General features: G+C 34.5%; 3 protein-coding genes across 4 annotated transcripts; 2 read left to right on the top strand and 1 right to left on the bottom strand.

Moving 5' to 3' along the window:
- Window positions 1–3,966: 3,966 nt before the first annotated feature.
- Window positions 3,967–16,907, top strand: LOC136034641 (ubiquitin thioesterase Otu1-like; the record flags this gene model as incomplete). The annotated part of the gene is given in 4 exon segments (XM_065715942.1): window positions 3,967–4,123; window positions 7,273–7,402; window positions 9,099–9,285; window positions 16,358–16,907. Coding segments are annotated over 4 exon segments (693 nt in total), but the record flags the coding sequence as incomplete, so codon positions are not given.
- A 1,761-nt stretch (window positions 16,908–18,668) lies between these two features.
- On the bottom strand, window positions 18,669–79,421 carry LOC136034640 (alpha-1,3-mannosyl-glycoprotein 4-beta-N-acetylglucosaminyltransferase A-like). Its single transcript, XM_065715941.1, has 9 exons — window positions 79,225–79,421; window positions 68,347–68,622; window positions 51,538–51,703; window positions 48,278–48,494; window positions 45,880–46,098; window positions 41,419–41,720; window positions 38,110–38,237; window positions 30,922–31,037; window positions 18,669–18,867 (listed from the first exon to the last, which is right to left on the bottom strand). The coding sequence occupies exons 1-9, from the start codon at window positions 79,313–79,315 to the stop codon at window positions 18,847–18,849; spliced, it is 1,536 nt and encodes a 511-aa protein (XP_065572013.1). The 5' UTR covers window positions 79,316–79,421; the 3' UTR covers window positions 18,669–18,846.
- A 3,657-nt stretch (window positions 79,422–83,078) lies between these two features.
- Window positions 83,079–110,114, top strand: LOC136034639 (putative inorganic phosphate cotransporter). 2 transcript variants are annotated; one of them, XM_065715940.1, is made up of 11 exons: window positions 83,079–83,147; window positions 88,613–88,765; window positions 95,793–95,990; window positions 96,498–96,742; window positions 100,212–100,299; window positions 101,576–101,799; window positions 102,913–103,062; window positions 105,978–106,110; window positions 106,821–106,976; window positions 108,457–108,542; window positions 109,815–110,114. In XM_065715940.1, exons 3-11 carry the CDS (start codon window positions 95,816–95,818, stop codon window positions 110,016–110,018), a joined length of 1,461 nt encoding a protein of 486 aa, XP_065572012.1. In that variant the 5' UTR covers window positions 83,079–83,147; window positions 88,613–88,765; window positions 95,793–95,815; the 3' UTR covers window positions 110,019–110,114. The 2 variants fall into 2 exon arrangements, with proteins under 2 accessions (XP_065572012.1, XP_065572011.1); XM_065715939.1 differs by lacking the exons at window positions 83,079–83,147; window positions 88,613–88,765 and adding an exon at window positions 93,630–93,768.
- The last annotated feature ends 30,177 nt before the right edge of the window (window positions 110,115–140,291 follow it).

The following is a 140,291-nucleotide window of genomic DNA, read 5'->3' as shown; positions in this document are numbered from 1 at the left end:
AGATAAGAAATTTTTTGTTCAAAGATTACAACAAGATATGATTGGTAATGCCTTACCCCCACCTGAACCCTATAGTAGCATTCCATGTGTAAGAAGTACAAGTGGTACTCCTTTTTTTTTACCAATGTCTTGAATTGAATTGTCTTGAATTACCATTGAATTAAAATCAAGTAGTTGTGGGTATCAAGCCATAGCTAATTGTAGAAAAAGCCAAAACAGATAGTCCGATTGAGTGAGAGACAAATCTGGCATTATTCGGATTGTATAAAAATGATGTCAGTTCATTTTTTGATGGATAAGTCTCTCTACTATCCGTCCATGCGTCATTCCTAGGGCAGAACTAAGGTAGATAGTCATAGAACTAAGGGATGAAATTTTTAGAACCAAGGGAAGAAATTGGAATTTTATTCCAGTTTTTCTCTATTTTCATTTACCTATTATCAAATGGGTCTTAGACATTAAATCATAAAAACCTCTGCTGATAATGCCGAGCTCAACAGGCCAGAAACTTCTATACTAATAATATTAGACTGCTACAAGAAGATTTAAATGCGTTAGGTAGCTGGTGTACACAGAATTCTATGTTTACAGAGACCTCATTGCACAAGAATTAATTTAAAAGAAAATCTGGTTTCATCAAAAATAGGTCCAGAAAAAAAAAAAAATCATAAACCTTTTTTAATTACAGGCTAAGGCGGTCAGAAAATGGTCCAAAAGAGGCTTTTTTCCCAATTCATTTGAAACTTTCAAGAATAGTTACTTTCACTAAGGGGACTAAACACTTTCTTGGAAGGGATAAGGGTGTTAGGGAGCCCAGAAATGAGTCAAAAAACTTGTTATCTCTTATCAGTTTGAAACTTATAGCCATAATTCCCTTGATCAAGGTAACATAAATAAAAACAGTTTAGGGGCACAGTACTCCCAGAAAGGGCCAATTTTTTTCGGTGATTTGTTCAAAATTTATATCATTGAGTCCTTGGGTTAAGAGGATCCAATGAAAAAAAGGAGAAAAAATATTGCCCCCGAAAAAGGTAAACAAAAATGTCTCGACAACTTGAAGCTGGTAGGTTAATGGAACCCTCATGCATCGAAAAAATGTTTCGGAGGCAAGAAGCCCCCCAAACACTGGCGCCAGAGAAGGATTGCGCGATTGGTTTCAAACTTTCATCTGTAATTCCTTGGGTCAAGGTGACACCAATTTATAAAAAGAAATTAATGAAGATTTTGGCTTGGGACATGACCTCATCCTCTCAAAACTGGGTCCCAGGAGGCTAAATGGGTGTCCTGAAAGACCCCAAAATTTTTTTTTGATTGGATTGAAACTTTAAAGGATCACTGTCTTGGTTAAGAGGACCCCACATTTTTGCTAGGAAGTGTTGAGAGTGTTAAGGGGCTCAGTAAAGGGCCAAAATCCCTTGTTTTTCCTTACCAGTTAGAAACTTGCACCCGTAAGTTCCCTTGCTAAGATGAGCCTAATATAAAAAATTTTTAGGGGCAAGGTTCCCCGTGAATGGGATCCAAAAGAGGCCAAGACTTTTTTCTTTCATCGGGTCAAATTTATATTCTAATATCTTTGGGTCAAGACGACTCCAGTATATAAGAAAAGGAAGTGGGTTTCCCTAAAAAGGTCCAATAAAGAATCATCACACTTTTTTTCCCCTTAAATTTTGTAAGTCTGTGGGCCAAATGAACTCTAAAGTAAAAGAAAAATTTTAGTCTGGGACATCGGTCCCTCTTCTAATGAGCCCTAAAAAGAACCAGAACACTTTTTGTGATTGGCTTGAAGCTTTCAAGATTGTCGTTTGGACTAGAAGGACCATACATATTTGAGAATGGGAGGGTATTAGAAGATCCAGAAACGGACAGAAAAATTCGTTGTCCTTGATCAATTTGAAACTTGCTACCGTAATTCCCTAAGCCAAAGGAAGCTTAATTTAAAAATGTATTGGACAAAAGTGTTCCCAAAAAAGTGCCAGCAAACATTTGCAGACGCAGATTTCAAAAACTATAAATAAGTGCTTCCTGATCAGCTTTAAAGCTACGTCTAGACAGAGAGCCAAGAGAATCTTAAAAAACAAAAATCTTCAAAATTAGCGCTTGTTCTTGAGATATGCTTTAGATTAGCTTTGCTTAAATGAGTGCTGTAAAAATTCTCCATTAACGAAAAAATAACATAAGTTCAAGCTGCAGTAATTTGAATCTACGAACGATTAAACTGAATTTAATCCTTACTCCCAGTTCTAAGTAATAAATGCTCAAAAAAGTAAAAGAGGGATCAAACATTGCTTTAAAAAAATGAATTTTTGCAGTATCGATTCGTGAAGCGTTAAAACAGGCCTAAAATTTTATTCATCACTGTTAGGCTTGAAACTTACAGGGCATGTACACCGGGACTGGGGGACTTGATTGATGACTAACACTATTGAAAATAATTTTTTATATAAATCTGTGAGGCCCATATTTGTTTATAGGCTATATTTGTTTTGTCTCTGATCAGCTTAAATTTTAATAGGAAAAATAAACCTAGCAGGGTAAAATATTTGAATAAATGAATGGTATTGATTCGTAATTCCCCAAAATCGCTAAACCTTGTTTTTTTCCGATCTGCTTTATTATTGTTTTTTGTGATAGAATAAATGCACGTTTGAAACGAACAGAAGTTAATGTGAACAAATAATTGAAACCCCAAAAGAACAGAAATGAAAATGAATAATCACATCGAACATACAAATGATAGATATAGCTTTGGATGAATTTTTTCATCCAGGTTTTTTTTCAGATTTTAAGGGACCTGTATCTTACGTGCGTTTTTTTTATTGTATGTTTTAGGTTATCAGGATCTACGAATGTTTTGTGAAACTGGAATCTGTAAATACTGGTATTCTCCTTCAGTATCTTCCAATATATTATAATATATTTCTGTTTGTCCTCTTATGTTTTAAGTTTCAGTTCTTGAAGTAAACTCTTGAGCTTTTTAGAACTACAAAAAAGAATATATAATGTATATGCATGGATTTCACACCCTACTTTAACACAGTTCTATTTCTGTTCCGGATTGATTGAAAAAGAGAGCCTAAGCTACCTAAACATACCGACGTGCAAAGAGGGGGAGGGGTTTCACTTCTCAAGATTTATTAAGAGGGCTGCTTTAAAAAAATAGAAAAAATATAAAGCGAAATAGTTTCCTCCTGGAAAAATCTTCCGCCCTCCCCCCTCTAATAAACAGATCGTTGTGCACCTGTCTGTGTAAAGCACAATAAATGATAGCTAAGATAATAAAGAAAGCACCTGTTTTCGCCTCTCCTTGTTATGTAGCACGGATGCTCACACTATTTAGTCAATCTGCAAATTATAGGTCTACATAAGAAGAGAAATGGAATTAAGCATTAAAAATATAAAATTGAATAACTTGGCAAATGAACATATGCAGTGAAAATTCAAGTTCCTCCAGTTAGGTAATCCAACATAACGCAATGGGCTGAATTGCAAGGTGGTTCAGTTGCATGATGGTTGATTTAAGCAAGGATTGAATTGGAGGGCTGAGTTGAATGAGGGTTGTGAGTGTTTTGATTTGATCATAGTTGAATTGCTCAGGGTTTGACTTTAATTAGCGTTGAGTTGCATGGGGATGGAGTTGAATGGGCGCTTGGTTAAACAGGGATTGACTTGAACGGGCATTCAGTTAAATAGGGTTGAGTTGCACGAAGGCTCAGTTTAATGTATTGAGTTGCACAGTGTCAGTTAAATCAGGGCTCAGTTTCACGGAACCCTATTTTATAATTCCAGTTTCAAGGTCTTAACCCTTAAAATCTTAACTTCTAACTACGTCAATTTTTCACCAAGGAATTTTGAGCTTATAATTTTTTTAATGACATTTATAATAAAAAGAAACATACCTATAGGTCTGACTAATATATGATATTCTTCTTCTTCATAATTCTACAATTAATTTTTTCATTGTTCTAGCCTCCCAAAAAAGAAGAAATCGATAAGCTCGAAGATAAAGGAGCTTCTCCGAGTGCGGTGAAACAGCTTAGCAAGTCAAAGCATGGTTTTTTGACCAGAAAAGTAATCCCTTCAGACAATTCCTGTTTGTTTACAAGTGTCAGTTTCTGTTTGACAGGTATAATAAGTTTCAATTGACTATTTATAAGTGTAGAAGAAACAAAAATTAATCACTGTAGTGCTGCCTTAGAGAGATTTCACGAAAAGAGGTTAATATTAAAATTTATGGAAACTTAAATATTCAGGTGTAAAAAGTACTTTTCTTTTCAACTCTCTTCTTCCACAGCAAAACCTCATGATCAAATGTACATATTAGGAAGTGAAATTACTAGTGCAGTTGACAGCACAGTATTACCCAGCAGAAATAGAAAATTCAAAACAAACTTAATTAGCCAAAATTTGGAATTGAATTAAAGCCAGAAAGTAAGGCAAATGAACGAGGGAAAAAGCAGAGAAATAAATAAGAAATAAATAAAGTAAACGCAAATAATATTTTTGTGGCTATAATAATTCGCTTTTGGACGTTTTTGGGAATATTTAGATTGGCTGTCCTCTATCAAAACCTAGTCGCCACATATCAAATGACCCAGTCAAAATTTTTCTATCTGCTATATTTTCTGAGGTACGACCTAGTATCTTCGGGGTAAAAACAGACTTAATTGTTCTTCATTTTATTGTCCTAATATGTTCATCCCGCAGAAAATGGAGTGACAAGGGCTGGTAGAAAATTGACTGCTGAAAGCCTATTGATGGAACTCTGTATCTTTTTTTTCCTGTTCCGAAAATGGAGAAAGCCAAAATTTTACGATCTTCTAAAAAATTTTAAAATATGCAGATATGTCAGCCGAGATGACTTTTTTTATTTCCTTTGTTTTCTCCTGTCAGTTTTCCCGTATTGTTTAATGTAAAAATTTTGATTTATAGCTAATATAAAAATTGAAATACATCGCCCTGTGTTGTTTACAAGCCAAGTCAACTTCAATGATACTGTCTTATTTCAAGCGCAAACAAAAGTACCTCTACAATGTATCTATGAACAATTAAGACCTTTCACTAAATATGCTAATTGACGCAATTTTTTGACTATAAGAGAATTCAGGCAAAGGAAGCTCTGAGATCGGTATCTGTGATCATATGTACAAGTATATGTGATCATATGTGCCTTCCTATGTACAAGCAGTGTACAAGGTATATGTACAATGTACAAGGTATGTACATATGTACAAGGTATATGTGATCATATGTGCCTTCCTATGTACAAGCAGTGTAGAATTACAGATCTTAGAGTGATTAATTAGAAGGCTATATGAGCAAGAAAACCGTTCCCTATCGACCAACGTTACAAAGCCAAGCTCAAACTTGAGTATTGTTACAAAAGTATCATTAATTTCTGAAAGTAAAAGAGAAAAAGAAGACTCAAAGAAATGAAAAACTATGCATATTAACAAAGAATTGCCACGTTTTATTCCATTAAAGAATAAATTACAATAAGATAAACTTTTCCTAAGTAGGATTTTTCAAAGATACTTGGATATTTCTTATTAGAAGATATGTATATTTGTGAAAATAGTATTCTAACTTTGAGAATCAAGGTTTGAAAGGGATTCTTAGCTATGCTTTTTTCATTTTTATCAACCTTCCAACTATAAAAGTTCTTTATTCATTTTTGCGCTGTTATTTGCATTTGATATTTTGTACTTTGTCCTTCTTAAAGCCTTTATAATCGTACTCATAGATACGCAAAGTAAAAGTCTCCCTCTTGGGAGGGAGGAGATCAGTATGCAAGATAGTAGCATTTTATGTCAATTTTTTTTGAATTTTTCCGTGGGTTTTTTTAAAGCAATTTAGGTGAAACCCCCCTATACCTCGGCATGCGTGTATGATCACATCTCTGCAGAAGCACAAACTTTTATGGGAAATCACATCCACTCTTAGATTGGTTTGAAAGAATTTCTGTCTCACCAATGGAAAGGAAAATGGTGAAATAGTTGCCTAAAAATGCTCATTTTTTATATTTCAGTTAATCCGAGGAGAAAATTCTTTGATGCACCCCTTCCTCCTAAAATTTTTGTTTTATTTATGTATGAAGACCCATAAACTCAATTCATTGAAATTTCAAATTCTCAAGGTCATTTGAAATTTGTACAATTTTACAGAAGAGCAAAGACAAGGTTCGTCGATCCTTCGTTGGGGCATGTTATCTATTAGTTGTTTACGTATTATTCAACCCAAATTCAACTCAGCCCTCGTTCAACTCAACCTAAATTTAACTCAACCCCTATTCAACTCAAAACGCCATTCCATAAATATACTGTGGTTGTGCATATCTAAAGGAAATACTCTGATAAAATGAAAGTAGTACCATTAGGTTTCTTATTTTGCTTGCTTTCAAATATCATGATCAATCTTCTGGAAATTCACTCCTATAACGTCCCCTGATGGTTCCAGATAAAGCCCTAAAAATATATTTCTTTGCTATTTTGTATTTGGTGATGATTATTATCTCTTCTTTGTTAGCCGGTTTTCTCGCATTCTTCGCCCTGTGAAAACCTTCCCGCCAAAATTTTGAAAATAAAAATGTTATATAAAATATTACTTGAACCGATTTAAAAATGATGACACTAATGGAAAGAAACCTGAAAATCTGTTTAATAGAAACATGTCTTAGTGCTTTCTTTTAGTTTAATGTATATCTTAGGGCTCCATATGAAACCATCAGGGGAGCGGTTGGGGTTTATTCTCAGAAAAGCGACCATGGTATTTAGAAAGAACATAAAATAAGAAATGTTATGGTACTATTTTTGTCTTGTTAGAACAATTCCTTTAGATATAGTCAACTACAGTAAATTTATCCCTCTCCCCATTGAACCTAAACTAAGATGTTGCAGGGGTAAATTGAATTTGGGTTGAATTAAATAGGATTGAGTTACACCGCAACCTTCTTAACTAAACAAGGGAAATCCTGTTAAAAATTTCTGTAAGCAGCTGAGTAAAGCAGCTCCATTTTATAGCATGAAAATTCAATTCATCTTCTAAAAGTAATTAATGTTTATCTCTCCGTCATGCTGGATATCCTGTACGTTTTGTAAAGCAGAAAAATCTGCGTAAAGCTGATGAATATGTGCAAATGCACCTGTGATTAATGACTCACTTGAGCTTAGGAGCTCAAAGGGAGCAAAATTAAAAAAAAAATCATATCTGCTCTATAGTATTATCACGGCGATTTATTTATCTTTGCTAACACTTATCGTAACAAGTACTTCACAGGTAAAGTGGACCTATCTCAAGCATCGTACCTGCGAGAAGTAGTCATGTCGACAATACAATCTAACCCTGAAATTTATTCAGCCGCTTTTTTAGGAAAACCACCTCTTGAATACTGCCAGTGGATCATGAGGTACGTTCGAGCATTTAAAATTCGATGTTTATTCATAGTACTTGCACATTATAAGTGTATGAATGCAAATCGGTAAGAGTAACAAGCTGTCGACTCAAGCTAATTCCTGTCAAGAAAAAGAAACGATTCTGACATCTACTTTTCCTGTGTGTAATTAATAGTTTAATATACGTACCTAACTACTATTGAAGAGATACATGCTTTAAAATTCTCTTGGTGAAATACAAACGGATAAATTAAATAGAGCAAGAAATAAGCTTAATTTTTCAAGAACAATGTGACAGGAAAAAATATGTCTGTGTCTCTTGATTTTACGAAAAGCAATCGCTATTGGTATGCACAATATATAACCATCCATTAATTAATTGAATAAAAATACCTTACATTAAAATTACCTACAACTGTGCAACTAAATTAAACTATACTATAATTGCAAAAGCCTTTCTGCAAAGGCTTTTGCAAAGTAACACCTGACTGAAAGTCATTTGATTGTTTCAGTTATTATTTTTCTATTTAGATGGCTTATGCTAATAATACCCCTTTTTTTCAAGACTTAAAATGAATTTAATTACTTAAAAAAGCTTAAGACAAGGTGAGATTAGGGCGGGAGAGAAGCGTTTGCTGGTGTCCAGCCCTCATACGGCTTGGTGCCCAGTGAGTTGTTAGTAGTAGTAATACAATTAAGGCGTAGTAATTGAAAACTTGCATAGGAACGGAAAAGCATTGTATTGGCGCGATTCTTTCTACCTACTTAAAAGTATCCTCCTTGTAATGTGAGCTACAGGTTAGTTAGGCAATTTTGGGAAGTAAATTTATTTTCGGTACCTTTTTGAATTGCTTTGTTACACAGTTGATCGAGCTCTGCTCTCTCTTAGTGTTCAAAATTTATTTCCTGTGTGTATTTCTTTTTTGTGTGTGTGAGTTTCTTTTCCTCATTATTGTTGTGCATTGTAATTTATTAATGCACTTTTTTTCGCTAATCAAGAACGTGTGGCTCTAACACCATATCTGCACACGGACGGAGTAGATACAGGACCAGATCCTCTTTAAGACTAATTTGGGATCTCTTTCCTAGTACAAATTTGATATTTTTGACCTTAAAATGCCTTCTTACTGTAATTTTGAAAATTCCCCCGAAAAATATTTTTCGGGGTCAGAATGAGTGGTTGAAAAAAATTGAACAGCGCGGAATTTTCCCTTTTGTAATATTTGAAATCATATTAAAGGCCTATCCGAAACCGCATTTTGTTAATTTGGAAATTTTGCAGAACCCTAGTTAATATTTTCCACCGAAATCGAAAACATTGACTAAATAAATGCTTGATTTATGTTGAAAGAGAGATCTATGAAATTATGTCAATGTAATATGGAGGTAGGAAACCAGTCGAAATTTAGTGTGAAAAGCAGATTTCTTTGTCGCTATTTGCGGGATTATGGAAAGAATCTGGGCTCAGCCAACTTTTATGGCTTCGGATATATACAATTCCGCTGTCAGGGTAATCTTCCGTGGTAATCTTGGTCCTTCATATGTTTCTCCCTAATCATGTTGAGCTTTCTATCTAGCATTCCCCCTCTGTTCTCTTTGGTTTCTCAGGAAATTTTCCAAATAACTAATCTTCAGATCTGTCTGTGAAAGTAATACATTAAGAATGGAAACATGATGAAAGTGACATTTTGATGGTTCTAATTTTTACAGAGATGACTCCTGGGGTGGAGGTATTGAATGTTCAGTACTAGCCAATTATTTTGGCATGGAAATAGCCGTTGTAGATACTCAGCATGGTATAATCAACAAGTTTGGAGAGGATCAAAATTATGGCCAGAGGGTTTTGCTTATTTATGATGGTATACATTATGATGTCCTGTATATGGAAGCCGTTGTGGTAAGTTCCCTGTTGCAACAGATTCAAGCTTATCTTAGGTCTGGTATCTGCTGCATTGGACTGTTTTACATCTTTATTATTTTGTTCAGTTGCACTGAAAGCTAAATTATCTCTCGTTACATTTCTGTATTTTCTTTTCTTTTGTATATAAAAAGCTGCCGATAAAAATGCTTTTATTTTAAAGAATAGTCAGTACGTACAAAGGGGATATGCCGAGATTTTTACCATAACAGCTTGTATTTGTAATATTGTTCCTTTGTTTTGTTCGTTTTTCTTAAAAAGTTTTCCACCTCATCTTTCCAATTTATCCAAGCGTGCGAAAATGGGAGGGGGTTTTTAATGTGGGTTAACTGATGTTTTAGCCTATATAAATTCTAGAATATCTCCAACGTTCTCAAGGATTGCTCTAAAAAAATATTTTCAGCACTTTTGGATACTGTCGCTCAGAAATCAAATCGACGAAAAACATAAAATAGAAACAAAAAGATGCGTTGCTCGTTTTATATTAGTGTATTAATTGTGTGGTAAGTCCTAAGTCCTTGAACGATGTCAGGGATTTTTTGTCATCAATCAATCAATTTATTGATACTAAAAGAAAAAAACTATTACAAAAGTAAAGTGGTTACTAGGCCCAAGAAGCTTTGTTTGTAATGGACCACAGAGAACAAGAATAAAACACTGTTATAAAATATATATATATAAAAAAAAAAACAAAAAACAAATAAAAACACAAAAAACACTGGAACAAGATAAGGACATTGAATAGATAAGATATTTAACAGATAGAAGATATAGAAGGAGATTTAACATATAGCTGAAAATGATTTTAAAAGAAGAGAAGAGACTTACAAATTAGGAAAGGATTAATAAAGAGAGAGAAAAATTATTGAATTGGAAAGACCCGACGAAATAATGCCTTTGCAGAAAGAAAAAGAGGGACATCCGAAGGGATGGAGTTCCATAATAGAATTGATTGATATACTGGAGACCTCTGGGCTGCTGTAGAAGATCGTTTTGGTAAAATAAATCGTCGAGAAGAATTACGTAAAGAAGAAAAGTACCTGAGAAAAACTGCTGTAGGGGCGGTGGGAGAGCACCTAGAAAAGCAGAATGCGCAAAATAAAGAGTACATGATCCAGCGGAGCTATTCCAGTATCATTATAGAGATCAGAGGAAGGATAAAGCCGAGAGAGAAGAAAAGTAGCCTTCACTGCCCTATTTTGGGCTCTTTGAAGTGAGCAGAGAAGAGATTTATTAGTATTACCCCAGACAGAGCAGCAATAAGAAAGGTAAGGATAAATAAAAGCATAATAAAGAGAAACCATAATATCAGGAGGAAGAAATGAGTTACTCCGGTGCAACATTAAAGACTGGCGGAGGATTAAGGAACGCGTGTGAGTTATATGCGATTTAAAAGAAAGAAAACAGTCAAGATTCACACCAAGAAATTTCACCATAGTAGCTTGTGGTATAATATCGTTCCCAAAAGTCAGGGTGATTGGCTCCTGTACGTCTCGCATACGGTAAGGGGTCCTGAAGTTGACAATGGCACTCTTTCGGCTGTTAAGAGCCATACCATTTGACCAGCATCAATCCTTTACTTTATCAAGAAGACCTTGAGCTTTAGAAGTGGCAGATGGCAGGTCCACTGCAGCAATGAAAAAGTTACTGTCATCAGCAAAAAGAACAGGGTGAACATGGGGATGAAGACCATCAACAAGATCGTTAATGTAAATTAGAAACAAAAGTGGTCCAAGCACAGAGCCTTGTGGGACACCTTTCAATACAGGTAAAGCAGAGGAAGAAGTACGGTTTACCAAAACATACTGAGATCTCTCTGAGAGGTAGGACCTAAACCATTCTAGTGGGACTCCATGCACTCCAAATAAAGATAGTTTAGACAGAAGAACATTGTGGTCAACCATATCAAAGGCCTTTGAAAAGTCGAGGAATAGACCCAAAACACACAAGCCCTTGTCCAGATTAACACGCACAAACTCAGTTGCATCAGAAAGTGCATGCAAGGTAGAGAATGAGGGACGAAAACCATACTGATGGTTAGTGATGAGAGAATTTCCAGCAGTCGAATTAGTACTAAATACAAATGAAGAGAGACGACGATACACTACTTTTTCAACAACCTTTGAGATGACGAGAAGAAGAGAAATAGGTCTGTAATTTGAAATTAGAGAAGAATTACCTTTTTTATGCAAAGGTATAACAGTAGCAACTTTAAATAAATGAGGGAAAATACCAGAAGAAAGAGAGAGGTTAGTTATGTGTGAGATGGGATGAGAAACAAACTGACTGATTTTTTAAGGACATTATTACTCAAACCAAAACTATCTACCGAACAACTGCTTGGAAGTTGAGAAATAATATTAGAAATCTCAGTAGTACTACATGGGGAAAGGAAAAAAGACTTCTCTGCCACAGGAAAACAACTTACTCTGCTCGGGGGTGGAATGAGAACTGAGGGAAGTGTGGTGAAATACGAATTGAAGGCACTTGCTAAGGATTTTTTGTCCACAACAGATCCATCAGCTTTCCTATAAAGAGATGGGAAAGATTGTTTGAGTTTCTTGCGGGAGAGAGCTTCATTAATTACAGTCCAAACCTTGCGCAAATTCCCTTTACACTCATTAATTCGACGCGAAAAATACAGCTTTTTTGCTCAACGAACTGAAGAAGTGAGCACATTTTTATAATGTTTATACTTCAGAAGATCTTCCTGTGTCTTACTTTTACATGCAGCCTTGAACAAAGACGCCTTCATATGGGTTGCATTGATCAGACCTCTAGACATCCATGGGCATTTAGGTGTAAAATTCCTTGGCCTCTTTCTAAGAGGAAAATGCTTATCCAACAGAGTTCCCATACGACACAAAAATAATCTAGTTGCACAATCAGCATCATTAGCTTCAAGAACGCTAGACCAATCATTACTCTGAAGACTATGTATTAAAGTAGAAATTTCTTTATCTGTAAAAGTTCTAAAAGAAGACTCGCCTTTCTCATCCACAGTAATCTCTGTTTTAGGCACAGCTAGTGATAGATAAATAGGGAAGTGATCAGAAAGATCAGTGAAAACAAGACCAGAAGAGAACTTCAAACTAGGAGAATGAGAAGTGAAAATATTATCTATTAAAGTGGCAGAATTTCTTGAAGGGTCAACACGAGAAGGAAAAAAAATTGAAGGAAGTAGCCCAGAAGAAGAAAATACATCAAAAAGACGGTCACATTCATCAATTGATCCAACATTTAACATATTACAATTAAAGTCTCCCAAAACACAAATCCGTTTTTTAGAGAAAGTCACCACACCAGAAAGCTGATCAAGCAAATCACAGAACAGATGTGTTGGAAAAGGAGGGGGCTTATAAAACAAACAAACAGTATCACATGCAAACTGGCTTTTCAGATCAATAACAAGAGAATAAACTGTCCTACTATTAGACACCACCGATGTAAACAAGGATTCAAGGTCAGATCTTCTACAAAATTCAATACTAGATTTTATGAACAAAGAAATACCCCCAGAACACTTTGTTACCATTCTAGGGACATGAATAGCAATATAACCATGCATATCATAAGCTGTAAAATTATCACTGTCAGATAACCATGTTTCCGTCAAGCCTATGACATCAAAAGGGCAAGAATTATCAGACCACAGATACGATTTAAGACTGTCCCACTTATCTCTTATCCCACGCACATTCAAACAAAAAACATTAAAGCAACTGTTTGAAGAGAGTGAGGGCATAATATTATCACAATAATCAATGGTGGTGTGATAATTACAGCTAGAACTAACCATAGATTCAAGGAGAGGGTCAGAAGTGTGTGCCTCTTGTTTACCAGCACTACTTGGTTGATCAAATATAACTGAATTAAGAATAGAAGGATTCAAAAGGAAAGAGAAATCACCCATATTTATCTCACATAACAGAGACATACAATACATTCACAAATGACACAATATCCATAGTACACTTGAAGGTGATGGAATCATAAACAAAGATAAAGAAATATAAGTGGGATGGCAAATATTACCCAAAGAAAAAGGTCAAATAATGTGGCACCAGTCAGAAATAGATGAGCTGTGAGTGTGCAGGCATGACAAACAATGACAGAAATCAGGCTACATAAAGGCAATAGGATCTCAACAAACAAGAGGCATTAGTAGGATGGCTCATAATATTTGAAGAATAGGCTAAATTTACAATATGGGACCAGTAAAATTTTTGTGAGCTGTAAGTGTGCTGACATGATAAAAGTGTGATAGAAAATAGCATACATGAAGGTGATAGGAACACAAACAAATATAAATAAATATCAATGGTATGACACAATGTTCAAAGTATAAGACCAAAATAGATATGAGCAATCAAAATTATGTGATCTGCGTGTGAACACATAAAAAAAGTATGGTAGAATTAAGGCAAAATGAAGGTGATATGATCACAAACATAAATAAAGAAATAATCGTGGGATGGCATATATTGATCAAAGTATTGGCCAAGAGTATAATGTGGAGCCAGTCAAGATTATAAGAGCTGCAATTATGCTTACATGACAAAAATATGATAGAAATTGGCCTACATGAAGGTGAGAGGGTCAAAAACAAAAATAAAAAAAATTCAGTAGGATGGCATATATCAATCATAATACTGGCCCAAAATATAATATGGGACCAGTCAAAAATTCCATGAGCTGCAAGTGTGCAGACATAACAATAACATTCTAGAAGCCATGCAACACGATGGTGATAGGATCACAAACAAACATAAAGAAAAATCAGTGGAAAGGCACATATTAATTAAAGGAGTGGCACAGAATATAACGTGTAACCAGTTAAATTATGTGAGCTATTAGTATACTGACATGAGAAGATTATAACAGAAAGCAAGCTACATGAAGGTGGTAGAATCACAAACAAACATAGAGCAATATTAATGGGAAGGGACATATCATCCAAGGTATTGCCCCAAAGCATAATATAGCACAAGTCAAAATTATGTGAAGACAGTGAAGAGTGAAAGAGGAAAAATGTAAGAACATAAAATAAATTCATACAGAAACAATTCAACACATTATAACAAAGTGAACTAAAATCCATCACTTTAATTCTCTGCATTTGCAGCACACAAATCAATTTCATCCTGATCACTGAACTTAACTACTCTTCCAGACTGAGTTTTATACAAGATATCACCTTTACTGGACCAAACATTATATAAACCAAGCTTTGACTTGGCATATGAAAGAAGCTGTAAGCGTGGTTTTGTAAGCATCTCAGAAAATAGTGTCCCAGATCCTTTCAAATCCTTCTTTTGTCTGAGAAGCAGTTGGCAAATTCATAAATTACAAAATTCTACAACTGTGGGTCTGGGTTTGGCAGATGGTTTGCCAATTCTTTTGGCTGATACAACATCAGACTGGGTAATTGGTATGCCAGGAAATTTCCCAGCACATAGTGACATGAACTGACTTTCAGTGTTTTCAATGGCCTTTCTCAAAGCCTGCTGTTCAAAACGGTCATTTAATTTTGCCAGGTTAGACTAGATAGACCTGAAAGAGCTCAAGGTCTTTCATTGATGACCCTAGAGTAGTCAAAGAAAATTCAATTGAAAATATGCGCTTATTATAGCTTTCAAGGGTTTTATGAACTAGACTACTAAGATCTAGATTGAGGCCAGCATACACATCCTGCTTGATTGCATCCAGCTTATCTGAAGAAATAGTGACATCATGTTGCATGAATACCTGTTCCTCTTTCATTTTGGTCACAGCCTCATCTACCTGGGTAGAGATCTTGGCCAATATAAGGCCATCAAGTAACCCTTTACCTGAAGATTTAAGGCTGTCAGGATGCAGTGAATCTGCTAACATTTTGTGTTTACTTTTATATTATTCATGTGGTTAGTCAGCATGAGTATTTGGTCTGAAAGGGATTCTGATCCAGAGAATTGGAGTGATCTGTCTGACCTAAGTTCACGGGGTGGCTTGATTTGACTTTTCATTACATACTTAATGTGAACAACAAGACAGGTACAGAGTAAGCAGTGGTATATGGCAGGCTGGGTATAAGGCAGGATATGGTTCACAATCTAACAGCAAATTTCAAATAACTATGCAGGAGCAAGTTAAAATTGGCATAGGTCTCACCTGATGAGTCCCCTCTTACACCCCAGGGGTAGGGGCTGCTAAGTATGCCTGCCTTTACCCATTGGTAGGCAGGCAAAACCAGTACTTCGGGCTGCTTAAAGCGTTGTTGGTAATGCCAGAAGACTTCAGATTAATCCAGTTAATATTAACACGTCTTTTCAATTTTTAAATTGCGCCTTAAGATCAACATGATTGTTAAGTTTTGAAGGTCATGATCGTATCATTTTCAAACATTATGATCATTAGCTTTTCTTCATCGCATCATGAATTGATGATTGATTTTGTTTGGCTCTGCACTTTTATTTATGGTCTATACTTATGAAACTGTAAACGCAGAATTGGTGCTTTAAGGTAAAAAAAAAAAAAAAAAAAACATCTTGGAAGCGGACTTTGTCAATATGTCTGCTTAGAGGGCTCACAAATGATCTTTGACTCTGCCTTTTATTATGTCTATTATTTTTGCATGTGATTTTGTTATTGTCATATGTAGTTATTATTACTTGTAATTTTCGAAGTTTTCTTGAATTTCACTTCAAGTGTAATTTTCACTTTAAGTTAATATTTTTTCATGTCTTTTTTTTACAAACTAAGGCTATAAAGAAAAAAATGATGTTAGGGATCTTCCTAATTACTCAGCTCTTGTTTAGTCTGTTTTTACATTAAATTTCTCTCGTTTCTAAGTTTTATTGGAAGGTAAACGTATCTTGCAACTTGCAGTCCTCATTTTATTAGGGGTGTGATCCTTCTTTAACACATAAATACTTTTCGGATTCCTGGCTGAAAAGTGCATCCTTTTATTATTGAAAAATGAATTGTTATCATTGTTGATGAGAGATGACACGCGAAACGAAAAACCCTAATGTCGTGTAGCATCAATTGTAGTTTCATCTTCTTTTTTAAGGGTGGTGTCCTTCAGACGATATTTCCCACAGAGGATGAGTCAATATTAAAAGAAGCCGAAGAACTTGCTGCTGAGGCAAGAGCTAGTCACCAGTATACAAGTACATCTGATTTTTTGTTAATATGTTTAGACTGTTCTAAGATCCTGACAGGGGAGAAAGAAGCCCAACAACATGCAATGGAATCAAAGCATATAAATTTCGACGAAGTTCGTACGTAACTTTAGGAAATCATCATTTAGTGTTTTCTTTTTTTTTGAATTTCAATGTTTATTGATGACGCATTAATATTTTCTTCGTTTTACTAAATCGCACTTCAGATATGTTTTCTAGGAAATGAGGGACTAAGCTTCTCTATAAATATGTCAAAATCGGGTGTTTATGTAAGAATCACTTAAAAACCTGCGTTTCCGAGCGCTACTCAAAAATTCCAACGAACTCCTTTCCAAATAAGGAATGTCCCCAATGTTAAGTTCTGGGTTTATCGCTGTTATTATGCTTGTATTTGATTGTATTTTTCAGTATTGAATAAACCTTGTACTTGTTGATCAATTCACTACGTTGAAGTTTCGTCTTTTTTCCAATTTAGTTGCTAACTAATTCATGAGCAATGGGAATGGAAGTATCTTGAAATTACCTCAATTCGAAAAACATGAAAATTGGATTTCTTTGTGCAGAAAGCATTTAACCCACGCTGACTGTGAGTTCAAAAAATAGTGCTTATAGAAATCAACCAGAAAAAACAAATATCCACGGTCATTATAAGGATCTTAGAATAATAATTGATGCATATTTAAAATTAGTTTTCAATTTTCGAACTTATTTAACTTGAATATTCTGTAGGGTTGGTTTTCGGGCCTGTTTCCCCCTTCTTTGGATTAACGAAGATTGTTACAAATTTGTTTGTTTTATTGAATAATTTTCGTGTTTTTTTTTCTATGTCTTTTCTCCACCCTTTCCAAAAAAAATCATGTTTTTATCTAGTTTTAATGCTGTATCACAAAAATAAGGTAAAGGAAAGCAATATCTTGAAGTCTCGTTAGTATTCTTGTCCAGGCCTGAACCTATTTGCAAATTTTGCCTCATATATAAGATTCCAGTTTTAAAGTGGAGCTCAACTTACTTTTCTCGTGTTTTTAAAGTAACCATAGTAGAGCTGAAAGTCGTAGTTTTTAGTTGAGCATTTATTAACTATTTTCTCATTCTTGCATTTGACCAAGACGTATCAGCAGGTAAAGAAGGGCACTAAAAATATAAGATTTCTTTTCATAAAATATTTGTTATGAAGGTCGAAATAACTCTGTTTTTTATCAGACGTTATTCATTTAAAGTAGTCGTAAGTGATAATCCTGATGAAAAGAAGACATAAACTGTTCAGTTTCCTATTTTTGAAACTGACATTGAAGCCTTTAGCGCATGTTCAATTCTTAAAAAGGAATTATATAGTTTTTTTTCTTGGCATAAAATGTTCTTGTTATATATTTTTTATGTATTCATCCAATGCCAAAGAAGGATAGAATTTAGTCCGTTTTAAAAACGCCATTTTAAAGTCGTATTGATATGTCTACGCAGAGTATATACTGTTCCAAAAACCTTTCTTACACATCGAAAGCGAACCTTTGCCATTTGCAGTTTCTAAGCCAGGTTTAAATGCTAGATAAAGAGAAGATTGGATACGTCTTATGTAATTAGTTTAAAAATTAACATAGCTGACTTGAGTGCCTTTTCTGGCTACCCATACAAGTTAAAATAAAAAAAAAGCCAATTTTTCTTCGAAAATTATAACTTATTTAACACGCTAGTTGTGATGTAACAATTTAACGTCATGGAATTTCCTGTAGCAACTTGATCCTATAGCCTAGTATTAGTATATTGTTTTCCCGCAATATGCTCGACTGAGTTAGGACAAAACGTCAGGAAAAAGATAGAATCCCATAAATCTGTCCAACATATTTTTTTGAAAAAATTTAGAAAAAAGATTAGGTCAAAAGAGATCATTACCTAAGGCATTCTCGAGGTGTATCCAGGACTGTAACAAAAAATCACCGGTACCGCCATAATCACCATGGTTTGTAAAAGGCATGTGCGTAAGGACTTATTTTCGGGTTACCCAGTAAGATAAGATTTATAATCTGAGTCTGATACTTTGATTTTGATAACTTTTATATGAAAATGCACCTTCATCTAAAACAAAAGGACGAATAGCAACAATGTTGAATTAACAAAAAAGGTAATAAAAAAAACTCAAAATAATTATAGTATTTTTTACAATATAAGCATAAATTGCGTGGTTTCTATATCAAAACAAGAATGTTCGATAAAATTATGTTATTCAACAAACTTCACTGGCAAAACAAAATAGACATAGCTCCTTTAAGATAAAAATGCGCAACAAAATAAAATGTAAATAGTGCAGCCTAATATACAACCATGGATTAACTAAATTCGTTATTAGTTTTTTGGCTCGATAAAGCCAAAAGTCTTGGAGCTGCTACCTCGGTTCGAGAGAGACCTAAAATGTAAAAAACAGGAAATTAGAAAAAACTGAAAATTTTAGATTTTACGATAACACTGCTCGATTTTTATCAACTGAGTCTGAAAAGTTTAAATTAATTTCAACTTTGTAAAAAGGAAATTATTCTTAAAATGGCGCAAAATACAAAAAGTACGCCTATAAATGCACAAAATGCCCCCCCCCCCTACCGCTACCCAAAAAATAAATTTTCTTGAAAGGCCAATAATTAAAAGGTGGTAGGACGGGGGGGGGGGGGGGGGCATTGCATAAAATCGTCCGTGAATGGTCATAAAATTTTTCCCGATTTTTTTTTTTTTTCATGTTCAGTCTTAACAATTAAGATCTATTTGAGCTATTAGTATGCTGCATCATTGGCGCTTTACTCAAAACTATAAGTGACTTAGTAGTATAAGGAACACAGGAGCTGAACCACATCATTAATCCATTCAATTTTCATCATTTTCAGTCCATTTTTAAAACATTTTGAACATTTTCCATCCCAACATTCAACATGGAAATAGTTCCTTGGAAATTATAGTTTGGTCTCATTTTTATACGTTTAAAAAAATTAAAGTGGATGGTTTTACTGTATCAAAAACTAAAATCAAAGAAGTGTTGCAAAATCAAAATAGTTATTCTTTACACCATCCAACTTATCATACATTTAAAAGAAGACACGTTTACATTCAGTGTCGAAGACCAGTGGCAAGCAGATTTGGCTGATATGCAGCAGTAAAAAAGTGAAAATAATAATTGTAATTACATTCTTAAAGTCATCGATTGTTTTAGTAAATATGCTTGGTGTATTCCTTTAAAGGATAAAACGGGAAATTATTAATACTTTTACAGATTTATTTAAAAATAGAAAACCTAAAAAATTACAGATAAAGGCAAAGAATTTGTTATGAAAAACGTTCAAGTATTTTTTAAGAGTAATGTAATTAATTGGTTCTCATCTGAAAGTGAATCGAAAGCTCAAATGTTGAGTAGTTTGATAGAATGATCAAAGGGAAATTATGGAAATATTTTACTCATAACAATCGAAAACTTTGGATAGATGTATTACCCTCTTTCATTGACAATTATAACAATTCTTATCATCGATCCATTAAAATGAAACCAATAGAAGCGAGTAAAAATGGAAATGAAAATATGGTGTATACTAATTTATTTCCTGATACCAAAGTTCAAAAACCATCCATAAACAAATTCAATGTTGGTAATTTGGTTATATTTAATCAAGGTAAACATGTTTTTGATAAAGGTTACCAACCAAATTTCACAACTGAAGTGTTTCAAATAACTGTAGTGAAAAATACAACCCACATAATGTATGAACTGTAGGATAAAACTGGTAGACTCATTATTGATGGTTTGTACGAAAAAAAAACTCTCGAAAGTTATTCAATAAAACCTTTCATTCTATAAATGATCCTATAAATTGTTAGCGAGTGTAGTGAAAAGTAGAGAAATACAAAGAAATATAGTTCAAGAACGTGCCTTAGACCAAGCTGAATTTCGTGACTGCTGAAACGCTTGGTGTTCCTATTGTTGAAGCAGAAGATAAAAAATACAAATATAATTACTGATAAATTACATGAAAATGACACTAGTTTAAGAAGACGATTACATCGACTGGATCAATCTTTAAATAACGCAGCAAGTTTTCAAGCAAGCAATCAAGCTCACTCAAGTCAATCTATTTTACCCCCGAATAAGCCAAATTTCATTGCTAATGTCGATTCTGGGATAGATGAAGAACATTTGAGGGAAATCAATGAGGTATATGATCCTAAGGGATTCTATTTTGAAATGCCTAGTTTTTATTTAGGAAATTGTTCTATGTTTAAATCAATCTAGATGAATCAGGAACACTTAATCAAAGGTATGGAGGAAAGATGAAAGGTGTAAAATCTGGTGAATTAGAAAAAGGTAAAAGGTTAGAAATTCAGTTGGTAAAAAGCTATAGAAGAAGGTTAAAAGCTATTAAAGATAACTTAGATTTTCTACATCCTCAACAGGGAATTGAGATTTACACGAATGCAAATGATACGACTGAAAAATTATATAGTTTGCTAGGTAGCAGAGCTGCAGGAAATACATCTGATGACGTGAGAAATGAAGCTCGATTCGTTATTCAAGAATAATATTATTAAGAAAAATGACTATAATACTATTTACAACAACTATCTCAGAATTTGAATTTTATTAAAGAAAACTACTTTCTAATAAATGGTTTTGATTATTATTAGTGGTAACAAAAAAGTGGAAAAGCTAGGATAGATTACAATCAGAAAGAGTTAAATGGTGTGAGATCTCTAAAGTATATAGTTTTAATAACAAGAGATATTTGAATAAATATCTTGACGAGCATAGGAAAGGCTTATTGGATGCAATGATTTTAGAGAAGGGACTGAAACTACGTCCCTGGAGATGCTCTTGTTGACACCCTCAATGAAAATCGAAGATCCGCCTCCACTGTTTGAAAATCGTATGTGTATTTAATAATTTTTTCCGTATATAAATGGCAGTGTATCAAGTTTTTCGCTCCTTATTGGGAAGTATTTGAAAAGCCTATTATCGATGATTCTACAACTAAATATGAATATACGTAAATCAGTGAAAACAATGTGAATGTATCACAACCATTAAATTATAATTGCATTTAAGAAGACGTGGAATCATAGATGCTTCCAAGTGATAGTTACCTTTATGCAAAAGTGAAAATAACACGTTTGGGTGGAACAAATATACGAAATAAAGATGAAGCTACTTTAACAAATTATGAATTTAATTTGTTCAGAATTGCTGAATATATTATCAATGGAAAACGTATTGATTATGTATGTTTAGCGACTACTGTTAAAAATTTATTAGAATTTTCAGATGATTATAGTAGAAGCGCAGCTACTAATATGTTTTGTTATGAAGATAAAACCCAATACGTTGATTCCTTTAAACCAGAAAACGAGTTTGAAAGTACTATTACATCTGTTGCAGTGGTGATGGAACAATTGCAACAAAACCAAATAATGCTTCTATCCTAGCAGTCTATTCTATCTAGCAGTGGTTTATTTAAAAGATAACTTAACTGAATAAAACAAAAAAACGTCACGTGGTTAGTATGTACTTACCATTATCACGGTTATTTGGATTTTTTCAAGATATTAATTTTGTTTTTAGAGGCGTTACACATAAAATTATATTCAAAAGAAACGATTTTTGCAACATGATTATAAAATCTGAAACTCAAATTTTTTAAGTAGATATATTGCATTTATCATGGATGTTACCAGTATTGCATCCCAGTTTACCCATAGCGATTCAATTAGAAGCCGAACTAACGAAGAAGGCGGAACAATTAAAACCTGGATTAGGATAGGGCAGCTCATGTGAATTAAAATGGGAAGCGTGTAATACCTATAAAAGTGATAATAAAACGGATAGAGAATTAAAATGGAGGGTTGTCAGTGAACGCTATAATACAACTAAACAGTTAACAGTTAAACGCAAAACAATATGGTATTTGAACATATGAATACTAACAGAATTCAAATGAGAGTAAATGGATATATCCACAAGAAGATTTTAAATGTGATTTTAGTGATGCTAATGAAGATTATTCTAAAGCTCACCAACGATTTTCATAGTTAGGATATAAACATAAAAATGTTTATATTGGAACAATTGTAAGTTACAAGGATTTTAAAATAGAATATCCTTTATTTTGTTTTCATATTTAGAAGCAAGAACCGAATATTTGTCGAAGTGGATAACTGCTAACATAGAAATTAACTTTTATTAGATTAACTACCTGCTAATCCATACAATATTTACTGTGTTATATTTTCAGAAAGAAAAGCAATCATGGAAGTCATTGTAAGTAAATTATATATTAATATGTAAATTATTTTTGATTGGAAATTTGTTTAATAAAATAATTTAATAATAGATGGAGAAACTTTTAAGCAGAATGAAAATTGAAAATAAACGTAATCGAACAATTAGGAAAGAAGATTTGGACACTAGAAAGGAAAATATAATTAAAGCAATGAAATATGTTACAACTAGATATAGAAGAAAATAGTTATAACTATTGATTTTCAAGGTGAAATGGTTGATCTATTTGCACCTAAGCGTTTTGATTCTAAAGTAGCTGATTTTGAAATTGAATTTAAAAAATTAGATAAATGTATGATTTTAAAGGTCATTGAAATAAAAGGGAAGATAATAACAATTATTTAGATATTGTTATCGAACTATCCACTGAATAATTAAATTATTACATTTTATCTGTAGCATACATAAAGTATTAAATATTAGTAAAATATGCATCACATTCTTAGTAAATATGTAAATATGTAATAAGTAAAATATGCAATCTCACAAGACCTGTTTTGATCCTAAAGCTCATGATGGGAAATTGTAGAAACGATTAAAATTTTTATCCAAAATGGTGTGAATTCAATTGAAAATGGAATAAATTCGATTGATTAATGATATGGTTCGTCTCCTATGTTCGCATTGTAAAAAAGTATAAAAATGACACCAGACTTTGATTTCTAGTACTTGTTTTCATGTTGAATGTCGGAATGGAGAATGTTCAAAATGTTTAATATTTCATGTTAAAATAACGTAAAATGGACTGAAAAAGATGCAAATTGAATGGATTAATGATGTGGTCCAGAACTTGTATTTCTTATACTACTTTCCTTGAAGAGTCTTGGAAAGTACAAATTAAATCAACTTGAATATTGGATATATACTGATATAAATTGCTGAAAGGTCATCAGTTCAAGATTTTATTTCACTGTACTTTTTATTTTCATTTTTCAATGCTGTAATAACTGAGAAAGAAAATATTTGCAATATAATTCGTTTTCAGTGAACCGCCAATGACGCAGTAGGCTTTAGGTTTTTGCAGTTAAGGCAGGGAGCAGCATCCAAACTCTTGTTTGTAGTGAAACTGTGTTTCTCTTGAACAGTCTTGGAAAGAACTGATAAAAATTAAACAGAATGTTTGATATATAACGATATCAATTGGTGAAAACTCATCAGTTCGAAATTTTAGTATAATTTTAATGTCTAATGTCTTAATGTCCAATTTAATGTCTTTAATGTCTAAAAGAAAATATTTGTAATATAATTCGTTTTCAGTAAAGTAATGACGTAGCAAGTTTTAGACTTCTACAGTGAGGGAAGGAGGCGACACCTAACCTCTAGTCTGTAGTGATTTTTGTTCGTTTCACGCTTGATTTGCATGTTCAATTTAAGATTTATTTATTCATTTATATTTGTACTTATTGTGTGTTTGTTTGCATTGATAGTAATTTCTGGTCGTTTTGAGTTTGAAGTTTAACAGGTATTTGTATCGGCTGATCTTATGTTTAATATGGCCTTTATTTTGTAAAACTTCTTCAGAATTTTACTTTTTAATTAATTTTTGTTTTCGTTTTTGATTACAAAAAATTTGAAGTTTTTTAAAAATTCCTTATTTCAAAATAATTTTTTTTAGAGCATCAAACTTTCATAAAAGTATCAAAACTAGTATCAAAGCAACAATGTCAAAGTAAAAATAATAAAGTAAAGAAAAGATCAAAGTAAACAAGGTATCAAAGCAACAATAATCAAATTGCATAACTAACAGCCTAAATCCATTAAATCCAGGTAGTGGCGTAATTTCGTCAAATATTGGAGGGGGTGGGGGGCATTAGAGCCAATTTTCCCAAATCAAGTGGAAATGACGGTAAAATTTTTAAAAAAATGTTGTACCAGAAGGTACTATTTAGTTCTATAACAGTACTTTAAAGGTACTTTATAGTACCTAACCCGTACCCTTCAAAAAAGGTCTGTGAGGGGTGGTTCCCCCACCCCCTGCATCATAGCAAGCTACGCCCCTGAATTCAAGTATCAAAGCAACAATAAGTAAGTTTCGTAACTCAGAGCCTTCCCCCGGGGTTAGGGGGAAGGAATAAGAGACCACCACTCAACTGGTATATAGAGTTATCCTCCCATTTGCGCTGCAAATGAGAGGATATTCGGAGATCGCGTTTGATGTTGGAGGGTGTACGGTGATGGCTGTACGCAGCCTTCCATCGGTGGCTCTGTTCTCAATAATTTTAGTGCACAGTTGGCAACGTATCCAGAACATCCTTAATTAAAAATGCCCTCTTTTCTTAATAAATAACCAGAAAAAAAGGAAGCTAGAATTTTCAATTTCTAATCATTTGAGTCCCCTAAGAAGTGTATACACCACCTCTTCCATAAAAACCTTTTTTCCGCCAGGCGTAAGTTAAAACTCTTCCCGGGGTTGGAGGGAGTGTTTTGAACCTGAGTAGTTTGTCATCTGATCGTTTGACAATTTCAAACTTAATGAGTATCTCAAAATTTTGATCAGATAAATTCTAGGAAGAGGGTGTGGGGGGGGGGGACTGCCTTCTGATCACATTTGATGACTCTGAAAAGGTAACTAGAACGTTCAATTTCCAACCAAATGATCCATTTTGAAGTTTATACTACCACCCCTTACATTAAACCTAATAGGCACCAGGGGAATAACTTACAACGCCTGCCCCCGGGCCCTAGGGGATTGTGTCGGCCGTGAAGTTTTTGTTATCTCATTTTAGAACTATTTTAAACAAAATGAATATCTCAGAATTTTATTGAATGCATTTGGGAAAAAAGCGCGGGGAGAGGGAGGGGGCTAGTTGCCCTCCAATCACTTCTGACTCTTAAAGAGCACTAAAACTTCCCATTTTCAATTGAATGAGCCCCCTACGAAGTTTATACGACCACCCCTTCCATATGAAGTGCCTCTGGGAAAAAATTATAAATAATAAAACATTGAAGCCTTCAAAGCCTTATAAAGTGGGGGGGGGGTAGTTGCCCTCAGATCTCCTTCGACTCTTAAAAAGTGAACAAAAATATTGAATTTCCAATCAAATGAGCCATTTCTGAAGTTTATAAGATCATCCCTTCCATAAGAACCATATATGCTCCCTGGGCGTAACTGCAAACGCCTGCTCCCGAGCCCTATGGTGTTGTGTCGACACTGAAGTTTTTGTTATCTGACCTATGAACTATTTTTAACATAATGGCCCTCTCAAAATTTTTATTAGATGGGTTTTGGGATAAATTTTCATCAGATGGGTTTAAAAAATGAACTGGAACTTTCAATTCCCAATCAGATGAGCCATCTCTGAAGTTTATACGATCATCCTTCCATATGAACCAATTAAGCCACCAGGGAATAACTTACGACGCCTGCCACCAAGTCCTAGAAGGTTGTATCGACACCGGATCTTTTGATAACTGATCTTTGAACTATTTTCAACAATTTGGCTATCTCAAAATTTTTATCAGATGGGTTTGGAGAAAAAGGGCGTAGGGAGGGGGGATAGTTGCCCTCAGATATCTTTTAACTCTTAAAAAGTGAGCTAAAACTGTCAATTTCCAATCAGATGTGCTCTCTCTGAAGTTTATACAAGCATCCCTTCCATAATAACCATATATGCCCCAGGGTATAACTTACGCCTGCTCCCGGGCCCTGGGGGGCTGTGTCGACACCAGAGTTTTGCTATCTTACTTTTGAACTATTTTTAGCAAAATGCCTATCTTTAAGTTTTTATCTGATGCATTTATGGGAAACAGGACAAATGGCGGGGAAGGCTAGTTGCCCTCCAATCACTTATGACTTTCAAAAAGGGCACTAGAATTTACAATTTCCAACCAAAGGAACCCCTTCCGAAGTTTATACAAGCATCCCTTCCATGAAAACCATATATTTCCCCAGAGCATAACTTACAACGACTGGCCCCAGGGGGGTTGTGACGACTCCAGATTTTCGTTATATGGTCTTTGGACTATTTTTAACAAATGACTATCTCGAAATTTGTATCGGATGTATTAGGACAACAAAGGGCGCTGGGGGGCAATTTGGACTTCGGTCACTTTTGTCTCTTAAAAGGGGCATTAGAACTTCCGATTTCCAATCGAATGAGCCCCATCCAAAGTTTATATGATCACTCCTTCTATACTAAGTACCTCTAGGTAACAATAAAAATAATAATAAAACACTGGAGCCGTATGGCCTTTTACTATAGCGCATAGCGTTGGCTCTAATATAGTATTCGCTATCGGGAAAGGGATGCAGGTTTAACCTTAGGTGTCAAAAAGGACCAAGGTATTTTGGTGAAGCTCTTCTGGAATGTTGAGAGAAGTGTTGAACTAAATCAAAACAAACTATGTCCATATCGGTTTTCAAATCAATATCTTAACATCAGTATATTCCTAAGAACGGCTTAGCGTATAAGGGGGATGATCAAATGACAAAACGACAATGTGCATGCTACTACTACTATAACTACTAATTCTATTGTGATTTCCACGGCATGACTAGAGGAATCCTCAACTGATCAAAAGGCAATATATGCATACTACTACTGCTACCACCGTTACTACTCTACTCATACAACTACTACTCCTACTAAAACTATTACTCCTACTGCTACAAAGGCTAAGGGTATGAAGAGGAAAATTTCAGGGAAAATTAAAATGATACAAAACACACTCTGTGCATGCAGGTTGTCAAAATGGTTCGGGGTATTAAGTTGAAACTTTCAGGGAGTGGTGAGGGGGTGATCAATTGAAAAACGGCAGAATGTGCACGCTATTACTATAACTACTACTTCTACTGTTACTACTACTAAGGCTACGGGTATTAAGGTGGAAATTTCAGGAATTGTTGAGGGGGAAAGTTGAACTAGAACAATATCATACTATGTGCAAATAGACTGTCAAAAGATCGTATAAGCAATATCTTAGAAACGGCTCAGTGCATTAAGTTGAAACTTCCAGGGTATGAGAGGGACGTTCAACTAATCAGAAGGCAATAAGTGCATGCTACTACTACTGCAACTACCACTAAGGCTAAGGGTATGAAGATGAAAGTTGGAGGGAACATGTAGGGGAAGTTGAATTAAATCCACAGTGTGTGCATGCAGGTTGTCCAAAGACCACATATTAGCAAAATATTAGGGACGACTTGTCCAAAAAGCGTATATTAGCGATATCTTAGGAACGACTTGAGAGAGAAAGATGAGTTTATTAATATAAATAACAAAACAAAACATTTAAATGGCCCGAAGCAAAGCTTGTTTGGGCTTACAACCCCAATACACATACAAATAAAAACAATGCTGGAACAAAACAATACTTGTAGTCTGAAGTTGAAACCTACATGGTTTATTGTGGGGAATGTTGAACAAACCAAAAGTCAATATTAACATGTTACTGCTATTACTTTAACTACAACTGCAACTAATATTACTACTGCAACGGCGGTTGTGGCCTCTCTCACGTCCGGGGCAAAATCTTGATGAACCCCCTCCCCGAAACTCCCAGAAATTTGAAGCCAAATTTGAACAAAATTTTCATTTAAAAACGAAACTTTCCATTTATTTAAATCTGACTCTTCTTACCATAGCCTCTGCAAAATTATTAATTATCTCGCCTCAATTGATGACTTCTAATTCAACGAGTTCAATGATCATTAACGCTAAATCATTTCGTCCCTCCTTGCCCGTAACTGATCTGTTCTTTCTTTACCAATTGACGAAAGTGCTGACCCCCCTCCCCCGCACGAAAGAAGTGACTATGGCTCTGAAAAAGTGGACAAATGAACGTCACCTCCAGTCGATGGAGTCACGGCAGAGATGCTGAAGACATACCTTTGCGCCTGCATAACTGTTTTGAATGCTCTCCTACTGGTCGTCTGGAGTAACTAAACAGTCCTGAAAGATTGGATCAGGGGTATACTGATCAAACTCTACTAGAAGAGTGATGCTCTAATCTGTGATAACCGGAGGGTCATCAACTTTTGCCCTTGTAGGTCTTGCTCCAATCTTAGTTTCATTCTTAGACTGATGTTTTTGAGGAGTCCAGGAATGGGACAAAAAATATACATGGCTCATCAATTTTCCACTTTCAATCCTGTTGATTCGAAGATTTTGTACAAGATTTAGAATTATTACGGAGTACCTGATAAACTAATCAAAATAAAATCGCACCCTCGGAAGACAGTGAATGTTGTTTCTGAACACATTCCGAACCTTTTTTGAATACAGAAAATGAGGATACACCTTTGATTTAGATAATGTCTGGTGTCAAACAGGGATGTATATTATCCCCATTCCTGTTTGTTATAGTTATGGACTATATTGTAAGAGGTCTTCAGATTCTAGAGTGAAGTTTTGCAGCCAGCAGATCTATGACCTGGACTTCGCTGACGAAGTTGTTCTTCTCTACGAGGCAAAACAGCGACTGCAGTTGCTACTCGACACCATAGATGAAAAGGCTTGAAAAGTTGGTCTAACAGTCAATAAGACGATGATGGTTACATTTGACTCTCTGCTGGCAATGAAATGCAAAGATAAAGTACTTGAACAGGTCAATGAATTTAAGAACCTCGGAAGTTAGACTCATTATAATGGTGAAATAACCAACAAAATCAAGAGGAGGGTTGGGCAAGCTACATCGGTTTTTAATTACTTGAAACTGATATGGCACAGTAGGGAATACTCTATGCGCTTAAAGCTCCACCTCATGAATAGCAACGCGATGTGCATTTTCCTCCATACAAGTGAATGCTGTTAACTAATCCTAGCGTCCTAGCCCTTGAAAACACGTGATATAGAAGAATACTGAAAACAGCGTGGAAGGAAAAGGTCACGAACATAGGGTTTTGCCAGAAAACCGGTCGGCCACTAACTGCTTACCTTTTTAAATGTAGGAGATAGAAGTACCCTTCATCTCCGCATTTCACAATTAATTCTGACACATCTATAGGTTTCCTTAAGGAAACGTGTCATGTTGAATTATTTTCTTCATGCCTTGGAGTTCATGGCAAAAATGGAAGGGATCTAAATTACTATAATATTTTACTTTTATCGCTACTTACTTTATTTTTAAGCCTAAGATATAGGAAAAATGAAAATGCTGGATTCGGTTTGCTTATATACTGCGAACTACGGCCTCTACTTTATTTTAATAGAAATAAAATAGTATTTGATTTTCACCAGAGGGCTTAATATCCTTTAAGGATTTCAAATCTGAAATCCTTGAAATCCTTTGAATTCTAAGGTTGTTGATTACAAATCTGAGTAATAATACAATGTTAACATCCTAAACCATTTTAAATTGCTCCAACACAACTAATCAGTTGTTTTTACCAACCCACCTCCCCCCAAGGTTCCCCCAAAGATATATTGCCATTTTCGCTTTTCTGAACACAAAGTATATTTGAAACAGCTTTTTTTTTTCACCGTAAAACTACCAATCGAATACATCCACAATCTCCAGAAATTCATAGTTTTCTTTCATTATTTGATTAATACAAATCATGAAGATGGTATGCTGCAGAAACAGTTTAAAATTTAATTTAGAATTTTCTTGGCTTGTTTTTTTTTACGCACATGTATGATTTATAAAATTCCACAAATCTGTTGTACTAGTAATACACAAAATAATCTTTATAGGTAAAGTAAAATGGTGCACTTTTGGACTTTCCTTGATGCTGAAAAAAAAAATACCTTTGATGCCATCTTTTCCTTCTTTTTTATCAATGTGTTTCACCAACCCCAGTTTTGTATTCCACAAACTGTTCCCACTTTTGCTTGAAACTCTTCTTTGAGAAAGAAGGCGATCTTACGTATTTCTACTTCGAAATTATTTGCTACTATAAAGATCCTGAGAACCTCATTATTGTTTTTATACGTTCCCCAGTTGGTGAAGAGTGAAGCCTCTTGAGGGTTTAGCCAGTAGCCCCAGCTCATGAGAGGGATCAAGAATTTTTCTCAATTTAAAAAAAATATGAAGATGCCAAAAAGAGTGTTTTTAAAGATCTATTAGGGTAGCCATTTGCCCACCCCCTGGGTTTTAGCTCTGAACCTACTTAAACAACACAACTTTTTTCTTTGTCAAATAAATCAAAGCTGAAACATCAAATTATGCATCGAATATAATAAAAAGGTATTCTAGGACTGAGATACTGACCTCACTAATTATTACCCAATTTTTGCTCTCGGAATGAATAGAAAGACGGAACTCGTAAACTTCTTCAATTTCTTCAGGCACGTCTCCTTTTGCAACTCCTAACTCATCAAACCTACCTACAAAATAAAAGTCGACTGAACTGAATTAATAACAGGTAATTGTAGGCTATAATGTAAAGAGTTGATCATGTTACATTCGTTCAATCAATGCTGAAATGGAAAGTAGAAGTTCTTCTTATTACGAAGTACATGTGGAAGTTGTCCATTTTTTAAAAGTTATGATCGTTGATATAATTTAAGGAGGAATCTCATCAATCAAAGAGCTGTGAGTGCCTAACTCAGAAGCCTATAGTTATCTTCTAAAAAGTTGATAAAGATCCATTCAATCTTACCAAACTCCAAACACTATCATATCAGTTTGATGAGACTACAACCCTTTACTTTCTCTTTCTGCTTTTTTTTTGTCTACTACACCTCAGAGATATTTACCTCTCAGGAATTTTTAAATACCAACTAGCTATATTGTAGGATAAGTCGAGGTCCTTGGGTTTCTTTTTAGTTTAAACCTTGCACAAGCGCAATGCTCAAATTTCAAGTAGATTGCAAAACTTGTACTAGAAACTTTACGTATACTATATTAGAAGAATAACAAGAAACCCAAGTTTAGAGCCAGTCCAACAATGGTAAAAGCATATTTAACCGTCACTATCTATTTCCAAAAACAGATAAATCACGGATATAGCTAGCATATCCTTTATGCTGAAGGTTCCAATATCTTAATGTTCAGAAGACTTGATCATATAGATTATTTGTTTTAAGGTGAGTTTCAAAGGAAGGATTTAAGTTCTATTACTAAATTAAGTATTGATTGTTCACCACTTACGGCAATAAGGAAAAATAATGGAAATATAAGAAAATATTTATGAAAGTAAAATGTTGAATGATTTGTCTTAGAGCGTGTGAAATACAATGAATTGACTGGCAAGTGTATTTCGAGACTAATAACACGTTCTATTATGCTGATACAGTACAGATGGATAGGGCGATTTTCTAGTAGTAAATATAAATGAGCGCACTAAATAAGCGCACATGCCAAAGACACAATTCAGCGATTATGATAGACTAACTAAGAGAAAAGATGAAATGAACAAAACTCATTTAATAAGCAAAAAAGATACGATCAGCAGAAACAGACAGCAAAAAGAATATTGTCCCTCACCCCCTCCCTTCTTTAAAATAGGAAATCAAAATAGAGATAACAACTAATCCATGATAATGTTTGGTACTGTTTTGATACAGCATGATATTGTTTGTTAAATGTACTATAATTCAACGATTATCATAGGTTAACTACAAAAGAAAAGAAATGAACGAAACTTATTTAATATGCAAAAAAGATAAGATCAGCAGCAACAGTCAACATAAAAGAATATTATCTCTCACCCCACCCCGCCCCATAAAATGAGAAATAAAAATATTGATAAAAACTAGTCCATGATAATATTTAATACTTATTAATACAGCGTGATACTGTTTGTTACATGTACTACAATTCGACGATTATCATAGACTAAATACAAAAAAAGAAGAAGGAAGGAATGAAAGATACGACAGGAAGCAATATAAAAGAATATTATCCCTCGTACCCCCCCCCCCAATAAAATGGGAAATAAAAATAATGATAATACATGATACTGAGGTAAAATATTTTAAAGCTGATATCCAGAATATTCAAATTTGCTTTTTTATCAAAACTCATTCGACAAACATTCCAGAGCCCCAGACTCAGTTGCTCTGAACCAAGACCATATCTTACTCTATTAAATAAAAAAAAGTTTTTTAATTGAAAGTAAAGAGCGACATTAAAACTTAAAGCGAACAGAAATTATTCTGTATATGTAAGGGATTGTCCCCTCCACAACGCCTCGCTCTTTACGCTGAAGTTTTTTTTTCTTGTTTTAAAAAGTAGAGTTGTGGGAAAGAGTCAAACTTTAGCGTAGAGAGCGATTCGTTGAGAAGGGAACAGCCCCTTTCATTTACAGAATAATTTTTGTTCGTTTTGATTTTTAATGTTGCTCCCTACTTTCAGTTATAAAAAAAAACTTGTTTTTATTTAATTTCTGAAAGTTTTGCGCAGGTTTTGAAGATTACTCACCGTACACGAATAATTAAAACGAAATTGCATAGTAATTTTTTAATTAATAATAATCTTGTAATAAACTAAGTTTGATTTTTGTTCCAGTTATTTAAGAATGACTCTTGAATCACAAAGGCTGTTTAGTTACAATAATAACTTCTTTTAAAAGTAAAAAAAAACTTTAGAATAAGAGCGAGCTACTGAGGAAATGCAACCCACCTCATGTATGGAATATTTTCTGTTTGTTTTAAGTTTTGATATGGCTCCTTACTTTCAAATGAGAAAACTTAATTTTTATTTATTTAATTTCTGATCGTTTTTAAATAATGATGGGAAATCCAGGCCCCCTTCATGGAAAATTCCCTTCCCCCATGGAAAGATCTTCCCACATAACCTTCTCCCCCGACCTCCACAAAAAAATTTCTCCTGAAAACCTCTACATACTTTCCAATAATCAATACAATACGTAAACAATTGATAAATTTCGCAACTTGTATTCCTTCCCCTGGGACTGTGGGAGATTAAGTCGTCCTCAAAGACATGATTATAGATTTTTTGACTATGCTGAACAAAATGGATATCTCAAAATTTTGATCGGGTGACTTTGGGATAAAAATGAGCGTGGGTGGGGGCCTAGTTGCCCTTTAATTATTTTGGTCACTTAAAAAGCGCACTAGAACTTTAATTTCCGTTAGAATGAGCCCTCTCGTGATATTATAGGACCACTGAGTCCGTGCGATCACCCCTGAGAAGAAAAAAAAGAAACACGCATTCATGGCAAAAATTCCACATTTTTGTAGATAGGAGGTTGATACCTCTACCGTAGGGTTCTCTAATCTGCTGAATCTGATGTGTAAGACTAATTTTAGTCTTACTCTGACGATTAAGCCTAAACTTGATGAAACTTATGTATTTGAAATCAACATAAAAATGGATCTATTGGTATCAAAATCCTATTTTCTAGAGTTTCGATTACTATTGAGCTGGGTCGCTCCTTACTTACATTTCTTTACCACGAACTGTTTCATTAAGAAACTATGAAGTTCAATCATTTTTAAGAAGTATATCTTAAGTGTGAAACTGAGAATTATGGACAGATTATTTAAATTGACGGGTGGTGTCTCATTCAAATACTTAAAGCAAAATTTAGATCTCTAAATCAAAATAAATATATATACAAATACATTCTTTTTCTTAAATTGAAATGTTTAAACGGAAAAGAAACCAAAGGGGATACAAATTCTTGTCAACGATGTACGAATCTAACAGAGCTACAGACAGGAATGAGCTGGGTATACAAGGTTGGAACAGCTCCAGTATCGTAAATTGGCTATGTATTTACGATTCACCATTCGTTTCTCCCTCCGTCTCTGTTACCAAAAGAAAATTATTGCCTGAATGGTTTCATTACGGTGGTAGAGTGGTCTACCAGCAATGGTAGACCAAAGCATTCAGGCAATATTGCATTGTACTGGAATGTGAGGAAAGAGAGTTTCCTCTGGATTTATTTGCTTTGGTGGTCTTTGTACCAACTATTTCAGCTCAGCTTTGCAAGTTATCAAAATGAAAAAACAAGTTTTTTCAACTGAAAGTAAGGAACAATATTAAAACTTAAAACGAACGGAAACAATAACGTATATAAGGGGGTTGCCCCCTTGTCAGTACATGGCTCTTATAAGCTAAAATTTTACTTTTTGTTCAAATTTCTCAAGAATGACTCCTGATGCACGATAACCGTTTAAATAGAATTCTAAGCTTTTTGCAATTTCAAAACACACTTTAGCGTAAACAGTGAGGTACTAAGGAGGGGGCGACTCTCTCAAATCCATAATAATTCCTATTCGTTTTAAGTTTTAATGTTGCTCCTTACTTTCAGTTGAAAAAAACTTGTTCTTTTTTATTTAACTAAATAAAAAAAATCAAGTTTTTTAAACAGAAAGTAAGGAGCGACATTAAAACTTAAAACGAACAGAAATTACTTCATATATGAAAGAGGCTGCTCTCTCATCAACGCTCCGCTCTTTACGCTAAAGTTTGACTCTTTCTCTAAACTCTACTTTTTAAAACAGTAAAAACCTCTAGTGCAAAGAGTTGATGACGGAGCAGCCCCTTTCATATACGAAGTAATTTCTGTTTGTTTTAAGCTTTAATGTCGCTCCTTACTTTCAGTTAAAAAAAATTATTTTTTAAATTTAATTTCTGAACGTTTTTGAATTAATGCATGTTTTGATTTTGGCTCTCTGCAAATGAATAATTATATCGAAATTTGCATTTTTTTTTTTTTTTTTTTTGCTAAATGGCTGTCTATGAGTTTTGATCAAATGATACTGAGAAAATAAGGAGCGGGGGAGAAGGCCTAGTTGCCCTCCAATTTTTTGGTTACTTAAAAAGGCAACTAGAACTTTTAATTTTTTACGAACGTTTTTATTAGTCAAAGATGTACTTAACTTGCACTTAACTTAACTTGTACTTAACTTACGTAACGAAATTCTGTATTCGCGTGTTTTTATTACATATATGAGGGAGTTCACCCCGTCGTCAGTACCTTGCTCTTTACACTAAAGCTTAAATTTTGTCCCAATTCCTTAAGAATGAACCCTGAATCTCAAAGGCCATAGAATAAATAGTTGAAATTACTGAAAATACTTTAGCGCAAAGAGCGAGGTATTAGGAGGAGGTGAACCCCTCATATGCGTAAAAATTTCTGTTCGTTTTAAATTTTAATGCCGCTCCTTACTTTCAGTTGAAAAAACTTTTTCATATTTGTTTTTTCATTTTTTTTTTTTTTTACATAATGCTGCCATGGAAAGTTCCCCCAACATATCCCTCTCTTCTCAACCCCTCTCTCTCAACCAAAAAAAACCTGAAAACGTCTGTAAACTTCCCAATAACCATTGGTATATCTAAGCACTGGTCAAAGTTTTTAACTTGTAACCCCTCCCACAGGGACTGTGGGGGAGGAAGTTCCCAAAGGCATAGTTATAAGGTTTTTGAACTATGCTGAATAAAATGGCTATCTCAGAATTTTGCTCCGGTGATTTTGAGAAAATTTTTAGCATGGGAGGGGGCCTAGGTGCCCTCCACTTTTTTTTGGTCACTTAAAAATGGCACTAGAGCTTCTCATTTCCCTTAGAATGAGCCCTCTTGCAACATTCTAAGACCACTGGTTCGATACGATCACCCCTGGGAAAAAAAACCAAAAAAAAACAAACAAACAAATCAACACCCATCCGTGATCTGCCTTCAGGTAAAAAATACAAAAGTTCACATTTTTGTAGATAGGAGCTTGAAACTTCTACAGTAGGGTTCTCTGATACACTGAATCTAATGGTGTGATTTTCGTTAAGATTCTATGACTTTTATGCAGTGTTTCCCCATATTTTCTAAAATAAGGCAAATTTTCTCAGACTCGTAACTTTTGATGGGTAAGACTAAACTTTATGAAACTTATATATTTAAAATCAGAACTAAAATGCTATTCTTTTTATGTAGCTATTAGTATCAAAATTCCGTTATTTTAGAGCTTGGGTTGCTATTGAGCCAGGTCGCTCCTAACTACAGCTCGTTACCACGAACTGTTTGATATGATAGTTTTTAATCAATGCTGGAAAATCCAACTCCCCCTCGTATGAAAAATTCCTTTCCCCCACAAAACTCTTCATTGAAAGATCCTCCCACGTAAGCAAACCCAACATAAAATTCCCCCCTTTTTCACAAATTAGGCAAATTTTCTCAGGCTCGTAACTTTTGATGGGTAACATTAAACGTCATTAATTTTATATATTTTAAATAATCGTCTAAATTCAATTGTTTTGATGTATCTATTATTAGATACGTCAAACAATATAATGTCGGTTACTATTGAGTCGCATCGCTCCTTACTTACAGTTCGTTACAACAAACTGTTTGATTTTATCATATTGCCTCCACATTGACCCATAATATCTTTTTAAGGATTCATTGCTATTAAAATGGTGTATTAAAGAGTTAATTAATTGGTTTAGCATTAGATGCAAACTACTAAAATAGTTTACAATTCCTCAGATTATCAAAATAAGAAAAAATAAAGAAGTAAAAAAAAAACAAGATAATAAGAGCAAGACTTAGATAACTCAGTGGGATTTTATTTTGGGTGAGAAAATACTTGCAGACAATATTTTTTCCGCATGAAAATGTTCCGTTCAAAGCGTCTGATGTTCGAGAAAATATAATTTTGTGGTTGGGGTTTCCGCATGTATTTTTATAAAAAAGGGAAAAATCTAGAGAGAGAGAGAGAGGGAGATGGGTCAGGCAATTCCTGGTGAGTATATGCTTTTAGCTTATACATCTCATCAACTGACTAATCATTTTTACATCTCATCAACTGACTAATCATTTTTACATCTCATCAACTGACTAATCATTTCTACAAACCTGTAGACTGACAAGAGCCGAGATTGAAATAGAATTACACTTCAACCAGCAGAATTTCAGTAAAGACATGGTCAACTTCGTATAAAATCCCAGTAAAGTGGCTTTTCTGGCACTTTAAAAAAATGAACTACAGTTTTTTTAGGTTCTTCAAAGTTTTTGACATTTTATTTCCAACGACATGCGTTTGCGTTAGTGGTCTATCTTCATAGACTAAAATTACAATTTTACTTCTAAATTTTATTTGAGTGTCTAATTCTATGCTATAAATTGGAAAATGATAATACTGGCGTCTAGAATAGTTTTTTTTTTTATTATTATTCAAAATAAGCTCGGCAGCCAAAACGTTGATGTGCACTGCTCAAAAACTGAACTTCAGGTTAAAAATTTAGGTTCTTCAGTAACAATCTACCAGTAGCACTAGTAGCGAAAAATGAAAATGCTGGCGTCTAGAACAGTTCTTTTTTTCTAAATAGGTTCTGAAGTTCCATCAACATATTGATTAAAAGTTAACTATATATAAAGCAAATGAAAATCAAATTAGATTTCACTAAAACTGAAATTATATAAAAAAGGAACTATCATGAAGTTAAAAAGCTCGATCTGAGGAAGAGTTTAAAAAAAAAAGCGAGAAGGACTTACCTATAACTAAAAAACCATCACTAACAGAAGAAAGATTTATACTATTCTTAAATGAAGCTGAGACTTCCACAGTTGCGTTATATAATAAATCAGAAGGGTGTTCAGGGTTACCACTTCGCACTAGGTAGCTATAAAACAATAAGCCAAATGAATAGAAACAAAATTAAAGAGGTGCTGTTGAAGAGTGACAGAGCAAAGAAATGCACAGAAATTTCGTCAAACTTATTTAGGTGTTTTTTATATACGTATTTTTTCGAATGCTCGGGCTTTCTGAATGCGCCGTGTAGTCTGATTTAGTTTGTAAGCCACGACAAATCAAAATGAAAATAGATTATGTTAAGAGTGTAAAATAAAGCTGACACCGAAAAATAGCAATTCCTCAAAAATCAAGTAAGATATGGCTTCTCCACCACCCAAGCTCATTTGATTTTATTATTCTATAGTTTCTAAATATTTGCTATCTTATCTTCTATTTATTCATATTTTCAAATTCACTTAATTCTTTTTCTAAATGAATTGTGCCAATCGAGCTCTGTTCCAAGAATCTTGCAATTCGAGTTAAGGTCTTACTCTTCGAATTTTAGCAAAGTTTAAGCTTGGAAAATATGATGCCAATTTCTACGTTTAAGATGTCACACTTGGGCTCCTACTTTTTAATATTAATTTCTATTTGATTAGAAATTTTATATGGGGTTCAAGATTGAGTATACTTTTTAGGGAATGTAGAAACATTATAGGATTTTTTTTATGAATTTTTATATTATAGAGTTTAGATCTGAACTCATTTTTTAATGATTGTTTGAAATTTATTTTCAATTAGTGGAATTTATTTTATATATTGAGGGGAATACGATTCGCCTGGATTGCAAAATATTTGATTTTGGGGAATTTTTTTGGAGGATTGTTGTAACTATCCAATAACGCAAGGCCTAGCGAGAGTAGAATGAGTTAAAATGTGATGTATTAAAAAAAAAATGGTGTTTTGTTTTTCAATATTTTTATTTTTTGTTTATGTAAATATAGTGAAAAGTGTTTTAAGAAAAGTAGAAGTATTTTAAAGTAAAAAAAAAATGTGTATACATTGTAAATTTGTATTTTAATGTTATATATTATGGACCTAATGAATGGGAGCAGTCCCTTGCCGCCGTGGGTAGCTAGAATGAGAATTTTGAATTGTTATAAGGTAAATTAATTGATGGAGAATCGTATGAATGTGGAAATTGTTAAAAAAGTTTTCGGAAAAAAGTAGATAAAATGTACTAGAAGATAAAAATTATGTATGCAAGGAATTAGAAAGCATTTCATCGGATTCTCAGCTCACTTATTTCCACTAGCTCTGAGTCCTAAGCATACGAAACGATGCTCTTGATTCTTACTCCAAAGCTTAATATGTAATATCTTAATATCTTATTTTATTGATGAAATAGTGGTTCATTTTTTGTTTATTCTGTATCAATGAGGATTGTTAAATTTTGTTTATATGTCTTGCCCAGTAGTCGAGCTTGTCTCTCCATTTGGGCAAGTTGAAGATTTTGATGAATATGAATTTTTGAATAAATGAATCTGAATCTATAGACTCCTTTTCCTGTCAGTAATTCATCTTCAACACTTTCACCTTGCATTCTCCAGCATAATTTTCTTATAAAGAAAGGCCTAAGTTTTTATTTATAAGTTGAGATTTTTTCTTGTTCCTAAAAATTCCAGAAATAACAAAACATAACCCTTCACCACAGAAGAAAAAAGTTGATATTAGAATTATCAAAGTTAAATTCTTGGTCTAAGTAAGTTTTTAAAGGTTTTATTTGTATGATGCCACATAGAAAGGCGAAACTTGGTTTCTATTCTTAAAGTTTTAAATTAGATAAAACTATTTTTCTTCCCCCCATTTTTAGTCATTAAAAAAAAACCTTATACATAAAAAATAATTGACACAAAAGAGGAACTTAATTATGTTTAATCGAAACGAAAAAGTTGAAATGAACAAACTGCAATCAATGGCAACAGACCTTTTTGGCTTGAGCCTCGACTTTGTGAGTCCTCCCATGACTAGCTGGAACATATCAAAATTTTCATAGGATCAAAGCTTCCAGTTTATTCACATTCTATATAGTATAAATAATAATAAAAAAAATTCAACTGAAAGTAAGGAGCAAGATTAAAACTTAAAACGAAGAGAAATTATTACGTATACCTCGCTCTTTACGCTAAAGCTTGAAACTTTCCGATGAAATTTGCTGTCCCCCTGAACCACAAAGGCCGTTTAATTAGAATAAATAGCTCTTTTGAAAGTCTAAATTTATGTGAAAACTTATGAAAACCTAAAACTTATGTGAAAAAGAGCGAGGCGCTGACGATGGGGCAAAGCTTTCATATATGTAATAATTTCTGTTCGTTTTAAGTTTTAACGTTGCCCCTTACTTTCAGTTGAAAAACTTGTTTTTTTTATTCAGTTTCTGACCGTTTTGAATAATATTAAGAAATCCGACGCCCCCTTTAGGGAAAATTCTCTTCCCTCATGAAAAGATCCTCCTCTCCAACCAGAAAAATCCCGCTAAAAACGTCTGTATACTTCCCAATAACCAAAACTAGATGCAAACAATGGGCAAAGTTCATAACTTGCAGCCCTCCCCCTTGGGACTGTGGGGGATTAAATCATACTCAAAGGAATAGTTATTAAATTTTTCGACTATGCGGAACAAAATGGTTCTTCAAAATTTTGATCGGGTGAATTTGTGATAAAATTGAGCATGGGAGGGGGTCTAGTTGCCCTCCAATTTTTTGGTAACTTAAAAAGGGCACTAGAACTTTTAATTTCCGTTCGAATGAGCCCTCTTGCGTTATTTTAGGACCATTGGTCTGATACGATCACGCCTGAAAAAGAAAAAAATGAACACGCATCTGTGAAAAAAAAAACGAAATTCTACATTTTTGCAGATAGGAGCTTGAAACCTCTACGGTAGGGTTCTCTGATACACCGAATCTGATGGTGAGATTTTCATTAAGTTTCTATGACTTTTAGGGGGTGTTTTCCCCTTTTTCCGAAAATAAGGGACATTTTCTCAGGTTCGTAACCAATTCTTTTGATGTATTTCTTGGTATCAAAATTGCGTTTTTTAGAGTTTCGATTCTTACGGTACTTTCGGTTCTTTTTAGAGTTTCCTTACTTACAGTTCGTTACCACGAACTGTTTGATAAGCCGTAATAGTTTTATTAGCTCCCAAACCGATTTCAACAGAAATGACCAGCATTTAAACCAAGAGATATTAAAAAAAATACAGACAAAAAAACAATGAAAAAAACAAAGCTTACCTTTTCAGTTTCACTGGTTTCGTAAATTTAAAACTAATAATGTCTCCTTCCTGAGGGGAAAGGCCCCAGAAGAAATTAACACCCAAATAAACACTTTCAATAGTATGTTTCTTATATGCTTTAATCACAGTAGTAACTCTTGCTGCTGGATTTGTGTGAGGAACAAAGAGGGGTAGTTTCCCAAAGGCTTTGTCTTTCAGTTTTTGAACCTTCCCCTTGAGCGAGGAAACAGTTCCGACGTGTTGAAATAAGGACGGCTTATACCTCAGCCATAGATTCTTCTTTACAGCTCGGCACTTTTTCTGGAATGTTTATTATACATAAAGAAATGACAGATAAAATAAATGAATCAGAATTGTTACAAAAATAGACAATAGACACTATTTAAGTTACAACAGAACAATTGCTATATTCATCTGGGTGCCACCATCTGTCCAAAACAAGAGCAGACTACATGTGGTGTCTTCAGAATAAACATAAACATCAGTGTTAACCTTCGACCGCCGATCTGTCTGTCACAGCTGGACTTCTAGCAGTCAAATTCGAGGCATTGCAGCACCGATGATGGTATTAGGGGCTATTATCTTTAATTTCAGAGCTCAATTAAGTAGGCAGAAATTATTTAAAGAGGGGAAGGGGTCTTAAATTAAAAAAAAAGGCAAGTCCGACAAAAATATAGGCATTTTACAATACACTAAAATATAGTCCTAAGCTACGTCTCCTAATAATTTCAAGGTGGAGATTCCAATATACAACAGATACGAGCAAATTTGAAAGTATCCTCAGTAAGCACGTATAGAAAGTAAAAACTATTGCTTACGCAAAGTAAACTTAATGCATACGGCAAATCCAAGGCTAAATTATGGGTTCAGATATATGGTGAAAAACACTAGGCAGAAAAAAAACACTAGACATCCGGTGCCAAGGCCCTGTGGAATGATGCAGCAACTATGACCCATGGGTCACAGTTGCGGATCAACACATACAGTTATGTTTCACGGAGCATAAATATGTATGCTCTAATGTCACGTTTAAAGACGTGTTATGTTTATTGCAGGTTTATTATTTGTCAGGTCAGTAAGCAATTTTCTTCTTTTTTTTTTTTTACCTGCACTAAGACTGTGTACTATTTACTGTGGTTACGGAACATCCGTGGAACACTTCATTGTGCAAGCTCTTATTTTTAGTGTGCGATTTATTTTTGGATATAGAAGACAGCACGTGTTCTTGCTTCATTATCCTGATATTACACGTCTAAAACAAAATAGACATCAAATCGAAAATTAAAAAAAAAAAAAAATCGGGACTTCTCTTTCAAAATCGAGATTTCAGGTATTCTTAAAACAAAAATAGTGAGAGATGCGGTAATTTTGCTTAGATTGTCGAAGAGACAATACGGATCTATATTAATGTTTAAAGTTATTTGGTTTCTTAAAGGTTAAGCTTCCAGACTAGAGGATTTTTCTGAGAAAAAATGTAAGAAATTCAAGTTCCACCTCAAGACCTGTCTATCCACGTAAAAAAAAAAAAATAATAAATAAACAAATTGTACCTTGTCTAGAGAAAAAGTTACCTCTAGAATGTCCAGGAAATTAATGCACGATGACTTTAGAAATTATTTCTAAGTATACAGTTAATATTTCAGATATAGAAGAGTGCAAGTCGTCTTGCTTAGTTTTCATGCCACTAAACGTGTAAAATATGATAAATCAAAATTGGAAATTTTAGAAAAAAAAATAAGATCGAAACTTATGTATTTCGAAATCAGGATTTGTTTCAAAATTATGCCAATTTTTAAAATATTAATGAAAGATGCGGACATTTTTCTGAAGTTTTTGAAGAGGTTAAATGAATTCGTATAAGTATCCAAAATTATTTGATTGCTAAAAAGTTTAGCTTAAAAAGCTAAGACATTTCAGTTACGACAAACTGCAGGGAATTCGCAAAATCAGAACTTCAAAATAGAAAATAGAATTTTATTTCAGGAAAAGTAATAACGCTCCGGTTCCTAGAAGATCAATATCTGTCTATAGACATCGAAGAAAATTCTACCTTGTCTAGAAAAAAATTTGTCTCTTGGATATCAAAAAATTTACATGCGTCATGACAACTTTGGAAATAAGTCCTAAGTGAATGAAAGAAATTTTGTGTACAAGAAAGTTTAAGTCATCCCTTGCCTATTTTTCAAAGTATTACTCGTTTAAAACCCAATCAGTATCAAATCAAAGATAATTAAAAAAACTGGAATTTGGCAATCGAGATCGATTTTTCCAGATTTTTTCCAAGAAATCTAGAAGATAAGAGGAATTTTGTTCTCCAATTCTCAGAGAGATAATAAAATAGGTACTGAAGGGTTGCCCCCTCCTCAGTACCTTGCTCTTTACGCTAAATTTTGACTGTTTGTTCCAATATTTTAAGAACGGCTACGGAAACAATAGAGCCATTTAATTGGAATAGGAAGCTTTTTTAAAAGTGCTACCAGCTTTAGCGTAAAGAGCAAGGTATTCATATACGGAATGATTTCTGTTTATTTTGAGTTCTTATGTTGCTTCTTACTTTCAGTTAAAATAAACTTCTTTTTTTTTATTTGAAGCATAAAATCATACTTACTTTCATATGCTCCTTTCTATCAATTGGATTTTTTTTATAGTATCTAATCATTTAAAAAGGGGATTAGATTTATAAATCTCATTCAAGTGAACCCTCTTTTAAAAATCTAAGACTAAAGACTACGAATTATCGCATGTTTGATCACCCTTCTCTGAAAAAGTAAAAATTTTCATATTTTGTCAATAGTGGATTTAGAGTTAATTAATATGTTGGGCATCGTTGAATAATTTCCATCAAAACAAACCCCATCCTAAAAAGTGCGAATTCTCATTCACCAACACATTAACGAGCGCAACTTAAAAGTTAACAAATCTTACATATTTAGAATCAGAATAAATAATAGATTTTATTGTTGGATACATTTAAATCAAAGCACGGTGTTTATTAAAAGGGTCGCTTTTCACTTAAGGTTTGTTCTACATTTATCTGAATGTTCATGTAGAGTGAGAAGATTTCGGTATACAAAAGCCCTTTTCTAAGCTTTGGGCACAAACCCGGCCCCAGCAACAAAAAGAGCAACTGGCTCTCCTCCATAACAGCAATGCGCGATTCTACATCACCATCCATGATTTATCAGACGTCAAATAAATCAACTTAGTTAAGTGAAACTTTAAAATAACTGCTTATATCAACCGTTTGTTTTGTACGGAAAACGTGCATCTTTATGAATGAATACGCCACTGCGCAGAATTAACGCCTCTCTAACTAGGAATATCAATATACTATATTAGGAATATCGATAATTTGTAATGGATTGGCTACCTAAGAATTTTCAATCGACCACGTTTTGTCCTTATCTCAGGCCAAGTGGTTATTTGGTGCCTCAAAATGGCAGAAAGGGCCACTTTGCTCTGTCATAACCTTTATTCGCCGCTGAAAAAGGGAACTAGAATTCTACTAGAACCACTGGTTCTAGTAGAACCAGTGGTTCTAGTGGTTCCACAATAAACAAATGAACACGCACCCGCAATCATTTTCTTGAAAAAAAAAAATCTAAAATTTCATATTTTTGCGGATAGGGGCTTGGATAAAGAGAATGTTGTGGAAACAGAGAAGGGGTGGGCATATTGAAGCTTCGAAATGTCTCTTTTTATACCCAAGTTTTCCCACTAGGAAAACATTCAGATTAAACCGGAACACAACTATTTACACATTGGTGGGGGAGGAAAGGACGTTTTAGTTTTGGTTCTTTTCTATCAAGTTAACATTTAAGCACAAGTTAAATTTTTCCTGGAATAGAAATAAAACATTCACCAACATAAAATCTAAAAAAAAATTTAACATATGATTTCTTTTAGAAAATTACTGTATAGTTTTATATTCATATACAGGCTTTTCTGAAAATGCGCTAGGTACGTCATCTATAGCTACGAAAGTAAAATTCATCATTAAAACATAGGGGGCACTGCCCGTTACTTTCGATCCTGATGTTAATTGAAATCCTACGCCGTGAAAGAGCTAAGAAAATCTGAAGGAAAAACCTTACGACTTTTTTATCATGATTATGCTGAACATAGTTAAAATCTTCCAAATTGTTTAATTAAATCTTTCAATACATTAACATCTAAAAAGATATGTCGTTATGGCAATACTCCGCACAAAACTACCTTCCACATATTGGATAACAATGTTGTCTCTTTTTTTAGGTGTCATGAGGTTTTTTATAAGGAGCGTTGTCATTACAATTGTCGAGTTTTTCAGTTTTCATGAATGTAGGATTCACATTTTTCAAGAGAGAATGAACTTCCATTGTTTGCTCCTTGATAGTGCTACTTGAATACTTGACGTTTTTAAACCTTTGGTCTCAGCCTTGAGCTGTAAATACTAGGAAACAACATACAAATGGCTCACCTGGTCAACAGGGCAGAATCTGGTTTCAAAGAGAGGATCAATCAGCCAATCTGCTGGTCTGTCATTGTGAAACATTGTAAAAAACTGTATCATGTACGTCAAATCCGAACTGTGAAACATTTTCCCAATGAATCCTAGTTGACAAAACTCGGCTACAAACCAAGACCTCTTCGCTTTTTCCATTTCAAAAGCATAGTCTTTTATTCGCCTTACGTAATCCTTAAAGAAGATTCATTCAGAAAAAGAAATTGACAACTATCAATGCTGCCACAAATAAGTAGTGTTCGAAAAGAAAAAAACCGACCGCATATTTTAATAGTTACCCACCTTGCTCTCCCTTCAAATCATGCTTCACTAGAAATTATTTTAGTTCTTTTTTAGGTCTTTTTTCGCTAGTGTAGTACCTAAAAGTTCCTGGTTCTTCAAGGGATTTTCTTTAAAAGCATTAACCTCATTGAATGATACCATAAGATTAGGGAATAATCTAGAAAACCGAACACAGCAGGGGGCTAGGGTGAGGAGGCCAGAAAAAAAACTACAGAGCAAATAAAATCTCACTTTCTCAACCTGAAGTTAAGAGTTTAATATTTACTTTGCGCAATCATTACAGAAAAAATAAGAAATTGCAAAACTGTTATACCTAAAATAAATTCGTTTGATTTCACAAATAGAGTTAAAAAATAGAGAGAAACAGCTAGACTTTGTTTGATTTTAATTCTTTAACATTATTGGTAGGTTATAATTATTCCGACAAACTCCAAAAGATGGATATAACCTAGTAGAAATGCCTTCTAATTTAGACATAGACAGGAGCATTTATCTAAAATACAATTTTCTCTACAAAATCCTCCAAATACGACTAGCTATTTTGGAAACCAGCTAATTTTAAATATATGGTTTGCTATTTTAAGTTCTAAGTTGCTAAGTGTGAAGTCACATTTTATCATCTGAAAAGAGAAACCCAGATATGGGGTCTTAGTGGATGTGGTCGTGACTTTACTCTCAAAACTAACAGTTCTATTTTATATTTAAGAATAGAATCTAGGAAAAAAGTGAAATAATTTAAAAATACACGAATGTAATAATATCAAAATACGATTAAACTGATAAAAAGTGAATCAAAATACACAGTGTAGGGATACAATTTTAAAAGACTTTGGTAGGGAAGAAAGTGGTCTTGGCTAAAGCCTCAGTCCGATATCGATCTTTTCTTAGGCAACTATGAAAATCCAGATTTTTGCTCTTTCGTTAGATTTTGCTACAAAAGAAAGATTTTATTACAAGAGAAATAATATGAATTATTTCGAATTATTGCTTCTTACTGAAGAAGGCCTTAAGTGGCCTGGCTCATTTTTCAAGAATTCATACTGGGACTCGATAATACAAGCTATCCAAATTTAGAATCTTTGATAATCTTGACAGAAAGACCCCTGTATAGTTTGAAATCTTAGAGAGCAAATGATTTAAATAATATTTGACAATATGGGAATATATAGCTAAAATTTTATTAAACTTGGAAACGGTAAAATTGATCTACAGACTATGAACATAAGTGTTTTTTTTCCATAAACTAGGTTTATGCAACAATCATTCTTTGAAAAAAAAATATTCAAATTATAAAGGGAAAATGAAATGTGATCTTTAATTAAAGAAGAAAAGAAAAAAGCGAAAAGAAGCCTTAAATGAAAAGGGACTGTGTCTTATCCAAGACACACTGGCATCCACAAAAAACACTAATCCACTCAAGGCGCAAATATGTACCGTACACGTACAGCACTAGACATACTCTACAGAACTTGAGATTAGGATGTAGGCCTGCATAATGTACAACCTAGTCTCTAGATCCCATTATCGCAACTCATACAATGTCCAAAGTGATTTGAGCAGAAATGAAGAAGGAATCTTTGAATACCTTTTTATTGAGATGAAGTCGAAGTTAAACATCTAAGATCCAATGTTTTCCTAGACAAGCACCGGTTGTGCTTGACCTAAACTGTTCCTAAGATAGAGTAAGTTATGTCTATCAAGAATTAAGGAAGACTAGCTTCTTGACACTTCTAAAATGCAAAACCAATGATCAGTTTTTGGCATGGCTTTTATATTATAATTAAAGTAGGCCAAAAAGTCTATATGGGTAGCTATACTCTCTTCCAAACGATACAAAATACGGTTTGACCCGACATTTGAGCAACAAAAAAGTTTTTACCAACAAAATGTTCAGAAAAATCCGCTTAATAACACATCCGAAATCGTATTAATCATGTCATTTGTGTGCAATACTGCAAAACCGATTTTCACCCCTTTTCTTCGTTTGGTATTCTCTCACCCCATAGAGTTGAATTCTTGCGTACGATGCTACCCTTCCCTAAAACAGAAGCAATAGTAAGTAAACGCAAACCTGCAAAGAGAGGACATCATCCTCAAGCTGTATGTAATAAGTCCCTTGCGTTTGTGCATACATCATAAGAAAAGCATAATCCAAGTTTTGTTTGGTCCTCCAGCGAACTCTCTCAATGGGGTCGTCTAGTGTAATCTTTAATGTTGACCAGTCCGGGTAATATCCCTCACTCGGTGAGATAACCTGCAGTATCCCTTGCTCCATTTCTTTCGAAAACCTACAATAATATTTTTAATACTTCAAGATATTGTTTATTATACATTTAATTGTTTGAATACTTCTTACTATTTCTCTTCATGGCGCTAGTGATTCAAATGTCCAGTATTAGATTGTCTCTTTAAATTACTCAATGGCTTATCAGCTGATATTTCGAAGGACCACAGGCACTTACCCACAGGCATGGGTGCCCCCCTGGAGAACAGACCCTCATACCCCCCCCCCAAGAAATGTACGCAGTTTGAAGTTTATCCCATACTTGCATATGGTTTTCGTATAACTTCCGTCATTTGAGGGTTTTGACGACATTAACTCTTCCCATCCCAAAAATAATTCCGGCGTTTTTCTTTTTAATTAAATTGTTTAAATAACATGAGTAGGACTCACAACCCCTGTGCCTTCTCAAGGCCAGAACATAATTTGCACTTTACTGAAAAAAAATACAAATTAATGTGCATTGTCAGTTTGATACACATGTGCTGATATTTATTACTTAATCTTAATAATTTTTGATTTATTAAACTTAAAAAGCTGAAACAAGCCTTTTTCAGGATAGTATAAAAATGTTGTCATTTTCACTAGTTGATAGATCGTTTATCATCCACTGATCCATACTAGGGGAGAACTAAGGTAGTAGTCATAGAACTAAGGGATGATCGAGATTTATGGTTTGACTCATGACGAACAATGTTGACTGGACTTGTATGCAACTGAATTTGCTTTGACTCATAGGTGAACAAGTGCCAAAGCCTAATAAGCTTGCCCGCTTTAGAGTCTCAAGCGGACTACCGTGTTTTAGATTGACACATGACAGACAATCCCCTGGAGTCGCAGGCGAACAGGGAGACCTATAGTTTTCCAGGTGTTCTGCTAAACGGCACGGGCAAACGGCGGGAGTAGTTATGACGTCTCAAATTGGACAAATACTTGTGTGTTAGCTTTTGGAGAGGCATGCCCTCCTAGAGTCTCAGGCAGGTTGACCAGATTTTAGAATTGACACATGACCGTTAAGTCGCCTGGAATCGCAGCCATCCAAGTGTCTGGTCAAAAGCCCGACAGGGCTCACCCGTCTGCCAAGAGAGTCGAGCCAGGTTTAGCACCCAATTCATAAGCTCAGACAGTTGCGCTAACAAAAAATAAATTAAATATTTGGTTGACCAAAAGTCACCTTAACTCGGAAGCCAACAATCATTCATAGCCTAATAGGGGGCCGACCTGCCTAGAGTGTCGGGCGAGTGTTAATTTCTGCTCGTTTTGAGTTTGACTCGGTTATTTATTGTAATTTCTGTTCGCTTTGAGCTTCATTTATTTATTGATGCTGTATTGTCGTAATTTTACGCTTAGTAGATTATTTAATTTTATTTTGCTCATTTTTGGTTTAGTGAAGTTCTTCACTTTTCTTTGAAAAACGAAATAAGTTTTTTAAATTAACTTAAAAAAAATCACACACCTTTTATACACTGAAAGTACCCTCCCTCCCTTAAGTGTATTATCTGATTTCACCCCTAAGTGTGGAGTTTTGTCCATTTACCATACCAAGTCATATTATTCTTGATATTAAATATAGTTTTTTTTTGTAGGTATTGACCATCTGGTGGCGAACATGTCTTTTTTCCTTTTCTTGTATGTCTTTGAGTATATATTAGTATGGAACTGACTTTTACAAAATTCTTCATTAGTTTATTCATTAGACAAATATTTTTCAAGCATTTACCCTGATTTTATACAAGTTCATTAAAGTATTGAAAAATTAAATGCTCTATCAAAAGTCCTAAAATATTAAGTCTTCAAAAATTGGCAAAATGGAGCTAAATAAAATAGCTTCTAAAGGGCTCATTTATTACTCATTAAATTAATTCATTTAATAACTCGTTTAAAAAAATATACAAAACAAAGAATAATAAACGGAAAAAAGACAAAGAAATAACAAATTTTCATTAAAAAAACAACGATAATATCATGTAAGTGCATGCTAATACAAGAAAAAAAGAGGAAAAAACATACAACTCGTCCTTTATATTTGTTATAATTAACTATTATGGAGAATAATAGCTCTCCACCTCTAATTAACCTGCTGAGTTTCATTCAGTAAGATTATTCCCTTCCACGCCTCCAGTAGTATATTCAGCTGGCAAACATTGTAGTAATTGCACCTGGTCCTTGAAAGAGTAAACCAGAGTATTTCATATTACCAATGGACACCTGTTCTAATTTAGAGCTGATTCACACGTCATTACTACTATATTCTATTTATAAATATACTATACCGCATAAGAGCCAAAGAGATTACAAGATTTCTAATTGAAAGAAAAATAAATGTTTTTGAGAACCAAGTGCCACAGAGGTACACTACATAATTTTAAATACACTATTTTTTAGAACTATGACTAAGTGTATAAGAGTCGTTAAAGCTGAATGATAATTTATTAAGGAAGGGTTTAAGATTTTCGGGAGAAAAAATATTAAGCACAGCGCTATATTTGATTATAAATATACTATACCACATAAGAGCCGAAGACGTGGTAATAAACTGTAAGTAAGGAGCAACCCGGCTCGGTAGTAGCCGAAACTCTAAAAAACAAAAAATTGATACCAATAGATACATCAAAAGAATTGCGTTTTTATGCTGACTTCAATATGTAAGTTTCATCAAGTTTAGTTCTGCGCATCTACTGTTATGAGCCCGAGAAAAATTTGCCTTATTTCGAAAAAGGGAAAAACACCCCGTAAAAGTCATAGAACTTTAATGAAAATCGCACCATCAAATTCAGCGTAACAGAGAATCCTACTGCAGAGGTTTCAAGCTCCTATCTGCAATATACGTCGCCATCCTGTACGTAAAAACGTCGCCATTGATATATAAGTCTAAGCAAACGGAGGTTGATGGGAAATGAAGGCATTCCTTACAAAAAGTACTTTTCAACAATTTTTGGAGTTGGAAAGACGAATTTTCTCCGTGGCAATAACTTTACGACCTCCTTCTTTGTAGTTGTAGGTTTGTAAGACAAATATGTATATAGTCATCTGAATTGGTAAATAATTACCTCTCTTTCATGTGGACATCAATTGATTCCACAAGCTGTTCGTCTGTCTCAGCAATAAGAACAATGAATAAACAGTCCAAAAGGTCTTTGGCAGGTGCGCTACTAAATAAATTAGCAAGTGTGGCTATTAGATAGGACTGTCCTTCTCGTTTCACAGTGGGGATTCCTGAAATACAAAGAACAATATGAAACAAAGGAAAAATCTCTGATCGTTCAATTAGGGAAGGGTTACGGGGAGTGCGAGGGGTCTTCGTCAAAAAACCTATCCACCAAGAAAAGCAGGAGCTAAGGTCAAATTATATACAAACTATATACCAAGGTTATTGTTCCTGTTATATATATATATATATATATATATATATATATATATATATATATATATATATATATATATATATATATATATATACATATATATATATATAATGAAAAGAGAAATCACCAATGCCACAGCACAAACACAAAAAAAAAAAAAAAAAAAAAAAAAATGTGTCTGGTGGAAGCCCTCGCAGTAAACTTCACTTTCAAACAGTTCGTGGTAACGAACTGTAGTAAGGAGCGATCCGGCTCAATAGTAACCAAAACTCTAAAAAATTGAATTTTGATATAAATAGCTACATCAAAAGAATCGCATTTTAATGCTGATTTTAAATATATAAGTTTCATCAAGTTTAGTCTTAGCCATCAAAAGTTACGAGCCTGAGAAAATTTGCCTTATTTAGGAAAATAGGGGGAAACACCCCCTAAAAGTCGTAGGATCTTAACGAAAATGACACCATCAGATTCAGCGTATCAGAGAACCCTACTGTAGAAGTTTCAAGCTCCTATCTACAAAAATGTGGAATTTTGCATTTTTTGCCAGAAGACAAATCACGGGTGCGTGTTTATTTGTTTGTTTTTTTTTCCCAGGGGTCATCGTATCGACCAAGTGGTCCTAGAATGTCGCAAGAGGGCTCATTCTAACGGAAATGAAAAGTTCTAGTGCCCTTTTTAAGTGACCAAAAAAATTGGAGGGCATCTAGGCCCCCTCCCACGCTCATTTTTTTCCCAAAGTCAACGGATCAAAATTTTGAGATAGCCGTTTTGTTTAGCATAGTCGAAAATCTTAATAACTATGTTTTTGGGGATGACTTACTCCCCCACAGTCCCTGGGGGAGGGGTTGCAAGCTACAAACTGCAACCAGTGTTCACATATAATAATGGTTATTGGGAAGTGTACAGACGTTTTCAGAGGGATTTTTTTGGTTTTGGGGGTAGGGTTGAGGGAAAGGGCTATGTGGGAGGATCTTTTCTTGGAGAAATATGCCATGGGGGAAAAAATTCAATGAAAAGGGCGCAGGATTTTCTAGCATTATTATAAAAAAAACAATGAAAAAATAAACATGAAAACGTTTTTTCAAATGAAAGTAAGGAATAGCATTGAAATTTAAAACAAACAGAGATTATTACGCATATGAAGGGTTCTAAAAATACTTTAGCATAAAGGGCGAGGTATTTAGGAGGAGATAAATACCTCGCTCTTTATGCTAAAATATTTTTAGTGATTTCAACTATTTATTCGACGGCCTATTTGATTCAGGGGTCATTCTTAAAGAATTGGAACAAAACTTACGATTTAGTGTAAAGAGCGAGGTATTAACGAGGGTACAAACCCCCTCGTACACATAATAAAAATATAAGAATATAAAAGTTTGTTACGTAAGTTAATTCTTAAGTTACGTATATTTTTTTACTAATAAAAACGTTCGTTGAATATTAAAAGTTCTAGTAGACTTTTTAAGTAACCGAAAAATTGGAGGGCAGCTAGGCCTCCTTCCCCACCCCTTATTTCTCAAAATCGTCTGATCAAAACTAAGAGAAAGCCATTTTGCCAAAAAAAAATTAATATACTAATTTCATTTCAATAATTTATGTGCGGAGAGCCAAAATCAAACATGCATTAATTCAAAAACGTTCAGAAATTAAATAAAAAAAAAAAACTAGTTTTTTTAACTGAAAGTAAGGAGCGACATTAAAACTTAAAACGAACAGAAATTACTCCGTATATGAAATGGGTTGTCCCCTCCGCAGTCCCACGCTCTTTACGCTAAAGTTTTTAGTTGTTTTAAAAAGTAGAATTGTGGCAAAGAGTCAAACTTTAGCGTAAAGAGCGAGGGACTGCGGAGGGGACAACCCATTTCATATACGGAGTAATTTCTGTTCGTTTTAAGTTTTAATGTCGCTCCTTACTTTCAGTTAAAAAAACTAGTTTTTTTTATTTAATTTCAATTATAAAACCAAACAGTTTTGTTCAATACTTTAAACAGCCATTGGTAAATAAACAGTTACAACTACCAACTGACTGTGTTTCCTGCACTTTCAATGCTTTCAGGAAAACACTAGTCACGGACAGAGGGGAGTTGAAGGGTGGTAGCTCACTTCATATACAGGATAATTTGACATAACAAATAAAAAAAAAAGAAAGTTCAGTAACTAGTAGCTGTGTTGGCCTCAGGTGGCTTGGTGCAGCGGTGAGTTGTTAGTAGTAGTGGTAGTACGGTAAGACAGTGTGGTCTTAGAATTCAATTGCAAATTAGAATTGCGTTCTCTTTTCGGACTAAATCGGCACTGATAAAAAGAAGCAGACCATTAACAATTCTAAAAGGAAGGCTTCGAAGAAGGAAAGGAAACTCTGTTTGGAGTCACTAATAAATTAATCAAATATATTTTTGCAGTACCAAGAACGATGAGAATGGAATCTGACAGTTTGAACTGGTTAAGCAAAAACTTACACAACCACATAAATCTCAAAACAAGAGCCAAGAGCTCATATGGTTTGAGCTCTAGCAAAATTCTCAGAATCAATAGATTGCTTTAAAAGGAAAATCAGAGACTTAATGCCAGTCGGGATTTAAAATAAGAGTTCTTCCAAACATAAAATTTAATACCTCATTTTTTCTAATTTTTCAGAACTAACCCTCCTACCCCCCCAAAGAGAGCGGATCCGTTCCGGTTATGTCAATCACGTATCTAGGACTTGTGATTATTTTTCCCACCAAGTTTCATCCCGATCCCTCCACTCTAAGCGTTTCCCAAGGTCTTAGGCCGCCCCCCTCCAATGTCAACGAATCCGGTCGATATTTAAAATAAGAGGTTTAAGACACGATATCCTTTCAAACATCAAATTTCATTGAGATCCGGTCACTCCTTCGTAAGTTAAAAATACCTTATTTTTCCGATTTAACCGTCCCCCCACTCTCCCCCACATGATCGAATTGGAGAAACGACAATTTCTAATTTAATATGGTCTGGTTCCTGATACGCCTGCCAAATTTCATTGTCCTAGCTTACCTGGAAGTGCCTAAAGTAGCAAAATCGGGACAGACAGACCGACCGACCGACAGAATTTGCAATCGCTATATGTCACTTGATAGATACCAAGTGCCCTAAAAACGAAGGAAAATGGGAAATTCAACTTTTAACGAAGCTTTTGGTGGTAACGGGAGACACATAGAACAAGAGCCAAGAGCTCATATCGCATTTGTGACGAGGTCAGAACCTAAAATTAGACTCGGTACTAGAGTTATTGATTTCATCGTACTAGCATGTCAAGAAGCACCGAACTCGCCGAAGCACTAGACACCCCTCAACTCCCCCAAAGAGATCGGATCCAGCCCGCTTACGTCAATCACGTATCTACAACTTGTGCTTATTCTCGAACTCGCCAAAGCACTAGAAATCCCCCAACTCCCCCAAAGAGAGCGAATCCGGTCTGGTTAAGCCAATCACGTACCTAAAACTTGTACTTATTCTTCCCATCAAGTTTCGTCCCGATCTCTCCACTCTAAGGGTTTTCTATATATATATATCTCAAAACTTGTTAAAGAAACTTTTTTGTAGCACAACAAGATGTGAATTCACTTATATATATATATATATATATATATATATATATATATATATATATATATATATATATATATATATATATATATATATATATATATATATATATATATATATATATTGCTCTCAAAACTTGTTAAAGAAACTTTTTTGTAGCACAACAAGATGTGAATTCACTTTTTAAATAAATAAATAAAATAAGAAAACATCCATGCAAACAAGAGACATAGAGGGGAGGGGGTTCCCTCACCCTAATTTTGTTCTAACGATGCCCCAAGAACATTCTTACACCCATATGCTATGATACACCCGAGCATTATGGCTATGATAAATCACAGTCATGATATAATATGATATACCAAGATGTTATAAAAATGTTAATTCCTAAAATGTAGTTGTAGACGGTTTCATACAAGCCTCCAAACAATTCTCTAATACCGTTCCTCCGTTGAATACTCAATGGGTGCACATGTGCAAAAAAATAAGGATTTTTGTGACTTAATTTGTTTCTCCTATGACCCGTCAAAATAATTTGAAAGCATTATTTTCAAATAGTATCCCGTTCTGTGATGGTCAGCATTATCTTTTTGTTTACATATCTTATCGTTTTGGCAAAAATGAAAAGGACAAATATCTTAGATTCGTTTTTTCGAGAGTCTATAGGAGGCGCAGTAGCACTGCCTAAGTCGACGTTTTCCAAAATGGGAGGCATGGACTAATCTAAAGGGAGCCACGAAAATTAGTCCCAGTAAGCGATTTTCAAATAATTGCTGAAGTTTTGTACGTAAAAAATGAGAGAGAGAAAAAAATATCATCGTACTTTATCGTATATAGTGCAACTAAACATTTCGCAACTTAGCACCCCACCCCGCATCTTCAGCATCATTCCTTCAAAATAAAAGTTTACCGTCCCAATAAAGATAATATATACGCATAATACCCTGACACCTTTTTTGTGAACATCCCCTTCTGGTTTCTAAAAAGAAAAACGCAAGACACTGCATCCTTATTACAAACTCAGATTGAAAAGTTAATAAAAATGTAATGAAACTTCGCTTATGTTATGGAATCACAACGAAAGTAGCCAAGCAGACAGGGTGAATTTTGTTAGTTCGAAAAATTCAATCAAGAAGAAGGATCTTGCAGTCAGACAGAAATAGATAAGGTACTTTAGGCTAATTGTAACTGTACACAGAGCCGTTCATGGCAACTATATAAATAATAAATATGCTCATATGCCAGAGATTTGGGACTTAGATATGTCAAGGGATATTAGGGGCTCTTCACAATTGTGTTATTCCACCCTGTCCCTCTCCAAATGGCACTGACCTTTGATGACCTTAGAAATTCTGATCTTAGCACAAGTTGGATTGAAATTATTCAACATTATACCACGGGAAATAAAAAATTATGTTTCAGTTCCGTCATTTCCACACAACTATAAAAAAAAATCTTCTTTCTACCAATACAAATGAATAATGTTTTGGAGGATTCTCTCTTCTTCTTTTTTTCTTTTTTCCTGTAGTGCACAGTGCCTTTTTCAGTATTCTTTCTGTTTCAAAGTTTAACACTTTGTTGTTCTGTCAATAATCAGTGATATTTATACAAATACGCGACATCCTCCAGGGGCTCAATTTGGCTCTGGGGATCATTGACCAATCCCTGGAGTTGTGTTTTATTTGTATTTATATTCAATACTGTCACAGTCACTTATAAACTATTGGACATCTCCCTAAAATGGCATCTGGGAGATCGATATCACCTCTTTCCTTCATTAGATTTCTCAAGACAAGGAAATACGACTTATCCTAGCTATCTTTCGGATTTACTAATATTATTAACGATAATATGAAACAAGAGCTAAGAGCTCATATGGCACTTGTGACGAGGCGAGAAGAGCTAAGAGCCAAGAGATCATATGGTATGAGCTCTAACAAAATTCTATGAATCAACAGATTGATTTAAAAAGGAAAATATGAGGCTTAATGCCAGTCAGGATTTAAAATAAGAGCTCTGAGTCACGATGCCCTTCTAAATATCAAAATTCATTAAGATCCGATCACCCACTCGTAAGTTATAAATACCTAATTTTTTCTAATTTTTCCTCTCCCTTTAGCCCCCCAGATGGTCGAATCTGGGAAAACGACTTTATCAAGTCAAATTGTGCAGCTCCCTGACACGCCTACCAATTTTAATCGTCCTAGCACGTCCAGAAGCACCAAACTCGCCAAATCACTGAACCCCTCCCCCCAACTCCTCCAAAGAGAGCGAATCCAGTACGATTCTGTCAATCACGTATCAAGGACATTTGTTTATTCTATCCACCAAGCTTCATCCCGATTCCTCCACTCCAAGTGTTTTTCCAAGATTTCCCCCTCCAACTCCCCCCAATGTGAAAAGATCTGGTCGGGATTTGAAATGAGAGTTCTGAGACATAATTTCCTTCTAAAAATCAAATTTCATTAAGATCCGATCATCTATTCGTAAGATAAAAATACCCCAATTTTCACGTTTTCCAAGAATTCCGGTTTCCCCTCCAACTCCCCCCAATGTCACAGGATCTGGTCGGAATTTAAAATTAGAACTTTAAAGCACAAGATCCTTCTAAATATCAAATTTCATTAAGATCTGGTCACCCTTTCGTAAGTTACAAATACCTCAATTTTTAAAATTACCCCCCCCCCAATTCCACCAAAGAGAGCAGATCCGGTCCGGTTATGTCAGTCACGTATCTTAGACAGGTTTCTATTCTTTCCATCCAGTTTCATCCTGATCTCACCGCTTCAAGTATTTTCTAAGATTTCCGGTTCCCCCAGACTGCCCCCCTCCCAATTACGCTTGATCCGGTTGAGATTCAAAATAAGAGATCTAAGTTACGAGGTCCTTCTAAATATGAAGTTTCATGAAGATCCGATCACTCCTTCGTAAGTTAAAATACGTAATTTTTTCTTATTTTTCAGAATTAACCCCCCCCCCCCAATAGAGCGGATCCGTTACAATTATGTAAATCACGTATGTAAGACTTCTGCTTATTTTTCCCACCAAGTTTCATCCCGATCCCTCCAATCTAGGCGTTTTCCATGATTTTAGGTTCCCCCACCCAAAACTTCCCCCAATGTCACCAGATCCGGTCAGGATTTAAAATAAGAGCTTTGAGACACGATATCCTTCTAAATATCAAATTTCATTGAGATCCGATTACCCGTTCGTAAGTTAAAAATACCTCATTTTTTCTAATTTTTCAGAATTAACCCCTCCCCCAACTACCCCAAAGAGAGCGGATCCGTTCCGGTTATGTCAATCATGTATCTAGGACTTGTGCTTATTTTTCCCACCAAGTTTCATTCCGATCCCTCCACTCTAAGTGTTTTTTTTAGGTTTCCCCCTCCCACCACCACCCCCCCCCCCCAATGTCACCAGATTCGGTCGGGATTTAAAATAAGAGCTCTAAGACACGATATCCTTCTATACATCAAATTTCATTGAGATCCGATCAGCCGTTCATATGTTAAAAATACCTCATTTTTTCTAATTTTTCAGGATTACCAACACCCCCCCCCCATCTACCCCAAAGAGAGCGGATCCGTTCCGATTATGTCAATCATGTATCTGGGACTTGTGCTTATTTTTCCCATCAAGTTTCATCCCGATCCCTCCACTCTAAGTGTTTTCCAAGATTTTAGGTTTCCCCCCTCCAACTACCCCTAATGTCATTAGATCCGGTCGGGATTTAAAATAAGAGCTCTGAGACACAATATCATTCCAAAAATCAAATTTCATTAAGATCCCATTACCCACTCATAAGTAAAAAATACTTCATTTTTTTCTATTTTTTCCGAATTAACCGGCCCCCCACTCCCCCCCCCCCCTAGATGGTCAAATCGGGAAAACAACTATTTCTAATTTAATCTGGTCCGGTCCCTGATAAGCTTGCCAAATTTCATCGTACTAGCTTACCTGGAAGTGCCTAAAGTAGCAAAACCGGGACCGACAGAATTGGCGATTGCTATATGTCACTTGGTTAATACCAAGCGCCATAAAAACCAATGTGTTTGTTGCGTTCCAAAGTTTTGGCTGCTGATAGTATGAGACCCGATAAATTCAAACGGCGCCTTAAAACTGTTCATTCTGAATACGTTGGTAAGCCCCAAGAGTTTTTATGGCACTTGGTATTAACCAAGTGACATATAGCAATCGCAAATTCTGTCGGTCTGTCTGTCGGTCCCGGTTTTGCTACTTTAGGCACTTCCAGGTAAGCTACGACGATGAAATTTGGCAAGCGTATCAGGGACCGGACCAGATTAAATTAGAAATAGTCGTTTTCCCGATTTGACCATCTGAGGGGGGTAGGGGGGCCGGTTACTTCGGAAAAAATAGAAAAAAGGAAGTGTTTTTAACTTATGAGCGGGTGATGGGATCTTAATGAAATTTGATGTTTGGAATGATATTGTGTCTCAGAGCTCTTTTTTTAAATCCCGACCGGATCTGATGACATTGGGGGGAGTTGGAGGGGGAGGAAACCTAAAATCTTGGAAAACAGTTAGAGTGGAGGGATCGGGATGAAACTTGATAAAAAAATAAGCACAAGTCCCAGATACATGATTGACATAATCGGAACAGATCCACTCTCTTTCGGGTAGTTGGGGGGGGGGGGGGGTAATTCTGAAAAATTTGAAAAAATGAGGTATTTTTAACTTACGATCGGGTGATCAGATCTCAATGAAATTTGATTTCACTGATGGATCTCAAGAGTTTTTATGGCACTTGGTATTAACCAAGTGACATATAGCAATCGCAAATTCTGTCGGTCTGTCTGTCGGTCCCGGTTTTGCTACTTTAGGCACTTCCAGGTAAGCTAGGACGATGAAATTTGGCAAGCGTATCAGGGACCGAACCAGATTAAATTAGAAATAGTCTTTTTCCCGATTTGACCATCTGGGGGGGGGGAGAGATTGGGGGGCCGGTTACTTCGGAAAAAATAGAAAAAATGAAGTATTTTTAACCTATGAGCGGGTGATGGGATCTTAATAAAATTTGATGTTTGGAATGATATTGTGTCTCAGAGCTCTTATTTTAAATCCCGACCGGATCTGATGACATTGGGGGGAGTTGGAGGGGGGAAGCCTAAAATCTTGGAAAACACTTAGAGTGGAGGGATCAGGATGAAACTTGATGGGAAAAATAAGCACAAGTCCCAGATACATGATTGACATAATCGGAACAGATCCACTCTCTTTGGGGTAGTTGCGGGGGGGGGGGGGGTAATTCTGAAAAATTAGAAAAAATGAGGTATTTTTAACTTACGAACGGGTGATCGGATCTCAATGAAATTTGATATTTAGAAGGATATCGTGTCTCAGAGCTCTTATTTTGAACCCGACCGGATCTGGTGACATTGGGGGAAGTTTGGGGTGGGGGAACCTAAAATCATGGAAAACGCTTAGACTGGAGGGATCAGGATGAAACTTGGTGGAAAAAATAAGCAGAAGTCTTACATACGTGATTTATATAATTGGAACGGATCCGCTCTATTGGGGGGGATAATTCTGAAAAATAAGAAAAAATGACGTGTTTTTAACTTACGAAGGAGTGATCGGATCTTCATGAAACTTCATATTTAGAAGGACCTCGTAATTCAGATCTCTTATTTTAAATCTCAACCGGATCAAGCGTAATTGGGGGGGGGGCAGTTGGGGGGACCGGAAATCTTAGAAAATACTTAAAGCGGTGAGATCAGGATGAAACTGGATGAGAAGAATAGAAACCTGTCTAAGATACGTGACTGACATAACCGGACCGGATCTGCTCTCTTTGGTGGAATTGGGGGGGGGGGGGTAATTTTGAAAATTGAGGTATTTGTAACTTACGAAAGGGTGACCATATCTTAATGAAATTTGATATTTAGAAGGGTCTTGTGCTTTAAAGTTCTAATTTTAAATTCCGACCAGATCCTGTGACATTGGGGGGAGTTGGAGGGGGAAACCGAAATTCTTGGAAAACGTGAAAATTGGGGTATTTTTATCTTACGAATAGATGATCGGATCTTAATGAAATTTGATTTTTAGAAGGAATTCATGTCCCAGAGCTCTTATTTCAAATCCTGACCAGATCTTTTGACATTAGGGGGATTTGGAGGGGGAAATCTTGGAAAAACACTTGGAGTGGAGGAATCGGGATGAAGCTTGGTGGATAGAATAAACAAATGTCCTTGTTACGTGATTGACAGAATCGTACTGGATTCGTTCTCTTTGGGGGAGTTGGGGGGAGGGGTTCAGTGATTTGGCGAGTTTGGTGCTTCTGGACGTGCTAGGACGATTAAAATTGGTAGGCGTGTCAGGGAGCTGCACAATTTGACTTGATAAAGTCGTTTTCCCAGATTCGACCATCTGGGGGGGGGGGGGGGTAAAGGGAGAGGAAAAATTAGAAAAAATTAGGTATTTATAACTTACGAGTGGGTGATCGAATCTTAATGAATTTTGATATTTAGAAGGACATCGTGACTCAGAGCTCTTATTTTAAATCTTGACCGGCATTAAGCCTATTATTTTCCTTTTTAAATCAATCTATTGATTCATAGAATTTTGTTAGAGCTCATACCATATGATCTCTTGGCTCTTAGCTCTTCTCGCCTCGTCACAAGTGCCATATGAGCTCTTAGATTTTGTTTTTTAAAGAAAATTGGATGAGATATCTGAAAACAAGCATAATTTCAAAAACTATCCATGTTCCATCAAATGTCTTACTAGCACCATACCTATTGTTGTACAAAATCGCGCAACGTAAAAAACCCAAGACAATAGCAGAAATTTTAGTTTTTCCAGCAGCTATTGCTATGGCCAAAACAACGTTTGGCCAATGTTATTCGAATCAACTTTGAAAAATACCACTTGCTGTTAATACAATTGGCAGAAGAATTGATGATATACCTGAAAATATTTGTGACCAATTAGTTTCTCGGATGCGTTCTTCAAAATTCTTCATACAAGTAGATGAAGCTACTGATGTAGCTAAAGACACACATTAAATTGCACATGTTTGATACGTTGACGATACTAATATAATTGAAGATATCTTATTTTGCAAACCAATCAAACAGTTCGTGGTAACGAACTGTAGAAAGGAGCGACCCGGCTCAATAGTAAACGAAACTCTAAAAAAAAAAGAATTTTGATGCTAAAAGATACATCAAAAGAATCGGATTTTCATGCTGATTCTAAATACATAAGTTTCATCAAATTTAGTCCTTGTCATCAAAAGTTACGAGCCTGAGAAAATTTGCCTTATTTTGGAAAATAGGGGGAAACACCCCCTAAACGTCATAGGATCTTAACGAAAATCACACCATCGCATTCAGCGTATCAGAGAACCCTATAGAAAAAATTCAAGCTCCTATCTACAAAAATGTGGGATTTCGTATTTAAGACAAATCACGGGTGCGAGTTTATTTGTTTTTTTTCCAGGGGTCATCGTATCGACCAAGTGGTCCCACAATGTCACAAAAGGGCTCATTCTAACGGAAATGAAAAGTTCTAGTGCCCTTTTTAAGTGACCAAAAAATTGGAGAGCACCTAGGCCCCCTCCCACGCTCATTTTTATCCAAAAGTCAACGGATCAAAATTTTGAGATAGCCATTTTGTTTCGCATAGTCGAAAACCATGATAACTATGTCTTTAGGAAGAATTTACTCCCCCATAATCCCTGGGGGAGGGGCTGCAAGTTACAAACTTTAACCCGTGTTTACATACAGTAATGGTTATTGGGAAGTGTACAGACGTTTTCAGGGGGATTTTTTTTGGTTTGGGGGTGGAGTTGAGGGGAAGGGGCTACGTGGGAGGATCTTTCCTTGGAAGAATATGTCATGGGGGAAGAAAAATTCAATGAAAAGGGCGAAGGATTTTCTAACATTACTATAAAAAAACAATGAAAAAATAAACATGAAAACGTTTTTTCAATTGAAAGTAAGGAGTAGCATTAAAACTTAAAACGAACAGAGATTATTACGCATATAAGGGGTTCTAAAAATACTTTAGCATAAAGAGCGAGGTATTTAGGAGGAGATAAATACCTCGCTCTTTATGCTAAAGTATTTTTAGTAATTTCAACTATTTATTCTACGGCCTTTCTAATTCAGGGGTCATTCTTAAAGAATTGGGACAAAACTTACAATTTAGTGTAAAGAGCGAGGTATTAACGGGGGTACAAACCCCCTCGTATACATTATAAAATATAAGAATATAAAAGTGTGTTATGTAAGTTAATTCTTAAGTTACGTATATTTTTTACTAATAAAAACGTTCGTTAAAAATTAAAAGTTCTAGTTGCCTTTTTAAGTAACCGAAAAATTGGAGGGCAACTAGGCCTCCTTCCCCACCCCTTATTTCTCAAAATCGTTTGATCAAAACTAAGAGAAAGTAATTTAGCCAAAAAAAGAATTAATATACAAATTTTATTTTAATAATTTATGTGCGGAGAGCCAAAATCAAACATGCATTAATTCAAAAACGTTCAGAAATTAAATAAAAAAAACTAGTTTTTTTAACTGAAAGTAAGGAGCGACATTAAAACTTAAAACGAACAGAAATTACTCCGTATATGAAATGGGTTGTCCCCTCCGCAATCCCTCGCTCTTTACGCTAACATTTGACTCTTTGCCACAATTCTACTTTTTAAAACAGTTAAAACCTGCAAAATCTCTGTGGAACACATGAATGGTTTGTTGCTTCAATTTTCAAATTCGGTGACTCAATTTTCAATGATCTTGGTTTTACAAGGTTTGCGTGGATACATAATCCATATATCGACAAATAAGATAAGGAATTTGAATTGACAAGTATTGAAAAGGAAAAATTGATTGAATTATTCTGAGATACTACATTAAAACATAAATTTTAGACTGTATCTCTTGTTTTATTCTGGTTGATTCTTCCACACAGAATATAAAACTTAGTTAAACAAAGCTTTAAAAGTACTGCTGCCATTCGCTGATTTGTTTGGAAATTGAAAGTTCTACCGCCCAGTTTCTACAGTCAAAAGTGATTTGAGGTTAACCAGCCTCCCTTGCCCTTTTTAGATGCACTCCTCAACGCTAATCCTATAACGAGATAGGCATTCCGTTCGAAATAGTTGATAGGTCAAATAACTATACATCTGGAGGTGACATGATTCCCCCGTAGCCCCTAGGACAAGTGTTATAAATTATGCGATTTGTCCATCATTTACGTATAGTATTTGTTATTGAGAAAGAGGGGAATGTCTTATCCAGGGCTGGAATGAAAATGTAAAGGGTATTAAAATGACAGTTTAGGAAATTTTTAAGTGTATGTTGAGCTATATCAAAATATACCATGTGCATCCAAGTTATCAAAAAAGTGTATCTGCAATATCTTAGAAACGGCAAAGGGCCTAAGTCGAAATTTTCAGGGCTATTACTACTACCATTACTATTACCATCGTTGCTACTACCACCACTACTACCACCCCTTAAATGATTTAAATGTTCCAAAAAACCTTCAACTTCTGATTCTTCATAATTCCTAATAACCAAAATATTATCTATGTCATCTTATGAAAATATTAAGGTTCAAAAAAGTATGTTTCTATACTTAATGTTTCTACATAATTTATGTAAATGCTTGCTAACAATGGAAATAAAACTCATCCCATTGGTAATCCTCTAAATTGGTGGAAAAAGTTATATACAAACCTGAAAAAGCTTTGCATTTACTAGCTCGCTTAATTAATATAGATTCTATCTCTATTCCTGCGGTAGATTCCTCTATCGTCTCTTCATATTGTTCGAGCTTGTTGGACAAAATTGTAAACGTTTTATCACATAGTACACATGTGTACATTGATTGTGTATCAAAAATAAACAATAGGCTATCTATTACAAAACCTGATAAAGGCAATGCTATAGCAATTCTAGAAAACGATGATTACGATATCATCAATTACTCGACCAGATATAATTGATATCAGATATCAGATACTCAATTATAAATTGGCTTATAAAAAAATTTGCAACAAACCCAACGGAATCGTATGAGGCAATGAAAATATTACATCACAGTTGCGTGCGGAAATATTTTCCAAAAGGATCGGTTTGCCCAAAAATATACTGTTTACCAAAAATACATAAAAGTAGGCATTCCTCTGAGACCTATAGTGTCAACCAAATTAAATAGAAATTAAATAACAAAAATTAAATAGAAAAATCAATTCCACAACTTTACCATATGTTCCTATTCTATCCTAAAAATTAAGAAAACATAACATAAAACTGCTTTTAAACCCCAATTAGCAATAGGATCCTTACTAAATAATGGGAAAAATTAAAAGACAGGGCAAGCCCTCAAACACCTTAAACAATGACATTTTGCATCATCAGCCCCAAACAAGTCTCTGCCTTACAAGCAAAGGTCAAAATTTAAACTCTAGAAAGAGTCAACATGCTTTAGCTAGATTAAGAAATGAAAACATTCATTCAATTTATAATACGCAAGAAAGTTTTGTTTACCTGTGTTCAATAATAACCTAAGTCATATGTAATTTTTTTAAATAAAGAGACTTTCACTTTATTAGATTTTATTTGCAAATAAATAAAGGAACAGTGTCTCTGCTGCATAGTTATCCTGCTTTTGCTTGTTTTTGTACTATTTGTAAGTGACAAACAGTTGACATATTTTAGCCTAAAGTATTAATAAGTGAGTTTTTCTTTGTTTTTTTTTTTGTTTTCGTGTGTTTTTTTTCTTTTTGCCTTTTATTTTATTTATATGTTATGTTTGATTTAGTTTAATTTATTTTTAATCGTCGAAAAAGTCTTACAGACGGCAAGTTGAAATATTTGGACTATTTTTATTATTAAACGTTTGTTAGTTTTTTTTTCTGTTTTGTTCACTGTGTTGCTTAAGATATTATGTCCGTTTCATATCTTCATTTATTTAATTTGTAAGTGAAAAGGAAGTGTGATGGAAGAAATGGATGGTGAGAAACTTAAATTTATTGATGGTGATTTATGCTCGTTTTTACGCTTAAATTATTAGCCTATTTGACTTTATTTCTGCTCGTCTTAGGTTTAATGTAGCTCTTTACTTTTCTTTGAAAAACTTCTTTTGCGGAATTTCTTTTTAATCAATCAGAAATAAGACCGTTATCTCTATTCGATCTTTATCCATTCATTGTATTTGCTCGTAGCAAAAGAGCTATAACGATTGCCTGAACAATAGTTTGGCAAACGTTATTATTAAAACATATTAAATTAATGTTGGAATACAATTTGTTCGAATGCGCTAGCACTGCCTATGTAAAGAGAGATAAACCTTCCATGTACTACTCTTTTCACCTAGCCACTTTGTATAGAAAGGGTGATAGTAAAAATTTCAGAAGTGGTTCATTCGATTATAAATTGAGAGTTCTAGCACCCTTTGTAAGAATGAAAAGTGATTGTAGGGCAATCAAGCTCTTTGCCCTTTTCTACAACCTATTCCCCTCCCCGTAACCCCCAAAGACATCCAATCAAAATTTTGAGATAGCCATTTTGCTCAAAACAGTCAAGAGGACCAATAATTACTCCTCCAGGGATGATATGACTTCCATAGCTCTCGTGACAAGGGCCATAAATAATACAAATTGCTAGGTATTTAAAAATATTTTTTTCGAAACTACCAGGGATCGTTCGCTGAGTCAAAAGAATCAAGCATTGTGTTATGTGTATGTGTTGGGGTTCGAAAATGGCCCAAAATTTGTTTTGTCCCTGAACAGTTTGAAGGTTGCAGCTGAAATGTACAAAAAAAATATATAGAACAAAAATTGGTTGCATTTTGGGTCTTTTTTCCCCTTTTCGGCTTGAAACATAAATTCTTTAGTCCTTGGACTAAGGGAAGCCCAATTTAGAAGAAAAAATAGAAAAATTACATTGCTTCCCCTTAAAAAGGGCCCAACAAATGGTCAATAGCTTTCTCCCTGTCACTTCTTACGGATGGATGGTCATAGAAACTTGGGAAGGGGCTCATTCGATTGGAATTTCGAATCAGAGTGCAAATTTAACTAGACATTGTGCACTTCTTTTGACTCTGTCTTGTTAAGCAATCAATTAGTAAGTATAATTAGAGATTATTGGAGAACAAGGTCTCCCTCCAACAAATAAATACAGACATCATCTCATCAACTCACAATCGCTTATCTTATAGCGCCTCTTTCAATTCATAATCCTACAGAAATTTCCAGAAACTGGTTTTCAGTGATCAAACATATGTCCTAAGGCAAAATTTGATAAGTAAATAATTCATGGCTGGTGGATTAGTTGATTTCCACCAGAAGTGATATTTTATAATTTCTGAGGCGGTTGATTACTAATCTGATGCCAAAATAGAACTACGAAATATAAACACACCAAGTGCATATTCTAGATACAGCATTTGATTCTTCTCAAAGCTGGTGTTCAACAACTCATTAGGAAAATATAACAGAACAAAAGTATAAAATCAAACCACATTAAGAGTATATTTCAAGAGTTTGATTTTCACCAAAGTTGGCTGGTGGTATTCACAAAAGGAAGTTACCCCTTTAATTCAGTAAATTCAAGTACTATGAATAATATCTGTAAAGAGTTGTGAAAAAATTCTAATAGATTCAATTCCTTTTATTGCTTTAAAAATGCAATAAGCCCTAACTCACTCAATCATAGAAGGTTAGTTGTGCTTTGAATATATACTATTATAAGAGTTATCCTGTTTATTCTTTTACATTACCGACTTTTTTAATTTTTTTTTTCTATGGATAGGATTTTCACATTAACGTGCCCTAATCACGATTGGTAGTACCGATTTTAATGGGAAACTGGATCAAGTAGATAAAATAATAAGCACAAAATTATAGTTCAAGTAGGTGGAAATTAAAGCCCAAAATTAAAGTAGATGGACTTACCAAAAACTAAAGTAGCTGGAGGCCGGCCACCAGGTTTGACAGGAGAGTGGAGTTTGACTCTTGTACTATTAATATTATTCGTTAAATGTGGCAGGTAATGGAAAGCAGAAGGCATCTTCAAAAATGATTCGCCAGAACTATTGTTAGTTAAATTATGGATGCTTAAAACTTCAATGAACTGCTCAGCTTTTCTATAGCTAACACGCATTTCTAAATGCTCTAATCGGCCTTTAAGTTCCCCAATATTCCGAAGCAGTTCAAGATGTCTTTCATTGTCTAAAAGAAACAGGATTATTAGAAACGGAAAAAATATTCACTAGGTAGTGACTATTAACTAAAGGCAAAAACAATTATATTCATTGATGCAGTTGTGTTTTCAAGTGACAGGGACAATTTTTGTTTTAGATTTTAGCTCTTTTCTCTTGTAATGGAATATGTCTTTGATCATTTCTGTGTTTTAGTGCTGAAGACGCCTAGTTTTATACAGGCGTAAATATCCATCGTGATTGTCTGTCTTTTCTTTTCTTTCTACTAACCATGGACAAACATTTACCGAAGGCTTATGAGAAAATGGATACTTTGTAAAAATTAATGTTACTTTCTCATAGCTTTCCTGCTATGTAATGCTAAACAGAAATACAAAACTTCACATGTAGGGATCTTATAAGTGTTATTCTTGCTTTTCATTCAATTTCAAGCCGTGTATCTGTTTTTATAACTTGCATTGGATTTATGCTACACATTAATACATCCTACATGTTTGCTGAATTGTTGTGTGTGAGTTGTTTTGCATCAAAAATGAAAAAAAAAATGCAGTGCGTGAATCCAGAATAATCTGTTTCTACAAAGATATTTACAAATACATCTCTACCAGGTGAATTTTATTAACAATTAAATATAAGAAGCATGATTTTCTAAATAAATGTACAAGCAAGATAACAACCAAAAATCACCATAAATTATCATTTATCACAAGGGCTCCCTACCCCCACTCTTTACAATTGAGTGTGAGTCTTTGTCAATGCCACATGAATAGACGCTATTGCACAAGTCATGTTACAAAATTTTTAAGTGTCGACTCTAAATAATTTGAAACTCAAGGGACCAGAAGAAAAGTTTAAATTAATGAGATGTTCAAAACAACAAGAGTTCAAATAATCAAGAAGGAAAAAGGAAGATTTTCAAATAAATAAGTGCTTTATTGAGAATTCTGGGTACCCGGCTGGCTGACCGTATTTCAAACAGTAGGTTGTACGAAAAATACGGTTCAATCCCATTTTCTAGGGCTATAATGAAAGAAAGGTTGAGATGGCTAGGCCACGTTCTGCATATGAAGGATGACAGGTTGCCGAAGATTGTCCTTTTTGGCCAACCGCCGGGGCTATGCGGAAAGCAGGTCGTCCTTGGCTGGGTTTGGAGGATGTCATAAATAAAGATTTAAAGGAAATGTGAACTTCCTAGAAGGTTGTAAAGAAGGAGGCCTTGAATAGATTAGGTTGGAGGAAGAGCGTGCGTAGCTGTGTTGGCCTCAGGCGGCTTGGTGCTGCAGTGAGTTATTAGTAGTTAGCAGTAGTAGTTTATTGAAAATACATAACCCATATGTATGCATACTAACACATACACTCTTTTATTTAACTTCTTAATCACATATGTGATTATAAAAACTATGTGGGCGAAAAAAATATTTTGCATAGTAATCAGTGATTTCTTTCATAAGCCGACTTCCATCTTACATTGTCCACTTCATTTTTAATGGCGATGAGATCTGTAAAGAAATTACTGAATTTTGATGCTAATATATACATTACAAGAATCCAATTTTTATGCTGATTTTAAATATATAAGTTTCATCGGATTTAGTCTTAACCATCCAAAGTTATAAGCCTGAGAAAATTTGCCTTATTTTGAAAAATAGGGAAAATACCCCCTAAAAGTAAGAGAATCTTACCAAAAATCACACCATCATATTCAGCGTATCAGAGAACTCTACTGTAGAAGTTTCAAGCTCCTATCTGTAAAAATATGGAATTTTGTATTTTTTGCCATAAGACCAATCACAGGTAGGTATCTATTTTTTTTTCAGGGGTGATCAAATCGACCAAGTGGTCCTAGAATGTAGCGACAGGGCTCATTCTAACGGAAATTAAAATTTCTAGTACCCTTTTTAAGTGACCAAAACAATTGGAGGGCACCTAGACCCCTTCCCACGCTCATTTTTTCCCAAAGTCACCAGATCAAAATTCTGAGATAGCCATTTTATTCAACATAGCCAAAAAACCTAAAAACTATGTTTTTGGGAACGACTTACTCCCCAAAGTCCCGTTGGAGGGGCTGCAAGTTACAAACTTAGACCGGTGTTTACGCATAGTATTGGTTATTGGGAAGTGTACAGACACTTTCAGGGAGACTTTTTTGATTGGGAAAGAGGCTATGCGGGGGGAACTTTCCATGGAGGAATTTTTCATGGGGAAAGGAAATTTCCATGAAGGAAGTGCAGGATTTTTTAGCATTTTTTTAAAGAGCAATGAAAAAATAAATATGAAAAAGTTTCTTCAACTGAAAGTAAGGAGCAGCATTAAAACTTAAAACGAACAGAAATTATTACGCATATGAGGAGTTCACCTCCTCCTAATACCTTGCTCTTTACACTAAAGTAATTTTATTAATTTCAATTATTTATTCTACAGCCTTTGTGAAATTAGAAAAAATTCTCCCCCCAACTCTCCCAAAGAGTGTGGATCCGTTCTGGTTATGTCAATCACGTATCTAGGACTTGTACTTATTTTTCCACCAAGTTTCATCCCAATACCTCCACTCTAAGTGTTTTCCAAGATGTTAGGTTCGCCCCCAACTCCCCCCCCCCCCCAATGTCACCGGATCTGGTCGAGATTTAAAATAAGAGCTCTGAGACACGATATCCTTCCAAACATCAAATTTTATTCAGATCCGATCACCCTTTCGTAAGATAAAAATACCTCATTTTTTCTCATTTTTCCGATTTAACCGACCCCCCAGTCCCCCCAGATGATCGAATCAGGGAAACGACAATTTTTAATTTAATCTGGTCTGGTTCCTGATACGCCTGCCAAATTTCACCGTCCTACCTTACCTGGAAGTGCCTAAAGTAGCAAAACCAGGACAGACAGACCGACAGACTGACTGACAGAATTTGCGATCGCTATATGTCACTTGCTAGATACCAAGTGCCATAAAAACAAGTTTTTTTTAACTGAAAGCAAGGAGCAACATTAAAACTTAAAACAAAAAGAAATTACTCCGTATATGATAGGCGATGTTCCATCCTCAACGCCCCACACTTCACGCTAAAGTTTTTTACTGTTTTAAAAAGTAGAGTTGATAGAAAGAGTTAAAGTTTGATAGCTTAAGGAGCAGGACGCTGAGGAGGGAACAGCCCCTTTCATATACGGAATAATTTCTGTTTGTTTTAAGGTTTAATGTCACTCCTTACTTTCAGTTAAAAAAAATACTTTTATTTTATTTAATTGAGCATAGATTTGGGATCAATAGGGGCAATAAGTCATATTTAGCAATGCGTTATTCCAAATGAAGGGAGGTTAGAGGTTAGATCTAAACTCACTTGAAAGGTCCTTCCCTTCTAGTCATCTGTAATCCCTCTCATGAAAATTTTGAAAATGTGAGCCTTTTTTTAGGTTTTAGGTACCCCAGTCAAAGAATCTGCTGGCATCAAACCTGATAGCTGGTGTGCAACAACACAACACTACATCTGTAAGTTTTATTGTATAAAATAGCAATGGGTAATTTTTTACGAAATGTGTGTATGTTTGTGGAAGAATGTTATTCTGTGAGCCAATATTAGCTACAAGACTTGGAGGCTATCCTAACAACCATTCAATAGTTATGATATTTTTTTCACAATAACATTTTTGGCTATGTCTGGGCGAAATTTGCTGATTTGTGGGACAAAACACCAGAATTCAGAGCTTTGTTGTGGTATGGTAATTTTTTTTACTTAAAAAATACAAGTTCTTGCATAAATAAGACCTTTTTTGATAATCAAAGTCTGAAATTTGGATGTAATAGTCCTAAAAAAAAAACATACAAATCTGTGACCATCCTTGTTTTGGAGATAATACCTTTAGGGTTGTCAAGTTTCATTATATTATTTTCATCAAGATGGCATCCCGCCTTAACTTTTTCAAATGGCTGTTTAGTTCTTTTCTGTCTAAAATACTGCACATTTTCATATGCCAATAGTTTTGATGAGTAAATGTGAATTTATCACATTATTGCATGTGAATCAACATAAATGGCAGATTCTGTTGATACATATAATGTAATCAAAGCTACATGTATTAGGTTGTGGTTTCTATTGGTAAGGGTCACTATTCAAAGTTTCAAGAATAAAAATCATCCATGAAAAGTATTTTCCTTGAAATATCTCTCAGGGGGGGGTGGATGGGGGGGGATGTCTGAAGTATAAAAACGAAATTAAGGTCATCCATCGTTTTGATGGTTTCCAATGAGGAATTCTTCAAACAAATCGTTATTATGCAGAATGCCCACTCTTCTATACAGATAAGCACGTCACCATGGTCTTTGCTGGTACAATTTCTGCAATAATAGAAGAGCTCCCATCCCCAGTAGCAATTTAGCAGGCTTAGTCCAAAAACTGGTCCTTGGAAAAAAGGGTTGTCCTCCCCACTTTTATCTTAACAAAATCCCACTGAAAGTTAAAAATGTCGCATAAAAAAGCAATTTTAGGGCTCCAGCACTCCCCCCCTTACTCAAAGAAAGATCCAATGACTTACCTCCCTAAAGCTCTTGTACAACTATACACTACTGTACATAATTTCATAAGCCTCCAATAAGTCAACTAAGTTAAATGAAGCACAAAAAACCGCATCAACCAGTTACTTTTTAATGGACTACATAAAACTGGGAGGCTGAACAGGTAGCTTAAGTTAATTCTTCTAAACAGGTAGTTGACGATTCTTTCATTGATCTTGTAACAGGTAATTGATAAATCCAATAGTTCTCCATTAATAGGTAAATAGGTATTCCTCTAACAAGCAGCTTTTGATAATAGTTCTGAATCAACTGGCTTTCTCAGAATTTTTTCTTGATAGCATTTTCCCCTTTGTGAGCCAAAGTTGTTTTAAATAACAGTATGACAGTAAATACTGCTTTACTGAGGTACAATCTCTTTTGGAACTTTCAATCTCTGTTCAAATTAGCCTGTTCCTGATAACATAAAACTACTGGTCTGATATAATTGCCTATGGTTAGAAAAAAAAACGCACACATTCTGACAATCTCCAGAAAAAATTCGAAATTTGTGGATAAGAGCTTGAAACATTTGGGGCATGGTTTTCTGATATGCTGGATTTGATGGTGTAGTTTTCATCAAGATTCTACCATTTATGGGGGCGTTTTCTCCCTTTCTCTAAAATTAGGTGAAGTTTCTCAGGCTTATAATTTTCAATAAGTATTTTTGAAACAATTTTTTTTTTACATATTTAGAATCACCACAAAACAGTTGATTGCTGTGATGGATAAATTAAAAAAAAATGTTTACAACAAAAGTTTTTCAGAGAAAATTATAGAGCTACAATTCTATATTAAACCAAACATGAGCAGAAATAAAATAAATAATTTTTCAAGCCTGAAACTACCAAAAATCAATGTCAGTAAATTAATAGATCCTGGAATAAACAGAAATTACAATGCATAACTAAGTCAAACTCAGAATAAGCAGGAGCTACCACAAAGACAAGTAAGGCTAATGCCCCCTGTCCCTTCAAAAGACCCAAACATAACTTGCACAATACTGAAAACAGTCTTCATTTCAAGCTATGTGTTTATTTTTCATAACATAAAAAAAAAAAACTGAAAAAAAAACAAATAAATGAATGTGGATTGACAGTTTGATGTATACTGATATTCATTTCTGAAAGTCTTAATAATTTTAAATTCATTAAGTTGTTAAAATCAAATACTGCTATAAAAGAGAAGATGCTTAAATGTTTTTTTTTTTGTTTTCAGTGAAGTGCAAATTATATTCTGGTCTTTTAGAAGACAACACTTTTCTCTGAAAGTTTTACCTTAATACCCTTAGCATTAACAACAGTAGTAATTTTATTAGCAGGAGTAGAAGCAGGAGTGGTAGTGATAGTAGCAGTGGTATACTCTCTCGACAGAAAAAGCAGACGTTTATAGTTTTTGTAAGATAAAAGCTAAGTGGACTAAAACCCCTCTTGGAAATGTTCAGATCCAGAGTCTTGATCATACTCTGGTCATTGACTTATCTAATATAGGAGGAAAAGGAATAGCTGTATATATTTGAAGCTCTCTTAAGGTAGTAGACACTGATATTAATTCAAACTATGAACTATATGTTGAGCAAGTGTAGATTTCAGTTCTCATACCTTTTGGGCCCTTTTATATAGGTTGCATGCAGAGTTCCCCAGTTCCCACTTCCCCAGCTTCAAGCTCTTCCTTGCTACTATCAGTACATCAATTGACAATAAAATGAAGCATCAAGGCAATATGATTCTTGTTGATGACTCCAATCTATCTATATTCATTGGGTCAATGGGCCTGGATTCTCAGAAAACAATTCAATATAGCCATTTCTGGAATATCTGTAATTCCTGTATCAGGCAGTTAGCTTCCCAACTAGACATAGAAAAGCTCAAAACGCTCCATTAATTGACCTCCTACTAGTAAAGAACCAATAATCTATACTAAGCATTGACCCCCTATCACTATACAGAGCAAGTGATCACAGTGATATAGGTTGCAATTTCAAATTGTACCCCATAGATCAGAATTCAAGAAATATATCTATACTGATTACAGTCTAATTTGTCATGAATTGAGACAATGTGATTGGTCTTAAATTGAACACATGCATGTAGAAGAACCATGGTCAACTATGAAAAGAATATTATTAGGAGCTATTGAAAATCTCTCTTCTGTATATTGGAAAAGGAAACTGAAAACCCTTCCATATATTATAAAAAAAATTTAAAAAGGCCAGAAACAGAAAAAAGAAATACTGGAAGCTGTACATAAAGAATTGCAACCAAGTGGATTACTACCCTCTACCACCAAAAAGAGCAAGTGATCACATTGCCACAGGTTGCAGTTCTAGATTATCCACATTATAGATCAGAATTTAAGAAATATGTGTATACTGATTACAGTCTAATCTGTAATGAATTGCCACAATGTGATGGTCTTATATTGAATATATGCATGTAGATGAGTCATGGTCAACTATGAAAAGAATATTATTGGGAGCTATTGAAAATCTCTCTTCTGTATATTGAAAAAGAAAACTGAAGACCCTCCCATATATTACAAAAGAAATTAAAAATGCCAGAAATAGAAAAAAGAAATACTGGAAGCTGTACAAAAAGAATTGCAACCAAGTGGATTATTATGTAGATAACTTCAAAGACCACAATGCCTTTCCATAACGAAAGTAAAACAGTTAAAAAAAGAGCTCACCAAAATATAAAATTATTTAACTGGATATTTCAAACACATATACAGTGTTCATCATCAGCAGTAAAACTGCTGCAGCAGTCAAACTGACGAATATTAACCCAAATAAATCTACAGTGATGAATGGAGTGCCTCCTGGCTACTACACAAGACGTATGCAGTGTTGTTGCATCCTCTCACTCTACTTTTCCAAAAATCCCATAGTGCAAAATATATTCTGCAGGATTGAAAGGAGGCTTACATCATGTCTGTACACAAAGGGGGCAATAAAAATGAATCTAAAATTATCAACCAATTAATCTTACCTCAGCAATTGGGAAACTACTTGAAGGCATAGCCAATTTAGCCATTATGGCTCATTTAAATACTAATAACCTACTATACCTAATCAACATGGCTTTTTGTTCTAATCAATCAGTTGACACTAACATCATTGACACATATGAGCAAGTCTCAAAATTTATGAATGAGGGATCTCCTGCTGACATGTTATTATTCAATCTGGCCAAAGCATTCAATAAAGTTTGCCATAGGAGACTAAACTCTAAACTCTGTGCAGTGGGCATCCATTATGATGTTGTTAACTGGATAATGCAATTTCCTACAAACAGAAAGCAGATGGTAAGGTATTTGGTGACAATAGATCAGTCTTCTTCTCACAATCAACAGATGTAAAAAGTAGAGTCCTCTAAGGAACAGATTTGGGTCCAACTTTATTTAATATTTTCAATAACTATGTGCCTTGAATCATAGAGAATTAAATTTGCTTGTACACAGATGTCCCTCAAAGTACCATAGCCACCCCAGCTGATCTTGATGCATTCTTGAAGTGGGCAAAATCTTAGCAGCTTGAATTTAATATCCAAAAATGAGGAGTCATTCGTTTTGGAGCAAATAGCTCTCTCTGCCAGTATTTTATGGAATCCAGTGATAGCTGAAAACAGCCACTCATATGTAGTCATAGTGAAAAAGATCTGGGAGTCTTGGTTGACAATAAGCTTATGTTTTATTTCCATGCACAGTATATAGCAGCCAGTACCAACCAAACTCTTGGTTTAATAAAAAGACCATTTTCAAGCACATCTCAAGCTATGATCCCAAGTTCTTAAAGGCCCTGATCAGACTGAAATTAGAAATTGGGATGTGCATTGCAAATCCAGTCAATAAGGGTGATATATTGATTCTAGAAATGGTGCAGCAATGTGCAACTAAATACATAAGGGAATTTCAACATCTTCAATATCCAAGCCAATCATATCAGCTTAAACTGCCATCTCTCAAATATAGATGTAGGCAAGGATATGTATTAATGACATACAAGTTAGTACATGACCAGAGTGTGATCCCTAACCTGTTCCAGATAGTCAGTTCACCAAGTACCAGAGACCACCCCTTGAAGCTTTATTCAAAATGTGCTAAAACCAGACTGAAAAAATTCTTTTCTAACCACATAATCAGCCTATAGGACTCCCTTAACCAGAAAGCTATTATGTATCCCAGTGTTGAAGTCTTCAAGTCTGAAGTTGATAAAGACTAGTGTAAGACACCTTGGTTCACTGTATGTGATTCACCTAACAAATTGAGTTATCATCATCAATGACTAGCATTCACAGGACTTTTCCTTATTGCTGGTAAGTGTGATTAAGGTAATTAGTAGTAGCAGTAGTTGTAATAGCAGTGTTCAGAGAGTGCCATTTTGGTTAGTTTAAAATCCCCTCAGCATGTCCTGGTACTTTCAAGTTAATACTCTAAGCAGTTTACAATATAGGCTACTGAGAGTATGCCCTTTTGATAACCTGCTAGCACATAGTGTATTTTGATTTCTTTTCAATATCCCCCTCAACAACCCCTGAAAGTTTCACCTCAATACCAATACCCATAGTAATAGCAGTATGCACATAGCTCAACTTCATTAGTTCATCAGCCTCTGAACATGCCCTGAAAGTTTCAACTTAAAAGTAGTAGTAGTATGCACATAGTACCTATTTGTTTGTTCAAAATCCCTTTGACATGCACTCAAAATTTAAGATTTTGCTGGTATATCCTTATGGAAACATGCATGCACCAATTGTGCTTTTATTTAGTTCAAACTCCCCCTGTATATTCTACAAAAGTTTCACCTTAGTATAATTAGCCTCAGTAGTAGCAGTAGTAATAGTAGTAGTAGCATGTACATAGTGCCTTTTGGCTAGTTTGAGATCTCCTTCAACACACACAAAAAATTTCAACTTAATTCTCCAAGTTAGTCCTGAGATATTTTGCTGATATAATCCTTTGACACCCTACATGCACATAAAGTGTTTTGATTTAGTTATACAGGCTCCTAAACATTCCCTGAGAACTTGAAATTAATAGAAATAGCATCAGTAGTAGTAATAGTTGTAGTAGCACATTTAGTAGTAATAGTAGCAGCATGCATAAAGCACCTTTGTTTTTTTTTTCAATATATCCTGAAAGTTTAAACTTAATACCCTAGGTAGTTTCCAGAAAACTACTGATACATCATTTGATAACCTCCATGCACATAGTGTGTTTTTGCTTAGCTCAACATCACTGAAATTATTTTCTTAAGACCCATAGCTTTAGCAGTAGTAGTACCCTCAAATGTTGCCTTTTTGGTTAAATCAATATCTCCTGCAACATGCCCTGTCAGTTTCAACTTAATACTCTGTGCTTTTTGCTCAAAGAAAAGCTGTCAAAATCAAGTTGTGCTACTAAAGTGTTGGCAGCATTTGAAATTCTGTTTAATTCTGCAACTTTTTCTATACCTGAGTGGTAGTAAAAGTATTAGCACTAGTGGTATGCATATACTGCTTTTTGATCAGTTGAACATTCCCCTCATCATGTCCTGAAAGTTTCAACCTGATACTCTAAGCAGTTCCTAAGATATTGCTGATAGGCCCTTCTGAACACCTTTGTGAACATAAACATATTTTGATTTAGTTCAACTTCCCCCTCAGCAATTCCTGAGATTTCTGTTTTAGAGCCTTTAGTCTTAGTAGGAGTCATAGTAGAAAAATAGTTGTAGGAGTGTGTACACATTGCTTTTTGGTCAAATGATCATCCCCCTCATCATTTCCTGAAAGTACCAACTTAATAGCCTAAGCTGTTCCTCAGATACATTCATTTGACAACATATATGCACATAGTGTGCTTTGATTGAGCTCAACACTCCCATCAGCATTCCCTGAAAGCTTCACTTTAATACCCTTTGCCTTTTAGATACCAAGGAGCAGTTTGATCACTTTTTTGTCCTTCTGGTGAGCTACTATTTTGTGAATTTACTGTATTTTTATCTGGACAGCAGAAATCCCAAACAGATAGGCAAACCCAATTTGTAAAACATGACTAATGTCTAGCACACTTGGTAATAGGCCTACCACTTACCTTCTTTAAAATCACTGAAGCTAGATAAAAGAAACATCAATGCAGGAAAAATCCCAAGTATTATAATCACCAAAAACTTTTTTCGGCTCATGTTTTATCACAAAAGGGAACATTTATAACCATTTCCATTCTAAGTTTGACGTGCAGATAACCCCCAAGTCGTGTTTTTGAAAATCATGCCCGGAACATATTGTAATATAGCAGTGTTTTCATAGCTAAAATTCGGAAGCTTAAAGATCCATAAGAAAAGTGAGTATGATTATAGTCCCATTGTCAATCGGCAAAATATTAAATAAATCCGCAACGAAAAACTCCCATTTTTGTGTTTTGCAAAAGTAGAGTGTTCGTAGTTTCAGTGTTTGACGTATTTTTTTAGGTTTCAAAAGAAACACCAGATGAAAATAGAGCTTTTGTTGATGCACAAACTTATGCTGTAAAACTGCACATAAATCAGTCTCTTTCAATTACTATTTTACAGGGGCTTAGGAAATCTGTCACAATTGTTTACTGGAGATCCAAAACAATTTAAAAATGTCTCTGGTTAATGGCAAATAAAGTTTTTTAACCCCAGTTTTAAATTCCAAAGTACACTCAGTGCCGGTGTGCCCACAAATCCTGTGAGCAGGGGTGTCCCGAGGGAAGAAGGAAGGGTGCACCCCCCCCCGATGCCCATTTCTTTTATTTCTTTTCCCTCCATGTCCATAAAGCAGGATCAATGATTTTTCCTTTACTCTGACTTTGATATCTAGCGCCTAAGCACTCGTGGGCTGTATATTTTCCGTCGAAGAAATATCCTAACGAAAAAAATAGAAGATAGAAGTTTAATTTAGTTAATCTTCTCTGTCGATTGGAACGAAAAAGAAAAGTAAAAAAATACTTACTTCTTCTTTCTGGAATGCCCAATTTTCTGAAGTCCACTTTTTGACTTCATGACGATTTTCTACCTGCGCGTGATGATGGGTCAGGAATAAATTTTGTTATCATCTCTGTGATCTATTTGCTGATACTATTGTGTCTTGGGAAATCGAAAATACTTTTGTATAGATGTCTTTCAGTGTTAGCTGGTGAACCTAACCTGTGATAGCCCAATATGCGATGCAGACATACTGGATAGCTTACTTTGCGCCCAGACTTTGTAGATTTTATCAGGTAGATAATTCAAGAAGAACTTAATGACCCCATCCGGGAAATCCATCTCTTTTATAATTTGACAGATGAGATTCTTACAAACGGGGTCAAAAGCCAATTCGAAGTCAACTAAGACTGCTATAGTGATCTCAGCGCTATTCATAGCATTTCTTATAGCTACTTCAAGCTGGATTACATTATCTACAGCAATATGCCCATTATCCACACTCTAGGCCTTTTCCTATGTACTGTGGGAAGCTCTTTCTTGAAATGAATGGCAAAAGCTTCGGTAATGTCTTTGTTGGTCTTTAAAGTGGTTTCCATTGTTTTAAGACACGGGATCTTTTAACTATAAGTTTTATTTTAGCCAACCATTCGATTTATAAACGAATGCAAATTATGATCTGGTCTTAAGGAGGTATGGGGATTGTCAGCCCTACTCATATTAATTGTTGCTGGTTTTGAGTTTGAATAGGTCATTTCTTGTAGTTTCTGTTTGTTTTGGGTTTAATTCATTATTTTTGTAATTTGCGTTAGTTTTATGCTTGGAATTATTTGAATTTATTCCTCTCATTTTTGGATTAACGAGGGTGTTTGCTATTTTCGACAAACTTGTTTTGTGGAAAAAGTTATAATATTAATTTCCATTCATTTTTTATTGACATAACTTTTTTCATACAAAAAAATATTTTATCCTTTTATTTTTTTTTCTATTAGACTCCATAGGCTTTATTTTGAAAATTATTTGACTTTATTTCTGTTTATTTTTGGCTTAATGAGTCTCTTTACTTTTCTTTAAAAAAAACTTAGGTTTCCCATTAACAAATATTAAGTGTTACAGCCATATTGTTTAGGGAATCGTTCTTAAGGAATTAGGACACAAATCTAAAACTTAAGCGTAAAGAGCAAGGTCCTGTGGAAAGGAAACACCTTTCGTATACCTAGTAATTTCTGTTCGTTTTAAGTTTTGATATTGCTCCTTACTTTCAGTTGAGAAAACTCACTTTCTTAAATTTAATTTCTGATCGTTTTAAAATAATACCGGAAAATCCAGCTCTTTCTCCATGAAAAACTCTGGTTCTTTTGTGTGCCATTCACTCAAGTTTACGGTGCGTAAAACTCGAGAACGAACCGGCTTCATCGTTGCCTTAGAAACAAATTTGGGCTATATATTTGCACATTAGGGGGTGGGGTAAAGCAAAGCAGGTCTGCATGCAATATGTGTTAGGTACAATTATTCTGCATATCATGAAGTAAGAATTTTTTCTGACTTCAAACTGTCCAAATACTTTACCCCTTCCCCGTATGTGCAAATATATAGCCCATATTACATATTTCCCATATATTCTGTCACTTGTTTTTGTCTTGTTAAGCTGAAAGAAACCATCAACGAAACCGGTTTGTTCTCGAGTTTTACACAGCGTAAAATTGAGTGAGTGGCGTAAAATACGCAAGTATCAAAATTCCTCTCCCCTACGGAAAATAAAAAAAACTCAAATAAAATTATCAAATTTTGAAACCCCTGTTCTCCGGGGGGGGTCTTTTCCTGGGGGGGCTATCTTTCGCGGGGGATTTTTCATGAGGGGTATTTTCTAGAGGGAGAGGTTAAACACTGACCAATGGTGACAATATATATGTTGTCTCAGAAGAGGATATCATAGAAAACTATCCTTGAGCCAATCAAGAGCATAACTGATTTATTTGGCCTCAAATATGAGACATCAGAATGGATGCATGAAAATGTCACTCATGTGTGATTTGAAACTTTTTCGCATGTAGACCAATGGCCCAGGTAGTGCAGATACCTGATTTTCTGCCGGGAGTGCTGAGTCTTGTTGCGGGAAAGTCATCCATTTTTGTGAAACTTTGGTATGAAATATTAAAAATTTGACCGGAAAACTTTGGTGCGAGATAATAAGTTGCTTTTGATAAAAATTTGTCCTTTGGTTTTTAAATTCCCATATAACTTTTTATTTATCTAGCTATTGACAGCTTGTAAAATGGTCTATGGTTGGTTAGAACAGGCATTACAATTATAAAATAACATTTATTACTACCCTCATGCATCAAAAATGCAAGTAGTGGAGGAAAAGTTACCAAGATCAATATGATCATCTTACCTAGTAAATTTAAAACCAACATAATCCAGTGCAGACACTTGTGTTATATACCCTTACCTAATATTCTTCTAAAACGTATCTTTGGCGCTCAATCCTAGAGAAATATACCAAGGTAAGATAAAAACATAATGCTTTAAAACAAATTTGGGCTATATATTTGCACATTAGGGGGATGTGTTAGATACAATCATTCTCTATATTATTTAATAAGAATTGTTTCCTAACTTCCCACTGTCCAAATACTTTGCCCCCCCCCATCTATTCTGTCACTTCTCTTTGTCTGTCTCACGCTAAGCTGAAAGAAATCAACGAAAAACGGTTGTATAAGACGTCAGTGAATAAACAACTTTTACGGTACGGGGTTTGTCGTACAAACACCACTGTGCATTTTGGGCTACTAAGAATTGGTTCTCACCTAATGCTAAGTTCACACGCATAGGATTTTGGAAAAATCCTTTCAGGATTTGGTCATAATAGCCAAATACTTAAGCCGTTTCCTTAAAGGGTGAAAGGATTTTTAGCTTGAAATTATTTCAAGCTCTGAGCAAAATCCTTACAAGTAATAAGCTAAATCCTTAAAGTTTTTTCTAATGCATACGCTTTTTTAAGAAGAAATAGTTTTGAATCAAAAAATTACACAGCTGTAGAATTGAAATTGAGAGATCCTGAACCTGTGTTTGGATAAATCTTTTTGCCTTGTCGTTGCGAAATTATTATCTTTCATTTTTTATTGATAGGCCTATATATTTGAAGGAAGATTCCTCAAGGAGGAAAAAATGGGGGATCCCCATGATGACCATAATTCTACAAATAATCTTGAAAAACTTGATAAGAATTGTACTGTACTAGCATGGATACAGTACAAAAACCAAATTAAAGGAAGAATGATTCCAGGAGCCAAATTACTAGTTGCCAGAATCCTTAAAAAAGAACTGGGCAACTATGGAACAATCATTGAGGCATCTGGCCCTGGCGGCTCCATGGTTATCCAAACAAGAGCACCAACCACTCCAGATATGATCACACTACAGAAAATAAAATTCAACAACAATGAAATAATCTTTGAAAAATATGACCAAGAAAAAGCAGACAACTTCAAAAACAACATAATTGGAAAAAATGGTATCTTATTTATTGAAAGAGACTGCAAACTTTGCTGAAGTAGAAGATGAACTCAAAGAAAACCCAGAAATTGAAAAAATACTAAAAATAGGCAATGATGAATCCAAAACAGTATATACAATTCTAGTGATATACAAAAATCCACAGAACTTCCCAAAAACAATAAATTTTTGAGGGATAAATAAGAAAGTAAAACAATTTATTCCACAACCAGTACAATGCTTTAAATGCCAGAGATTTGGACACAAGTTCCAAGAATGCAGATCAAACCAGAGACGCCTACTCTGTGCTGGGCTCCATGCCCACAGTGATTGTCCAAGGACAGAGCAAAATTGTGCTAATTGCAAAGGAAAAAATTCAGTAAATGCTAATATATGCCCTGTCAAGAAAGAAAAAAATGAAATCTTAAAGGTGTCTATCACAAATAAGATACCCATCAGACATGCACAACAAAAAATCAAAAATCAAACAGAATTCAACATAAATCAGAGTGAATTTCCTCCACTTTTAGCACCCTTAATTTCTATTATACCTACCCATGAGACATCCACCACCCTTAAGAGACTTGAGGAATCAATAAAAAAACAAGAAAAAGTAATTAACAAGTTAACCGAAGCTATAACCATGCTTTTGGACCTAGTCCCCAAATCCAAAACTCTGCAACAAAGCAAAATGAAACAAATTAAGACATTTGTAAGAAAAATCTCACAAAAAGATACAGAATCTGAGCTATCAAATGAGGAAAATGAAGATGAATTCACCACTAAAAGCAATGAAGAAACAAAAAATCCAACAAGAAAAACACTTTCAAAAAAATCAAAAATATGAAAATAATACAACTAAACACAAATTGCCTGACCAACAGCAAAAAAACCGAGTTAAAAAATATTCTAATAAGAGAAAAACCAGATATAGTATGCCTACAGGAAACATTCCTGAAAGAAAAAATAAAAAATTCATTTAATGGGTATAAATGCTACAGATGTGATAAAAAGGGTGGGGGATTATGTACTCTTATAAAGGACCACTTTGTCAGTGAGGAAATCCCTACCACCTTTGGTGGAAATAATGAAATTGGCATAATAAAAATAAATAACATCAATGGGAATACACTCTCAATTATAAATTACTATAATAACAAAACTAACAACTTTGATAAAAACCAACTATGGAGCACTCTCAAAAATATTCAAAACTGCAAAATAATTTTGGGTGACTTCAACCTACACCATCAGACATGGAACACACAGGCAAAAAATCATCAAAAGGAAAACTACCTCTTAGAAATAATAAATGATCTAAACCTCCACATAGCCACCCCCTGCAATCTTGAAACTCACTTATGCAAGCAAACTGGAAAAGTATCAACAATAGATCTAACCATAATCTCAAGGGACCTGCAACTTCAAACAACTGTACACTCCTCCCATGATTTTGATAGTGATCACTACACCTTATACATAGAAACAAATTCCAATGACCCAAATAAAAGATTTTTTAACCCTGATAAATGGTCATTTAATGAAAGAAGGATCAAAAAGTGGCAAAACGAGCTAGAACTAATTAACCTAGATCGTATTGACCTACTCCCAACAAATGATGCTATAGATGAAATCACAAAAATTATTTATGAAACTGCAAAAAAACATCTGAAAGTAATTGATAAAAAACCACACAAACAGCTAAGCTCCACTGTGAAAGCTGCCAAGATGTGAAGCTGCCAAGCTCAAAAGAAAAGAAGCCAGGAAAATATACAAAAGAAACCCAACACAACTAAACGAAATTGAGCTTAACAAAGTTACAGCACAAATGATAAAAAACCATCATCAAAGAAAGAAATACTGCATGGACAAACCTTATAAATTCCAAATTCAACCACAACACTCCTCTAAAAGATCTATGGAGGAACTTCCACAAAATAATTAAGAGGGAAAAACCCTCACAACAACCAAAAACACTTCATATAAATCAGCTAAATTATTATAACCCTGATGAGTTATCAGAAGTCCTAGCCAATCACTTTGAAAATAATTTTCAAACAGAACAAACAACCAACACACACCAAGGTAATAGCCACTCAATAAACAATAGCACAATATCAAATATAATTAAATCTGATGACATCATTAATGAAGTAAAGACACTAAAAAGAGGTGCAACTGGAATTGATAAAATTGATAACAGAATGTTAAAAGCACTTCCAATAAATATGATACTCAAGCTTACCAATCTATTTAACAAATCACTAATGGGAGCAGTGAAGATGTTAAAAGTAGAATAGCTAAAGCTCAGGGTGTTTTTTCACAGTTAAAAAAAGTTTGGAAGAATAGAAAGATAAGCCTACAAACCAAGATTAGAATATTGGAAGCTACAGTGATGACAGTGGTCAAATATGGCTCTGAAGCATGGACACTCCAAAAAGCAGATGAAAATTTACTAGATGTTTTCCAGAGAAATTGCCTACGGATTGTTCTGGGTACCCGGCTGACTGACCGTATTTCAAACAGTAGGCTGTACGAAAAGTGTGGTTCAATCCCGCTTTCTGGGGCTATAATGAAAGAAAGGTTGAGATGGCTAGGCCACGTTCTATGGATGAAGGATGACAGATTACCGAAGATTGTCCTTTTTGGCCAACCGTCTGGGGCTACACGGAAAGCAGGTCGTCCTTGTCTGGGTTGGGAGGATGTCATAAATAAGGATTTAAAGGAAATGGGAACTTCCTGGGAGGGTGTAAAGAGGGAGGCTTTAAATAGATTAGGTTGGAGGAGGAGCGTGCGTAGCTGTGTTGGCCTCAGGCGGCTTGGTGCTGCAGTGAGTTATTAGTAGTAGTAGTAGTAGTAGTAGTAGATCTACTCTGGATGCAATGGTTAGGATGGAGCACACCATAAAAACAGTTTCAGTAATAATCAAGTCACTTGTGCAATCTTCTTTGATGCAGCAGCAGCATTTGATAGAGTCGACTTACAAATCTTAAAAATTAAAATAAACTCTCTACACATAGATATACAACTAAAAAACTGGATAAAAAATTGGATTTCTGACAGAAAATTTTGTGTGAGAACCCATGGTGTGTTATCCTCTGAAAGATACATAAAAGCTGGAGTACCACAGGGGGGAGTTCTCAGCTCAATTCTATTCTCCCTATATGTAAGTGACCTGACAACAGATCATCTCCAACGAACTAACTTATACATGTATGCAGACGATATCACCATAACTATCACAGGAAACTCAATGGATAAAATAAAAACAAGTGGCCAAAAAGCAATTGATCATGTCCAATTGTGGGCAAATGAAAATAAAATTACCCTAGCTGAAGATAAAACAAATCTTGTAATGTTCACCAAACATACTGGTCAAATACTAAATCCAAAACTAAAACTAAACAACAAGCTAATAAAAACTCAACTTTCCCAAAAATACCTAGTTGTAACCTTTGACAGCCAACTATCATAGAAAAAACAAATAAACGACACTCTACAAGCAATTACAAAAAGACAAACATTTGTCAATGCAATTGCAAGTAAATTCAATGATATTTCAAGAAAAATTTTACTACTCCTAACCAAATCAACAATTCTCAGCAAATTGGATTATGCCTCAATATTATATTCTACAGCCTCTCAACAATTGCTATACAAATTAGATGTAAAATGGAATCAAACATTAAGAAAAATAACAAATGCTATGCCATCCACACCAATACCTGCACTACACCTTGAAACACACACATATTCCCTAAAAACATGCAGGAAAATTCTACACACTAATTACATTATAAAAAAAAAGAACCACTACTAGCAATGACCTAATCAAAACAAATATCATAGATCAAATAAATTTTTTTCCAAATGAGCAAACAAATAATTTACCTGCAATTATTTTCATATCGAAAAGTTACACAAATGAGTTTAATCCCCTAATCTGTAAAATTGAACACTATAAACCTCTGAATGGGCTCACTTGTATTGACACGTCACTGTACCTACAAATCGTAAAGAAAACAGAAGAACAACCTCTATACCTAAGAAACTTGACATTGCAATATATTAATGAGATCAATTTTTCCCAAAAAATCTACACAGATGGTTCTAAACAAGGCAATAAAACAGGACTGGGTGTCTGGTTTGAAAATCGAAATTTTTCAATAACAGAAAGACTTCCAGATGAGTCCTCAATTTTCCAAGCTGAAATTAAAGCAATTGAAATTGCCATAACAGAAATACAAAACACTGAAACTCCAGATTCTTTCCTAATATGTTCTGACTCACTATCCTCCCTTCTATATCTTGCCAATTACCAAGTCTCACCGACAAAGGAAATGGCAAAAATATCCCAAATGATCAAAACCCTTCAAGAAAGAAAATTCACAATAAAAATTATCTGGATCCCATCTCACATTGGGCTATATGGTAATGAGATGGCAGATATGATGGCTAAAGAAAGTCTTACACAACAAATTTCTTTACTTAATACTAATCACACTGTAGAAATACAAAAAAGAATCAAAGAACATCTTATAAAAGAAGAGCATCTTCTTTTCAAAAATAAATGCAAAAACAAATATCTAAAAATTGTAAAAGACAATTTCATCACCAAGAACCTAATACATCCAAACAAAAACATTGCAAACACAATTTTCAGAATTAGAACAGGACACAACAAAACCAATGCTTCATTATTCAGATGGAAAATGACAACATCACCATTATGTGATCTATGCAAGATAGATGAAGATGCAGATCACCTTATAATGAATTGCTCAAAATATAACCAAGAAAGACATTTACTTGAAAAAAATGTAAAAAATAATGCAGGTGGAAATTTTGATTATAATGAGATTATTGGTATAACAGAAACAGGAAAACAAGAGAGTATGACAAGAATACTAGGATTTTTTTTTTTTAAGAGAAACAAAACTATTAGATTACATTTAACCACAGCTCTCCCTGATTTTTTTTTTTTTTTTTTTTTTTTTTTTTTTTTTTTTTTTTTTTTTTTTTTTTTTTTTTTTTTAGATTGGAGGCAACAACAACAAGAGTGCAATAGCATATGAAACCAGCGTATCTGGAGTGAAGAGAGTCAATTCTGTATGCTCCATCATCCCTCTCACAACAACAACTTTGAATAGTGGTTGGTTCTTGGTTGTAATCCTGAGTAACTCTGAAAAGGTAGTTTAGTTGGGTGCTTCACTTTTTTTCTGCCAGGGCATTGTTTTAGAGTTTGGACATATTCCTTTTATTCCTTTTATTCCCAGGCGAGGCTACTATGTATACCCTTTTCTTATTTTCAGGGCTTGAAGATTGCATTAGTGATAGAACAGTACTTCGGCCTATCTTAGGTTCATTCTGACCAATCAAGAAGTTTAGGAACTTCTTTGTACCTTTGAACATAGCCTAATTGAGTTTTGTGAATCCAGTTATCAGAAATAAATCCTGTTTCTAAAATGTAATCTTGAATTTTTTTCCCCCAGGCTAGGCTACTGTTTATATCCTTTTCTTATTCCCAGGGTTTGAAGGTTATATTAATGAGATTTATTATTACCATATCAAACTAAAAAAAGGAAAACATCAAACAAGATTTATATTACCATATCAAACAGGCTTGGCATCTAAACCGCACTATATTTTTTAGTTGGAAAAAGTAGAACAATGTAAAATTCTACTTTAGCTGCATTTGGTTATCTTGGAAAGAGGTCAGATTAGGAAAATGAAACTTTCAGGGATGTGTCTACAGGCTAAAGCATGTTCCAGAAAGCTATTGCAAAGTACCTATCTCCACTCCATCTCCCCATAGAGGGTCCTAAAATTTGCCTACATGACATGTCTATATCTTTTGAAACTGTGAAAAAACCTGTGAAACTGTGAAAGTTTCTTTTTCTCTGGCTTTGGTTCTTAAATTACAGTTCCTGTTATTGAGTAGAACTTTAAGCTGTATTACTGGGTCTTTCTAACTTGAGAAACAATCTTTTATGCCACCATGCTATAGGATAAATATATGGCTGATATTCTTTAATCTCAGTGAATTTTGTTTTGATTATTTTTCATTAATGTCACTTGCTTTCTGTTAAAGATGTATATTTTTTTTAATCAAGCTTCTTCTTTTGTAAAAATTGGGAAGGAATGCCTTGCCCATTAATTCCTAGATTTGGTTAAAACTCTCTGAAGTATCTTATATCAAAATAAATCTTATACGTTTTATTTTTTATTTATTTATTTTTTTTTTTAGATATGACATAGGACAGCAGTAAAGTTTTGCATTTGCTTTGCTAAAAAATTGTCTTAAATAGTACCAAGTTTAGAAAGTTATGGTAATATTCTTCTTTCTCATCAGTATATTTGTAAGTTCCTTCTATTCTAAAGCATTTAGAGAGATTTTAAGCCAACCATAAGCATATTGCTGTCACAAATGATTTTGCTCAAATGAGCTGGTAGAAAAGAAATAGAACATATAATTCTTTTTTTTTTATTATTTCAAGACTAGAATATCACAAAACTAAGCATTAATATTGCTGGTTGTATCTTAAGTAAATACAATCCCTGATGGAGTTTTGTTGATACCTGTCTTAAAATTAATTTGTCAAAATAAAATATATATTGTTTATAGGACAGTAGAGAAAATGGCAGCAAGGCATCCTTGCAACTATGACTTGATTTTTTTTTATATTTTCTTTTTTCAAGTAATTGTAGTTTTCTGGTCATATTTGTGTTCATTGCTAAGTGGTTGGTAATTTGGGTTGAGAATCTTCTGTCTAAGGAGCACATGTTTAATTACTGGGATTGCCAGTGTATTTGGTTTGGGAAAGGGGTTAGTGATGTAACTCTCTAAGCTAAGCAAGAATTGGCCAAAATTTAAATGAGTACCTAGAGCAATCTGGGGACAGTAAGCAGGAAGGGCATGCAAAAGCATAGGATGCCTGGGCCTTAGATTCCGATTGCATTTCCTTTTCAGTCCTTCCTTTTCCCTGAATTGTTGATGTATAGACAAGAGTGGGGGTCATGAGTGATGGCTGGTGAATGTAATGGGGGTGAATATTTTGCAAGATTTAAAAATTTAGGACAATTGTTCAGGTTGGCAACTGAGCAGAGAAGTAAAGTTTTGTGATTTGCTTTTCTTTGTGACTGTTATAATTATGTGATGTCAAGAATTTTAAAGTTAATTTTCATTGTTTTGTTTTAATTGCCATGACCCTAGAGCTTTAGTGTAATAAAGCCTACTTTTGTCTATCCATTTTCTTTAAACAGACAGTAATTCTATGTGTCCAGAGGCGCCATTTGGGTGGGGCAGGGGTGGGCAAATGCCCACCCCAGATTTTCCAGTGGGCCCAAGCTTCCAACAAAAAGGGTCCTTTGCCGGCCATAATAATAACACTATTTGCTATTAACCATTGTAAACTTTGAAAGGAAGTTAGATACATAATCTAATTCTCAAGTTCTGTCAAATGCCCGTTTCCTAGATGATTATATTAATATTATAAATTCTGAATATTTGCAGTAATTCCTCTAAGTTGATAGACTAAAATAGGTCAGTTCCTGGCCTATCATTTCTTGATGGAATCGTTCCTTGTTATCTTCCAACTACACTATATAGAAGCAATTACGCAAGCGACGAAATCGCTGTCTCAGCAACTCCATGCCGTCGCTGTCGACTTGGTTATTTCTTGATTGCGCACCCTGACTCAGGCCACAAGAAGCAAACTCATTAACCTGCATTCAGATGCTTCATTTGTATCGCTTTTCAAGAAGGCTAAAGAGTTTGCAACAGAACTCGAAATTGAAGTACCTGCTGTGAATGGACCCGCGACTAGACCCTCCTCTGTTGGTCAGAAAGGACGATCTTGAAGAACTCAAAAGATCACCAAGCATCAGAAACAATTTGTGACAACTTTGACGCTAGGAAAGAATTTCATTGAATCTGGAAATTGGACTACTACTTTGGCGGATGTAATGAAGCAAGAATACTTCAAAACTTTTGACCTTCTACTAGCTGAATTTGACAGAAGGTTCACAGATAACTTGCCAGTGCTGAGTACGCTCGAAGCCTTGGATCCAAGCTCAACTAAGTTTATGGACACAGAGCTGCTCAAGCTTTTCTCTTCTCTTTACGGCGAGCTGGATATCGACAGCATTCTTTTTGAATCACAAGCTGGTATTGCCAAGCGTTTCTTGCCCAATGAGGAGAAAAAGCCGAAAAGCTTCCTAGACATTGTCAACCATCTTCAGGCATTACCAGTGGCCTACTCAGAAGTAATTAAAGTACTTCGTATTGCTGCAACACTTCCTGAGACTACAGCGAGCAATGAGCGTTTGTTTTCTAGCCTAGAAATAGTAAAAAACTACTTGCGGTCTACAACAGGAGATGATCGTCTCAGTCACCTCCTTTTGATATTTGCAGAGAAGGATTTAGTAAAAATTTGGACTACAACCAGCTTGTTGACGATTTTGCAAAGATGAAAGCTCGGCGGTTCCCCTTGTTACCTTGAATGTTGTTATATTTTTTTTCTTGCTATGTTTTTCCGTTCCACATTTGGTTACAGCACATTTCCAAGCAACACACGGGTGCTGAAAATGCATTTTTACTTAGAATATTCAATCAATGTGCAGCCAAAACCCGGATTTTTCTTATGCGACACAAAGTGAATCGGGAGGGGGCCCAGATGGAGTTCATGCCCACCCCAAGATTTGGCCCAAATGGCGGCTCTGCTCACCTGTAAAAGTGAGCCAACAAAGGGAAAGTAAAAAGAATTAAAAGGAACAAAGAAAACAGGGTATTTCGGAATATTCTACCTATTTTCCAAAAAAAACAGGTAGAATATACGGAGTAGAGTATCCTATAGTATCTTTTTTTTACACATTTACTTACTCAAACTGTTTTTGCATTTAATTTGTTGAGTTATCATTACTGGGTAACCTAAAGGCTAAAGAAATACAAAAAAAAAGAAAATATAATTTAACGGCAACTGTGGAAGAAGTGACTCATAATGAAAGTGCACAATACTGGCTGGGGCAGTACAAGTAATTACGTCCTGTGGTCTTATTCTTGCACTGATTTTCGTTGTACACGATACCGGTTCAGCACTTGGGATATAAAACGCGTTCATCACGTATGCATCCAAGGTCGTATTGAGGAGTTGTGTTAGGAGGTTCGACCCCCCCCCCTAGAACGTTTGCCCAACTCGTCCAAACGTAATAAAATGCATATAAACGCATTTTTGATGTATTTTTTAGAACTTTTTTCACCCTTCAAAAAAATAAAATAAATACGACTATAGGCACATCAGAAGCCTTTTTTTTTGTCCAACATACCTTTAAGGGGCGTCCTTTTAAAAATTTCATTTTAAATAACATGGATTCAAATTGCAATCCGGAACCAAATAAATTTTCAAAGACAGAACTTCTTTGTTTCAAATCAGTACGCCAATTGTTTTGTTTAACCTTTATTTTACCCTTCTAGGTTAAATGTACTGTGATCCCCCAAAATATGAATAAAATAATTTGAAGAAATAACGATTTAGAAATAAATAGCCCACTGCAAGATATTCTAGAACCTTAAATTTAATCTGTATTTTAGAATATACAGATTAAATATATAAATCGTTATATTTAATCTCTTCTTTTCACCCCCTGAAAAAATCTTAAGTTTTCAGGGGTGAATTTTTTTCATCCCCTGAAAAAATCTCTTCTTTTCTTCATTCTTTTATTTTTCTAAATTGTCCTTTGGCTGCTAAATTTTACAAGTGGGGTGTTTTCCAGAGGGAAACTGTCTTAGAGGGGACCCCCCCATAGGAGGGGATAACAAAGGTTTCCAACGAGGAATTAATTTGAGACAGAGATATTTTTTCTAAATGAATATTTGGCCTGTATATCTTCGAGCCGTCATCAGCAAAGGAAACATTATTTGTTAATTGTCTATTCAATGACCCTTTAAATCAACTTAAGAAAGCCTTAAGTGAAACCACTTGGGAACCCCTGACCTTATTGTTTATGAAGTCACATGTTAATTATGTTTTTTCTTAGTTAATTATAAACGCTAAATATGAAATGTCAGTAATTGCTAATTATATCTACTAAATATAAAGCTTGAACAATTCTAACCCACTCACATTGACCAGTTTGCCTTACACGAGTGTGTGTGTAAAAAATAAAAATCGATAGATTAATGGATTTTAAAATGAGTGAGTTTTGTTTACTTTATTGTCAGTTTTTTTTTTTCAAAATAGTCCGATGATTATTTAACAATGCCTTTGGGATTAACAATACCCCAGAAGCCTGAGACAAGGATTGTAAGTCTTGTCTCAAGAGTATATCAGGTTTTTAAAATGACAATTAACCCCCATTCCCCATGGCTTCTTTTACCCGAATATATCGGACCCCAATTTTGAGATAGTCATTTTGTTAAAAAACAGTCCAAATGTCAAATAAATATGGTTCTGGGTTTTAAAACCCCCCTCCTTGAGCCCTTGGTAGAGGGTTTTTATCAAGGTGGTAAAAATTATTTCCCAAGTGCATAGAACCACATAGACTTGTTTTATACCCCCACATATAACCAAAGGGACTAGGAAAATGCTACTCTTAAAAATTCTCGTAAGTGAATAATTTTTTTTCTTACTACTGTCTCAAAATGAAACTAATTGGATGTATTTTTTTTTAAATTTATAGCGGTTTAGCTTTTAATTAAAATCTATAGGCTACTTTAGCAAATTAAGATTGAAATTAACTTATGCTTTTTTTAATTACAGTTGCACTGTCAGTGTTACTAATAATACTTAATTATTATTACGCTCATGTTAGAATGCCATAGAGTCAAGGGCGCCGGTAAAAAATTTTCCAAGGGAGGGGGGTCCAGACGTTATAATAGCAATGGTGTTTGGATTAAAGGGAATTTATTTCAGGATATTTTTTCGCATGAATAGTTCTATTTTCAAACACTTTTAGGATAAAACTCCCAAATAAAAAGAGCAATTAAATTGCTTGCAAAATGAAACAAAATATAGCAAATTTTAAAAAGTCAGAAATTAGAGCTTATATTTTCCTTATTAAGGTTCAAAATCTATTGGCAGTGGTGTTTGGATGAAAGGAATTTATTTCGGGATATTTTTTCATATGAATAAGTCTATTTTAAAGATCTATTTTTGAAAAAAAAACTCTCAAATAAAAAAAAAATATAAATTGTATTCAAAATAAAACATATTTTGCAAAAAATTAATAAATATTTATATAGGCTAAAACAATATATAAATATTATAAAAAAGGAGAATAGCATAATTGTATGTTCTTTAATTAATATTCCACCGGGCCTTTCTCTGGGTTTGTCTTTTTTTTATTTTTTAAGCAGCAAAATTTTCTTAATAAATCAGCTTAAAAAGCATTAATTTAAATAAAGAAGCGGTTAAACAAAACAAATTAAAACAAAACTTTAAAACTTAACAAAAATTATCACATGCTTAAGCTATATCAGATGATAAATATATTCATATTATAATTTAAATTTAAAATAAAGAAAAGTTTCCATCAAACGAAGGAATGAGACCAATAACGAATGGAAATTATCATGAATTGTCAAGCCAATTTTGTCAGGTCAAATTGTCAATTGTCAAAGTCTAATTCCAACTAGGGCTTTTAAACATCAAAGTGTCTTTTATGGTAGGCTAAGAACAATTTCAAGTTGGTTCTGTTATATTTTTGGTTTCTGTTATATTTCAAATTATTATGACTAATTTTCTGCTCATCATTGATTCGACATAGCTTTTAATTTTTCTTTAAAATACTTAAATTTTGGAATTTTTTTTTCATTTTATCTCAATATAAACATTCTCACATGCAAACTAATCCGTGTAAAACATTACCGATGTTCTGATTCTCAGCCTCGGCCAGGATTACTATTCAGGGTGGGTATGTTACTGTAAATGTCTGAAATCTGGTTATTTTTTACATTCACCGGCAAATGTCAAAAATTTATTTTCCTCTGCTTGGATTCAGTTCGCTTTGCGAATCATTTTATTCAGTCCTAAGCAAGCTTTGATGGTAAAAGTTAAAGTTAGGTTACATTAGGCTATAAATCTCAGAAATGGGTTAAAACCTTGCATAAAACTGCAAAAGTTGACAGGCATGCTGACACAATAACGTCAATTTTTCGCTATAGACAGTTTTCTTTGTGAAAAAATTTTCTATCCATGATTCTAACTGATTTCTTTTTAAGGTTACGTACCAACAAGATATATCATGGCATTCATGGCCTTTCTTGGCTATGTCAATATTTTTTTGGTGAGAAATAGTATCAATCTTGCCATTGTGGCAATGGTGAATTATACAGCTGTTAATTACAATGTACCTATCATCGATAACACTACGAAACCTGGAGCGATTCATTGCGAAGTTCATTCCGAAAATTTTACTGGTAAGCCTTATCAATTACTATTTATCCAGAATTACTAAAATACTGCAAGAAAGACAAAGAAAACTTTCCGAGTCAAAAACTGTATTCTAAATAATTTGTTAAAGTCCGAGTGTTCGTCAAAATTCATGCGCAAATGAGGATTTTTTTTATTATAATGTTTTTAAATCAAGGAAAACCCGTTTGTCTTTCTTATGGTATTTTGACGATTTCCCGTATTAAATTTTTCCTTGACATTTTTTTTTTGTACAAGATTTCTATTTTCTGTAAAATTGAATTTTTATATTCAAGCTCAGCATAAACAATTACATGTTGATAGATTTGCTCTAGTCCAAAGTTCGTATTTTCTGAGTTTTGGTTAGAGGGAGGGCAATTACAAGTGACCATTAAAAAAACGCGATGCTCTCTCAAGATCCAAATATATTATGTCAATGTTGCACGAAACAGACAAATTTGAACCCAAGGTCGTAATAGCAAGGTCCAATGTCTTAATACCTTATTCTGTTTCAGGTAAAAATGAAGACGGTCCTTTTGTATGGAGTCAGCCAATTCAAGCGTTGATCAGCACCAGCTTTCTCTGGGGTTATATTACAACCAATATTCCAGGTGGTAGATTAGCAGAAGTGGTTGGTACAAAGTATCTTCTTACCGGTTCGATGCTGTTAACATCAGTTTTGACCGTTCTTGTACCTCCTGCGGCCTATCTTGGATGGCAATATGTTGTCTTTATTCGAGTTTTGATGGGGATTGCCCTGGTAAGTGTGCTTTTCTTAGGAATTATTTTTTAACCCTAGCAGACAAAAACACAGGGGAAGGGCTCCAATATTCCTTGCCAAATTTCTTAATTTTATTTAACTTTTGGTGACTTCTTTTTCCAATTTTAAATTGAAATATTTTTCATTGCTGACCTTTCAATTTTACAATTTGTCGTCTTTCAACTCAATGTGAATTGTATTCCAATGGCAAAGTTAGACCTACAATCTCAACAATCTAATTCACTCTGTCTATCGATATATAGTCAAAAGCGTCATGTCGATTTGCCGGTTGTATTACAGCTTAGATACCAATAAAGTTATGAAAACTCGATTTATTTTTGGGACACAGTGCGCGGTAGCAATGCTAGCGGCTGGAGATAGGAAACTTGCAGTCTGAATCTAAGAGTCGGAGCAATTGAACTGACCACGTATGCAACAAAACAAAATTCCTTTCCCGCCTATGGTGTTGTAGTATGATCTACATGTCGGAGCGTGGGCTTTAAGGAGGCGCCAAGCTCAGAGCTCTGTACCAAAAGCTTCTCATGGGCAAGATAGGAGTTATCATAACTGTATTGGTATTTAAGCTGAAGGTTGTATGTTATTTAGGTATCCCGTAGTAGTGCACCGAAGGAGATTTTTAGGGAGAGAGTTTTGACTCAAGCTCCATCATACTGAATAATAAAATATGAAATTTTTGGCTCTGCAGATAATGACTGCAGACATCCCCTTTCGTTTAACTTTGTACGGAAAATTTTAGTCATATACTGTCAATCAATCATTAGCAATAAAGCGTTTTTAACTAGAAAAAATTACCTGTATTTTTATATGTTTATTATCTTTCTGACAATGATCAGCATTGGCATTTCAGAATTAAGAAATCAGTCAATCTTTTGGTACTTTTGAAATGCTTGTTAGGCTATATTTTATACCAGGCTATACTTTATAATTACGAATTGAGGATAAAAGGAAATACATAGCATGAGCTTTAAAACTGAGCAATTAGGCATAAAAAAACGCACGTCTTAGAGAGTTATAAATAAAAAAAACAAGTTTTTTTAACTGAAAGTAAGGAGCGACATTAAAACTTAAAACGACCAGAAATTACTTCGTACATGAAAGAGGCTGCTTCCTCATCAACGCCTCGCTCTTTACGCTAAAGTTTGACTCTTTCTCTCAATTCTTCTTTTTAAAACAATCAAAAACTTTAGCGTAAAGAGCGGGGCGTTGATGAGGAAGCAGCCTCTTTCATGTACGAAGTAATTTCTGGTCGTTTTAAGTTTTAATGTCCCTCCTTACTTTCAGTTAAAAAAACTTGTTTTTTTTATTTAATTTCTGGACATTTTTGAATCAATGCATGTTTTGATTTTGGCTCTCCGCAGAGAAATAATTAAAACAACATTTGCATTTTTTTTTTGGCTAAATGGCTTTCTCATAATTTTGATCGAATGATTTTGAGAAAAAAAGAGCGGGGGAGGAAGCCTAGTTGCCCTCCAATTTTTTGGTTAATTAAAAAGGCAACTAGAATTTTTAATTTTTTACAAATATTTTTATTAGTAAAAGATTTACATAACTTATAAATTAGCTTACGTAAAGAACTTTTGTATTCTCATATTTTTATTACATATATGAGGGGGTTCGCTCCCTTGTCAGATCCTCGCTCTTTACACTAAAGCTTAAATTTTGTCCCAATTCATTAAGAATGACCCCAGAATCACAAAAGCCGTAGAATAAATAGTTGAAATTACTAAAAATACTTTAGCGTAAAGAGCGAGGTATTAGGAGGAGGTGAGCCCCTGAAATGGGTAATATTTCTGTTTGTTTTAAGTTTTAATTCTGCTCCTTACTTCCAGCTGAAAGAACTTTTTCATATTTATTTTTTCATTGTTTTTTTTTTAAATAATGCTAGTAAATCCTGCGCTCCCTTCATGGAGATTTTCTTCCCCCATGACAAACTATCGATGGAAAGTTCCCCCAGCATATCCCCCTCTTCTCAACCCCTCCCCCAACCCAAAAAATCCTCCTGAAAACGCCTGTACACTTCCCAATAACCATTACTATATGTAAGCATTGGCCAAAGTTTGTAACTTGTTGCCCCTCCCACGGGGACTGTGGGGGAGTAAGTCGCCCCCAAAGACATAGTTATAAGGTTTTTCGACTACGCTGAATAAAATGGCTATCTCAGAATTATGATCCGTTGACTTTGGTAAAATAATTAGCGTGGGAGGGGGCCTAGGTGCCCTCCAATTTTTTTGGTCACTTAAAAAGGGCACTAGAACTTTTCATTTCCGTTAGAATGATTCCTCTAGCAACATTCTAGGACAACTGGGTCGATACGATCACCCCTGGGAAAAAAACAAACAAAAAAAACAAACAAATAAACACGCATCCGTGATCTGCCTTCTGGCAAAAAATACAAAATTCCACATTTTTGTAGATAGGAGCTTGAAACTTCTACAGTAGGGTTCTCTGATACACTGAATCTGATGGTGTGATTTTTGTCAAGATTCTATGACTTCTAGGGGGCGTTTCCCCCTATTTTCTAAAATAACGCAAATTTTCTCAGGCTCGTAACTTTTGATGGGTAAGACTAAACTTGATGAAACTTATACATTTAAAATAAGCATTAAAATGCGATTCTTTTGATGTAGGTAATGGTATCAAAATTCCATTTGTTAGAGTTTTGGTTACTATTGAGCCGGGTCGCTCCTTACTACAGTTCGTTACCACGAACTGTTTGATGGCTGTAGCTCCCTCATACTGAATAATAATACAGAAAATTTTTGGCTGTGTAGATACTAGCTGTAGAAATCCCCTTTCGTTTACATTTGCACGAAAAATTTTAGTGATATATTGTCGATAAATTATTAGCAATAAAACATTTTTTACGATCATTCCTACCATAATCTATGTTGAATTTTATTATGGGTGGTAAGGTGATTAGGGAAGGAAGGGTGGGTTCGGGAGGTAAGGGTGGGGTTAAGGAGGTAAGGGTGGGCATGGGGTAAGGTGGGGTTGGGAGGAATGAAAGGGGGAAGGGGCAGTTGTATATTAATGTTTAAGAGATATTGGATTTGTTATTATAGTAGATATGTGGACTTTCGCGCGAATACAGACCCTCATAGGTTTTCCCCAGCGCGAAAGTGTTGTGTTTTATTTATCTATTTGTGAATGTTGAAATAAAAGACTTGAACTTGAAAACTTGATCAAACTTGCTATTTCAGAATTAAGAAATTGGTCTTTATCATTTTGTTTTAATCTTTTTTCCCTTTGAAATGCACGTTAGGGGAGTTAAAACCTGACAATGCCACAAATATAAACCAGGTTATACCCTCTATAATTACGAATTAAGGATAAGGAAATGCTCAATATGAGCTTAAAAACTAAACAATTGCTGAAACAAGCACACGTCTTAGTGAGTTGGCCAATAGTTTCTGCATTTTTCACCAAAAGCACTTATTTGTTTTTACAGGGTCCATCATTCCCGTCTATGCACCCAATGATAGCAAAATGGATCCCACCTACAGAGCGAAGCACCATTTCAGCGCTGGTTTATGGAGGTAATTATTCTTATATGTTCTACATAAAATAATTTTCTTTTCAGTTTGTATGATTAGAGCTTTCTCAGGAACGCTTTATGAGCCTTCTAAGCATATTATTTGTTTATTTTGCCAAGTAAATGGTAAATAGTATAGGTATATCTATCTTTTTGACTATATTTTAATATCTCAGAAATGCCAACGAATCTTATCCCAAAATAGAACATGTTCGTCATGGACTACTGTCCCTTGAACTCATGTACTTTCAAAATCTTGCTTTTTTTTGTCTTACCTACAATATCTTGGACGAATGAAATTCATTTAAATTTGTCTTTTTTTACCTGTTTTGGACTTAAGACTACTTTCATAAATTTGTGCGGATATGCCTATAATTACATATTTTAGAAAGTAAGACACAGCGTAAGATCTACTTTCTCATTTTCCTGTTATCTGATCAAAATATTTCAAGATAGGCTGGGATAACCTTTAAGGTGTAATTGAAAAATTATAACTGAAACTAATTTGATTCTTTCTACCAATATCTGAATTGAAATACAGAGCTGGACGATGTGAACAGTAAATATTAATTAATACAAAAAATGAGTGGACTTTGCATCATAACATACGAAACTAAAATGTTACTTCTAAAAAGAATTATCACTCGATGGGTTTTTGCCACATTGTGCCAAAACCACTGTTCTATAATATATCATAAAATGCCACCAGTAGAACAGTTTTTTACTATTCTGATTTGTGTAAAAACGTTTAATTAAAGTTAAATGACTTAATTAAACTATAGTTAAAATTCAAATTTCAATTGATACTACAAAAAGACCACAAAAAATAAACCCTTTCCTTATTTTTTCGAAAAACATTCCTAAATTCGACATTTTGTAGATAGGGATATGTAAATTTCGCAATAAGATCCCTTTTCTAAGGATCTAAGCTTTTGATGGATTGATTTGAATTCTTTTTTGGAACATTTTAAATATCGATTCTTTTAGTTTCTTGGTCTCGTTCTGCCAATCAGAGTATCAGTACTATATGCTACCACAGGTTTATATCCACAGTACCCCTCTACAAAAGTTGATCCTTTATTTTATGCTAAATATAATGGAAACACAAAGATAAATAAAATAAACTTGGTTAATACTTTTCATTCACGATACTGTAACTTGCATTAGCGTTTTGCTGGTTAGTGCTAGGTGTCACTGGTTTTTTTTTCTTCTCCGAGGGAAACTTTGAGCTCCCGTCAATGAATTTTGTACCGCGAGCTTTGACTTTATTCTTTTTATAGGTGCTGAGCTTGGTACGGTGTCAGGTCTTCTGCTAACCGGTTTTATTATTGAGAATATTGGATGGGAAGCTGTGTTTTATATTGAAGGCTGTTTTGGTGTCGTTTGGGCCGTATTCTGGCTGTTGATAATTCATGACAATCCTGAAGAACATCCAAGAATAAGTGAGAAGGAGAAAACATATATAAAAACACAAATTGCAAAAGATGCACATGTGTCAAATAAGGTAAATAGTCTTTTAAAATTTTACAAACTTCTCATAAATAAAATTAAAATCAAAATAATGTGATGAGGAACTACATTTTATTAAACGGAAATATCATAAATCCTAATTTATAAACTCATTTTTGTCTTTACTTTTCGGTTAAAGATTTGAAGCACTCCTAATAGAAATCCCATACGAAAAAGGAAGAATAAATGAACCAGATGAGGGGGCGAAAATTTTATTTTATTGCTGAAATAATAGTTAATTTTGGACACTGATGCAAAAAATTACAGCTCATTTTATAAAGTCATTGTTTAACAAAGGTTAAACGTTTATTTAAAGATTTGGATTAGAGCTTGAGATAGCTCTTCGCCACATCCAGGGTAACACAGGATTTGGCATTAAAAAGGAATATAAATTAAATTAAAAACATAAAAGGCTTCAAATGCACCATCTCGAAACGGAAATATGTTCCATATGAGGGTGGCTGAATCTTTCTTAGCTTCCCCCTTTTCACGTTAACATTGTGAATTTTAGACGTTTTCGAAAAATCTAGAACAAGGGCAATTAAATTTTTTTTCACAGTATTTGTGGAAGAGCCTATTTGTGTACATTGGTTAACAATAGCTTTCGAAGTGGAATAAAACTTTTTTTTTAGAGTATCTCAGGTAGAGCTTATTTGTGTACAAACAATAGCTTTCGTTCAAAATTTAAAAAGTAAATTGCATTTAAACCCTTATTTAAGCATCCGTATGCTATTAAAAGTTTTCATGTCATACTTTACTTTCATCTGTTTTTTAATAGATAAATCTTTTATGTTAGTTGCGAGTCACATAAATATAAGACCTGTGCTGGTAATGTAAGGGATAGCTTTTTTGGTATGTCTATGTCACAGGAATAACTAATTTTAGTGAAAGTATATTTTCTAACGTATTTTCTTTGTGGCCATATTTTGTTGAAAATCTTGCATCTGATCTACTTTAACTTCTTTGTTTTAATTATATAAATTCTGATATTACTTGCTTCGAATACTCAATTGGAAAAGAGCATTTAACCCTATCTTCAAACATTTTTGATAGAAGTATTTGCAGCATGGCCTATAATGCCCTACATTGAAATAAAATGTTTTTCTAGGCCTTGCCAATACCCTGGAAATCCATTTTGACATCGATGCCCTTCTATTCAATTTTGATAGCTAATATTGGTCACAATTGGGGATTCCTCATCCTTCTAGTGGATTTGCCAATATACTTAAGGACTATCTTTGGCTTTGACATCAAAAGTGTAAGTTTCTGTCTATTTTCTACTCCACTGCTCCTCATAAAACAAAAATGAGTGACTGGTGTTCACAGTCACTTTATATTGCTTTTGATGATGTAATCACTTTAGTAGATTTCAGGAAGAAACTACTTAGAATAGACACAGATGACAGGGGTTGGATGGATATACTCATTTGGAGTACTACTATTCGTCAAAGCTAGGAATATCCTTCTAGCTACTCTTTCACTGTATATCTTAAGATTTTTTACTTCAAAAGTCATTAAGACACTATCTTCTCCAAATACTTCTCAACAAATTCGATTTTGACTCGATGGGTCTATATCAGTGATTCCCAATGTGGGTTCAGGCCCCACAGGTACCGCATGGCAAAATTTTGTGGACCGTGGGCGGGACGTTCAGCCTTTGGCTGACAATACTTTAAAGCCTTAATGGTAGAAAAATGTCTACATTCGTTTACATTATAAGAGCAAAACCCACTTGATAGTTTTGTAATGAAACCAAGCATTGTATAAAACGTGTTGTATTTCGCATTAAATACGCCAAGAGGACGGCCCAAAAAAAATACCAAGTTAATATCCCATGAAGCTTTCTTCAAGTGAATACAAGTAAAATTTTCAATAACAAGATTTAATTATTACGAGAGAGGTATCAGATAGAAATGCCTAAGTGGGGCATGACCCAAAACGGATTGGGAATCCTCAGTCTAGATACAACGTTATATTGCTACATTTTTTGATATTCTTCTAATTTTAGCCACCTTAAGTAACAAAAACAGTAAGGATTTTATCTTTGTGCAAGGTTCAGCAAAATGTTTTTATTTCTCAACATGCTTTATTAATGGATAATTCTCATAAATCTTAATGATAAGGTGTTCAAAAGTAATCATCTAAACATTGAGGCAGGATGCCTCCTAGCATTAATATTACTTACTCGTTTATTTGACTTGGAAGTGCTTCCAGGATAGTCAAGGACTATATTCTTAAGATAGTTGTACCAAATAGCTTATACTATTAGTATAAGCTACCTATATACTATTATTATAAGAGTCTATTCGTGAAAATTGGTAAGCGTGTTAGGGACATGCACAAATTGACTTGTTTCCCCGATTCGACCATCTGGGATGCTGAAGGGAGAGGAAAAATTAAAAACTGAGATATTTTTAACTTGCTAATGGGATATCAGATCTTAATGATTTTTTATATTTAGAAGGACCTCGTGTCGCTGAGCTTTTATTTTAAATCCCAACCGGCGTTAAGCCTCTGGTGAGCATATGAGCTCTTGGCTCTTCCAACCTCGTCACAAGTGTCATATGAGCTCTTACCTCTTGTTTATGATATAATCACTATTAGAGTTCAGAAAGGAAGTACTTGGAATAGACACAGACGACAAGGATCGGATGGATATACTCACTAATATTGGTCAAAACTAAGGATGTCCTTCTAGTTAGCCTTTTACTATATATCTTAAGATTTTTACTTCGAAAGTTATTAAGTTATTATCTTTTCTAAATACTTCACAACAAATCCAATTTTGACTCGATGGGTCTATATCCGTGAATATCAATGTGGGGTTCAGGCCCCACAGGTACTGCATGGTAATATTTTGGTGGGCCGTGGGCCCACCAATTCAGCCTTTTTTTGACTATAATTTAAAGCCTCAATGGTAAAAAAAAGGTCTACATTCATGTACATTAAAAGAGCAAAAACCCACTTGATAGTTTTGTAATGACACCATGCATTTTATTCGTGCGTATTGTATTCGGGATATGTTTTAACTAGTATAAAATACACCAAGAGGACGGCCCGAACAAATTACCTTTTGTTCATAAACAAAACTATATTATACATTATTATATATTATACCTATATTATATATTATACATAACTATATTATACATTACCTATAATATTTGTATATAATGTCTTTTGAAGCTTTCTTCAAGTGAATACACTTGAAATTTTCAATTAGAAAAATTTAAAAATTACGGGAAAGGTATCAGATAGAAATGCCCAAGTGGGGCATGGCCCAAAACAGATTGAGAATCCCGGTCTACGTACAACGTCATTGTGGTACATTTTTTTGGATATTTTCCAAATTTCGAGGCTGGATGCCTCCTAGTACTGATATTACTTACTAGTTTATTTGACTTGGAAGTGTCTCCAGGATAGTCAAAGACTATATTCCTAAAATAGTTCTACCAAATAGCTTATACCCCAGAATAGGTTGAGACGCCAAAAAAAAAAAAAATAAAATCTTTGAAAAAATGATAATCCCAGAGTATATTAGTGTCATAAGAATCTCAAAACCCCTCGTTTTCTACATATTTAGTCATCACTGCGTAGATACATTTTGCTAAGTGCATTACTACAATAATTTTATGCATGCATATCTGTAAATTTTTATCGGAAATAGTCTCTTCCAATATTCTGATGTTCTATATTGTATATAGAATATCTCTATATACAACATCGATACAGAGATATACAGAATATCTCTTCCGATATTCTATATTCTGAAAATTACCGCGCTGCCATTTTACGATGCAAAAAGCAATCTAGATGAATTGAAACTTTGAAGAAATTTGTTTTCACTCCTTAAAACTCTTAGTATTTTTCATCAATCGTATTTTGCAAAACAACAACAATAATATACAGAAAAAAATACAACATTTACATTCCTGGGGCCCAAACAAACATAGATATAATCATCGCTCATTTGATAAGATTGTTCATTTTCTGAAGCAAAGACCCAATCTAAGAGGATATCTGTCTGGGGCTGATTGTTTCTGCTCATAAAAAGAATTTAATCAAAACCTTATTCAGCACAAAACTCTATTTATATTTTGCCAAAAAATCCGAAAACAACGATAAAGGCCTTGTCTTTTAGTTCGTTCTTTGCTTACTTAATTTATATTTTAGAATGCTGTCATCCTGGCTCTACCATATTTCTTATCATGGATTTCTACTTTGATATTGTGTCCACTCGCCGATTTATGCAAAAAGAGGAAATGGCTGTCCACCGTTGCAGTACGAAAGATATGGACTCTAATTGGTAATTGTGTTATTACTTAGTTTAAGTTTCCAGTTTATTTATTTGTTATCAAACGTTTGTTGAATATTGATTTTCGTTTAGGTTCTTGCGTTTGCAGGATTGTGGGTGTAATTATTTCTCGTCTCAGCAATCTGTCCGTCCAATTTCCCTTCTATAGCCTAAACGTACAAACTTGGCTTGTTTTGGGTATCCTTCCCGCGAACAATTTCACCATATTCTCGTCAAGGTTAGCCTCAGTGCAAGAAGCTAGTACTACCCACCGCTCCACTTAAAAATGCAGTTTTAGTAAAAAGTTTTGCAGTTTCAGTTTTGCAGTATAGTAAAAATTAGTTCTCTAGCTTTACTGTTAGTTCTAGTACTAGAGATTTTCTCAGAGTATGGAAGAAAGCTTTACAAATTATTTTTCTTTCTGCTCAAAGACGGTTTACTTTTCGTAGGTATTACTACCTGTTGTATTTTTCAATAAATAATTTTTTCTTTAAGGCTGAGTATATAGCTGTCGCTCAGTTTACTTTTTTTTGGAAGAGGGTCTTTAGTAACTTACATAAAACTCACTATTGGTATGGAGGTCAGAAATATATTTATAATTTTGAAGAATAAGCAAACTGGATACGTAACTTCATCCAGCGAGGATGCCTTTTTCTACGTCAAAAAAAATTATTTTCTTAAAACTACTTAAAAAAATTACTTAAAACTTATTTTCTTTTTAGGTCATTTAGGACCAGCACTATGCCTCTTTGTAATGGCAGGCGCTGGATGTAACATTCAATTAATTATTGCAATGCTGATGTTATCACAAGTTGTTGAAGCTGGAAATTACGGTGGCTGGCTCATTAACCACATTGATATAGCACCCAGTTTCTCAGGTAATTTGGTCTCCTATCATTTATTTTTGCCTTTTAGACCTGAGCTTATTGTTCAGAATTTTACAAGCGGGTTGCTTTCTGACCTGGGGTATTATTCCCTTAAAGTACCTGGAATATAAAAATAAATTTCAGCCCTTTGACCCTTTTCGAGAAAATACTTAAAGCGGAAAACTAAAGTTTTTCATAAAGTTTTCTTTCAACTGTTTCAAAATTATGAAGCTCTTATGGCAGTCTTTGCTATTTGGTATCGTTTGCTTTCTGATTTTGTTTAGATTTTTTCAACGCTCCTTTTTTACAAGTTCAATCCCTACTACTGCATCAAACTGTGTAACTAAATAAGAAGCTCACTTTCATTAGAAAATGAACTCCGAACCTTTTCTATTTTGTTGAGGTATAATTGTCTATGTAACTTACTATTTAACCAATTCAAACGGTTAAAATACTGTTTATCTGCCATTGATGCTTTAAGAAAACTATAAAAACGACTGAAACTCTTTTTTTACTTATCACCTTTTCTGCTGTTTTTTTACAGTGAAATAAAACAACTCGACTGTTTTTACCTCTGGGATTTAATGTTCAATTAAAAATATATATAATTTAAGAGAAACCTTTCATTAATATTAATTTTTGTTCGGTTAGCTGATTAGCATGTCTACAAGTCACTAGACATAATTTCATACTCCTGCAAAATTTAAGTGCTTTTGAATGTCTAGTTTATTCACAAAATGAACAGGTTTAGTCACCTCTTTAACTTAGTTTATTAATCTCTGATTAGTATGAAATGCTAAAAAAATATTATTGCTAAAGCAATTTTTATTCAATTTTTTTTGCACTTGCTGTCTTTAAGATGCTTTCACGTATTTGTTTTTTTCTTGTTCTGTTCACGGATGATTTCCATTTTTATTATCGTTGTATGGTCACATGTTAGTTCAATGAATTTTGATCAATGAATTTTATATATTTTGTTTTTCCGTAATATGCTACCTATTTTTGGCCTTGTAATATCTATTTTGGCATTTCTTCCTTTCTTCTGTTTGCTGTTTTCCTTTTTTTAAGTAGCTTGAATAGAATTCCTTTTCGATTGAATAGAATCTATATTTTTTTATGTTTGTATGTAGCCTGTTAGGTAGATGGCATATTAGTACTAACCCAGGATTGTTTTTGCATCTTTTAGTAACTTATTATACAATCAAAAATAGAGTTTGCAATAAAAGAAGTCTGCAGGTATCTTGCCTTATCCATTTTATGTAAAGCCTTGAAACTCTCTTTTCCAACCAAGACCTTTCTTAGATTCATTGGTTTATTGGTCAGGTCATGAAAAGTTCAAATTTGGTTATTGGTATATGCTTAGAAAAAGCTTTAGATGGGAGGATATTCGGCTTTTCTTCTATACATTTCTTATTGGCTCTTAAAATTACTCAGCTAACAATATATTTAGTCATGTTTGTTTGTCTATTTTATGATAACATTTTTCCCATAGGGACTCTGTTTGGAATAACAAATGGTGTATCTATGCTGGTTTCCTGGCTGGGCCCAGTCCTGGTAGGATTCATGACAGATGAAAATGTAAGTCCGTTTCTACTTTACTCCTTTGTAATATTTTGATTTTTGGTTTTTAGTCCGTAGTTAAAAGTGCGCTTGTGTGCTTTTAGATATCCAAGAACTTTGAATCTGTAAGTTTTTAGTATATTATAGTGGTTTATAACCAAAGATTACACGTGAAATCCATTGTCCTTGAGGACGGGGGTTCGAGTCCTGGTGTTGGCGGTTATTTGGTTTGGAACAGGTGTCAGCCGTATGACTTTGTAAGCTCAGCTGAGAGCCGATCTAGCTCGAAATGGATATGTGATGAAATGTACTTACTTACTTGGGTCACGTTCGAGCCTTGTCCAGACCCGTCGTGGCATCCAGAATTTGTCGACATGCGTCTCTCCATTGCTGATTAATGTGATGAAATGTGGAGGAAAACACAAGAAGGGTCAGCAAATTCTACCTTTAACTGTGCAATACACTCCCGACCGAAGGCAGGGAGTCAAGAGGTCAATGCCTATGCTACGCAGACCATTGGTCAGCATGCAAAGTTTTCAAATAGCTTAAGTTTGCAATGAATCTAAGAGTTTACAGATAGTTCTATGAATGTAATTTGTTGCAAACACCAGATTATAGATACCAAATGTGGGTCTGTCTCAAAAATACGCAAATACTACAAATGCGTGGTATTGGAAGCTCCATATCGATTTAATTTGAAGATAGAACGGTTTAAACATGGTACTCGACACTTTAACATCTACTATTGATAAAACTCTTACAGGAATTTTACTTTCACATGTTCAACTTGGGAGTTATATACTATTTGTGTTACCAAGTACTTAACCTCAATAAGAACCATGTAAAAGCACCGGGGATCTAACTGTTTTCAGGTTTGAATATCTTGGACTGTAATTATTTAGTAGTAATTTTTGTTTGATGCAATGTTTCACAGCTTTTAAAATTTGGCTCAATTCTTTTTGTATCTTGATTTAAAATCCTAGACTTTATTTGGATGTAAGGACCTTACCAGATTTTTCCATCAGAAATAACAACTAGAGGTAGGGGTGGAGGTAGAGATAGAGCCTTGTTACTAATTTTCTAGTGTTTTGCTTTAGTCCTAATTTTTCAGCTATGCTTATTCGTTCTTTAATTTTGCTATTGTTTTGCAAACTTTGGTGCCAAATGTTTTTTAATTGGATTTGGAAAAAAAATTCCTTCTGAAGGACAACGTGCACGATTCGCCTTGTTTGTTATTGCTCCTTTTTACTACTTTTCAGTTTTTATCCTGATTTTACCTTTATTTTTCAGCAAACCCTTGAAGCCTGGTCGGCGGTCTTTATTATGGCTGGCAGTGTGTTAGCAGCAGACTCAATTTTCTTCCTTATATTTGGATCCGGCTCTGAACAATCCTGGAATTACAAGGCTGAAGGAGAAAGCGATGAAGTAGAATCTAGGATGAACAATGAAAATAATACACCTATAGTAACACAAGAAAATAATCAACTTCCATAATGTTAAATATTTTTTTGTTAAATTTACTTTAGTTATGAGTATTCTTTGAAAGATTTATATTTTTGTATAGAAAGTTGAAGCCTACTTTTTATTAAAGTGGAACTCTTAATTTCTTAGCTATTTTCAAAACATTAGTCCTGACCATTTGATGTGAAACCATCTGTCCTACAATGAAGGCCTAAGCACTCACTAACACAATAAACTAATTCAGACTGAAGTAAAAGTTTTGTTTTTGCTTTGGGTTTAAAGTTATTTCCCATAATTTAATACTTATTAATGATAATGATTCTCTTACTCCGATAGATTGTGAGGCTTCAAATAATTCTATTTTGGCGTCTTTGATATCATCATTGATATTGCATCATCGATATTGCATCATCGACTTTGATGTTTTCATTGATGTTGCATCATCAATGATGTGCAATTTGTATAGATTCAGTATCCAATTTTGTGCGGTGAAAGAGAATCCATGATACCTCAGAAAGCTTTGCCCCGTATGTAATACTAAATATAAACTTAGGAATAACATATAAAACCAATTTACAGTACAGTCACATATCAATCACAGATACATCCTTCGGTGACATTAAAGTATCAAGATTAACATTCTTAAATACCTCTTGTTTATTGTTTATTTTTATTTTCATCCAAGCCATTTCTAAAAAGTTTTCTTTATTTATATTAACCTAGCATGTCGACTGACCTTAATGATGAAAGTTTGTCGCTGAAACAATACAGTGCATTTTCGAAAAATAGCCCAAGCCCACCAAGAATGAATTCGAATTGAAATGAAAACGGTAGCCTTTAAAATCACCATAACTAAAATGTTTCGGGGAATTACTGTTCTCCATTTTGAGCATAAAAAAAAACATTTTAGTATGAGGTTTAAGACTTTGTTAAGACTGGAAAAATGGATTGAGAACATATATATGTACTGCTTTCAGGGGCCATTCTTTGTTACCCCCTCCCCCCAAAAAAATACAATAAAAGTCACAAAAAATAAAAGTCACCTCATAAAAAAAAAATCATGTTCCATGTCTTAAAAGGAAATGTGTTTGCCTCCATAGATATTTTTCCAAGGGGGAAAAAATTAATTTGTATGAGGGCTAGTATATAGGGCTGAAGGTGTCGGTGGGACTCTTGGATGAAACACAGGGACATGTCTTAAAAATCATCTCTACATTTTTCATCGCATCAAAACAAAAATGCCGTCCCTTTATGAATTAAATAAGAAAACTAGTTTTTTAAACTGAAAGTAAGGAGCGACATTAAAACTTAAAACGAACATAAATTACTCCGTATATGAAATGGGTTGTCCCCTCCGCAATCCCTCGCTCTTTACGCTATAAAGCTTTTAATTGTGTTAAAAAGCAGAATTGTGGCAAGAGTCAAACTTTATTCAAAATTTTGCTATAGGGTTCTCTGATACGCTGAATGCGATGGTGTGATTTTCGTTAAGATTCTATGACATTTAGGGGGTGTTTTCCCCTATTTTCCAAAATAAGGCAAATTTTCTCAGGCTCGTAACTTTTGATAACAAAGATTAAATTTGATGAAACTTATATATTTAGAATCAGCATAAAAATGTGATTCTTTGATGTATCTTTTAGCATCAAAATTCCGTTTTTTAGAGTTTCGTTTACTATTGAGCCGGGTCGCTCCCTACTACAGTTCGTTACCACGAACTGTTTGATTGATTTTGTTTCGTTTGTTTTTCAAGGATGTGTCAGAGCGTAACGAGTTGGTTACCAATTGGTTAACATCCTTTGATTAACTGGTGACGGTCACGAATCTGTAATTTACCAGCCAATTTCAGGTTTATACATTGACAATTCCAGCCGTGTTGCATAATCTAATACTGAAAAGGCCTTAAATAATGATAGTACATTTTGACAGCAATGCCGATAAGGAATGTTCCTCAATAGTGATTTTACTTACTTTAATTGAAAAAATTACCAGAAATAAGATTTTCAAAAAAAGTATACCCAATAAAATATAAAATGTGCCCAACAAACTTCTTTGAAGAAACCGATCCCCCCTCTTGTTTTACAAAATGTTTAACAAATTTTTTTTAACAAGAACCAAGTGATTGGTTGAATAAAATTGATATTAGAATGGGTAATATTTTAACGATGTTATCAATGCTTGGTGGGTAACGAAACACCAAGTGAAAAGACGGAAAATGAATCTCAATGATCGAAAAGATGAAAACCAAAAACATGGACGAAGTCAAATTTAGTTATAGAAGGCAAATCAAAAGATTTATATCAGACGTGATACTACTGAAAAATAAAATGAACTAAGAAGAACAAATTGGAGGAAAAGCTAATTCCGATCAAATATTAAATACAATCTTGACAAATCAGATTTTAGAGGTCTTAGCATATGTAAGACAGCAAAGAACTGGGAAAACATTTGGTTTTAAGCTAAAATAAAAGTAAGCCAGGACGAACTGATCAAAGAACAAAAAAGTAGGCTTTAGAAATAGAAAATTGTTATTACTTAACAAAAGGATTCCCAACAACGAAGCCTAAAAGGTTATGTCTCTTCCCAAGCCCTATAGATGAAAGTATCTATAGATCTTCCGTATTGCTGAAAGTTTTTTTTTTCAGATTCTATTTCCATGTTTGTCTGAACACAGTCACACTAGCAAGTGTTCTTGCTAATGCCAGCGCTTGTTATCAGAAAATTAAAATCGAGCAAGTTTTATATTCAAGTTGGACAAGTGAGCTTGGTAAAAATCAAAAAATCTGTCCTTGCAAATAATGAAGACCCTAAAATATTTTAACGAGTTTTTACAGTAAGTATTGGATTAAGCATATAAAAAAGTTTTCCTTCAATTTACTTCAGGAATTTGAATTGTCAATATTGCATTTGACGATCTCATCAGGTTTAACTTTAAAGTAAATATTGCCTTCCTTTTCAAACGTTTCACCGTCAAGATTTCACAAGGACCTTTGTAGTAAATCCTGTTATTCCATTTTTAATCAGTGTCTCCTTGAAACATTAACAAACGTGAACGAATCCAACTACAAAGTGATTCAAAATTATCTAACAGTTCAAGGTAACAAACTGTAGTAAGGGGTGACTTGTCTCAATAGTAACTAAAACTCTAAAAAACAGAATTTTGATACCAATAGTTACATCAAAAGAACTGTATTTTAATGTTGATTTTAAAAATGTAAGTTTCATCAAGTTTAGTCTTACACATCAAAAGTTACGAGTCTGAGAAAATTTGCCTTATTTTAGAAAATAGGGGGAAATACCTGTAAAAGTCATAGAATCTTAACGAAAATCCCACCATCACGTTCAACGTATCAGAGAACCCTCTGGTAGAAATTTTGAGCTCCTATCTAAAAAATGTTGAATTTTGTATTTTTTGCCAGAAGACAGATCACGGATGCATGTTTGTTTGTTTTTTTCCCAGGGGTGATCATATCGACCCCGTGGTCCTAGAATGTCACGAGAGTGCTCATTCTAACGAAAAATATAAAAGCTCTAGCACCTTTTTTAATTGACCAAAAATTGGAGGGCACGTAGGCTCCCTCCAACGCTCATTTGTTCCCAAATTCACCAGATCCAAATTTTGAGATAGCCATTTTGTTCAACATAGTCGAAAAACCTAATAAATATGTCTTTTGGAACGATTTAATCCTCAACAGTGCCCAGGGGATGGGCTGCAAGTTATGAACTTTGACCATTGTCAAACAGTTCGTGGTAACGAGGTGTAGTAAGGAGCGACCCGGCTCAATAGCAACCAAAACTCAATAAAATGAAATTTGATTTCATTAGATACATCAAAAATCGCATTTTAATGCTGATTTTAAATATATAAGTTTCATCAAGTTTAGTTTTACTCATCAAAAATTACGAGCCTGAGCAAATTTGCCTTATTTATGGGGAAACACCCCATAAAAGTCATAGAATTTTAACAATAATCACACCATCAGATTCAGCATATCCGAGAACCCTACTGTAGAAGTTTCCAGCTCCTATCTACAAAAATGTGGAATTTTGTATTTTTTGCCAGAGGGCAGATCACGGATGCCTGTTTTTTTGTTTATTTGTTTTTCTTTTTGTTTTTTTCCCCCAGGGGTGATAGTATCGACCAAGTGGTCCTAGAATGTTGCGAGAGGACTCATTCTAACAGAAATGAAAAGTTCTAGTGCCCTTTTTAAGTGAACAAAAAAATTGGAGGGCTTCTAGGCCCCCTCCCACGCTAATCTTTTTCCCAAAGTTAACGAATCAAAATTCTGAGATAGCCATTTTATTCAGCGTAGTCGAAAAACCTTATAACTATGTCTTTGAGGACGACTTACTCCCCCACAGTCCCCGTAAGAGGGGCTACAATTTATGAACATTGACCAGTGCTTACATATAGTAATAGTTGTTGGGAAGTGTACAAACGTTTTCAGGGGAATTTTCGGTTGGGGGAGGGGTTGAGAAGAGGGATAGATGTTGTGGGAATTTTCTATTGAGGAATTTGTCATGGGGGAAGAAAATTTCCATTAAGGGGGCGCAGGATTTTCTAGCATTATTTAAAAAACAACAATAAAAAAATAAATATGAAAAAAAATTTTCAACTGGAAGTAAGGAGCAGCATTAAAACTTAAAACGAACAGAAATCATTACAATTATGAGGGGCTCACTTCCTCCTAATACCTCGCTCTTTACGCTAAAGTATGTTTAGTAATTTCAACTATTTATTCTACGGCTTTTGTGATTCAGGGGTCATTCTTAATGAATTGGGACAAAATTTAAGCTTTAGTGTAAAGAGCGAGGTACCGAGGGGGGGTGGGGGTGAACCCCCTAACATATGTAATAAAAATATTGGAATACAAAAGTTCGTTACGTAAGCTAATATATAAGTTATGTATGTCTTTTACTACTAAAAAAATTCATAAAAAATAAAAAGTTGTAATTGCCTTTTAAAGTAACCAAAAAATTGGAGGGCAACTAGGCTTCCTCCCCCGCTCCTTTTTTCTAAAAATCATTCGATCAAAACTATGAGAAAGCCATTTAGACAAAAAAATGAATATGCAAATTTCTTTTTAACTATTCCTCTACGGAGAGCCAAAATTAAAACATGCATTGATTCAAAAACGTTCAGAAATCAAATAAAAAAAACAAGATTTTTTAACTGAAAGTAAGGAGCGACATTAAAACTTAAAACGAACAGAAATTACTTCGTATATAAAAGGGGCTATTCCCTTCTCAACGCCCTACTCTTTATGCCAACGGTTTTTACTGTTTAGTAAAGCGGGATTGAGAGAAAGAGTCTAACTTTAGCGTAAAGATCGGGGCGTTGATGAGGAAGCAGCCCCTTTCATATACGAAGTAATTTCTGTTCGTTTAAAGTTTTAATGTCACTCCTTACTTTCAGTAAAAAAAACTTGTTTTTTTTTATGTTCAATTTACATTTAGTAATGGTTTTTGGAAAGTGTACCGACGTTTTCAGGAAGCCTTTTTTGTGGTGGGGGGAGGGTTGAGGGAAGGGGGTTACTTTTTAGGATTTTTCCATGGAGGAATTTATCATAAGGAAAGAGAATTTCCATGAAGAGAGTGCAGGATTTTCTAGCATCATTTAAACAAAACAAAAAATGAAAAAATAAATAAAAGAAAAAGTTTTTTTTTAACTGGAAGTAAGAAGCAGTATTAGTACTTAAAACAAATAGAAATTATTACGTATATAAGGGTGTTCGTCACCTTCTAAATACCTCACTAGTAGTAGTAGTAGTAGAACAGTTTTATCAGAAATAAACATTTCTTAGTCAATAGCACAACATAAGCGAAGCTTGCGAGGTGGTGCTAAATTCAAGAAAAATAAAGAGAGAATACGGAGAATGAGACCATATACCGAAATCAAAAACAATAAAAAAGAAACATAAGCAATACATAACCTTGCGTGACCCCAAGACAACAAAAAATTACAAACAAAAAATACATAAATATTACAAATGAATAACCTATGGAAAATTCATTTTAGTTAATCGGTTTCCAAAGTATACCGACCGAGCAACTCCACAAATAAATCAGACTTAAAATGGCCACAGCTACCTATTTCCTTGATATCTATACTCAATTTATTCCTAAGTATTGAAGCTCTGTCAATAAGCGAAAAAGAAGACCCACTTGAAACTAATTTGAGGAACCTCAGTATTACCTCGCATTTTAGTAATGTGGGGGTGAACATCAGACTTCTTACAAAATATTCCTATAAGACAATCAGGAAGGCTCTCACTGTAATACTTATATATAAAAATCAACGTATAAAAATCACGTAATCCAGCTGTAGGCATTATATTTAAATCTCTATACACAGACCTCAAAGATTCTTGTTCCCAACACCACAAAAAACTCGGATAGTATTGTTCTGTATCACAGAGATTGAACAAACTATCGAGGGAAAAGTACCAAGCCAAATTGACGAGCAATACAAAATGTAACAGTGAATCAGGAAAAAAATTGACTTATCTATATTCAGGTCAAGGTGGTTTATTTTAAGCCATGTACAAATCTTGCTCATTTCTGCATTTATCATTGACATGAGCAGTTGTTCCATAGGGGCAACACACACGAAGGTTGTATCATCAAAAAATAAGGGCATAGTAACTTGGGTCTTACTCGGACAGTTGTCAACAAAGTCGTTAATCAAACAGTTCGTGGTAACGAACTGTAGTAAGGAGCGACCCGGCTCAATAGTAACCAAAACTCTAAAAAATTGAATTTTGATATCAATAGCTACATCAAAAGAATCGCATTTTGATGCTGATTTTAAATATATAAGTTTCATCAAGTTTAGTCTTACCCATCAAAAGTTACGAGCCTGAGAAAATTTGCCGTATTTAAGAAAATAGGAGGAAACACCCATAAAAGTCGTAGAATCTTAACAAAAATGACACCATCAGATTCAACGTATCAGATAACCCTACTGTAGAAGTTTCAAGCTCCTATCTACAAAAATGTGGAATTTTGTATTTTTTGCCAGAAGACAAATCACGGGTGCGTGTTTATTTGTTTGTTTGTTTTTTTTCCCAGGGGTCATCGTATCAACCAAGTGGTCCTAGAATGTATAGAAATGTATAGAATCTATAGAAATGCTCTTAATAAATTTTTGAGTAACGCGATGAAAAAATATTTTTAGTGTTAATTTAAAGATACTTGTGGTAACTCAGCTAAAACATGGAAAATTATTAAAAGTATTATATCTTCAACAGATTCGGTTCTGCCTGATGAAGTTACTACAAATGATGGGTTAAAATCGAATTAGCCTGATGTAATATGTAATGCCCTTTTGGAACATTTTGCAACTGTTAGGGCTTGATTTTTTCGTGCTACAGTAGCTTCTGATAATGATCCTCCGCTTGAGACTTTTATGGGTACTTCTGTCGATGTGTCTAAGACCTGTCACTCGTGATGAAATTCGTAAGATTATCTTTGAGATGAAAAGTCCTTCGACTGGGAGTGATTCCATTAACCTTCTTGTTTTAAAGACTGCGTTTCCAAGCATTTCACATATATTTACGTCCCTTATTAATACTTGTTTTAAGCAAGAGAATTTGCCCAATTGTCTTAAAATCCCAAGGTCAACTCCTGTGTTTAAGGGTGATAACAATTAGGTATCAGAAGAAAATATTTGGAAAAGTTCAGGCAGGAGGCAGGCCCCTACTTTTGCCCTATGTGTGGCGGGGGGAATTAAAATTTAGTTCATTTTGTATCCGAGTGTGAAGAGCTGTCTGAGTTACGGAAGGATTGTTTTGGACAAGTGTTGGGGAGTGAATGCTGGTTAAAGGAGCGAATGGCTGAAAGGAATGGATATGCTATTAAACAGTTGTGTAAGTTTCTTCGGTTAGGGATTAAGCATAGGGAATCATGTTTGAGGAGTTATCTTGGTAAAAGTTTATTTACGGGTGTTTCTGAATTCATAAAGTGTTTGAAAGTTTGTTTGCTTGTTTAAATTGTTTGCAAGTTGTTTGCTTGTTTAAGTTGTTTGTAATTAGGTGCTTGTTTAATGTGTTCGCTATGGCCTGCAAACTTTTTTTGCAAATAAATCTTATCTTATCTATCGACTGGAATAGCATGGGAAACGTGGTACTAATTTTGCTTGAACTCACAGGCAAACAAGCGACACCTAATAGGCTTGCCCTCTTAGAGTCTCAGGCGGACTACCGTATTTTAGGATGGACACCTGAACGACTCGTCCCCTGGACGGACAGCTGAACGAGGAGATTTATAGTTTTCCAAGTGTTTTTTTCTTAGTTATCAATTCTTTCACGCATATTGACCAAAATGGCCATCTCAAAATTTTTATCGGACAATTTTGGAGAAAAAGAGGCGTGAGAGGGGGGCTAGTTGCCCTCCAGTATTTTAGGTCACTTAAAAGCTCCATTTTTCTTAGAAGAAGAAAGTATGGAACTTTACACTTTTTTAAAGTTATTTACAGGGCTCTTTTTTGAATGGGTACAAAGTTATGTGTCTCATTCTAGGAGATTCTAGGGTGCCCAATCAGACGAATAGATTTGAGATAAGGGCGGAAAAAGGCAAGTATAATTCCCAAAGGAGTTGGGGAGTTGGGAAACCAAATATATTTTGGAGCTTAAGAGGAGATATAGACACATTAGCCTTATGGATAATACCTTTAACCTGAACATTATATTTTAAATTAGAAGAAACTATGATATCAAGAAATTTAAAAAAATACAGAACTTGAGAGAATTTGAAAGAAAAAGCAACCATCTGCCCATTTGACTTCCTATTTCTCTTATTAGTGCTTCATTGATTTCCCATCGATGCCCTTTTCAACAAAATTACCAAGTAAGGGCAATTTTCACGAATATGGAAGAGGAATTTCATGGCCCCACAAAAGAAAGAGGGAAAGCACCATTTTGAAAGCGTTCCCTCTATAAAACCGAACTTTCTATTCTTCAAAGTCAAGCTTTTTAAGCAATAAGAAGTGTTTTCTGTGCCACAACATATTTCTTTCTTCTGAATAGCCCCAGAAACGGATAGTACTAAAGCTTGAGCATAAATTAATATTATAATTAGCATATATGTTATGTTTATCATAAAAAAAGGGTAAAGGATACGGAATTAGACTTTACAGTCCGTACCGGCGGTGCTGATCTCCATTTCTTGGCCCTTCAGCCAGGAAGTGCAATGGGGGGGGGGTGGCTATTCAGAAGTGCAATGGTATGATGTGCAAGGGTATGATGTTTATCATACATAACTAACATACATTATAATTATTATAAATATTTTTAAAAGTCGCATGAAACATTATTTATGATTATAACTTCTTTGAGGTTGGCAAACGAGGTGCTTAAATACTCATATGTGCATTTATTGTCATTTTAGGATCGATTAATATTAAAGAATGATAAGAATAAAACCTTGGATATTTTGAACAGAATATGGAAATAAAAAACAAAGAATTTGAACGGCTAATTTTATGGAGGCAGCGCTTTAAGGGCTGACTTTTTCATAGAAGGTTAGCCAGATTTGGCTAATTTCATTTGATATTCTAAAGCTTTTAAGGTCGGAATTTTTCATGGAAGGTTAACCAGATTTACTGGCATTGAGTAAGAAAATCAACTAAAAGCAAGAAGCAATATTAAAACTCAAAACGAACAGAAATTATTTCGTATTTGAAGCAGTTTCTCCCTCCTCGATACCTCGCTCTTTGTGTTTGACAGTTTGTCCCTATTTCGTAAGAACAATTCCTGAAGGCGGTTTAACTAGAAAAGAGAGATTTCTTAAAACTACTAGGACTTCAGCTCGAGGAGTAAGGTATTTAGGAGTAGAGCAACCCCTTCATATATGATGTAATATCTGTTCGTCTTGAATTTTATTGTTGTTCTTTACTTTCAGTTGAAAAAACTTGTTTTTTATTTAATTATTGAAAAAAATTAATAAGAAAGATAAAAGATTAATTAGCTTACATATCATTTTCTTACAAGTTGTAATCGAAATAAATGCGTAATAAAAAAATAGAAGGTGATAGATGAACTACACAAAATATTAGAAATTTTTTTTACTGTCACAACAAGAATGAGTATAGATGAGAAATTCCGTCATTAGAACAAACAAGGAAAGGAAATTATATTTTGAAAAAGCAACGTCTGTTTTAATTTTTAGCAGGTAATTATGACATCCAAAATGTATCAAGTAACAATCTCAATAAGAGAATAGGAGAGCTTATGGGATTAGGAGGGTGTTTTAACCTGGTGAAATTTATATCCCCCTTTTTCCCAGCGAGAATCCTCGTAATTATCGTTAAACTTTTTTCCTGGGTATTGATAATCGACAAAGGGACAGTATAGGATAATTATTTGCCGAATATTTTGTTTAGTAGCCAATAAAAAAAGAAAAATGTAAAAAAGAACAGAAAGCCAATCCGCGTAAATCTAACAACGTCATCATCCAACAAGCCGATCTCCGCCTTTGACATTAATTTAATTGATCAAACAGTTCGTGCTAACGAGGTAATGAGTGGTACAGCTCAATAGTCACCGAAACTCTAAAAAAAGCATTTAATAGTTATAGGTACATCAAACGAATCTAATTCTTACGCTAATTCACGATATACAAAATTCATTAAGCTTAATGTAACCCACAAAAGCTACGGGCTTGAGAAAATTTGCCCTAATTTGGAAAAAGAGGAAAGCACCCCCAAAACGTCAAGCAATCTTACTGAAAACCACACTATCAGAATATCTGAATATCCTACTCTAGAGGTTTTAAGCTCCTACATACAAAAAAGTGGAATTTTGCACTTTTTTTGCTAGAAGAAAGACCAAGGATACGTTTTTAATGTTATTCTTTCTCAGAGCAATCCTATCAAACCAGTGATATTAGATTATTGGGAGACAGCTAATTTGACCGGAAATTGGATGCTTTAGTGTCCTTTTTAAGTAACAAAAAAGATTGTAGGACAGCTAGTTCCCCTCCCAATACCTTTTTCCCGAAATGTCTGGTCAAAATTTTGAGGTGTCCGTTTTGTTCATTATAGTTGTAATGTCCAATAACTATAAGGATAATATGACCCTCCGACAGGCCACGGGGAAAGGTCTGTAAAATGTGAAATTTACCCATTGTTTACGTATATTATTTGTTATGGGAAATATACACACATCTTTGACGGGGCGAGGACTTCTGCTTGGTGGGATTTACTACGCTGAAAGTTTTTGGATCGTCTGGAGGTTTTTTCGTGGGAATGGGGTGATTTTCCACCAGATAAATTCTCCATCGGATAATTTTTTGGGGGAGAAAATTTCACTGGGGGTGGGGGAACTTCCAAGAAAAATATCTCACAGAGGGCAAAATCTGAAACGATTTGTAAAACGATCAGAAATTAGAATCTATTTCAAATGAAAGTGTGGCAAGGAGAATTCTTCTGGCGGAATATTAAGCCATAAATTTCCCTGGAGGAATTTGAGATAGAATTGTCCGGGGAGGGGGATCTTGCGGAAGGGGTAGGTATTATGTGAGGGAATTTACTTAAGTAGTTTTTATAAGAAAGGGGGAATTTCCATTTAGGGAAGCTAAATTTTTCTGTATTTTTTGAAAAATGATCAGAAACTGAACTAAAAAAGAAAGCTTTTCCAATCGATGGTAAGAAGCAACATAGAAACTTAAAACGAACAGAAATTATTTTATTTACGAGGGGGGCTGTCCCGTGCTAAATACCTTCCTATTTTCGCTAAAGTTTGACTTTTTGTTCCATTATTTTAGGAAGAACTGCTGAAACGTAAGGTCGGTTTCATTAGAATATGAAGCTTTTCTAAGAGTTCTAGGATTCTTTAGCGTAATAAGCAGAGTATCAACAAGGGGATATCCCTCTCATCTAATAGATAGTACCTCTAAGTTACTCGTTAATATTTTATTTATCTAATTAACACACATGTCTTTTTACTGAGAATGGACGACAGATGGTTCGGTCTCAAAGAAATGATTTGTCCAGTTCCTTTCTACTCAAAACCTTGGAATAGAAGCTATCTATCAACTGCACAGACTAAGTGCAACTTTTTATCGGTAGTCATAAATTTTTGGTTGTCCCAGATTTTGGGACTCCAGAAGATAAAAATGTTTCACGTTTCATGTTTTTGCATTGCTTTGCATTTGCTTTGTCTTGCATTTAATTTTGCTTTTTTTTGCATTTGCATTTGTTTTTGCTTTGTCTTGCATTTAATCTTAAAACTGCAATACATTTAAAGTAATAATAATATGCAAATTAATAATAGTAGTGTAAATGCATGGTAGTAAACGTAAGTACACATACTAGTCTGGAAGTCACTAGCCGAAAATTTGACTAGTAGGTGATCAGTGAGCAGCAGAAGATTTGACTATGGAATACAGAGCAATCGATAGTGCTAATTACGAAATACCCGTTATATACTCGGTTAGTAGATGCTAGTCTCCAAAATTAGAAAAAAACGCGCTTTTGACTCTTAAAAATATATTTTGTAAAAACTTTTCAACAATGGTTTCACAGCCTATGGTAATCAAAACCAGTCAAATATTAAATATTATTGAAATGTTATTATTAATAGTCAAATATTAGTTTTTATCTTAAGTCTGATTTCAGGTTAATCGAGAAGCAATTGGTTGTTTGAAAACCCACTTGCCAGTTTTTTTGTATGGACTACTTCATCTAACTCTTGCGGTTAATATTGCGCTGGATTGCATTGCATATCAATATTCATTATTATTGATATCAGTATAGTAACTGAGAGTCTTATTAACATCGTCATTGAGAGTCTACGAAATTTATTTTCGTAGACTCTCCGGTAGACTATTCCGGAAAAATATATTATCTAGGGCCATGAGGTTTGAGGCAAGTTTTCATAGCAGCAACTATTATATTTCGAAACAGCGTTGATTAGGGAATCAGATGGTAGTGATTTCTTATATAAATTAAATAAAAAAACAAGTTTTTTTTAACTGAAAGTAAGGAGCGACATTAAAACTTAAAACGACCAGAAATTACTTCGTATATGAAAGAAGCTGCTTCCTCATCAACGCCTCGCTCTTTACGCTAAAGTTTGGTTCTTTCTCTCAATTCTTCTTTTTAAAACAGTAAAAAACTTTAGCGTAAAGAGCGGGGCGTTGATGAGGAAGCAGCCTCTTTCATATACGAAGTAATTTCTGGTCGTTTTAAGTTTTGTCTCTTTCCCAAGAAATTCCTGCAATTCTAATTTCTCAAACGCCACTTTTTTCCCCTCAAAAGCATAAAACCAACTGTATCACAGCCCCAAAACTTATGAAGAACACACACGGAAAAAACTAGATAGTCTGGTAAATTCCTGCGAAGTTGAATAAAGAAATAAATATTCACAGAATAGGGCAAAACTCTCCGTTTTCCATTTATCCAAACAATAGTTTGTGATAGAATTTGGGCGAAATGATGCAGCAAAAGGACAACAATGTTTCAGTCATTCACACCAACAAATACATTACCGATACACCTTTTCAAGCAGTCCATGTGTATCACCAACTCCAGTATTTGCTTTATTAGGGTACAGCTAAATTCCTATTCAAAGCATGTATCACCCCTCTCTTCCGGTCTTGAAAACATCTAGAGAGACCAACACTTAAGGCTGCTTACACCTCATGGAGTGAGTTGTCAAATTCGTCAGAAAAGTTCATTTAGTTTTGTCTTTGCCTTGGAATTTGACAGCATAAGTTCCAATCATATAACTTTGAGTATCTACCTATAGACTACACATATGTATTGAGATCCTAGTCTTTTTGGTGACTAGCCCAGGCCTTTGAGCAGATCTTATTTCAGCAGAAAGTTCTTCAGAAGAAAAGATTTAACCAGGATTCAAGAAAAGGCTTCATTTTAACAACAGCTTTGTGCTGCTGAAGGAAGGGCGATTTTTACACTCAGTGGCATCAAACTCACTTTAAGAAACAATACACATCTCACAAATCATCTCACTGAATGTAGCCTAGACTGACCCACAAGAAAGAAGAGTTAAAATCCACCTCACAAATACAAATTCATTCGTGTCAATTCCTGCCATTCCTCCCTTGGTCTGTACATCCCAATTAATAGTAGATTGTATTGCATGCTCAGGGGTGTGGAATTTATTTTGGCACTTTGCCTCTTAAAATCGAACAATCAGTTGTAGAATTCCTGATGTACTCCTGGGGAATCCCACATTTATATTGACCGCATGCAACTAAACAAAGAAAGGATGAGCCCACTCTAGCAAGGATCCCGGTCACTGGATCTTTCACTATGCAAACACAAAATTAAAATAATGTCTTCGCATGTTTCCAGAACTTGCGGGGTTTCGAGCTTGGACAGGATTTCTCAAATATTTCCAACCACGGGGATAATGTGGCAAGTTTTTCCTTAAGTCACTGAAGATTTTCATCAATGGGAGTACCCTCTTTTGATATTTTCAAGTTCTACAATAAGCCTCCAATTCCTTCGAAAATAGTAATGCACAGTATATCGGCTCATTCGATACAAAAATATTCTAAAGCTTCTTAGTACAGAACAAATATAACCCTGAGAAACGAGGCATGAATAGCAAAGGCTTTATGACACAGTTTTCCATTTATCACTTTCTTTGTGTTTCCTTCTAGTAGGATTTCAGACTCATTAATCAGCTCTTCCAAATCAAAGCACTTCACTATGTGGTGAATTGCACCTGTAAAATTAATTCAAACAGTTCGTGGTAACGAACTGTAGTAAGGAGCGACCAGGCTCAATAGTAGCCCAAACTCTAAAAAATATAATTTTGATACCAACAGCTACATCAAGAGAATTGCATTTTAATGCTGATTTTAAATATATAAGTTTCATCAATTTTAGTATTCCCCATCAAAAGTTAGGAGCCTGAGAAAATTTGCCGTATTTTAGAAAATAGGGGAAAACATCCCCTAAAATTCATAGAATCTTAATGAAAATCATACCATCAGATTTAGCGTATCAGCAACTTCTACAGCAAGGTTTTCTGATACGCTGAATCTTATGGTGTGATTTTCATTAAGATTCTATGACCTTTAGGGAGTGTTTTCCCCCATTTGTTAAAATAAGGCAATTCGTGGTAACGAACTGTAGTAAGGAACGACCCGGATCAATGGTAACCAAAACTCTAAAAAATAGAATTTTCATACCAATAGCTACATCAAAAGAATGACATTTTAATGCTGATTTAAAATATATAAGTTTTATCAAGTTTAGTTTTACCCATCAAAACTTATGAGCCTGAGAAAATTTGCCTAATTTTAGAAAATAGAAGGAAACACCTCATAAAAGTCATGGAATCTTAACGAAAATCACACCATCAGATTCAGCGTATCAGAGAACCCTATTTTAGAAGTTTCAAGCTCCTATCTACAAAAATGTGGAATTTTGTATTTTTCGCCAGAAGGTAGATCACGGATGCGTGTGTATTTGTTAGTTTTTTTTTGTTTTTTTTTTCCCAGGGGTGATTGTATCGACCCAGTGGTCCTAGAATGTTGCGAGAGGGCTCATTCTAACGGAAATTATAAGTTCTAGTGCCCTTTTTAAGTGATCAAAAGAATTGGAGGGCACCTAGGCCCCCTCCCACGCTCATTTTTTCCCAAAAGTCAACGGATCAAAATTTTGAGATAGCCATTTTATTCAAAGTAATCGAAAAATCTTATAACTATATCTTTAGGGACGACTTACTCCCCCACAGTCGCCGTGGGAGGGGCTACAAATTACAAACTTTGACCAGTGCTTACACACAGTAATGGTTATTGGGAAGTGTACAGACGTTTTCAGGGAGATTTTTTGGTTGGAGGGAGGGGATGGGAAGAGGGGGATATTTTGAGGGAAGTTCCCATTGAAAAATTTGTCTTGGGGGAAGAAAATTTCCATGAAGAGAGCGCAGGATTTTCTAGCATTATTTAAAAAAAAAGAAAAAATAAATATGAAAAAGTTTTTCAACTGGAAATAAGGCTAGAACTTTTAATTTCCCATCAAATAAACACTCTTTGAAGTTTATACCTGCATCCCTTCTATAAGAACCATATTTGCTCCAGGATATAACTTACTACGTCTGCCCCATGATCCTGGGAGGTTTTTACGACCCAGGAGTTTTTCTATATAATTTTTGAACTATTTTTAACAAAATAGCTACCCCCACATTTTTATCAGATGTTTTTATGGGAAAAAGCGTGGGGAGGGGTTTAAGGGGGCTAGTTGCCCTCCGATCACTTTTACTATTAAAAAGGGCACTAGAACTCTGGATTTCCAGTCAAATTATGCCCCTTTGAAGTCTATACGACGACCACTTCCATATAAAGTGCCTATGAGAAAAAATAATAATGAATAAATCATAAACATTGGAGTCGTTTTACCTTTATTAAAGGTGACGCTATAGCCTTGCTTCTGATATAACAAACTGTGCTCGATTTCAGCCAATCGTGTTCTAACCAAATTATGAGCCAAAACGTGGCCATGAGCCGGACGAGAATTGAAAATTAAAAGTGATTTTAAATACCAGAAAAAATGAAACGATAGATAAAAATTTCTTTGAATTTTACAATCATTTACTTTCAAGGTACCGTCATTTTCGACCCATTCAGTGGGATTGCTAATAGAAAAAAACAAACTTTTTTTTATGTATCCTGAAATTGTTTCCTACGTTGCTACTATTGGACGACAATTGAGTCATTGCATGGGCTATTACAGGGGTCGTTCGTCAATGTCTGGTTACTGTCTCGACAATTTCTTTGCTAAGTTCTTTCGCTCTACTTTACCCCTTATTAAAAAAAAATATATTGTAACAGTTCCCGTGGATTTTCCGTCCTCTACACTACACGATTGAAGCTCAATAAGGATTTTAAGGAAAGTGTTCCACAAAAATATTACGTCTGGCGCCAGATCCCTTGATGGGCGACGGAAATCATGACAAAACTGAAAGGGTCTAAAGAGTGAAAAAACTTGATCACTCATCAGTCTTAACTCAGATCAGGAGCAAAAAACGTCGCTTTTGTCAAAGAAGAAACCAAGAGTAAAAATTTTTAGATTGAAAAAGGATTTCCTTTCCTAGAAATAATATATCTACCACATAAGGAATACCATCCTTCAGTCATTTCATCTCTAAGCCTTTTCAACGTGGAAGACATTGATTCGAGAGTAAAACATGGTTACTATGAACAATTTTATCCCCTACAACCGTTCTCTGAAAATGTACATTTTCAAATTTATTCTAGTGAAGACTGTTTTATAGATTTAACTTCCACATTTATAGATTTACATGTGACTGTCAAAAAATCTAACAATGGAAACCAAGTGTAACCGAGGGCTGCACTTGATGAGTTGATAATTATCAGTCTCAGCTCAGGTCAGAAGTAAAAAACATCGCTTTTGTCAAAGAAGGGCTGAAAACTCCCCCACAGAATGTCTTACGGACGATTCCGGCTGAATTTTTTTTCTTAGTTACACTTTAATTTGAAAGACCTTAATTTATGATCGTTTAAAAAACATACCGGATATACCCCAGCTCCGCTAAAAATTCTTCCCTCTGAACCCAAAAGAAATTCTCTCCTCAAAACGAAAAATTCACTTATCATGGAAATTTTCCCCGTGGACAATATTCCGGATGAAAAATTCACCCTTCCACGAAAATGGTGTGTGTACTTTCCATAAACAAGTAATGTACGCAGACAATGGGCAAATGTCATTACTTACACGATTTACTTTCCCCATTGGATGGCTCTCAGGCCTTTGCCTCGTAAATAATTAGAAAGTACATTGACAAAACGGGCATTATTACTTTTGCATGAAAGGAATTCCTCTTTTTGGTGGTAAGTCCTATTTGTGGACTAAAGAGTACTTTCCATCCAGTGACACGGTGTTGCTTAAGATGGGCCATATCGTTTGTCGAAGCAGCAATGTCGTAGCCATTAAATTAAATTTTGGTTTGTGGATATTTGGCCAAGACGAAGCTCCAGGATCAGTGTAAGGTCTTCAAATGTGTTTCTTTTTTCGTCCAGGGAATCCTGTGAAGTAAAGTGCCCCTGTCTAAGACATAGCTGCAAGTCAGACTATGATTTTCCCCAATAGGACCAATTTCTGAAAGTCACTTGATAGCTTTTATTAGTTCTGGTCTATTTGGTTTTTGGAATGTTCCAGAATCGTCAAAAGTGACTCAGGATAGAGCAAAGTTAATATTCAAATGAAGACTCTTCGTCCATATTCAGTCATTTTGATATAGTTACAAGATAATGAAACAGCAATAAAGGTTTTAAGTGGTGGCTTTCTCCCCATTGTTTTGCTTCACCGTCATAAGGAATGCTTGATTTTTACGTTTGAACTATCATATCGTCAATAAACTTCTTCCTTACTTCTAGTGCTTTGACGGCTTTCATGTTTTCTGCAGCAGTCGTGCCAATAGCGAGGCTTCAAAGTGATAGCAGATTATCCTCGAAAGGAGACAACTGCTCGATTATGTCAATAACAATTTTATGTGTCTTTACAGTCTCTTTGCTGCCATGAAATACCCGACTCATTGTGTTGGTCACTTGTGTGATAAGAAACATCCGTCAGTGCTTGTATCAAAAGATTAACTTGAGCACAAGCTGGACGTCCCATAACCTATTGAAGTTTCTGTACTTTCATCATTCCTCTACATCTATTAAATCAGGTTGCCGTTTTCAGACATCTCATCAGTTCTTTTCTACGACCAAATCTGTAGATAAACTCGCCAAAAATCTGTCTGATCTTCTAACAACGTGCAAGTTTTTTTTTTCATGCAAGTTTGAAAGATTTGAAATGTGTTCAGCTTGTACGTTAATGTCCTTTCATTTGCTGTAAGTATAGCCTCGCCAACTTCATCTAGTTACTGGGACCAGCTGCTGCGAGGTAAGGGAACATGTTGGAAACGGATGGCAAATAAAGTTTTCATTTACCCATGCACTCATCTCTGGTGAACTTTTGAAGAATGGCATCCATATCAATGTATAGGATCCAAAGTTGGCCCTGTCCTAGTCTCGTGTTTTTCACTCTGACTAAAGAGTTGACAGATGGGCTTGAAATTTTATGAGACTTGAAGACTGGAAGATAGGTTGAAGATAAATTCGTCTATCCATAACTTTCTCATATAGGTCTTTGATTTCGCTAAGCTAAACCGTATTCGATACAAGTTCCGTATTTAATTCAAGATCTGAATTTGAATCCTCGTCTGCAAGTTCCATTATTAGAATCAAGTGAAGTGCTGCGTCTACAATGGCATGAGCTTGCAGAGCTCGAGAAATAGCTTTATCACATAGAAGATAAGGAACTGTATCGGAAGTTTACATCAATTAAAAGATTTTGTATAGTCCAGATCCATCCATCAAAGATCCAATGGCAATGACAAAGCTCATGAGGGTGTAAAATTTTTCTAGTTTAACAACTACTTTTGTAACGCCTCTTCCAGGTCCTTCTGTGATAATAATCTCCATAGACATCCACCAGAATGGCTGGTCAGAGGCTACAATAAAGCTCAAGGGTGCCAGAAAAAATAAACCTACCTAAAGCAGTTTTGCAATTGTAAAGGATCAGTCAACCAAACTGGGAATTCATCCTTGAGACTTGAAGGCTAGATGGCACTCTTACTAATTTTTGTGGAATTTTCGCAACGTTACTTCCAGGTCCTTTTGCACCAGTAATCTTCGTAGACTTCCACCACAATGGATGGTCAAAGGTTACGACAAAAGTCAAGGGTGACAGAAGAAAATTGACTGACCTAAAGCAGTTTCTTGCAACTTTTGAAAGGATTAATCAAACAAGCTAGGAATTCTTCCTTGAGAAACAAAAATTAGATGACACTCTTACTAATTCTTATAGAATTCCTCAACAAATGACGTCTGAGTAATTGAAAGTGTCTGGCTCAACCCCAGCCTCTTCTATGTAAAGCTGGATGTCACGCGTGTTAGAAACTGATTGCTTTAGAGTGCTGATAATACCAATCTCTTCGTTTGCTTTTAACAGCTTAACAAACGATTCATGTCATACCGCTCGTATATTTACAAAGTTGCAGTTATCCCCCGTGAATCTCAATCATTCTAGTAGAGAAACAATATTTATTCGCAATAAAATGTATCCTTACTGTTAGTGGCTTGTAGTAAACAAACAAATCATGTCCTTTCATTATTTTGCTATTCTCTGATTTTTAGCTTGGCAAAACCTACCTTGGATTTTCAGTGTAACTAAAAAGTTAACTAGTAGCCATATTTGATCAGTAAGCGTGCCTGCTTCTTACATTTTCTTTCGGACTCGAATGTCGGCAAAATGGGTCAGCTTGTTCTTGTACATCATCGCATGAATTGAATAATTTCTTACAAAGAGCTTTGAGGAATATTACAGATGTCGGACAATTTTGAGATGTGTGCAAAACAATTTCTTTGGTTGGGTATATGTGGGGGGGGGACGTTTGCAAGAAATTAGGACAATGTTACGGAATACAAGTGACTAAGGGCTGTCAAAACACATAACTAAGTCCAATATTTACGTTTTATGTACCAGATTTTCATATTACCGACTTTTTACAAGTGCAATGTATTTTAGAAGAAAAAGCAGAAAACGTCAATTTCGCAGCAACTCATTTTGAACGATTTTTATGTGCTGTAGAAATTTTTTTTTTTCGGTTTCAATGATACCAAATTCAACACTACTGCAATTCGTTTGAGGTGTTCCCTAAACTTAATTTAGATTGACTGTACTGTTTTCTAGCTTCCATTCGAACTTGTAACCAGTATTTACTTCTTTTCCTGGAATAGAGCCTGTAAATATGCCCATGACGATTGTCTTGAATTAAAAGGCTGGATACCAAATTCCATCCGTGCGAATTCATTTTGGCGTTGGGTGTTTTGGCAGCTTCATTTGACCTTTCTCAATTTTGCCGGAAAACAGCAGTGAATACTTACTTGATACTTACCAATAATACTTACCAAAGTTACTTGATGAGTGATGCCCATCAGTGATATTTTAGTCCAAATAAGAACATTTCGTACCACAGTATATTGAAGGCGTGAATAACTATGATGGTTTTTCTAGTATACTCCTAGAAATCACCGCAAACAGTAGCTACGCACGTTTTCACCAGACATATCTAACAATGTTATTTTATCATGATTTTTCTTGAGGTTGACATTGCATTTTTAACTTTTATTGGTAGGTTGGGATATCCAAAATCATATTTCGTAATCATATCTGTATCGTTCACTGTTGTATTTTTGGGTTGACCACACCTATTTACTACGTCTCTAGTTATTTGTGTTTCACTTGACACTTTTTTGTTATAGGTGTCCCAGCCTTTTGAATCACATACCTGCGCTTAACAGCTTTGCATTGCTGAAAAAACCTCCACGTATACAGCGGGCCTTCGTACCGATTTTAGATCGCAGTGGAATAGATTTGAAGCTGAAGTACGGGCAGTATTCCAGGGAACCCTGGAAGGGAAAAGTGAGAAAACCAAGTGTGGTTATCTCCTTCTTTGGGTTGGTAAGGAAGGAAGAGCAATCTTTCAAACAGTCACGATAGAAGAATCTGATGAAGACAAGATAGAACCATTACTTCGAAAGTTTCGGACCTCATTGGACATTTTTGGACCTCACCAGAGTCCGTGCCCCGTTTGTTATATCACTAATGACTATCTGCCAGGATTATTGTATCCAAGGTGTTTTTAGATGCTATGTATATTATATTATATGTTTTATTACGTATTTGTCTTCATTTTTAAAGTTAGGCATATCAAACAGTTCGTGGTAACGAACTATAGTAAGGAGCGACCTGCCTCAATAGTAAACGAAACTCTAAAAAACGGAATTTTGATGCTAAAAGATACATCAAAGTTAGACTCTTTACCACAATTGTGCTTTTAAAATAATTAAAAGCTTTAGCATAAAGAGCGAGGGATTGCGGAGGGGACATCCCGTTTCATATACCGAGTAATTTCTGTTCGTTTTAAGTTTTAATGTCGCTCCTTACTTTCAGTTAAAAAAACTAGTTATTTTTTAATTTAATTTAAACTTATGACGATGTTTACATGAGCACATACAGGTAAATCCTCACCATTTTGCAATATGTATTCTATGCATTATTTGTTTTCGTTTTTTTCACAATCCTAGATCTAGCAACACATATACAAATAGTGGTTTAGCTTTTTAACAGCTGGGCTGATCGACTTCAATCCTCTGGCACCACAGCTTAGATACCAATACAGTTATGAAAACTCCTATTTTCCCCATGAGAAGCTTTTGATACAGAGCTCTGAACTTGGCACCTCCTCCAAGCCGGCACTCCGACGCGTAGATCGTAAGACAACACCATAGGCATGAACACAATTTTGTTTTGTTGCATACACAGCATAGGTACCAATATATTGGTATCTTATGATAACCCTTATTCATAATGAGCCCTACTCTCTGCTTATGTACCCAACCTTCCTATCAGAGTGAATACATTCTGTATCACCTAATTCCATGTTTTTCTCCCTGGGATTTGAGTTTCTAGAACTCCTAATAGGACCCGTTCAAAGCGGCTGAATTCATCAATCCAGATGTCGGTACGATTTTTTTTTCTTTCTTTTTTTTTAACTTTGAGACGCTCCAATTATAATTCTCATATTTTTTAAATCATTGAAATTATTCTGACCTCAGGAAAAGCAATGGTCCCAGAACCAATACCAGACGGGGACTAAGACATCTTCTCAAGTCTACACAAAGCACTTGAGCCGGCTTATAACCGGACAGTAAGAAGTACCTGGGACCTCCAGTAATGACCAGAGGCATAGTACAATTCTGGGTTCATCTTGGTTATAGCTTAGTTTTACACCCTTGACGATGTTCTTCAATCAAAAATAGTTGAAATTATAAAGAGACAATCTCAAGCGTATTACCTACGATTCATTTTATGTTCATGCCTACAAATATTGTGCTACTATGTTGAGACAACCCATAATAACCTAGCTAAAAAGCAGTTTTTTCAGCCCAAGAAAAAACAGACAGACTAAACCCAGAAGAATTATCAAAATCCAGTGCAAAAGCTGCGTTGTCTACAAAACTATGATTTCCTCGAGGGGATAAACCCCTCAAGGTCACACTACAGCCTTGCTCCTTAAACTTAGTAAATTTGAAGGTAAAGTTTTCATTGAATAAGTGAATAAAGTGAATAGTTTATAAACAAACAAAAACAAACAGAAAACCGTGGAGTACACTAAAAGAAAGGAAAACATTTTTTTACACTAAAAGAAAGGAAAACAAAAGAAAGTGAAAAGAGGATTGGTTACTCAGTTTCTGAAACTGTTCATCCCCGGCCTAAAGTGGCTCCACCACACTGAAACGGTTAACGAAGTACCTATTCTTGAACCACCTGAAGCAAAAACGTGGCGCATTCAAAATAATACTATCGCAACATTAGCTTTTCAGATTCAGTAAAAATGTCCCAAAATGAGGCCATAAACATAGAATAAGCGGGATTACGATGTCTATCGTCTTTTGGGGATGTTTTTTCTCTTTCTGAAATTCACAGAAATTTCTTTGGGCTAATACATTTATACTGGTGGTTTCAATCTAGACGTATTTTATGTGGAACGAGTTTGAATGGCAGTTTCTGTATATTTAGATAATTTTTTTAAATTTCTTTTTAGAGGTTTTGGTTACTGTTGAAAAGTGTCACTTTTGACTTGCTGTTTGTTAAATTTGTTGTTTTGTTTGTTTTTCATTTTATACATGGATGGGTGTACCACTATTCTTTAAATATTTACAGCCTTCTTTTGCTCGTTTTGAGTAGATTGTGGGTAAAATTGACACTAATGTTCTATTCTATTCATTTATTATCGTTTTTTTTTAAGACTGATGTATATGCATAGAATTCTTCTCATCTATATACTATACATAAAAGAGGGCTTTACAAATTAAGATGATGTCAGATTAGATAGATTAAAAATTTTGAATGATATCATCAGTGCTTTTCTTCCAAAAATAAGCAAATGAGGATACAGATGGATTAGTGGAAACGGGAAGAATCTTGGAAGGGGAAGGGGCACTCTTCAACATATCACTAGCTTTCACTATACCCTTATTTTCATTTACACTACCAAATCGTATTCCTGATCGTATGGACGTGAATCAAATTCAATGGGCCTTGAATTTCATTGGACTTGATCTTCTGAGTATGATTTTCTTTCTTATATGACCTTTTCAGATTGAAAACGTCTTAAAAAGGCGAGATAAAATTCAAAATCACAATTTTAAGACAAAAGTAGCTCAAACTAAGTCCATTTCGTGCCTCAAAGTTAATCTGCAAGCGTGATCGTCGGGTGTCCATTACAAAGACAAATGGCCTATCGGTGAATTCTCAAAGGAGACTAGCCATCATCGAAAAATATTGATTATGTATGGTTTTATAATAAAACTAAAAAATAAAAAATCACACTTTCTCATAATGTAAGTTTCATTAAAACTGAATATCTCTATCTCCGGCAAAAACAGGAGAAGTTAAACAATTTTTCTAAGATTTCTGGGAAAGTAGGTGTCGACTTTTATTTTCTATTGTTATTCAGATCTCTAATCATATAAACTCTACAAACTACGGCATGAAAGCCCAGTCAATTCTAAATACTTTGGCCATAAGACTAAAAAAGTTAATAATGAACAAATTAGGGTTATCCTTTAAGGTACTGCCTCACCTAAAAAGAAGCGATGGAATTTTTTAATCCCTATGTTATTAGATAGATAATTCTTAATATGAAAAAAAAATGTACTTTATCTTTGTGAAATGTGAAGTGTAACACGTTAAATTCGTAATTTTGCTCATTTATTACACCATGGCTGTTTTTGATGTTATATTTTTCCATGAAAGTTTTCAGACAGTAAAACTAATATGAAATACAAATTAATGATTGATTTGCCAAATATGGGCGCACTGGATCTTTAAAATTGTAATAAATCTATTACACTTACAAATATTTTGCATTGTCAAAATCTCATTTTATATTTGGATAGTTTATACTTGTCAGAATTCTGAAAAATTAAGTGACGAAAATATGTTTGGGTGGTCTTTATAACACGAATTAGCACAGCCTGGAATTAGTAAATCCAGATATGGCTGTCCAAAATAAAAACTAAACTAATCTACACCTCGTATCTGATTTTTCTTTTTTGTGTGTAATGGACGTCACGCATCCGGCGATTCTCACTTTTGAAAAACTAATAAAAAAAAATATATGTAAATCAATGCTATTTTGATCAAGTCAGTTAAATCAATGAGAAGAGTAAATATTATCAAGATACTAAAGAATAAATACAATGAGTTCAATTGCAAAAATGTATACCATTCTATGAATGGTAACATGAAAGTAAGGAGCGACATTAAAACTTAAAACGAACATAAATTACTCTGTATATGAAAGGGGCTTTTCCTCCTCAGCGTTCCGCTCTTTACGCTAAAGTTTGACTCTTTCTCTTAACTCTACTTCTTAAAACAGTAAAGATCTTTAGCGTAAAGAGCGGGGCGTTGAGGAGGAAAAGCCCCTCTCATATAAAGAGTAATTTCTGTTCGTTTTAAGTTTTAATGTCGCTCCTTACTTTCATTTAAAAAAAACTTGTTTCTTTTATTTAATTTCTGGACGTTTTTTAATTAATGCATGTTTTGATCTTGGCTCTCCGCACATAAATAATTAAAACGAAATTTGCATTTTAATTATTTTTTTTTTGGAGAAATGGCTTTCTCATAGTTTTAATCCAAAGATTTTGAGAAGAAAGGCCATTGTAGTTGTGTCCCTGTGTCCCACCTGTGAATATATATATATATATATATACATATATATATATATATGTATATATATATATATATATATATATATATATATATATATATATATATATATATATATATATATATATATATATATATATATATATATATATATATATATATACTAGCTTTTTCAATTGAAAGTAAGGAGTAGCATTAAAAAAAACTAAAAGAGATTATTACGCAAATGACGGGTTTTTCTCCTCCTAAATACATCACTCTTTATGCTAAAGTATCTTTAGTAATTTCAACTATTTATTCTACGACCTTTCTGATTCAGGGTTCATTCTAGTTGGGGGTACTTCTAGTTGGTGGGGGCACTTCGCACCCCCCCCTAAGTCCCCCCGCTGGCGCAAGTCGTTACGCGCCATTGTAGTTGTGTCCCTGTGTCCCACCTGTGAATATAGAAAGATATATATATATATATATATATATATATATATATATATATATATATATATATATATATATATATATATATATATATATATATATATATATATATATATATATATATATATATATATATATATATATATATATATATATATGTTTTTAACTACGTAAAACTTGCGATTATACAACATTCTTCGATGTCCCATTGTCTGTGCATATAAATAGATTGTCAGGTTTACCGACTCTTGAACATACAACATAAAATTGTCCATGGGAAAAACAATCCGTATTCAGATCTATACCTGATTATTCTAATGATTGCCCTTGAGCTTTGTTGATGGAGCTCTGTTTTTGCCGGAGACAGAGATATTCAGTTTTAATGAAACTTACATTATGAGAAAGTGTGATTTTTTATTTTTTAGTTTCATTATAAAACCATACATAATCAATATTTTTCGATGATGGCTAATCTCCTTTGACAATTCACCCGATAGACCATTTGTCTTTGTGATGGACACCAGACGATCACGCTTGCAAATTAACTTTGAGGTACGAAATGGACTTAGTTTGAGCTATTTTTGTCTTAAAATTGTGATTTTGAATTTTATCTCGCCTTTTTAAGACGTTTTCAATCTGAAAAGGTCTTATAAGAAAGAAAATCATACTCAGAAGAGCAAGTCCAATGATAGTCAAGGCCCAATGAATTTGATGATCTTTATTCACGTTCATACGATCAGGAATACGGTTTGGTAGTGTAAATGAAAATAAGGGTTTTTCTCTTTGCAATGGTCTTGACAGACTGTAGTCTTTTCTGATGCCTTGTAAGTCGGCTGATGGATTCGGAAGGCGGGAAAACAGATCGATGTTTCACGTTTGCTAATATCAAACAGTTCGTGGTAACGAACTGTAGTAAGGAGCGACCCGGCTCAATAGTAAACGAAACTCTAAAAAACGGAATTTTGATGCTAAGAGATACAACAAAATAATCGAATTTTCACGCTGATTCTAAATATATATGTTTCAATTAATTTAGTATTTTTCATCAAAAGTTACGATCCTGAGAATATTTGCCTTATTTTGGAAAATAGGAGGAAACATCCCCTAAAAGACAAAGAATCTTAACGAAAATCACACCATCGCATTCGGCGTATCAGAGAACCCAATAGCAAAAATTTCAAGCTCCTATCTAAAAAATGAGGTATTTCGTATTTTATGCCAGAAGACAAATCACGAGTGCGTGTTTATTTGTTTGTTTGTTTGGTTTTGTTTTTTTTCTTTTTCCCAGGGATCATCGTATCGACCAAGTGGTCCTAGAGTGTCGCAATGAGCAAGGGCTCATTCTTACGGAAATGAAAAGTTCTAGTGCCCTTTTTAAGTGATCAAAAAAATTGGAGGGCACCTAGGCCCCCTCCCATGCTCATTTTTTTCCAAAAGTCAACGGATTAAAATTTTGAGACAGCCATTTTGTTCGGCATAGTTGAAAACCATAATATCTATGTCTTTGGGAATGACTTACTCCGCCACAATCCCTGGGGGAGGGGCTGCAAGTTACAAACTTTGACCAGTGTTTACATATAGTAATGGTTATTGGGAAGTGTACAGACGTTTTCAGGGGGATTTTTTTTGGGAGGTGGGGTTGATGGGAGGGGGCTATGTGGGTGGATATTTCCTTGGAGGAATATGTCATGGGGGAAGAAAAATTCAATGAAAAAAGAGCAGGATTTTCTAGCATTACTATAAAAAAACAATGAAAAAATAAACATGAAAACGTTTTTTCAATTGAAAGTAAGGAACAGCATTGAAATTTAAAACGAACAGAGATAATTACGCATATGAGTGGTTCTAAAAATACTTTAGCATAAAGAGCGAGGTATTTAGGAGGAGATAAATACCTCGCTCTTTGTGCTAAAGTATTTTTAGTAATTTCAACTATTTATTCTACGGCCTTTTTGATTCAGGGGTCATTCTTAAAGAATTGGGACAAAACTTACGATTTAGTGTAACGAGCGAGGTATTAACGAGGGTAAAAACCCCCTCGTACACGTAATAGAAATATAAGAATATAAAAGTTTGTTACGTAAGTTAATTCTTAAGTTACGCATATTTTTTACTAATAAAAACGTTCGTTAAAAATTAAAAGTTCTAGTAGCTTTTTTAAGTAACCAAAAAATTGGAGGGCAGCTAGGCCTCCTTCCCCACCCCTTATTTCTCAAAATCGTCTGATAAAAACTAATAGAAAGCCATTTAGCCAAAAAAAAAATTAATATACAAATTTCATTTCAATAATTTATGTGCGGAGAGCCAAAATCAAACATGCATTAATTCAAAAACGTTCATAAATTAAATAAAAGAAACTAGTTTTTTTAACTGAAAGTAAGGAGCGACATTAAAACTTAAAACGAACAGAAATTACTCCGTATATGAAATGGGTTGTTCCCTTCGCAATCCCTCGCTCTTTACGCTAAAGTTTGACTCTTTGCCACAATTCTACTTTTAAAATAATTAAAAGCTTTAGCGTAAAGAACGAGGGATTGCGGAGGGGACAACCCATTTCATATACGGAGTAATTTCTGTTTGTCTTAAGTTTTAATGTCGCTTCTTCCTTTCTGTTAAAAAAACTAGCTTATTTTATTGAAATCGCTTTTCAGAATCAAACAGTTTGTGGTAACGAACTGTAGTAAAGAGCAACCCGGGTCAATAGTAAATGAAAAAACGAAATTTTGATACTAAAAGATACATCAAAAGAATCGGATTTTCATGCTAATTTTAAATATATGAGTTTCATCAAATTTAGGCTTGTCATCAAAAGTTACGAGCCTGAGAAAATTTGCCTTATTTTGGAAAATGGGGGAAAACACCCCCTAAAAGTCATAAAATCCTAACGAAAATCACACCATCGCATTCAGCCTATCAGAGAACCCTGAAGCAATAAATTCAAGCTCCTATCTACAAAAATGGGGAAATTCGTTTTTTTTGCCAGAAGACAGATCAAGGGTGCGTATTTATTTTTTTTCCCAGGGGTAATTGACCAAGTGGTCCTAGAATGTCACAAGAGAGCTCATAATGGAAATGAAAAGTTCTAGTGCCCTTTTTAAGTGACCAAAAAATTGAAGGGCACCTAGGCCCCCTCCCACGCTCATTTTCTACCCAAAGTCAACGGATCAAAATTTTGAGATGGCCATTTTGTTCAGCATAGTCAAAACCTTAAGTAACAGTCCCTCCCCCTCCCCGGGGGAGGGACTGCAAGTTACAAACTTTGACCATTGTTAACATACAGTAATGGTTATTGGGAAGTGTACAGACGTTTTCTGGGGTATTTTTGTTTGGTTTGAGGGGGGGGTCGTTGAGGGCAGGGGACTATGTGGGAGGATCTTTCCTTGGATGAATATGTCATGGGGGAATAGAAATTCAATGAAAAGGGCGCAGGATTTTCTAGAATTACTATAAAAAAACAATGAAAAAATAAACATGAAAAAGTTTTTTCAGTTGAAAGTAAGGAGTAGCATTAAAAAAAAACTAAAAGAGATTATTACGCATATGACGGGTTTTTCTCCTCCTAAATACATCACTCTTTATGCTAAAGTATCTTTACTGATTTCAACTATTTATTCTACGACCTTTCTGATTCAGGGTTCATTCTTCAAGAATTGGGACAAAACTTAAGCTTTAGTGTAAAGAGCGAGGTATTAACGAGGGGAAAACCCCCGCATTTACATTATAAGAATATAGAAGTTTGTTACGTAAGTTAATTCTTAAGTTACGTACATTTTTTACTGATAAAAATGTTGGTTAATAATTAAAAGTTCTAGTTGCCTTGTTAAGTAACTGAACAATTGGAGGTCAACTAGGCCTCCTTCCCCAACCCTTATTTCTCAAAATCGTCTGATAATTATTGATTTATTCTGAATTTAACAATGTCCATAGTTTGTCAATTATTTCACCATATAGTATATGTACCTCAGAATCTAAGGTAGATGTTTAATAGAATATAACAGATGCATATGTAGATGTGGGCATGTAAATACATAGAAGATGTATATGAATAAAACAATGCACGTGTTTCTGGTATACTAAGTTCTTAATTACGTCGT

This window comes from Artemia franciscana, chromosome 13 (genome assembly GCF_032884065.1).
Source record: "Artemia franciscana chromosome 13, ASM3288406v1, whole genome shotgun sequence".
Taxonomy (NCBI): Eukaryota; Metazoa; Arthropoda; class Branchiopoda; order Anostraca; family Artemiidae; genus Artemia; species Artemia franciscana.
Note: the sequence above shows the minus strand (reverse complement) of the source record. Positions and strands in the feature narration are given on the sequence as shown.

Bases quoted from the DNA above. Each gene is read 5' to 3' on its own strand.
- LOC136034640 (XM_065715941.1), bottom strand. From the start codon at position 79,315: ATGAGCCGAAAAAAGTTTTTGGTGATTATAATACTTGGGATTTTTCCT. The intron at 38,238-41,418 runs GTAAGCTTTGTT...ATTGTTTTATAG, and splicing joins AAACCAGTGAAACTGAAAAG to CTACCTAGTGCGAAGTGGTA. The intron at 18,868-30,921 runs GTCAGTATCTCA...TTTACATTTTAG, and splicing joins ATTGGGTAATAATTAGTGAG to GTCTCTCTCGAACCGAGGTA.
- LOC136034639 (XM_065715939.1), top strand. The intron at 106,111-106,820 runs GTAATTGTGTTA...TTTTCTTTTTAG, and splicing joins AAAGATATGGACTCTAATTG to GTCATTTAGGACCAGCACTA. The intron at 106,977-108,456 runs GTAATTTGGTCT...TTTTTCCCATAG, and splicing joins TATAGCACCCAGTTTCTCAG to GGACTCTGTTTGGAATAACA.